Source organism: the organism of the source record quoted next, unplaced genomic scaffold (assembly GCF_019419815.1).
Source record: "Pyrus x bretschneideri cultivar Hongxiangsu unplaced genomic scaffold, Pyrus_bretschneideri_v1 Contig4, whole genome shotgun sequence".
NCBI lineage: Eukaryota > Viridiplantae > Streptophyta > Magnoliopsida > Rosales > Rosaceae > Pyrus > Pyrus x bretschneideri.
In genome coordinates, this window is record NW_025999723.1 from 6,684,308 (window position 1) to 6,796,863 (window position 112,556).

The following is a 112,556-nucleotide window of genomic DNA, read 5'->3' on the forward strand; positions in this document are numbered from 1 at the left end:
ATGGGTGGGTCGGTCGCCTTTGAGTTTCAAATTCGAGAGGAAAGACAGAAAGAGTGAGACTTTGGCGAAGGCAGAGATGGGAGAGACTTTGTCTAAAAAGTCTGAGACAATTGCACACTTTACTTATTTTAATATTATATAATAGGGCATTATAGATATGTTTGCTTGATAGAAATATAGACGCACACAACACATCATGTGTTTTTTCTGCATAATTTGCTTATTTTAATAATATATAATAGATATTAGAGTTTGGTTCGGGACATGGATTTTCTACACACATCATCTGCTCAAGTGCTTTTTCTGCACACTTTTCTACACCATTATAGATATTTATTAAAGTTCGGTTTGGGACATGGATACCGAATGGTGTTAAGACGTGAGACCGAATCCCATACCAAATAATTTGGGATCGGTTCGATTTTGGTACTAAAATTTTTGGGATTTTCGATTCGGACATTTTTCGGTTTGGTTTCGGATTTTCGGTAATTTTTTTTCCACCCCTAATTAAGTATCGACGGAATGCAAAAACTATAGCACATATGCAATCTTGCTTCGATGGATTCAGCTGGTAGAAAATAATCATGAACATAAAGATCTCAGCCCCATTCATACAAACGATGAGTAACAGGTAATACATAATCTGCAACAAATGGCGTAGGAGCCTTTAGCCGATTTATTCATTTCGGACCAAACTACATATAGCATGCAACCTTAAGCTACTCACTTCACTGCAGTTGATTGACCAGAAATATACTGTTTGAAGGCCGTAACAAATGAGATAGTAACTTTTTAACAAAATACCTGTGATTCTTGAAAGACATCGAAGATCACTGCGAGTTCAATGCAATCAACATGACGAGGGGTCATCTCGCATTGTCATCTCATACTAAGGACTAGTTTGGTATTGTTGTGCTTTGAAAAAAAACTGTTTCTGCTGTACTGTGAGAATAAGCAACTGTGAAATAAAACAATAGAGTGTTTGGTAAACTTTTTTGTAAAAGTGCTTTTGAAAAAAATAAATAAACAGTATTATAGCGTTTGATAAACTTTTATGTAAAACAGATGTGAAAAAAAGCTGGTTTTTCAAAGCTGGGTTTTGCAGCTTTGTGTTTTTGGCTTTTTTTCACCAAAAACTGTGAAAAAAAACTGAAGCTGAATGTTTACCAAACATAAAAAAGCTTCCAGTTTTTTTTTATAGCCATTTTTTTAAGAATCACCTCAGTACCAAATTAGAGCTAAACTTGATTTCTTGCTTTTGTTATCATGAAATCTATAGATCTATCTACGAGAACTCAGACAAATATTAACAACTACGAATTGATTGACCAACTAAAAGGGCAAATCAAATATAGAACTCAAGCACTACTGATTATCTAACTCTACCAAATTCACTAATCGCACGCTCACATAAGAAGAATACTGATCCAATATACTCTTTAAGTTTTGTTCAATTCATATGATAGCAGTCCTGACTGCATTTATCCACTGTACTAACGCGAACATGGATGACTCCTTGAAACAATTAAGAAACTTGGTTCAATTTCCATATATTGCCCAAGACCACGAAATATCAATGCTGACGAAACGTTGTCGTTCAGAAATTCAACCTCAATTACTAAGGCGTCGTTGGCCATTTAGTACTACGGTCTAGTGTGATTTCTCTTCACTTGTAAGTGGAAGGTCTTAGGTTCGAACCTCGCCAAAGGCGAATTTGAACCACATTATTGTTAGCCCATTGTGAGGCTTAAGTTCACCCCTCCCAATGTAGATAATATCATTTGTTCAAAAAAAATGCGTCGTTTAATAACCATTTCATTTTCAGTTTTTGTATTCGTTTTTTTGCAAACTAAAAACTGAAATATTGCCTTGTAACTACTTTCAGTTTTCAAAGAAATAAAAACGGAAAACACTCTATTGAGTTTCCAATAAAATTTGACAAATCATTATTTTTGGTTTTCAGTTTTCATCTGAAAAAGTTACTAAACAAGATTTCAGTTTTAAGTTTTTTTTTTTTTTTTTTTTTTTTTTTTTCAAAGTGAAAACTAAAAACCAAAACCACAAACTAAAAACTAAATGGTTATCAAACGGTCCCTAAATAATCACACTTCTTCTTTGTTAAATAAAAAAACCACATTTAAATTCTATAATCAGCCAATCAAAATCCACATTACAAGCAACTGAGAAAATCGGTGAAAAAGCAAATTACAAATTAACTAGCAGAGATTGTCAGATTTTGGATCAATCACTGGTTGAGACATTAATTATAATTAACTCAAATTAGGTTTGAAATTTTTCAAGAGAATGGGGATTTGAGATGCGTACTTCTTATGCCTCTGCACGAACGGAGAATTTTTTGCGTCCTCCTCTGCAAAATTTGTACACCCTCCAAATCAAGCCAAACAAAATCTACCTAACTGAGACGTATATTCATATGCAAATACATATGTGTGTGCATCTTTTGATGATCTCTAACCAAATAGCAGGGATTGGATTCTTGGTTATCCTCGCGGCTGTTTTGGTGCCAAGCGAGGGTAAGAGTGTTAGTCAAAAATTGACTTGTATATCCTCCTAGGCTTGGAATTTTTGGTTCTTTTTTTTTTTTTTTTTTTAATACAACGATATATTTTACACTAAAGATAGGAAGGAGTTTGGCTAAGCCACATAGTAGATAACTTAATTTGGTATCAAATTCACCATTTACGAGATTCAAACTAATATCTCTCACTTACAAGTGAAGAGAAATATCACCAAACTGTAATATAGAATGACGGAATTTTGGTTAATATTTCTAACTTCTCTCGAATTGTTTATTAATCCATAATTTAGTGAGAAATTATAGTTAACTATAAATTAATAATTTATTTATTAATTATGGAGAAATCTATACACATGGAGGCTTTAAAAACTAAAGAATTCAACTCCTGATTTTAAAGGAATTAGACTCTTTGTCCGGAGTAGTATTCTTATTAGACAATTTACTAGTCAAATTGGTTTTCATTTCAACGATGGAAAATTAGTAAATAGATTATTTAAGTTAGTATATCACATATTTCGATACCAAATTATTTGATGGACAACTTTAACGAATTTAGACCATAGTTTCACATCAACTCAATTATGATCACGACTCAGTAAACATGGTATAAGATTTTTTTTATACATTACTAGAAATCTGGATCCTCACCAGATCCTCTTTGTGAGGATTTCGAAGATTCATAAATCATATTCGTTCATCGTACATCGTGCGGTCAGAAATTATTTTAAATATTTTTATTTAAAATTATACGAACAATACTTGACAAAAACTGACCGCACAATGTACGATGAACATACATGATTTACGGATCCTTAGTATCTTCACCAAAAGGATCCGGAGAGGATTTTGTTGGACTATATAGGGAGTGTGTCATCGCAATGGGAAGCTGTTTGGTGTCACAAAGGTTGAGAGAGCAACTTGTTGAAGCAATGAGAAGGCTTGGTGGTGGTCTTAGGTCATCTCCAATCGATTCGGCCAAAGGGCTATAGGATTAAAAATAACTTGAAATGACATGAAAACCGTCTCCAACCGAACGCTAGGCCAAATGGCTCATGAGCCCCATCAGGCCAAAACCACCAAATCAGGCCAACCGACTGGCCCAAATGAGTTAGCCAGCCCCCGGCTGACCTAAATTTTGAGCTCCAATGGCTACCTAACGTCAAAGGCTATCTGGCATCATGTTGACGCCAGGTTACCGTTAGATTTAAAATTCCTTTTTTCTTTTTTTGGCGGACAAATTTTTTTTTGAAAATTAATAAAAAATTATAATTTTTTTTTCCTATAAATACCCAAGTCATTCCTACAGCATTTCTCACATAATTTTCACACTTTCAACTGTCTTACTTCATTTTATTTCAATTATTCACATTCTCTTCTCTTGCTTTTTCCAATAATTTTTCCTTCAATTTTTTCAATAATTTTCAAATGGATATGCAATGAAAGATAGGGCTTGGATCCGAAAAGAAGATGAAACTTTTTGCAAGGTTTATAGATGGGCCTTGGAAGATAGTGTGAGAGGGAGTTCTCAAACAAGTGAAGGTGTTTGGACTTATAAGTCCAAAAAGTACTATGAGTTCTACGAATAACATCAACCAGTGTGAACTATAAGAGTTGTTCTTCAAGATGGAAAAAACATCTTCAGCCAAGTTTGAACAAATAGCATCAACCAGTGTGAACTTTTAACTTTCCGAAGAAATTTCTGATGACTTTGAGCAACTGATTTGGACTCCAAAGTCTACTCCTGCAGTTAACTTTAACTTTCTATGTCTTTGCGTCAAGTTACAATGTTTTTCATCGACACCCACATTTGCTGCAAGTTTTAGTTTTGTTTCTGTTCATGCATATCACTTCTGCTTCAAAACTTGATCCTTGTTTTGCGGCCGCAATGGAGTTCCCAGGTATCCTCCTTACTACTTGGTTTATTTTCGTGCAACTCTTTCTTTTTACCTCTGCCTCTTCCTCGCTTCTAGTAGGAAATGAGTTGGATAGGCTGTCCTTGCTTGCCATTAAAGCTGAAATCACAAACGATACACTCGGAATCCTGAGCTCCTGGAATGCATCCCTGCATTTCTGTCAGTGGCCTGGTATTACCTGCGGCCGCAGACACAAGAGAGTCATGGTGCTTGACCTTCAATCAAGCCGGCTGGTAGGGTCGCTATCCCCCCACATTGGAAACTTGAGCTTTTTGAGAGAGTTAAACCTCCCAAACAATAGCTTCAGTGGCACCATCCCTCCAGAAATTCGTCGTTTGCTCCGGTTGCAACTACTACACCTTCAAAACAACTCCTTCAGTGGTCATATTCCATTCAACATATCACGTTGCTCTAACCTCCTTTACCTTGCCTTATCTGGCAACGCTCTTAGTGGCGAACTTTCAACCGAAATTGGCTCATTGGCGAAGCTTCAGGTACTTCGTTTAGATAGGAATAGATTTAGTGGGAAAATCCCATCTTCGTTTGGGAATCTTTCTTCTCTTCGGGTGCTATCTGCAGCACAAAATAATCTGCAGGGAGGTATTCCAAATAGCCTTGGCCAGTTGAAAAGTTTAACATCCATTTCATTGGGGCAAAATTATTTGACAGGTACCATCCCTCCATCCATATACAACCTCTCTTCTATTACAAACATTTCGGTGGTTCAAAACCAACTACATGGAACTCTTCCTCCTGGCTTGGGCCACGCTATATTTCCAAACCTAAATGCCTTTTTCTTCCATTTCAACCAATTCACTGGACCAATACCAACTACAATCTCCAATGCATCCAACCTTGCAATATTTGTAATCTTAGAAAATATGTTTACCGGAAGAATACCTAGCCTGGCAAGGATGTCCAATCTGTTCCGGTTAGAAATAGATGCTAACAATCTTGGAAATAATGAGATAGGTGACTTGGACTTTCTCTCTTCTCTGGTTAATTGCACCAATTTAGAGCATTTGGACATCAGTTCCAATCATTTTGGAGGAGTGCTACCTGAATCTGTCAGCAATCTCTCAATAAAGCTCGAGGCAATGGGAATGTGGAGGAATCAGATACGCGGAAGCATTCCTTCTGAGATTGGAAATTTTGTCAACTTGGGGAGGTTAGACTTTGGGGAAAACCTATTGAGGGGCTCTATACCAAGCTCAATTTCTAAACTAGATAAACTAGTTTATTTGTATTTGGATCACAATGAGCTGTCAGGTACTATCCCACCTTCAATAGGCAATCTATCTTCACTAGAAGTATTAGATCTCATGTCCAATTTCTTACAAGGACGCACACCGCAAGGTCTTGGTAATTGCTGGCGTTTGATATACTTGCATCTTTCTCAAAATAATCTTAGCGGTCCCATTCCACTACAAGTTTTGTCAGCCTTGACACATGTTGTGGATCTGGACCTATCCAGAAACCAACTTACCGGATCCATTCCCTTGGAAGTAGGCAACATGGATTCACTTGACATCTTGGATCTTTCCGCAAACATGTTATCTGGTGAAGTCCCAGGAATTTTAGGGAGATGCATGGGTTTGAGAAGTCTGTATCTTAGTGGAAACTTGTTTCAGGGAACAATTCCTCAATCCTTGAGTTCTCTAAGAGGGATTGAAAATTTGGACCTCTCTCGTAACAACTTGTCTGGCGGAATTCCCAACTATTTGGGGAGTTTCCGTTTCTTGCAGAACTTGAACCTATCACATAATGATCTTGAAGGTGCAGTACCAACGGAAGGAATTTTCACAAATAGAACTGCATTTTATATCAAGGGAAACATACGGCTTTGTGGAGGTATACCTGAGTTACAATTGCCCATATGCAACTCCAGCAACTCCAACAATAAGCAAGATATATTTCTATGGCAAAAAGTACTTATCTCAATTGCTTGTGGGATCGGTATTGGAGTTATCTTACTATTGTGCTTCATCCTTCTTTATCCAGCCAGAAAAGCATTGCGCTTTGTGCTTCTTTATCTATCAAGCAAAGCGAGATCGAAGTTAACTTTAGGATCATCATGGGAGGTTTCACTCTTGAAAGTTTCATATGGAGATCTCCTCAAAGCAACTAATGGGTTCTCTTCTCGGAATTTGATTGGTGCTGGTAGCTTTGGGTCTGTGTACAGGGGAATTCTCAATCAGGAAGAAAGAATTGTTGCAGTGAAAGTACTCAGTGCTCATCGTTCAAGAGAGAGTTTTATGGTTGAATGTGAAACCTTGAAATATATTAGGCACCGAAATCTTGTCAAACTACTGACCGTGTGCGTAAGTATCAATTTTCAAGGGAATGATTTCATAGCTTTGGTTTATGAATTCATGACGAATGGAAATCTAGAAGAGTGGCTACATTTTTCAGCTCATAGACTACCTGGGGCACCGATTGTGCAGGGGCGTTTGAACCTTACTCGGAGGGTAAACATTGCCATCGACATAGCTAATGCTCTGAATTATTTGCACAACCACTCTCACATGCCAATAGTTCATTGCGATTTGAAGCCCAGCAACGTTCTCTTGGAAGGCGACATGACTGCCCGTGTTGCTGATTTTGGTTTAGCAAGGTACCTCCCGGATGCTTCGTGTTCACTTCCTTCACAAAGAAGCACTGCCAATGTCATAAATGGCTCGATAGGCTATATCGCCCCAGGTAAGATGCATTGTTGCTTCAACCTCTTTCTGACATGTACAAGAACATTAATTTTTCATTTATTTCAGTTTTTAACAGTATGATCCATATGTTTCTGTGCGGAAAAAAAATCTATAGAGTATGGCATGGGAAACGAGGTTTCAACATATGGAGACGTGTATAGCTACGGAATCCTACTGTTAGAGATGCTTACTGGAAAAAGGCCTACAGATGAGATGTTCAAAGATGATCTGAACCTGCACAACTTTGTTCGGATAACTTTGCCTGAACTTGTAGAAGAAATATGTGATCCGGTACTTCTTCAAATAAAAGAAAGCAGCACTCATAGTATTGCATCCAACGGTAGGAATCAGGTTCAAGATGATCAAAGGCAAAGAGTTAGGAAGTGCTTGGTTATCATGGCCAGGATAGGAGTTGCTTGTTCTGCAGATTTGCCGAGAGAGAGGATGGATATTGGACATGTTGTAGAAGGATTATGCCTAGCAAGGGATGTACTAACTGGAACCTCGATTCGTAGAAATCATATGATCACGGCCTAAGCAGCACGTAAAACAACTGTGTTTGTTCAAGCACTGAGTTACATTCTCAGAATTCGCAGAAACGAAGACTGTTGTATTGTAAAATAAAACTAGAATAAAAGAGAATAATTTTCAGCTGAAATTGGACTTCTTACCTGCAGTATCTTTGTTCCCTTCAGATTCATTCTTTTAAACATGCATCAGCAGTTTGTCCTTTTCTTTTCTTACCACCAGTTGGAGAGTAGCTTTCAAATCCTAGTTAACAGCAACAGAACATGTCATCTATTTCCTCTCTGTGTCAACTGTCAACGGTAAGAACAGTTTCAAAGAAAGCAGCATTGAGATTTGAAGTTTGAATACAAATAAATAAATAAAAACATAATTTAGTTCTTATTCTTGGAAGTTTAATGCATCATTTATTTTTTCCCATTGGTCATGGTGTTGAAGGGTTAACTAGTTATCATGGTGTTAAGAAGTCCAGTAATCGTCCAGCGACCAGAGCGCCTTGGCCGTGATGGTTAAGAAAGTCTGCTCATCGTCCTACAACTCGTAGTCTGCATAATTTTATCGTCAGAATTCCCGCTTCTGCTTACTGAGTAATGGATCTTCATGGTCCGAGCTTATGTTCCGTTCGGCCTATATACCTTTTCGTGACGACCCTTCTCTTTGTTATGAAACTTTTTCAATATACCACTTCTGGAAATCCATTCAGAAACGACTGATCGATTGGCTTTACTCAAATTTAGAGGATCCATATCCGCTAATCGATACGGATTCTTGAACTCATGTAATGACTCCCTTCATTTCTGTAACTGGTATGGAGTTCTTGCGGGAGGCATCAAAGAGTAGGATCCTTGAACCTGCAAGGCCCTGTTTTGCAAGGAACCATACCACCTCACATTGGAAACCTCTCCTTTCTTAGGTTCATCAACCTTCGAAACAACAGCTTCTCGGGCAAGGTGCCACAGCAAATTGGTCATCTGTTCAGACTGCAGCACCGCAATCTCAGTGATAACATTTTGGAGGGGAAATTCCAGTCAACTTGACATACTGCTCTGCATTGAGCATCATAAGTTTGAGATCAAACCGTCTCATGGGCAATATACCATAGGAGCTTGGCTCGTTGGCGAAGCTTTTGACACTTAATATTGGCACAAACAATCTAACAGGAGGCATCCCTTCTTCCTTGGCGAATCTTTCATCAGTTACACAACTTTCCTTGGCATATAACATTATGGTGGGAAACGTTCCAGAGGAAATAGGCAATGCACTTGAGGGCATTATCCACCTGACATTGGCCTCAACATGCCTAATCTCCAACAAATTGGCATTGGTGGAAACAAATTCTCTAGGACAATCCCAGCTCGATTTTCGCATGCTTCTCAGCTTCAAATACGTTGGGTTAGCAAGACTCATTTCAGCCACCGCGGACTCCCCTCTAAATCAAAGTAGCACAGTTGGAATAACGGGAACCACCGGCTATGCTGCTCCAGGTCACACTTCACAATTTCTCAAATTTCTACCTAGACAGATAAGTTATTGAAGAGGTAGAAAAACAGGGTAAAAGAAAACTAAAAACTAAACACGAAATCGCTATTAGAAGGACCCTTAATTTACAAAAAGTAAAAGTTAGCGTATTACAGACGTAATGTTCCAATTTTGTAACTAGTCCACAGCGAACTTACAGACTTGATTGTTTCATGAGATACAGAGTACGTAATTGGTGATGAACCATCAAGACAAGGGGACATAAACAGCTTCAATCTCCAGAAGCAGATTGTGGATCCTGCTCTCCTCGCCGCTGTTGAAGAGAAAGTGCCTGCAGCAAAAGGAAAGGAAGCAAACCACATCAATGGAGAAACTGAGGCGGCAGAATCACCAAAGCAAACTACGTGAACACAAGTGAAATTAATCAATTTGTGAGGAAGTGCATACCTTTCGCTCCTGGGGATCGGTCTCGCATGCTCGGAAGAATCACCAAAGCATAGCTAGAAAATGCAGGATGTCACCAGGGATCTGCATTCATACACAAAATGCGTTTCCCGGTGTAGAAATTCGTTGTGCAAGACCGAAAATCAGAAGCTAAATGATAGTTGCTGCTATGTAGCTTTACTGTTGAGAAAATGTGATGTGTTAATCATAAGCTTAAGACAATTAAGCTGATGAACGTTGACAATCAGATAAATATCTGTGTTCAAGTTTGTGAAATGAAAGTTAGTTCATCATACAATAGTTTATTCTTACAATTGGTCTCTCTCTTTATCTAATTACGCACAAGAACTCGGTGATACATGATGACAACAATACTAATACAAGCATATATTTGTTACACACAAGAATCTCATCTACGAGTTCAATATAAAATGTCATAATATAATTAGTTGAAATAATTTTTTTTAAATTTTCAATCAATTGTATCATAATACTTAGTCAAGATCGTTGTTTTTAGGCATCACATCACATGCATGGGAACATAATCAGGATCATGACTGAGATTACAACTACCCTCTCATGTAAACTTAATTATCATTAATTAAATTCTAATCTTACACCTAATTACCTAACAGTCCAATACCGTCAAATGCCCCGAATTCCTTGATTTGGTGGATTAGGAGGAAGAGATCTAGAGAGGATCCCTTTCCCATTTTGAAATATGAAAATATTTATGTGGAACTTATCAATTAAATTAATGTCTATGGGGTTCATTTCAAAATATAAATTAGGTCATCTCCAACCGACCCGGACGAAGGATTATAGGACTAAAAATAGCTTAAAATGACACGAAAACCTTTTTAATATAGATAATATCGTTTGTTCAAAAAAAAAACGTCGTTTAATAATCATTTCATTTTAAGTTTTTGTTTTCACTTTTTTGCAAACTAAAAACTGAAATTGTGCTTGTAACTACTTTCAGTTTTCAAAGAAATAAAAACTGAAAACTACTCTATTGAGTTTTCAATAAATTTTGATAAGTCTTTATTTTTTGGTTTTCAATTTTCATCTGAAAAAGTTACCAAACAAGATTTCAGTTTTAAGTTTTTTTTTTTTTTTCTTTTAAAAAGTGAAAACTAAAAACCAAAAAGGAAATTTGGAAGTATAACCATTTTGAGAACCATCTAATGAAATATAGTCTATCTTTTCTAATTCTTATAAAATTAGCCAAAATTGAAGTTAAAAAGACTTAATTACCCATTTGTCGAAACTCTTTCTCCTTCTCCTACCTATGGAGCTCCAGTGTTTGTTTCTTTTAACTCTTCATCTCTATTCCAATTGTTGAAACACTACCACTACACTTCTCTATACTCAGAGGCAATTGAACCAAGTGATTACTACATCAAACGCATAATTGCTGGTTTTTGTGTTGATCTTAAATTTGTTGTTAGGTTTATTGGGTAGCAGTGGAACATTAGAGTACATCACTCTCAAACACCCACTCTTTGGAACCGACCTTCTATGTTGGGTTTCTCGAATGTCTCTCTTATTTTGTTTTTAATGTTTTTTTTTTTTGAAGTTTTAATAAAAAGCTCACAATACTGTTTACTTTAATGAAAAATCACATTTTTACACTAAAAAGTCAATCATGATATTATTCACTTTACCCTTTATTTTGTCTTTATCGTTAAAACTTAAAGTTTTCAAGCCCCTTTTATTAGTTTTTTTTTTTTTTTTTCAAAACAAATCTGATTACATCTAAAGCTTAATTGGTGTTTTTCTAAGAAAAAAAAAATAAACGGGTTATAATTCTATACAGGACCAAATTTCCCAAACTAAAAACTAAATGGTTATCAAATGGTTCCTAAATAAAAAACTAAATGGTTATCAAACAGTCCTAAATAATCACACTTCTTCTTTGTTAAATAAAAAAACCACATTTAAATTCTATAATCAGCCAATCAAAATCCACATTACAAGCAACTGAGAAAATCAGTGAAAAAGCAAATTACAAATTAACTAGCAGGGATTGTCAGATTTTGGATCAATGACTGGTTGAGACATTAATTATAATTAACTCAAATTAGGTTTGAAATTTTTCAAGAGAATGGGGATTTGAGATGCGTACTTCTTATGCCTCTGCACGAACGGAGAATCTTTTGCGTCCTCCTCTGCAAAATTTGTACAGCCTCCAAATCAACCCAAACAAAATCTACCTAACTGAAACGTATATTCATATGCAAATACATATGTGTGTGTGTGTGTATCTACAGATGCGTAAATATTCAGAGATATAGATAGAGAAAGGAAGGGATGGAGTACCGGTAAGATCGAGAGAGAACTTGGTGATGAGCGTGCCGGTGATGGCGAAACCGACCAGGAACGGCCAGTTCTGATTCCATTCACGCTTGAACAAGGGCGGAGCCATGATTTTTTTCTTGGATGGGCTAGCTGAAAATAATACTATAAAATTATATGTTTATTTTTTTGCTTATATAAAATTATCAATATAAAAAAACAACAATATAATATAAACTATTCTCAAAATCATAATCTTAACCGATAAATTCAAGGACTATATGAATAATTAACCTACTAATTAAATCAAGAATAAGTAAATAAAGAGATTAAGAATGTACCAAAGGTGACATTCATTGGAAAATTGCAATGGAAAGTTAAGAATTTTGGAGATAGGGATTTAATTGTGGATTTAAAGAACTTATGTTTCTTTTCTTGAGTAAGAAGCATAAAGGCTAAATTACATAGGGTAGATGATCTTTTTTCTTTAAAGAATAGGATAAAAGGGGATTGGATATAGAATTAATTTATAATTTTTAGCATAAAACGTATTATTTACTACTTCTCCTCTACTAAATATACATTAAAAAACAATCTATATTGAAATTGAGTAGGCTATAAGCATGACTTTACGAAAGAATAGATTTATTCACAAACTCATTTTTACTTCCAACATAGCCTTATTAATATTTTGTCAGTGATCATTTTCAATTCATTTGATCCGAATAACCGACAATCGAGAGAAATATGTAAGAAGTAAAAATGAATGCATGAATATCATTATCCTTACAGAAAATCTCTCTGGACTACAGACCACCTTAGCCTTGTGGATGGCTACGCCATTGCGCTTGAAGAACACCGGCCATGGATCGAACTTTCGCATCTTTTGGTTATCCAACCTCGCGGCTGTTTTGGTGCGAAGAGGGTAAGGGTGTTATTCATTAATATGACTTGTATATCCTCCTAGGCATGGGATTTTTTTTTTAATTTTAATACAATGATATGAATGAGTTCGGTTAAGCCACATAATAGATAATTTAATTAGAGTAATGCTAGGGAGCTAAATTTATAGACTAAATTTTGTAAACTAAATGATATGAAAGTTGATGATTTAATTATTACTTAAATGTTAATAAGCCTGCTTATTTTCTATTGGTGACACATCATTTAGTTTGTAAATTTAGTGGTTTGGTACTTAGGTGCTTTTATAAAAAGTGAGTATAAAAAAACTGAGCTCAAAAAAATGTTTGGTAAACACTTAAAAACAACTTATTTTCACAGTTTTGGGTGAAAAAAGCTGAAAACGTGAAACAGCAAAAATGAGCTTATTTTCACAGCACAACAAAAACAGTTTTTTTTTAAAGCACATAAATATCAAACCAGCCCTAAGAACAACAGTAACCAAACCAATCTCCCTAGCATTACACCACAAATTAATAGTATTGCAGTTATTACATTTCGTGTATTATAGAAGAGTACACTTAACTGTGGTTTTTCTCCTTCAAAGCATATGTAGACAGTATAAAACATCAATGTTTAGGACTACATTTAACCACGGTTTTCCTTATTCCAAAAATATTTTTTGCTATCTTTTTCAGAACGAGTCTGAGTCGAAGCATTTAATTCCGAAGCACTTCTTGTTATACTATTTCGAAACCCTTGATTAATTCCTAATAAATAAACATATAATTAGTAACTTACATAGTCACACTAGCATTGCATCTTAATCATTTCAAACGAATTTAGAAGGTTTCTATAATACACGAAATTTTTAGGCCCACCGCCACAATATTTGGCAAGCAATTTAAAGTAGCGGGAAAGTCCTTTTAAATTTTCCAAATACCACGATTCAAATCCCGCCACAAAACAAAACCACGATCCGCGTCACTCATAACCCAATCAACTCCCACCGTCGATCTTCAGTTCATCAACGTCTCAAAATCACCCAAACCCAAAGCCCCGGATCGACCTCCTCACCCGCCCCCCGCTATAAATACACTTTCCCCATTAATCGCAACCCACCACAATCTTTCCACTCTCACCAAAATCTATCTTCCGAAACGACACCTTAAGACACGACAATGACAGGCCGCGGAAAGGGAGGCAAGGGGCTGGGCAAGGGCGGAGCGAAACGGCACCGTAAGGTCCTCCGCGACAACATTCAGGGAATCACCAAGCCGGCAATTCGGAGACTGGCCAGAAGAGGCGGCGTGAAGAGAATCAGTGGCCTCATCTACGAGGAGACCAGAGGCGTTCTTAAGATCTTCTTGGAGAATGTGATCCGCGACGCCGTGACCTACACCGAGCACGCGCGGCGGAAGACGGTGACCGCAATGGACGTCGTCTACGCTCTCAAGAGGCAGGGTAGGACCCTGTACGGATTCGGGGGGTAATTTTGTAAATTGGGATATCGGGTTTCGAACGGGTCCGAATCTCAGATTCGGGTTGTAATTTGTCGCTAAAGTTTGGAAATTGAAAGTATCCTTTGTTTGTTTGGACTTTGCAAGTAGCACTCCGTGGTTGGTGGCTTGTAGTTTTCAATCGCGATCTGAATCATTTCTGTTTTTTAACATGTGCTTCTATGAGAAAGTGCTGTTTGTCGGTACAGATTAGACATGTGAACTTTTTATTTTCTTCTCTCAACTTTGTGCCCTCTAATCTTTTAAATTGTGTTAATTGCCTATTTTAAATTTTTTTTTTGGGTTAAATGATAGGTTTTATTAAATTAATCATTGATGAGATTTAAATTCATGTTATCACGTAAGGTTTAATATCTTTTTATTATTGTGATAAATGGTTGCTTGCAAATTGTTTTAATGGCTTATTATTACCAAAAAAGTCATCTTTTACATTGGTTATTTTCATTCATTGCTTATCTAGTCTACTTAAGAGGTAAGTACAAATAAAATTCAAGAAGCAAAAGAAATTCAAAGAAGATTAGGAATTTTGATTCTAGTAATTAAAATATATGGAGAGAAAATAGAAATAATTTTTAAGTTAAGGGTCATTGGGAAATTGTTCTTTATTCTTCTTGTTGATGAAAAATATTGCTAGTAGAATAAACACTAGGATATATAGTAGTTCACCTAAAAGGTAGGGTTACATTCATTGTAGTCTCTTGAATGCATTGAGTATAATTTTATAAGGTCATAAATAGTGCTTAGCGTAACAAAATATGTTCTCTCCTAATTCCTCCCACCCCTTGAAGGAACTCATCCTCCTTGTGTAGGCTCTTCTTTAAGCCTTTAGTCTTTGGACTCAAACCTATTATTTCATTTGCATTTGATGCACTGAATGCATAGATTTGACTTGCTATTCATTCTTCGCCTTTTGGCTAATCATGGCAATGAGGTGACATTCGTGCAAGTTTACTTGCATGCTTTCTTAGGACAATGCGGTCGAGCACCTTAATTGGCTCTAGGGTTGGTTCAAATTCGTACCCGGCTACCCTTTCTGTCAGCCTTTATGTTCTTTTGTAGGCTTTTGTTCACACAGCTAATCCCCACATGATGTGGAGTTGATGTATGAGTAGGTTTGCCTCTTTGTTCTTAGGACGTGTAATAAAATTATCAGTGCACCGACTTGCTCTTTAGCAGTCGGAAAGTACTTTACGGGGAAGTGCTCAGCCTTGTTGTTGATAACACATCTGGAGGCCATGTGCTCCCAAAACACTCATGAGCATTCTTCCAAATCCGTTATGCCGAGACCTTTTGGGCTGTGTTCCTTTGGTTGGTATTCCTTTGAATCGGTGTTCTTTTGAGTTCATATTTCTTAAATCAATGTTCCTTAAAAAGGACTATGCATTAATGCTTCATAGGCGTTGACATAGAAGCTCATGGGACTTTTTTAAGACTCGTCAAATATATAAATGGCCTTGAAAAGGTAATGCATTATCGTCGCATGCCACTACTTGATGGATGTGGATCCAAGCGGACTTAAATGCCAAATTGCAGTTTGAAGTTCACGTCCTTAGTTGCAATTTCCTTTTAATTTCGGAGCTAAGTGGACAAAATTGAAAAATCAGTTGCCATTTATGCAAATTTATCATCCCAAAAAGGGTAAAAACCATAAATGTTGTTACGTGGGCCCCGGCTGCTCTGTGACCGCTAAATACTTGTGACATGGCGCAATCATTAGGTAAGTCCAAACAACTAATCCGACAACAGCCGCCCCCATCTTTGTCGAGAGTTCAATGTTTAACCCCTGTGTAATCCCACCAAAGTCGGCCGGGCCGCCACAACCTCTCCTATGCCATCTCCCAAAGGCCAACCATTCCCAGGGGTAGATTCATAAAAACACGGAATCAGCCATGGGCATTCCCTGCGACGACGTCGTCGTGATCCAGCCGGGGAAGACTCCCGACGAGCCCTCCGTCCTCACCCTCAACTGCCCCGACAAGGCCGGCCTCGGCTGCGACCTCTGCAGAATCATCCTCCAGTTCGGCCTTTCCATTACGAAAGCAGGTGATTTCAAATCTCCAGTTTCAGATTCTGGCACCTGGGTTTTTGAGATTCTGAGAATTTTTGGGTGTTTTTTGTTGCAGATTTCTCGACGGATGGAAGGTGGTGCTATATAGTGTTGTGGGTCGTCCCCCACCACCAATCCCTGAGGGTCGATTGGGAGAGCTTGAAGGATCGGCTCTCCTCTGCGTGCCCGTCGTCGTGCTTCTTCTCGTTTTACGTCAATCAAATCTCCAACGTCCCCACGCCCTCTCCGGTCTATCTGTTGAAGTTTTGGTGCCACAACCAGAGAGGCTCACTCCACGGTTAAAATCTCAGCTTTTTCGTTAATTTTTATTGGGTTTTCGCTTTTATTTTCGGTTATTGTTTGTTTTGTTTGTGTGGTTGAATAATGAATAAGTTATTGTTGCTTTTTGTGTAAATGTAGATGTTACCAAAGTGCTATGTGAGCTTGAAATTTTGATTCAGAGAGTGAAAGTGATGCCGACCCCGGATGGCAGGGTTTTGGATCTCTTCTTCATCACAGATTGCTTGTGAGTTTTTCGCATGCCTTTTGAAAATTGCGTATCGGTGTTGTAGTTATTAATTTTAGATATAATAATTGTGAAATATCCACTTTTAGTGCTATCAAAGTATGCATGAGATTTAGGCGTCAGCGATCGCTGTTGAATGGTTGTCTGGATTGCTAATTATTCTCAGAGACATCGGAAAAAGCTGCCAATTTCTTCCTGTTGGTTTATGACCCTTTTGAGTTTTTCCCTTAGTGTAAAAGGGATCTAGATGAATTCGTTTGGCAATGTGTTGGACGAAGTGTCTGATCCTGTTGTATTGTTGATCAAATAACGTTAAGTTTGAATTTGATGGCTTATGTGGCAATTTGGATATTACATAACTCCATACTCCACCTGATTGTCAAAATTTATTATTGTATACCTTTTACTTTTGCTTTTTTATCTTCTTTATTACATAGTTTGATATTAAAGTAACCCACGCTAGCAAGGGAAAGTGCACTAATGCCCCAGTAAACAATCCAAAACAATGAAATGTTGTCCCTTTTCTTTTTGGCGTCAAATTTGCCGGCGCAATCTTCCTCTCTTAATCCACATCAGCTTTTGCTGATCGGTGGGAGTAGTTTTCTGCCAAAGGTTGCCGCTTTTCGTCCACTATGGCATCTGACGTCTCGGTTGGAGATGCTCTTAACTGGGAGAACTGCACGTGTATTTTGGGTTCGCTGTTGGCATTTCTTCCGTTTGTACTTTGGATTTTGGATATCATTCTTACCAAACTTGGGGAGATTCATTTGAGTTTAATATGTTCCCCGGCATTCACATCATAAGACCACTTTCAGAAAGTACTTAATGTGAAGTAGTAATTGCTCTTAAGTGTTGGTTATACAGTGTCAACCACCCTTATTTGGTACCATATACTTTTAGGGAGTTATTACACACAAAACAGAGGAGAGACGACATATGTGAGCATCTGATGGCTGCTTTAGGAGAGTATTGCATCACCTGTGAGCTTAAGTTGCCTGGGCCTGAGTATGAAAGCCTGCAGGGGAATTCTTCTCTTCCACCAGCCCTTGCTGACGAATTGTTTAGCTATCAGCTGAAGGAGGAGGAGGCTTATCCAAAAGCTCTCACCCGAAATATGAGAACGGTGAAAAAGACCAGTATTACAGTGGATAATTCATTGAGCCCTGTTCATACGGTGCTGCAAATACAGTGTGTTGACCGGAAGGGCCTCTTTTATGACATTATGAGGACTTCCAAGGACTGCAATATTCAGGTACTTTTTCAAGATGTCTTTAAATTCTGTTGTCTGAAAATTTGGGCTGCCTCAATATACCAGGACAGATTTCAGTCAGACAGGCACTTTCATATATATATTTCCGGAGTACCATGTTTGGTACCTGCACCTGTAGGTATTTAATAAAAAGAATCTTCGGTTTTCCTTTTTAGTGTTCATAACTCCCATTGGATATGACTTTTGTGTTTCACTACTTAGAATACTGATTTATATTGCAATTAGCAGTTTAATGATGCAAGTCTCTGTTGTTTCTCATTTAGATTGCCTATGGTAGATTCTCGTCACCTGTGAAAGGCTTCCGAAATTTGGACCTATTTATTCAGCAGACAAATGGAAAAAAGATTGTTGATCCTGAAGTTCAGGTTGCATTGTGTGCTCGTTTAAAGGAGGAGATGGTTCACCCACTGCGAGTGATCGTTGCCAACAGGGGCCCGGAAACTGAACTCTTAGTTGCTAATCCAGTTGAGTTATCTGGAAAGGGGAGGCCCCTTGTATTCTATGATGTTACTCTAGCACTGAAGCAATTGGGAGCATCTATTTTTGCGGTAAGAATTTGATGTGAGTTTCCTATCTTTTTGTGGCATGCCCCTTCGCTTTCTCTCATTATTTCATTGTTGGCATGCAGGCTGAAATTGTAAGGCATTCAACTTCAGTTTGCCAGTGGGAAATCTACCGATTTCTTTTGGATGATAGTCGTGAATTTCCATTGGCAAGCAAACAAAATAGAAGTAATATTGTAGAGAGAGTTAGAAGAACCCTCATGGGCTGGTGAGCTGTTACATTCACTCCCCTTTCGAGGATCGCACTCTTTCCATCTTGTAAGTGCGCTGTACAGCAGTTCCGTCCAAATAGTTATAGTTATCTGCACTCGAGGAGTGTAGAATCACTACTGACTATTTTAGGAGGAAGTTCGCGGTCATGTACTCAGGCGCACTACTGTGAGACTGCCGAACTATGTTTTAGCTTTTGCCACAAGGGTTGCCGTCCTTACTGAGTAACTTGTGTTTTCTTAAAATTTCGAACATGTATGTTCTCTGTACGTTGTATTTTCATCTTGAAGTGCTTATAATGTACTCTGCTTTTCGTAGTAACACAGTATGTGTTCATCTGAAATAATTATTGTCGTAACCTGGTGTATATATAATATAAATATGTTCATCTGAAAGTGTTATTTCGGCTGCATGGTGGTTACGTTCAGCAGCATATCTGCGAAGTTTTTAGATTTTGAGATTTGCGTCTCTTCATTCCACATATCTTGAAATTTAGATTCATTCAACGGTGATAAATAAGGTGGTAACGTTACCATCACTTGAATGTGGTGAGAAAGAAAAAAACTTCGAATGTGAAATGTCTGCCATGTTATCCTTTAACTCGTTGGCCATTGCTTATTAAAAAATCAGAAGAGATAAGCTTATTGGCTTTTTGGCGAAGTGGCAATTTGCAAACACAAAGCCAAACGCAGCCTTAGTTCGGCCAAATATACGCCTGGGCGGTAAACTGCGTCGTTGTACAAATTATGATCATCCTCGTCGTGAGATGAAGCAATAAATAAGCTCTGCTCTCTCTGCTTTCAAATCCCCAAATTCTACAATCTAGGGTTTCCTCTTCGTCTTCTTCTTCTTTTGCATCTCAACGTTTACCTCACACGAACTAGGTGATCACTCTTTCCCTTACGCATATAAACATCCATGTCTATTGTATATCTTTGCTGTTGAGTTTTGAGGAAATCGCTATGGCATTGAATTTTCAGGAATTAAGTCGATCGCTGGTTCTTCTGGCAGGCAGGTTGCAGCTCTCGGTTGCTGGTTCTTGTATCGGTTCTTTTCTCTCATAAAGATATTTCGTTGAAGGTTTTGCGTGGTGGTCTCCAACATGAGTCTTGAGTACAAGTCAAAGCCCAGAACGAGCCAAGAGATACCAGAGAGAGCGCATCTTACCGTGATGCTCCATATCCTAGGAAACGTCGCAGTTATAGGTACCTCATCGAACGTTCTAACCTTTGTTTCCAGCATGCTCAATTTGCTTTTGTCTTTTCTCGCTCTTATGGTACTCGTAAAGCAACTTGAGATGAATTTCTGCAGCCATCCCTTGTGTTGGTATGAGCTTGGGTAAAGTTTTTTTGTTTTTTCTATGATCTGTTATTTTTTTTTTTCTGGAAGTACACCGGATGTTCATGATTTTAGTATGTAGAGTGTTTGACGTGTTAAATTATAAAAGTATCCATACAGTTACTGAGGCAGATGACTTGCTAGACAAGAAATCGAAATGGAGATATAGGGCTGCCATCACAACATGTTAGAGTTAGCAAATTTACGAGGCAGGATGCGATTGAATTTGAAAAAATAAGTACTGAATATTACTAAGGTGTTAGGTACTTCCAAGCTTCGTCTCATTTTGCGCTTGGTGTTGTTTATAATGATGTGATAACCTACTACATAAATGATCGTTTTACCTGGATTTTCATCAACTCTCCTCAGGATCTATCCAGTGTTTACTGTGTGACATTTGAATACTCAAAGAAATTTTGTTTAAACTGTTCAAGTTGACTTTAATTTTCACTGGCTGAGTCGTCCTTTCTGATAATAATTCGATAGCTAATCATGTATATCGCTACCAAACTTCGTGGTATTTGGACTCCATATGTTTATCAAAGATTCAAAACTGATATAGTCTTTTGCTGCTTCACCTTCAATTTCATGTCAAAATGATTATTCAGTTATTTTTTGGGGCAAGATAATCTCTGCAATAAATGTAAACGGCCAGGGCATTTTGCAAGATATTGCCCGAATATGACTATCTGCAACAACTGCGGACTTTCCGTTTAAGGTTTAGAGCTATAGAAAACAGGTTGAATGGAGGACCGCAAATCCTGATTTTCTCCGGTGAAAGTGTTTTTAATATTCAAATGCTATATGTTTTATCAGCCACATTGCTGCTGAATACAACTCAACAACTACGTGTTGGAACTGCAAGGAGCCTGGACATCTTGCAAACCAATGTTCCAGTGGTCCAGTCTGCCATATGTGCGGTAATAAAGGTCATCCCGCGATGCAAGGCTCTGCAACGATTGCTACAGGCCGGGTCATATTGCAGTCGATTGCACAAATGAGAAAGCCTGCAACAACTGTCGGAAACCCAGTCACCTTGCTCGTGACTGCCCCAAAGAACCTGTTCGCCACACTAGCAACATATCAGGCCACGTAGCCTGCCATTGCGCTAAGTCAAGCCTAACACCGGACATCAGAGGCCCTTTCCGTGACATCATGTGCCGTACTTGTGGGATGCTAGGCCATATCTGCCGAGAGTGCGTATCGATTGTCATCTGCAACAATTGTGGTGGAACCGTGGAAGGGGTCCAAGCCTATGAGTGCCCTTAAGCCCTGATGATATACGGTCGCGGCCTACGTAGGTATTGAGTATTTGACCACCTAATGAGTAATGAGTAGGAAGTTTCACGTGTAGGATTTGCTTCTCAAGTTACACTGCAGTAATTATGGATTTACTTATCCTAACTTTCAGCCACGTGTCTCGTTTCTACTCTGATTTGGGTTGATTTAAGACTTGTATTAATTTACTCTGTTTTGTAGTTGATGCAGGAATCTCTTCCTTCAAAATCATGTATAAAATGCACGACCTTTAAATGGATTTGATGTCTTTCCTTTGGACTCTAAATTGGGTGTGAGTAGGGGATATACTGGGCTTTCAATGAGTCCTTCATCGTGGTGATATTTCAAACTGAATCACTCACTATTATATCTTTAGTTTTTATATGAAAATGCAAAGTTAGCTTGAGATACTGTCATAATGACACACCTGTCGTGCGAAAATGAAACTTTATAAGAACTTAAAAATCGTTGGTTGTGTGAAAACGTGTACATCCTTTGAAACGTTGCCGTAAAAAGCTTTTTATTGCCTGAAAGCACGTAAGCTGTCCAAATAATACCATGGTTGTCTGAAAACGTGCATAACCTTCCAAATGATTTACTTAAGAGTTTTCGATAGTGAAAAAACGTAGATAGCCTTCTAAACGTGGCCACAACAAGCGTTTGATTGTCATAGTCGTTCCAGAAAAATGCCGGCTTCAATCGACCATTCTAAGCTCAAGCCCGCAGCTTTATATTTCTTCGACCTTGGCCAAATCCGAAACTTCAAACCCTACGAGAGAGTGAGAGGAGATTTTCTAGAGAAAGAGAGATGTGCACGTTAGAGAGGAAAGGCAACATCTTCATCCTAACGCTAACAGGCCCGGGCGAGCACAGGCTCAACCCCACTCTCATCGACTCAATCCGATCCGCTCTCAACCAAATCCGAGCCGCCGTCACCACCACCGCCACGTCATCATCGCCCTCGGCCCTAATCACCACCGCACATGGCAAATTCTTCTCCAACGGCTACGATCTCTCCTGGGCCCAGTCCTCTCAATCCCGCTTGGAGCTCATGGACTCCAAGCTCCAGTCCCTCGTTGCCGACCTCATCTCCCTCCCGATGCCCACGATCGCCGCCGTCTCCGGCCACGCCTCCGCCGCCGGCTTCACCCTCGCTCTCAGCCACGACTACCTCCTCATGAGGCGGGACCGCGGCTTCATCTGCATGAGCGAGCTCGACATCGAGCTCCTTCTGCCGCGTTGGTTCTTGGCACTTATCGAGAGCAAGGTCGGCTCGCCGGCGGCTCGGCGCGACTTGTTGCTCAGAGCCGATAGGGTGAAAGCCGACGTGGCTGTGGCGAAGGGGATTATCGACTCGGCGCACGATAGCGCCGAGGAAACCGTTGAGGCCGCGGTTATACTTGGGGAGGAGTTGGTCGCGCGGAAATGGAACGGACACGTGTACGCTCAGATTCGCAAGGACTTGTTGTCTGATGTTGTCGATGAGATCCGCGCGAATAATGCTGGCAGTAGATCCCGGCTGTAGGTTTATGGGTCGGACAGGCATGTGGGCTTTTTGGCCCAATGGTTATTTTAGGTTGGATTCAATAAATCTTGGCCCAACGTGCTGTTGCTACTTCTTCTCGTCATACTATGGGCTGGTTTGGTATTGCTGTGCTTTGAAAAAAATCTGATTCTGCTGTGTTATGAGAATAAGAAGATGTGAAATAAAGCAGTAGAGTGTTTAGTAAACTTTTTTGTAAAAGTACTTTTGGGAAAGAAAAAAAAAGCAGTATTATAGTATTTGGTAAACTTTTATCCAAAACAGTTGTGACTGTGTGAAATGACCAAAAAATGTATAATACTAGATGTGTCATTAATTTAATTTTCTTAACAAATAAAGGTGAATTACTAAATATACTTTATTTTTAAAAGAAAAATATTTACAAATTTTATCTTAAACATATAATCCAACATTTAACAATAAATCATAGTCCAACGTTTATGCTACTTCACATTTTCAGCTTTTTTTCCAAGCTCATTTTTGCTGCTTCACATTTTCAGTTTTTTTTTTTTCACCCAAAACTGTGAAAATAAGCTGTTTTTAAATTTTTACCAAATACCTTTTTGAGCTTAACTTTTTTTTTATACTCACTTTTTATAAAAACACATCAGTATCAAACCAGTGCATATATGTTGACCACCTCCCAAAAAAGAATTTTATTCTTGTATTTGTAGGGGATCTAATTTCTTTTAGGTCAAAACATATTTTCAATGTTATAAGTAAAAAATTATTTCTAAAAAAGGTTATAATTCAAAATATTTCCTTCCATTTAGTTAACCCAAAGGTGAAAAATCAAACCATAAATTAACTAGTTAACTAGTAGGCTTTTCTAAAAAGTCTGAAATTTGTTCGTGATCAAGTTTTGTAGGAATTACTTGTACTCATAAGTAGAATGGTACATGGGATGGTTAGGGTCATTTATTCCATATCGTCATCCACCCCCTTGAGTAAGCGGAATCCCCATTTGATACTTCATAGCCTTGTAACTCTTTTTAATCATTTTCCCTAGACAAAATAACTTAATGCTATAAGGTACTGCTAAACAATTTTTTAGTTATTTTAGCATTGATTGATGTGGATAATCGCACTAAATATTGCTAGAAAGGCTCTTGGGTGTGTAAAAACGTGTCTAACCTTGTAAAGATTTCTACAAAGGCTCTTGGTTGTGTGAAAACATGTATGTCTTTTTAAACGTTGCCTAAAAAAGCTTTATGTTGTCAGAAAGCGCATTAGATGTGCAAAGAATGCCATGGTTGTGTGAAAACGTGCATAACCTTCCAAAGAATTCCAGAAGAGTTTTTGATTGTGAAAAAAACGTATATAGCCTTTTAAACGTGGCCACAACATGCTTTTGGTTGTCTGAAAACGCGTTTAGTCTTTCCAAAGATGTGCCAGACCAACGCTAGTGTCACAATTTATTTCCTTCAACGGATGCATTTACTGCATTTTCCACACTACCATTTGCTTACATACTCAATACTTTGTCCAAAAGAATTCATGATGAGAGCGGGAAATCAAATTTAACAGAAAAACCAAAACAAAAACTTGAAAATAAAATAAAACACAAATCCTGAAGAAAAAAAATTCTCACCCCCTCTCTCCTCTCTCTCTCTCCACCCATACCCCTTTTTATTCCCAAATATCTTTTTTTTTTTTTTTTTTTTTTTTCTGGAAGAAAAAGGGACAAATTCTAGCGCATGCCAGCTAATCACGCCTCATAAAACTACGCCTTTCCTCCAGCTAATCACCGCATTACACCGATATTTAAGAATCTACCAAAAAAATAATATTTAATTAGTTAATCCGTAATTCAAAAATAAATAAATAAATAAATACATAACAATTTTCCCAATCTCTCTCTCTCTCTCTGGCAGACTTGGTTTACATTTGGAGCACAACACAAACGAAAAAGAAAACGAACAGTTTTATTGTTTTTATTATTTTTTTTAGATTTTGCTCAAATGTAAGAGTGGAGCTCTCCACAGAGCAAGAGGACCAAGTTTTTCTTCCGCCGTGCGAAGTGAAATTCTGAGAGATTCGGGTGGCGACCCGACCCGAGCACCCGATGTCTTCCGGCTACAACAGTCCGGTTCGGAGCCCCGGGACTTCGAGGCTTCAGTTGGGCGGAGGTGCAGGTGGAGGAGGAGGAGGAGGAGGAATCTCCAGGTTGAGATCTTCGTCGCTCAAGAAGCCGCCGGAGCCGCTGCGGCGAGCTGTGGCCGACTGCCTGTCCTCCTCCGCCACGGCTACCTCCCACCATGGAACCACTTCCTCCACTGTGCTCCTCTCCGAAGCTTCTCGAATTCTTCGGGTGAGTGGAAATTCTCTTGCTTTTTTTCTGTTTGGTTTGTGATTTTGCTAGGAGATATTTGGATCTTTGAAATGCCGGTTTATGCTCTGGAATCTAGGTCTTCCTGGTTGTGTGTGTGATTTTTGTTTTAATTGGTGGATTTTGCATGAATTCGAGATTTGAACTCTGTTTGATTGCTGAGAAAATCACTAGGAAAGAAAAGAAGAGGAAAAAAAAACTGTTCTTTGTGAGTAAAAGGCAACTTATTAGTGAGTTTTATGGCTTAAAAGATAGATAATTAAGCTGAATTCTCGTTTAGTGGGTATAAGGTTTTGGCTTTAGCTAGTTCAAAATCATACACATTGTAGATTTTGCTTGGGGTGTTTTTAGCTTTGCTACATTCTCTTAGCAGTTAGCAACGAACAGAGCACGAGTGCTGAAAATGGTTATTCGTAGTGTGTGTGTGTGTTTACGTTTTGAGTTTGCATTGGAGCCTGGAGGGAGTATTTAATGTGGTTTCCCTGCTCTGTGATTGGTCTTAAATAAAAAATGTCCTTGCTTGGATCACTTCATATTTAAATTCAAAAGAAAAGGCTTCTTTAATTATAGTCGTCCTCAGGCGAGCAACTGTTTTTAAGCTCCAAGTGTCCACCTAAAAATCTAATGGTTTAAAACAATTGCATGCAAGGTGATATAAGCTCTTTGTACAAGGTTACAAGTGGCTGAATTAATTTGGCGTTTATTATAAATTTGTTGTTCAGTTGGCACTCAAAAGAGTCTTTCTTCTGAGTGGTTCTCTCTTTAACTATACATATTGGGGGCAAGTTGAAATGGAATTTTATTGCCGATTTTCGAATTTACTGGTTAGGGAGCATATTTAGATTTCACTGGCGGTCTTGGCTTGAAGTAGAATAACATGTCAAGATTTTATTGCTCTTCTGGTTGGTTGCAATTATTCAATTATCCACACATGAGTGTATCTGACATATGATTGAGAAGTTTTTAACAGTGCTCTGTATCCTGTTATTTGATTGACTTGAATGAGATTCAGTTTCATATTTCACAAGTTCAACTTATTATGATTGGCAGGACTATCTGGCAGCCCCTTCGACGATGGACTTGTCTTACAATGTGATTTTAGAACATACCATTGCCGAGAGGGAGCGAAGGTAAATCTTGTATATGCTCTTGTAGGTTTTCTATTTCTTACTTTAACTTAAATACTTGTCCATTATCCTTAGCTCTAGTGACATGGGATGGCTGAGAAGAGGGTAGAGATCCTAGGTTCAAGTTTCTATCTAACCAAAACAAAAGAAGAAACTTGTGCTTCACACATTTCAGTAACAATAACAAGCGTGGTATAATTGGTGTAAAAAACCAGCTTTGGCGATTAATTTCAAAATATAGAACCCAGCTTTGGTGATTGTTTAGAAGAAATCTAGTTTTGGCTGTGTGCTTCCCAGATTTGCATCACAAGATTGAATGGGCCATAAAATATAGTTCAACCTATTAATCAAAAGTAATGAAAGGGGGTAAATTTGGGAACACTTGTAACAGCAAACCATTATAACTGCCAGTAAGTTGTGTATAGAAATATATTTGATACTCATAAGAGCTCTGTAGAAGGTGAGGAGTAAACATTTATTGCTTCTAGTTAATGGTAAATAAGTATGCATATGGAATACAAAAAAGAAATGAGCATTTTAAATCAAACAAATAAAAAAAGGTGATAGCAGATATGTATAGCATAGAATTATAATAACTATTTGATTAACATACACAAGGAATATTTTGGGAGATTAGAAGCAGAGTGGTACACTGGAGTACTGGACCTTTTAGACATTTTCAGAAATATGTCTCTGTCTGTATGTGTATGTACATTTAGCGTTTTAGAAGTGCATGTAAATTATCTCCATTATCATTTTCATTTAACATGATTTAAGGGACAATATGTGTTATCCTTTTACCTGATGTTACTTTTATTTATGCCAGCCCAGCAGTTGTTGCAAGGTGTGTGGCACTTTTGAAACGCTACCTTCTAAGGTATGTTCTTTGTATCATGAGATCTTTAATTATTCTAATAACTTGATGTATGAGTTGTTTATGTCACAGCTGTACAGCCTGTACTCATTTCTTCTAGTTGCCTGCAACGCTTATTATTCTATCGTTGAATTATTATTTTTTTGTTTGAAATGGGCTTCGTTGTTTTCTATTTGTTCATAATCCTTCCAGTGGTCATTGTTGTAATTTCCTTCATTTAGAAGGTGTCATTGGTGACTAAACGTGTAGTGTAGGGACTGATATGCCTGATTTTCTTCAACCTCCTATCAAAGCCTAAGCATTGGGAAAGAAGATAATGTAGGATACTAATCTATGAGGAGAAACCTGCACTGGTTTCATTGAAATTAAAATAAATAAGTTGCCGTTTAGAGAAATGATTTATATCACACTCTGGGCACAAGTTATCCTCATTTGTGTATATTTAATTTCTTGCCTTCCATTTACTGCGTTACAATTTATTTTAACAGTGGCTTGAGACTTGCCATACTGACACTGATTTGAATATATTTTATGTTGTCGTTAAAGTTACCTAGTAGGCCCTTACACTGGATGCACATTCTATGGTCTGAAATGAGGGAGAAACATCTTTCCTACCCGGATAGTTTCTTGCAATTTTGATCAATAGGGCTATACATTTTTTTACTCTCTGTAGGTACAAACCTAGTGAAGAGACATTACTGCAGATAGATCGCTTTTGTGTAAACACCATTGTTGAATGCGACATTGGTCCAAACCGGAGATTGTCTCCACGGTCGCAATCGTTTGGATCAATAACATCAACAATATCAACGGCATCTACAAATGTAGTTCCTTTATCTGTACCTAGTTTTGCGTCTGGGGCACTTGTGAAGTCATTGAACTATGTGAGGTCTCTTGTGTCTCAACATCTTCCAAAGCGGTCATTCCATCCTGCTGCTTCCTCTGGAGCTCTTTCTGCAACAAGACAGTCTCTTCCGAGTTTGTCTTCTTTGTTGAGTAGGTCCTTTAATTCACAACTAAGCCCTGCACATAGTGGAGAACCTTTGGAGAGTAAAGATGCCACAACCATGTCTGTTTTGAACTTATCAAACATTGGAAAGGTTGATGGAATGGGAGATGTTGAATACTTTGCGCTTGACGTTTTCAAGTGGCGCTGGCTTGGGGAACAGCAGTCATCATCCTTAGGGACTGAAAGGTAATTACATATACTTGTGTTTACCTTCTTATCTCTGGTGGTTGATTTCTTTGTAGTTTACAATTTTATTTGGTCAATATCTCATATTTTTCCTCTTGCTTAATATACTAACTTGACTGCTTGACATGTTCCACTATCAAGTGATCGTGTTGTAAATCCCCAAGATACGAGAATGCATAGTCTTCTAGAAGTAGGTGCCGCAGCTCTACTTGTAGGAGATAAGGAATCTAAAATGAAAGGTCAACCTTGGAAGTATTTTGGAACTGCTGATATGCCTTATCTTGATCAACTGTTGCAACCTTCCCCAGTAACGGCGATTACTGATTCTGCTGCTGCCCGTTCCCATTTGAGAGCAATCACAGCTTCTAAGCGTACTAAATCCGGCCCTCATCAAATATGGTACGCTCTTACCTCTTGTTCAACTGTTGTTACATCTTGGTCAACTATGTTACAGCATTTTATAAAATGTAGTGTAGGAATTTGGTTCTTCAATTTTTGTGGCACATAGTTCTGAATATTACGACAGAACAGAATCATGTTTCTATGACTGAAAAAAAAAACTTCGAAGATATTTCGTTTAAATTCACTGCCTTTTGCAGATATTTCTATTACCACCAGGGATTTACATTTTAAAATAATCCCTTCCTATTCCCTGTTTTCTGAGGCATATTTGTTAAACCTGTACTCATTAGTCCTATGTCATCGGATACTAAAACTTTGGTACAATATTGACACAACTGCTATTTTGACATTGTACATCCAAATTTCAGGGATGATTCTCCGGTGAGCACATTTCGTCCTCGGGCTAAACCGCTATTCCAGTATCGTCACTACAGGTAACAAATAATCAATTATGTTGTTCGTTATCTTACTCTCTCTCTCTCTCTCTCACCATATTTTGGTTGTTTATCAGTGAACAACAACCCTTGCGGTTGAATCCTGCTGAGGTTTGTGAGGTCATTGCTGCAGTTTGCTCTGAGGCATCTTTGCAGAATGCTAATGTGAGGACAGTATCATCTAGATTAACTAATAACTATGGAAAGCCATCTATGGATGCGGCAGTGAGCGTCCTTATCAAACTTGTTATTGACATGTATGTTGTCATGCATTTGGCCAGTATTTATTACAGTTCACATTCCCTGTCTTTTGCTGCCTCATTGTATGTTGAAAACCTCATTTTGTAGGTATGTCTTGGATTCCGGGACTGCTGCCCCTCTCACTCTGTCTATGCTTAAGGTGATAGTCAACTACACGCTAATATTTCATTATTAGATTATCCATTTTTCTTCCCCCCGCGCCCCTCCTCCTTCTCCTCTTTCTTTCATTAGGTTACAATTTTTTTTATATTTTCTTTCAGGAAATGCTTAATTCTCCAAGAGCAACATGTAGGAATCGTGCTTTTGACTTGATTTTGAACCTTGGAGTTCATGCTCATTTATTAGAGCCAATGGTAACCGATAACGATTCCACGATTGAAGAAGAGTATTCTCAAGAATCATATTTTGACAGTGAATCTATGCTTGCAACACAAGGAGTGAGAAGATCAGATTCTGTTATGATGGGCACTTCCTCAGCAATTGATAATTTTGAAACTTGGATTTTGAATATTTTGTATGAGATATTGCTGTTTCTTGTTCAGGTATATTTTCTGTCATATTCATTATATAACTTTCATGTTGGATGCATGTTATTTTTCTGACAAGCTGTCCATTAATGTTCAACTAAAAAGTTACAGTTAAAGCATTAGAAAATATATTTCAAAACCGGTTAAAATAATTAATCTAAATTGAATGTTTCCCGATATGTTTAGACAAATAAACCTCAAAGAGTGCAAACTTCTACTTTTCCAATTAAAATCCACCACCTTCTTATCTTAAAAAAATCTGTAGTTTCTTTCCACCCAAACAAGCATGTTAGGACACTTTTTAAGTTTTTAACTATACTATTTTTCTGTTAAATGTTTTAGTTTCGATATCGTGGAAATTTTTCCATCATTCTTTACCAACTAGTCTCTTATCTTTTGTTCAGATAGAAGAGGAGGAAGAATCTGTCTGGGCTTCTGCTCTTAGCTGTTTGCTATATTTTGTCTGTGATAGAGGCAAAATCTTGAGAAACCGGATAAATGGACTTGACATAAGGGTGAGATATTTTGAAGTTTTGTATATCAATGCTGTAATCATTGGAAATGTTTGACAAGTTTTTATCAGAAACCTTTCCTATAATTTTTGTTTAATTTTTATATTACCATCTTTTTCATAAGATACAAGGCTAATGTGTGAATAAACCTTATGTATCCAGTTTGTACCAAATAATGCTATAATCTAAAAATTCACTTAATATTCCTTTTCTATCATATCAGTGAGTTTAATGTTGGTTTTAATTCTACTTCCTACTGTCAGGTTATAAAGGCACTTCTAGAAATTAGCAGGAAAAATTCTTGGGCAGAAGTAGTTCATTGCAAGCTTATTAGCATGTTAGCAAACATGTTTTATCAAGTACCTGAAGGAACCAACAATGCTGTTTCAAGTACCCAATTGTTTCTGGTGGAGCAAGTTGATCTGATTGGTGGAATAGAGTTTATTTTTGTTGAGGTATGCTAATAATTTACTATGAAACTGGAATAAATAGTAAGGTTTGTTGATTTTTTTTTTGCGTTTCTTTTTTATCTGAACTCTGAAGATTAGCTTTATTAGAAATTTGGGTTGTTAGTTGATTCCTAGCATTTAGCTAAGACCTCTGGTAATCACAATCCTGTTATCGTCTGTGACTTGTAAAGTGTTTGTCTAATATTGTAACACTTGGTATGTGCTTATTGTTAATATTTGGGGACGGGAAAGCAAGTTTGATGATCTTAAACATCACTTTAGTAGGCAAAGAACTAGCAGACACTCAAATCCGTATACTTACTAGAAGATGGAGACAGACCTGTTATTAGAGATAAGCTTTACTTAAATGTTTATTTATTATTAATGCAACTAATCTATTAGTGCTTTTGCATTGAAGGTTTCTTTTTATGAAAAAAAAGTTTCCTGATTCCAAACTATAACTATTTTGCAATACAGTATTCACTTGCAAAATCAAGGGAGGAAAGGAGAAATCTGTTTTTGGTTCTTTTGGACCATGCTTTGCATCAAATAAATGAAATATTCATAGCTACTGGAGTCACTGAGTATAGCGATGACGAGATTCAGCCTCTTGTTGCCCTTCTCAATCGAGCTGATGCGCCTGAAGCTTTCTATATATCTGTTAAGCTTGGGTTGGTAGGCATTGGGGAAATTTTGAAGAGTTCTATTTCAGATGCATTATCTAGATATCCGAACAGTGAACGGCTCAATATGGTAATGTCTCAAAAGTTTGTGTGCGTGATTGGTGTGAGTCCATGTGCATGTTTTGTTTGTTCGTTCCCAAAAAATGTATTTGTGCATGCGCTGTGGGTAGGCCATGTTCTTTCAATTTTTTCACATTTTTGTTTAATGGAGTTTTTTGCCAGTTTCAGAAATTATTGGAAAGTTTTTTTCGGTTCCATATTTTCTTTTGATTTGGATAAGTCAGTTAATTGCAACAATTTAATGAATTTATCAAAGTTGCTGCTATCTGAATTTTGTTTTAACTTTACAGCTGTTGGACAGTGTAATGGAGAAACTTGGTGCAACAGTAAGCTCATTTACTCATTTGGACACAGAGTTCTCACACATGATGCAGATAACCAAATCTTACAAGTCTCTGGATAGCATTGAAGGTGCCGTTCTGAGAAATGGAGTTGGCATGAAAGCAAAACTCTCATGGGCTCTTTTACATTCCCTTCTTCATTCAGAAAGAATTGCTTACCATCGGAATGCGTATGTCTGGTTAAGTGACCTGCTTATTGCAGAAATTAGTGAGGAAGGGAATTCAAGTATTTTGTCAAATATAAAAAACATGCAGCAGAAAATTGCCCGTGCCGGTGTTCATGATTCTTCAGTTGCTTCAGATGTTCCTTTGCCCATTTGGCTTATGTGTGGGCTTTTGAAGTCAAAGCACAACTCAATCAGATGGGGCTTTTTGTATGTTCTTGAAAGGCTTCTTATGAGGTGTAAGATTTTGTTAAATGAAAATAAAGTCCAGAAACATGGCAGTGATATTGGCAATGTACGGAGAGATAACCGTCTCGAGAAAGCTAGTGCAGTGATAGACATCATGAGTAGTGCCTTGTCCTTGGTTTTTCAGATCAATGAAACAGATCGCATTAATATTTTGAAGGTAATTTTCTTAAGAACCAGAAAATCTCTTTACTAAATTTAGGAAACTATTACCCACATATGCTTTAATTATATGGCTTTTAACCGACGGACTCTGAATGTTACCTTTGATTTTGATTGTTTGAAAAAAAACATAAGGTGTACCACTTCTGAATGGTGTAGGGACTGGAGTATTTCTCCACTTAGTCTTGCTGCAGGGTCAATGTAACATGTTTTGTCTGCACAAAATCATATTTGGTATGTATTGAATGTTTCTTGACCTTATCGATAAATATTATTAGTGTAATATTGATAAGGCTGAGTGTCGTGACGTGATACATTCTTATATAAGGGATTTACTGGCTGGGAATTTTGACCGGTAGAATTTTATGTAAGAACAAATAAATGAAAAATCAAATTGAGTACATCTAGTGCAAATCTGTTTTTCTAAATAGTATTGGAGAATTTGCTTTGAGTTGCTGCAAAGTGCATTCTCATTTTCCCCCAAGGATTCATGTATGTTTCATGATTTTATGGAATTCACTTGTGCGATTTTTTTTTTTAGTAGAGGGTATATTTTCCTTATCCCCTATTTTTCCTTGGTTTCTGTAAACAGATGTGTGACATTCTATTCTCTCAATTATGCTTGAGAGCTCCATCTGCAAATACAACAAACTTTGGAGATGATGCACAGCTTGGTAGGGTTCTTAGACGGATGGACGGAAATAAAATAGTTGACGAGAAAGAGAGTTCTCACCAGGATGTTTGTATGGAAGAATCCAGTGGCAGATCTGGCCTCGGAAATAACAATCCTCTAGATCATGAGACAGAATCAATGGCAGCACTTCTTCTCCGAGGACAGGCCATAGTTCCCATGCAGTTGGTCACACGAGTTCCAGCTGCATTGTTTTATTGGCCATTGATTCAACTTGCTGGTGCAGCAACAGACAACATTGCGTTGGGTATAGCTGTTGGAAGCAAAGGAAGAGGGAACCTTCCTGGTGCAACATCTGATATACGGGCTACGCTTTTGTTACTTCTAATTGGTAAATGTACTGCAGATCCTGCTACTTTCCAGGAAGTTGGCGGGGAAGAATTTTTTAGGTGATTCTTCAATTCATGCTACCATTGGATGAGCTTCCCTTTTTTTTCTTTTTTTCTTTTATATATATTTCTGCTTTTTATTTTGTTGTGTGTGCATATATATGATATATGATTCATTTTTAAGTTATAAATTCAGGGAACTCTTGGATGATACAGACTCGAGGGTGGCATATTACTCATCAGCTTTTCTTCTGAAGGCAAGAATGCTTTTTCTCCTCTTCCCACAAACAAATTACACTGTACTGAATATGTGGTGAAGTTTGTCCTGCTAACAATTTTAATTTGTGTTTTATAGCGAATGATGTCAGAAAAACCTGAAAAGTACCAGCACATGCTTCAGAATCTTGTTGTTAGAGCTCAGCAGGTGGGCCTTGTTTTAGTATTGTACATGCCGTCACACATTCTCAATATGATTCCTGAAAAAGATAATAGGTCATATTTTGCATAGATATTATCATATTGTCGTGACTTGGATATGGTGATTGAAATATAGAAACTTTTATAGAAACGTTAGAGTATAGGACTATAGGTTATTGAGGATTGTTTTCTTTGTAGGAGCAATATCTCATTGTAAAGTTATGTTTTAGATAACATAGGTCGAAAGTATGATAGCTTTAGGCAGCCTGATAAGAAACTATGTAGCATTCAACTACTGGATTTATATTCCTTGTCAGAAGAGTCACGGGCGTGTAATATTTCGTACAGACTAAGCCTTATTCTGAAACCAACTTTGCCCTATACTTATTATAAAGAGATTATCTCTAGCGACTGCTCATCCTTGTATTTGTGTTTGTATTGCTGATTAACATGCTTGGGAGCTGGTTTTGGAATCTCCAATTGTCCCATTTAGTTCTCTTCGTAAAGGTCATGATATACGGTTGACAAATTTTAACTGCTAAGGTTTTAAAGGAGATGGCTATAAGGAAACTTATCACCTAAGCATGTCACAGACGTATGGATAAAAAAGATAGTTTACAATTCCCTGTTGGAACTTGGAAGAGCTTATAATATAGCAGCTAGCTTCTCACTGCCATGTTTCCTCTGTGCAGAGCAACAATGAAAAGCTCTTGGAAAATCCATATCTTCAGATACGTGGCATACTTCAGCTGGCAAACGATCTTGGAACCGGGTTGTAATCTGGTGATGCAGAATTGTAGATGTTTCCCTATACTTGTAGAACAATGCTTCCAAGCACAGGCTCATGCCATCACAATGACACATATGCTAATCCTTGAACAGCACTATTTGGCAAGTTTGAAAAACCTATGTCTGGGATTATGCTTAATTTTCAAAGCATCCATGAAATTCTTGGGAAAAATAGTAAAACAGAGGGTAGGAGATGCATTACATGTTGGATAAGGCTGAAAAGTCTTTCCTACCGAACACAGTGGGGACGTCAGCAATCAGTTCCTTGTGGTTGTCCTTCTCAAATGATTAGAAAATGGTGAGCCAGATCGAGATCTACTTCCCATATCTTCCTATCCATACTGTACATTATGTATTGAACTGTTGGGGGACGCCTTTGTTTTGTAAAATGCATGAAGTTCATGTTCAGCTGAAGGATTATGGCGGGGGCTCGTCAGAAAAGAAGATACTTAGAGCACAAGTAGCTCTCAGAAAGTTTGGAAATGTTTAATTCTTCTTCTGCCTTTCGTTCTGCAACTGGAAGTTGCAAGGCACGGGCGTAGCATGTAGACATATCTCGAGGTACTGCCACCTATCCTCAATGAATTTTGTGCATTATTGTACTTTATGCTAAGATTTGTCTGTTTAATAATATATACTTTTTCTGTCGTGTGCATGCAGTTATTGTGCATTACAATGCCAAGAGACCTTGTGGGAAACTTTCGGAGAATATATTCTGTAGACTCCAGATTTCCATTTTCGTCCAAGCCTTCGTTATATTTAGTAATTCCTGAAGGCGATATTGACATACATGGGCAGTGAAAGTTTTTTACATTTGTTACTCATAGAGCTTCGTCTTCCTGACAGCAACGCGAAGAGAATTGATCTTTGTATGTTTAGTGGACAGAGTATACCGAGGTATTAGAGGGTATTACCCGACTTTATGCTTCTCTAATTCCGTTAATAGGGGCAACACAGGGGTGTCTGTTTTTTCAGGGCACCCCAAAGTGTGCCTGCGCTGATTTTTGAGTCTCCAGGGTTTATTTTCGACATTGTAAATATGTGAATTATTTTCAATTATTTTCGTTTTGATTCCATCTTTTTTTCCCGTTTCCTTCAGCTAATTGTTGATTGTTGTAAAATGGCTATAGAGAAATTGAATCTTTTTTGCATGTCTCTTGAGAAATTTTGTTTTTCATGTTCGATCGATCGATTTTGAGAGGAAGTATTGGTTTTATTTCTTTGTTTGCTGATGGGTTCTAAATTCGACCGTGACAATGTGTATTTAGATTTTTGTTTGTAGAAAAAAGATTCAATTGAAAAAAGTTATAGCCTATACTAAAAAGTCTATTGACAAAACAAAGATGTTACAGAACATGTCGAAAATATGAAACCCAAGAGGCATAATGCGAGGAGTCGGAAGGTGCAGGGCTTGGACTTGCGGACGCCGCAGCCGGTGTAGCCGTATAGGTAAGGTAACTTTGATGTCGACCTCTAGACGTCCACCCGTCAAACTCGCCAACTCCATAAACATCGCCGTAACAAGAACCAAAGAAACCAGTCATCACCAAAAGAATCAGTGCACAATTTTCTCAAAGCCATGTAAAGGAGAGATCGAGGGAACAAAGTTTGTGTGAAAGAAGAAAGAGTTTAGGGTTAATCGTGTACAGGTCGAGTTCAGAGACTTCGTAGCAACTGTGAGCAAAATAATATCATCTTTTGGGAGCATCCAATCTGCTGCCATCATATGCCTACCATTGAAGTGAACTTGACAAGCATTTGGTGCTTCTTACTTGAAATAACAAAGAAGTAAGCAGATAAAAATGAGCAACCAAATCAGAGATACTATCCAGAAGATTGCGGCCGAAGCCAGGAAGAAAGATGTCTGCCGGCCTAGAAATTTAGCGCTCATATATAAAACCAAAAGGGGTGGCATTGTACACATTTTTCTTTATGCAGCTGCAACTCTCTTAGCATGGAGCACAAAATGGAACTTACCACTTCCAGTGTAAAATTAAAGTACTGAGGAGCTAGTAATACTAATAGGTAATGCTCCATATACGTATATTATACCAGTTGGTGACTCAAACTCCCTAGACTACCAGTGTGTACATTTCAAATATGACTTCAATTCACCAGCAAGCGTTTTTGGCGGTAGTTCTCCAAGTCAGCATCCAGATCTTCAAAAGTCACTTTCTCACGAGGCGGCTTCACCTGCTCACGAGGATGCTTCACCTGTCCATGGCCCCTTCCAAGTCCAAAGCCACCAGTACCAAGACCACGAAAGAATTCCCTACCACCAGCTTGACCTTTTCCACTGCCCAAGCACGTGACGAAAAATAAGTTGATGAATGATGGAAACCCCTAAGCTAAGCCCCTAAAATATATAACTAGGACAATTGAGATGGCATCAACAGGAAACTATTTCACATGCCTTTTCTTTCCTAATTTTCCAACAATTAACTGCAGACAATAGATTGTATATTACTTATACTCCACCAATCAAATTGTTCTGAATGTGTCTCAGTGTTTGCACGGTCTTGCACACATATAACCAACAGCCCAGTACACATACATTACTTATCGAATTATTTTATCTCTGTGAATAATGACAAATTAATATTCTGCTGATAAATTTAGGTTGGGCTTAACTGGCAGTCCTTTCTTTTTTTCCGGTTTATCCAGTTATAATTGACAGTCCTGACTTTAATATACAGCACAGATGCATTATATGGATATGGATGACCCCAAAAGAAAGAGAGAACCTATATACCTTTGGAAGACAACGTTTCGTTTTCCCATCAATCTACTTGTAATTGGAGGCACAGGAACCGAAGCAACAGGACTCACTCCCACAAGCTCAATTTTCATTGGCTTTCCATCAAGCTGAACATCGTTATATTTCTTGATTGCTGTTAGAGCATCTGAATGGTGTAGATATCTAACTTCCGCCGTTCCCTAAATATAAGCAAAACTTATAAACCATCAAAAAGAAAAATATAATTGAGAACAATCTATTGATGTAAAAATTGAAAGATACCTTTGATCTTCCACTCCTATCATAATGGATTGAATGGTTTATCACATGACCAATATCAGAGAAGAGCAACTGCAGGGTAGCATTGTGGTTATCAACTCTTTCACTTAATTGCAAACGAGTGGGGGATACATAGAGTTCAACCAAGTTTAAGTTTGACACATGCGGTTCTAATGCATGAATTGTCATGCTGAAGGCCGAGCTAAACAACATCAAGAAGAACTGAGAAACATCCAACCGTATGATTGAGCAGCACCCTATGCATTATTAGCAACTGCTAAGTTTCTGACTTTACCCACACACCACTCACATTCAGTTGCACATACAGAAGCAAAAACCAAAGAAACAAAATAAATAGATACGGCGACAAACGTACTTTGTTTTTTATTCAAATACTGCCATAAAACACATGTTGAACTATTTGTCAGCAGAACCATCCCAGTAACACTAGATTGGAAGATCGCAGTCCATATCCAAAAAAAAAAAACCCTTTACATACAGGAGGCATGAAACGACACATTCTCAATCTTGGTTCCAGCCTTCCAGGTAAACTTTTTTTTGCTCATCCAACCCTCTAACTCCAATCCTACAGATTACAAAGACCATATGAAAAGATAGAACCCATTTCAAACAAAACCCGTACGGAGATTCTCTGGGCCTGCAAACCAACCACATAACCATATAATATTTTTCTACTTTTTTTGTGATAACTAAAGGTTGTCACCTACATTCCTCCCATAGAAATTTACCAAACCCCAAAACATTAAATTGTTCTGCACACAAACAATAACATAAACAAGTTAATAAAACTGGAAGGGGAACAGCGAGCTACCTCAATATCGCTACTCGAGACCTCATAATCCAAGTTAGATATGTATAACTTGGTTCCCTTCGGTGAGTCTGTCCCCATGGTCACATCCATTTCGTGCTCAAATCTTGATCTTGGAACTTGCACTTTCTGCATCACGTTTGTTAATTATATAATAAAGTAAACAACAAAAACCCATATGCATAACAGAGCTATATATACAGAGAGCCAAATTCTTGCTTGGTTCCCGAGAAAATGTAGCTCAGAAAACTTACTTCCGCCTACAAAATTTGAACACGCGGATTAAGGGTAACATTTTTCTTTGAAAAATACTACTAATAATATTATGTTAATTTATTTGTATTTTTCCCGCATTTTCTCAGCAACCAAGCAATGCATTAAACTCGTCAAACCGGAAAATGTAGGAAAGGAGAAACCCTAGCGCACCGGTTTAGGAAAGTAGCGCGCCGTTCTAACGGGGTTGCGTTTCACGAGCTGACGAGTGGGTCCCGGCGCGTAGCCTCGGCCGCCTGAGGGGACTCTGAAATCACGGCGATGCCCTCCGGCTTCAGACTTCTCCGCCTTGCGCCTCCACATGAGATCGTCGAGCGACATGTCAAGCGGCGGGGGCATTTCGGGAAATGGCCGAGAGCTGAGGGTTTTGCAAGACAATGAGTGAGTGAGTGAAAGGGTTTTTGGTTTTGCAGGGCTCAGCAGTACCGTGTACCTGAGGTTACGCAATTATATTTGCCAGAAGGCCGTTAACAATCGTTCACCTCCGGAGCACGCACTTTCCGTGAAACGTAGCCAGAAATGTGACACGTGGTGATCAACTATAATTTTAACAAAGCTTTCTTTAGCGAAAAGATTATTTAATATTCTATCACAATAAAAAAATTTAAGAGCAGTAATATAATTCCATCCCCATATTCTCTTACTGTCTTCTTCTCTCCTTCAATTTAAAAAAAAAAAAAAAAAAAATTTACACACTTTGTGTGTAGGAATATACTAGTAGAAAAGATATAATCAGTCAATCATAAAGGGTGCATTTTTGCTCACCACCATAAACTATTGTGTATGTTCACCGTACACTTACTCATTCGACACAGGTCCTCTACTTAACTTTGATTAATTTTTTCACAATTGAAAAAGTAACATTTAATGTGAAAGTTAATTAAAGTTATATGAAATGACACGTGGAAGATGATTCAGTGTACACTAAGTATACATCATAGTTATGGTGGTGACAAAATATGCTTCAATCATAGAGCTTGTTAGTTTCTCGTTGGAAAAAATGTGACACGTGTGTATATATATTATTTTTTTTGGTACTATCTATTAAAAAAATATTACAATAAACCACTTAAACTTTTTATAGATATTTTTGGTATTTTACGTACCTCTACCGTCGTGCTATGTGAGGACTGAGGACTTATATCCAACGAATTTGTCATTATTTTGGTGTCTCAATCAGATTATGCAATGAGAAGTATAAAAAAATTTCCGCATGATTTGGATTATTAAATTAAGATATCAGGTGACGGTAAATTAGTTCTAACAAGTTGCACTCCCTCACTTGAGGCACGCACGTTCCATGAAACGTAGCCAGATATGAGACAGGTGTCAATCATATTACTGCCACTTATTAATTCACTAGACTGAATCAGGGTTTTAGAAAGGGCTTTTCCTGAAATTCTCCGGTTCAGATTCTGGGCGGGTGTGGATCCAGAATGCAGAGGACCATCCCGCTTTTGCGTGGGACTCTGGCGAGAGGCCGCGGATTTTCCACCATCCCATCGTCTTCTTCCGAGAAAATCGTCGCGTCTGTACTCTTCGAGAGGCTGCCTGTCGTCATCCCCAAAATCGACCCCGTCGTTTATGCGTATCAGGAGTTCGCGTACGTTTGCTTCTTATTCTCTCTCGAAATGTTTTTCTTTCTTGTTTATTTTCTGTTTGGTTGCTCAGAAAATCTAGATTAGAGGGTAGGGATTAGTTGCCGAGATAGTTGTGGAAAAGAAGTGAAAATGTGAATCACTTTGCTGTAGAAGTCCATAATTTTCGTTCTCAATTCCTTGTTGGAGTGCTTTTACTTATCTTATTCGCAAATGGTGGGTTCTGGGCAAGTGAATGAAGGATGGCTTGAATTTTGGTATTTTTTTTGGTGTGATGCATGTGCTATGGTGATAGATATTGACCAGAATACCTACATTTTTGTAAATTTGGTTTAAGTTCTGTTGATTATGTGAATTAATGTTATGAGTGGCTCATATTGGTGTCTTCCTCCATGTGGTTTAGGTTCCGGTGGCGGCAGCAATATCGGCGCATATATCCAGATGAGCTTTTAGACAAGTCCAATGCTAGGTAAGGTTTGTGTTGAAGGTTTACTATTTCAACAGGGAATATGTTCTTATAAAAGAAACAACTATCTTTCATACAAATGTTTGCTTTCTTTTTACCTCTATTGTAGCAATCACATCACGGTTGTTCACTTATGTTCTAATAACTAGTTTCTAAACCGTAGACCTTAAAAATGCATTCACCCCTAAAATCTGTCCTCGAGCTTATTCCCCAATTGCACTAAATAATTTTGCTCTGTTTGTTGATTGGAACGTCTTTAGATTTCCAACGTTTATTTAAAAATCATGCGTCTAGTGTAAGGTCAAACCGTTCATCAGTTTAAATGGCTCCAACTCAGTAAGTGAGTTTTTAATAGTTGACAGTCTCATGAAATGTTGATATGCGTTCTTTTAAGCGTAGTGGACTGTGTTATATTTCTTTTAACAAGGAAAGGCATGCAAGCATCCTTATGGACTTTGTTTTATGCGTCTCTGAGTTTTGAAAAGGGATGATGTTGATATTAGTACGAGGAACGATGAGGTTTAGTATATATTCTGGGAGGTCTATCCCTATACCTCATTCATTCTGTTCTTATTTTATGGGAAGCACTGAAAGTGTACATCTGCCAAGCAATCATATCAAAGTTTATAAGCGATTTTTTTGGTTTATTGTGTAAGCCTTACTCACACTTGATGCCCACAAGACAATTGCAAATAGAAGTCATCCTCTAGCTTGACACTTACTTTTGGTGAACAGGGGAAAAGGTGACTACCAAATTGATTATGTACCTGCTCCACGGATCACCGAAGCTGACAAAACGAATGATAAAAAGTATGGAGTATAATTTTTATGATGCTATATAAAAGTCCCGTACTACTGTTATTCTTATTACATTTTTTTTTTTTTTTTTTTTTTTTTTTTTTTTGCAATTTTAATTTTACGGTTTTGTTTGAAGTTCTTATTGCTTATGATATTGTGAGATCATCATATTCTTTGTAAAACCTTTTCTACAACCTTCTTGGATGTTAGATGACAGATAAATTGTTTTCTGCTAGCTGTTGGACATTTGAGTGATTTTTATTGATAGTTCGGGGTAATTACTTTTTCTATATGTGAAAAACATAATGTTAAAGGTTGGTTCTTGTTCTTTAGGTCATTGCAGAGAGCACTTGACAGAAGACTATATCTTCTGCTCTACGGAAAAACTGATGGATCTGCTGGGAAGTCAGTCTGGCAATTTCCCGAAAAAGTTTACCAGTCTGAAGAGACACTGCGGAAGGTGATGGTTGCTATACGATGCCATATACTTCTCTTCTTCTTTATCCTCCTAAAATTCCATGTAGTTCTTCGTTTTTTTCCTCAATTGAATAAATCCGTTCTATTTTCAGTGTGCCGAATCTGCTTTAAAATCTGTCTTGGGAAACCTCTCACACACGTACTTTGTTGGAAATGCGCCCATGGGCCATATGGAACAGCCAGAAGAGAATATTAAGGTATACTTTCGTAAATTATGTTTTCTTTCTTACACCAGATTGGCTTCACGCGATAAATGTTAAAATGCAAATTGGTGTTGCCTGTCGATCCTGTATATGTAATCACAATTTCATTTTCCTTCATTTTTCAGCAATTCTTTTTCAAATCTCAAGTGATTGCAGCCAACAAGTTTGACATTGGGAAGTGTGAGGACTTTGTATGGGTGACCAAGGATGAACTGATAGAGTACTTTCCTGAGAAAGCTGACTTCCTTAACAAAATGATCATCAGCTGAATCCCCACCCGTTTTTTGTTCCCAGAAAGTTTTTGCATATCAGTGAAAGAATTAGTATTGACTCTTTATGGTAGATTAAAGCTGGCACAGAGAATCGTAGGTAATAGAAAGCTGAAAATTTTGTGTTCATGCTTTTGGTGGCTGACACTTGACATATCGGATTGTTTGTCACTTAGATCAGTGCTGTTTCTCAATGTAAGTTGCCAGCTTTTTTCGTCTGCAATAATATGTTCCTTTCTGCAATTGGTGCTATTGATTGATAAGTATACATTTTCTTAGCAAAGCTTCGCATATGCGATATTCCACCATAGTTTCATCGCCCGATTGCGCATATTCAGATATATGCCAGTATTGTACCTTGAGGCCTTCGGATGTTCTTGTCGTGTAAGGCTGGAAATCCATCCAGGTGACCGATCGTGTGAAGTGAACTACGAAAGGATTGGGTTCGATCGGATTGGATGGGATGGGATGGGATGGGATGAAGGGATAGGATTAGTGTCCTTGGTATGGGTCTTGCCCCTGGGTATAGGTCACGAAAAGTAAATTAAATTAAGGCACCTCTTCCAGGTTAAAATTACAGATTGACCAACCCTTATTAAGTTACCTATCTAATTCTCTCTCTTTTGATAAAAAAAAAAAAAAGGGTTAATTCTCTCTCTTTCTCTATATGTGTTTTTCAGGGTAAAATTTAGTAACTGTGGCTCAGCTCAACCTCTTCTCACCTTCCACCACCTTCAAGTGCCTCTTGCACACGAGTACGCGTGTAGCAATTGGCTCTTTTGATTTTATTTTTTTGAAAAAATAAAAAACAGAAAAACAAAATAATAATATATTTAAAAATAATAATAAAGTTAGTTATGGGAGTGAGTTTTTTTTTGTGATTTTCTTATTTTATTTGAAAATTTAATAGGAGAGGGTAATTTTCGGATTATCAATGTTTCACCATTTTTGCCTTCTCCTTATATATAGATATAGGACTAGGATTTGGGGACAAAAGCTTTTGTGAGGCTCACTCTATAAGGTATTTGAAAGATCCAACCATTTATCTTTTTTGACTTACTTCAAAGTTCAAACATCAGTCTATAAAAAATCATCCAAATCCGAAACTATACGAACATTAAATTAATTTTAGTGTTTTTTTTTTTTTTTTTTTTTTTTTTTGTATAATCGTATCCGTTCATTTTAACATTTGTAAAAAGAGAAATGGAATGAAAGATGTACCAAATCATCAATGCTAATGAAAGATGATCCTTAGTTTTGTTCTTGTATTACATGGGATATATCTATATATATGAATCATATGATCAATAATCTGTGTGATTTTTATTTAATTATTGATAAATATAGACATCTCAAGGAATCCAATTGGGAAGAGAATTATCATTTAGATCAAGAGCTAATTCATGTCGAGAAAAGAGGATTCGGGGCAATTCCCTAAAGCCCTCATATTAAACATAACTTACAAGTCACACTAAAAATAAATTTGGAAAAACAAAGTAGATGTTGTAAATGTGGATGACATTATTTGGTTTAAATAGACCTTTATGTGTGGGACAAAGTTAAAGAAAATGGCTCAGTGGAGAGGCACACAATTTTTAGGGTGTGTTTGTTTGGGTTCACTAACCTTCACTGGATTGGACTACATTAAAAATTAGTGTAGTCCCGTGTTTGGCAATCCCAGGGACTAGTTTTAGTAGGATTAAACGGGATTCGCCTCGACTAGAGACCTCGTTAGAGGTTCTTAGCGAAACCCCCCAAAATGCAGCGGACTGCTAAGCCTTTCCTTCGTCTGCTTCGTCTGTTCACTGCTCATCGTAATCAACGACCTCGACGTCAAATCCTCCACTCCTTCCCTGCATGGATCTTCTTTTCTCTCCCTGCTCTATCTCATTACCACCCACCCCTAAATCCCAAAATCGAATTAGCACCCACCGATGGGTCGATTCGATCTGAGGCCCAGATCGATGCCGGCGCCACCCCACTCCATTTCCCAAGGTCATCTCCCGCTCTCTCTATCTAAGTCTCGACGATGGCCACCACCGCCGTAGCACCGCGTCAGCTCGCTCAGAAGGAGGTTGAATTCAGATGATGTTGGCCGCGAAGTCCATCTGGGCACGAAGAACTGATATTTTCAGATGGAAAGATGTAATGACATATATCCTCAATCTTCCTCATATTTGCTTATTTTTTTGGTAATATAATATGAATTTCAGCTTTTTGAATATGTTCCGTTTGGTTTAATGGTGTTTGCAATGGTGGTTCTTTCTAATTTAAGCTGAGATTATAGAAAGCCCCATTTTCTGGGTTTGTATATATATGTATATATACACACATATACATGCACACTTATATGTATGTATATGTTTTTGCTAGATCTGATGTATGGCTTTTGTATTATTTGTTCTTGTTGGTATATTTCCTTATTCGCAAAACCCACATTGATTCTTTTGTGTAAATTTGATATTTTTGGGGAAAAATTGTGATGGGTTGCTTTGTTGTGGATGGGTTTTTGTTTAAATGTGAAACAAATTATCAATTGTTGGTTTTGAAATCTCAAGAATTTGCAATATCTAGTATGGTAGATGGCACTGGTGGCAATTGCTAGAAGAAGAAAGGAGGTTGGATTAAATACGGTATTTGAGTGACACCAACATACTTTGAACATGGAGAAGATGAAATGTTTAACAAGAATAACGTTAATATTTGGTTGAAATTGAAGTTGAAGGAAATAAAATATTTTGTAATATATCATGGGTTTTTTTTTCATTTTTCTTTTTATCCTGCTTCTTAGTCCGACACTACACCAAACGCTTCACTAAACTAGTCCAGCTTAGTCTAGTCTAAGCCAGTCCAACTTAGTCCCTGAAGCTAGTCCAGTCCGAGACAGTCCGGTGCAACAAACGCACCCTTAAGGATTTCTAACCAGTATTCCTAATCAGCACATCTCACAATTCCTATATAATTGTCAAATATTAGCTCAAAAATAAAACACAAGCAGTAGAAGAAGAAGGTACACAATCTATTGTTTCCATTGCCTTTGTAATTTCAGTTTGATAACGAGAAATACTACTGCTATTGTCAAGAGGACGTAGACACACTTGCTGAACCTGCTGACTAAAAAGATAACAAGAATATCAAGTTACACACCACATATATAAACTCAAAGGTGACACAAGAATGAAGAAAGAACACTACACTTTATATAAATGAATGGAGAGTTCAATTTACGATATATTTTTTATAATACATTATCTACTTTGATAGAAAATCAGGTTAAACATCACAATAAACTAACCATAATAACTAGCTAGTCTCAAAATAGATGACGTATAATCACACATATCCCAATTATCGAGTCAAATGTCAATCCCTGATGAGTAAAAAGCCATGACAACCATTGTAAGACCCTGAGAAGCAAGCTTGAGTAAAACGTCAATGACTTATAATTCAGTTGGTTAAAAAAATTTATTTTGCATCCGAAACCCTTTGTTTAAATCCTCTTTCCGCAATTTAATAAAAAGGCAGTCGTTGCCGATCTTGGATATAATTTTTTTATTTTACATGAGCAAAAAGGTTGAAAATAATAAGAAAACAAAAAGAAAGTCAAACAAAGGTTGCAATACTATTTAGTGCGCGCTGGACCTTATTGCCGTTTGTCCATCCTCTCATCACAAAACAACCACCTCCCCACCTCATATCGTGAATTTCACGTCGTCCATCGAGACGCGTTTTCCTTCTCCCACACAGAGAGAGAGAGAGAGAGAGAGAGTCAGCAAAACTTGACCCTCCCCTTTCCATTTATTGACTCCCTCCAGATGCTCCACGAAATTACTCTCTGAAAAGTCTCTCTCTTTGCCCGCGAGATGGACTCAACAATGGAGGACGCAACGGCCGCCACGCCAACGGTGTCGTCAGAGCTGCCGCCGCCGCCTCCTCCCAACGCGAACCCTAACTCGGAGCTCCCTTCTTCCGATCCTCCCAAAACCAGAGAAGAGGGCGAGCTGTCTTCCGACGACGACGACGACGACGTATGTTCATCTCCCCAAACCCTAGTTTTTGAAAACTTGATTTTGGTTCCGATTCCGTTTGTTTCTAAGCGTTCGTAAATGTTATCTGTATGATTGGTATTTGTTTGGTTTCTGAGAGAAGAGGTGGGAATTCCCTTTTCCTGAATCAATTTCTCGTGCAGTCATGCTATGTTAACCTACTGTATTAGATTGAGTAAGAGTGTTGGATTTGGATTTATTTAATCTTTATATGAGTTCATTACTTTTTGGAGTGAAAAATGAGTGAAATTTGAAATTGGGATTTCAATTTAGGTGTTTTTCGTGTGAAGTGATTTGTATTTAGCCAAATATGTGATGTTTTGAATCTGATTTTGTTTGTATCATTTAGGGCATGCCTTATATATCATGTGCTTTGTTTTGCAGCAAAATGTTTGATGTTATATGCGATTTTTTGAGGTTATTATTATTTTCTGCACTGCTGCAAAATAAATGCAAAAATAATGATGGTGTTAAATGGCTATTTCTATCTCACATCACAGGACAATACTATTTGCTCTGCTCCACATTCCACGGGTATCAGCGTGCCTCCTTCAGGGGCTGTGCCTGTTCAACCATTGAACAAACTGACTCAAGGCATTCAAGTTGGTAAGTCTTGCTTGCCGTGACAATGAAAGATGATGAGTCCTTTCTTTTCTTTTAAATATTGTTTAAGGTGGAAAATTTATATAGAGCACCAACGTCAACTCCCATGTCGTGCCAAACTGGCATTGGCTAATCTTTTTTCATACAGTGCCTTGACCAATTTGAAATTATTTGTAGTCATGTGGTTAAAACATAATGCACATCTGTTAAGGAGACATGGATGCGATAAACTAATGTACTTAATGAACACGCCCACACAGAGTTGGTGGCTTGTGTGTTTTGTACTAGAGCTGGACACTGACTTTTTGTGCATCTTTTCCCATTAAATGATGTGGTAAAAAGCCAGACCACCATATTGCACCTGTTATTTACGTGTCCATTTGCATCTTTCTTGTTGGGCCAATAGATTTGCATACTTATCGTTAGTTTTATTTTCATGATGTATGGTGAAGTGAGTAATGCATATAAGCTAATGATAAATATTCCTTTCCTGTACTACAAGTTCATTAGATGTATTTATCTTAATCTAACAGGGAAGGTTGTATGTGGAAATGATCCCGCAAGCCCTGCTGATATTCAAACCCAAATATCCGTACAGTCTACATCCCAGAAGAGCAATGATACAAACCGAATACCATTAAAATCTGCCACACCTGGATGGGGTGCCCCTATGGGGTCCAACGATAATCTTGTTATAAACTTCTCAGACGATGATAGTCGCAGTGATTCTGAAGAAACAGAGCACAGGAAAGAAAAAGCTAGAGAAACTAAAAGTCATGTGACTGGAGTGGTTTTTAATGGAAAACCACCTACTTCATCACTTGCAAGATCAAACAAGTTACAACAGACAGCCAGGAATGCGGACAAAGTAATGCCTAAAAAATTGGGTATGAATCGCACTTTTATCTCATCAATGTCCAAAATCCGTGGAGCAAATTTTCGGGATTCTGGTCCTTCATCAGTTAATCAAGGATCTCGAGTTAGAAATTATGATTCCATGAACAAAAATTTAGTGAGCCAAGAGCGTGGACGTGATCAAGGTGCGGGCTTGAACAATAGTAAACTTCAGGACTTGCGGCATCAGATACGTGATCAAGGTGTGGGCTTGAACACGAGTAAACTTCAGGACTTGCGGCATCAGATTGCACTCCGGGAAAGTGAACTAAAGCTCAAGTCTGCCCAGAGAACTAAAGAATCAATTACATGTAGGGACGATAATGCTGTGAGCCAACACAGAGATGGAGCTAGTAAATCCAGTGTGAGATATTCTGATGTTACACAGATAGAACCAAAAGAGCCAGATAAGAAACGCTTGAAAGTTGGTGGCCCTTTTTCCACCCAGTCAAGTGTTCAAGGCCCACAAGATGTACCTGTTGCAAAATCTATTTTATCATCAAAAGTCTCAGCAGCGGAGGACGATGGTCCAATGAACAGAGTTAAGGTTGATCATGGCCAGAAAGGAATTCCTGGTCCAACAGAGTTAAGCATCGTAGAATGGAAAAATCAAAATGATAAACATGTTGCTGCTACATCAGAAAATATATGTAGTGGAGTGAAAGATGGTGAATATCTTGCCTTCTCTCTCTGAAACTAACTGTTTAGAGATGCCTTATCAATCAAGATGATTTGTTTCTTTTTTCTTCCTGCAGGTGCTGGCATTAATACTAAAGTCATCCAGTCCGATAGGAAGAGCAAGCTGGTGGATCCTTATGCTACACTAAACAAGGTGACATCACCAGAAAGTATGACTTGCAATAATTTGCCGAAGAACTCAGTAAGTGAATATTTTAGTAACTGCAGTACTGCTGCTGATTAATTTAATTTTCCTATATTGTAGGTTTTATTATCCTATTTCCTCACCTCTGCCCTGATTTAACTTTCATAATTGAAATGTCCTTTCATTGGTGGTAAAACTTGTGCAGCATCTTTGCTGTTTGTGTTTGATGTGTCTCTCATGTTGCGCTTTGTGAAAATTTAATATAGTATGAAACTGGTGTCTAAGTTCCCATAATAGTGATTTCTGCCTTGCAGAAAACACTGAATTGTACACGGAGAAGAGTTAATATCTCCAGTATAGTTTATAACTTTTTATAGCTTAACCTTAATCCACCAAATTGTCCCGTCAACTCTTTTCTGTACTTATGAAGCAGTTTATATTGCTGAGCCTTGATCCATTGTGAATGAGTTTGTAAAACATCATTTTACTACAAGGTTTGATATGACAAGCCCGATTGCCTATGTATAATTTGTTTAGAATTTTTTTGGTGCATGTGTTTCATTTTCAAAAGGTTACCATGTATTTATTTATTAATATATTTTACTTTACAGGAGACTATGGAATTGAATCATACACATGGGGATGATCGCCGTCTAGAACCAGGTTCCTTCTTGAACAGATCAACCTCCGGAAAGAATATAATGAGAAGTTCTGACCATCAGGAAGTCACATCCAGTGACAAGAAGCTTGATCCCTCCTCCAAGATATGTCAGGTTTGTTTTCTGGTCTCTATGTCAGAAATTTGAGGCATCTGATCTGTCTGTGATGTAGAATGGGTAGAGCACTATAGAATGGGTAGAGCACTAACTGGAAAGAAAAAAACTAAGAGAAGAGTGAAATACAAAGCAATTTGAGGAAGTGATCAAAGTAAACCCCTAAAAGTCCCAAATAATCACCTAGAGGTAAGTAGGGAAGGAAAAAAAACAAAAAAATCATAAAGCTATTACAAAGTGGTAAGTCCTAAAAAGATAGACATGGATGAACCAGTAATCCGCTTCATCAGTCTGGTTGTATATTTTTTCTTGATTGTTATCTATTCTTTGTTAATTATATTAATATTCCTTCCTTCTAATTTCCTTTAGGCATTTCTAAACAATGCAAGCCTCTCGAACTGTTTTGGTAATGCAAAGGTTACAGGACGGGGAGACATAGATATGCATTCCTTGTTTGAAATTGAGGAAACATTGGACAAGGATCTGGAGGAAGCACAAGAACATAGGCGAACGTGTGAAATTGAAGAAAGAAATGCTCTGAAAGCTTATCGTAAAGCACAGAGGGATGTTCTTGAGGCCAATGCTAGGTGTTCTGATCTATACCGCAAAAGAGAAGTATATTCTGCCAACTTGAGGTCGTTTATTTTGGACAATTCCAGTTTGCTATGGTCGTTAAGGCAGAATGACCAAGCTGGAATTGGGTTGGATCATGCTAATAACATGACTGGAAATGTGAATCTAATACCTACATCAAGCCATCAGATGCATCCTGAGCATAGTGGTTTTAACCCAGCAGCGTGTGATTCAGACATCCAATGTGTTAACAGTGCTCACAACACCTCATACAAGCATTTGAGTGGACAAAACATGGGGTCAGAACCATGCAGCGAACCAGATGCTAGTACATCAGAGCCATTGCCTCTTCTAGGCAAAAACGGCGCAGATGGAGTGTCCTCTCCCTCCAATGAACTGAATAATTCAGCAGATAATGATGATGAGAGATATTCATTTGAAAATGAATCTGTTCAACCTAAAGACATGGACCTTGGAGACAAGCAAAAGGACTTAGATCAGGAATCAAATAGAAAAATGTCCATTGATAACTCCCAGGATCCTGTGCTTCTTGAAAGAATGTTGAGGTCTAAACTATTTGCAAAGCTAGGTACAAAAACATTGTCAAAGAATAGTAGTTCTTGTAATGGCACAGAACTTTCAGTGGAAGAAGGGGCTGAAAATGATTTCAGAACGGAAAAAACCAAAGAAATTAAAGGGACTTTTTCTTTCTCTGAAGTGGAAAAGAATCAACAATCTGATGATGAAGGTAACTTTCTTTTTGAGCTGATCTTTCTATATCTGGGGAAAAAAGAAGTCCACTTGTTGAACTTTTGATGTTATTTTCAGTGGAGCTGATTATTTATGACTCTTGAGTAGATTAATTTTAGTTTAATATTACATGGTCAATGTGTGTTTTTATCATCTTGAACTTGACTAAATCATCTCGTTTATCATCTTTTGGATGCATGCATAACCTGAGGGCTTGCATGATGCAGATGTGCATCTCTCAGTACACATTCTGTGACATCCCACATTTGAATCACATATATAGTCTTGCTCTTTTATCATGCAGTTTGATATAAATTTTGAATTCAGATAATATTAGCCATCCATCTTTTGGGTGTAAACTTTTCTTGCTTGATGCGCAGTGCGAGCCAAAGTTTAATCTATAATTAGATATTAAAAGTATTTTGCTTGAACATTTGAATTTGCTTTTTTTATTTTTTGAATAAAAAAACAATTTCTAAATGAGTCATGCTAGCTTGAGGCCAATTTTGTGCTTATGCTTCTGCTTGGTCTGTGCTCGGTCTGAGTGGCATCCTAGCTTGCCTGCCTAATGGGCCCAAAACTTTGGCTCACACGGTACTTGGGTTGTGCTCGTGCCAACTGACACAGTTTGTACCTGTGTCGTGTCTGTAACAAGGCTGTGCTGGCACCTTTCAGTGCTTGTGCCCGTCCAGCCTATTTTACACAACTACTTTGATAGTGTGAGTTTTGAATTACTTACTCATTGCTACTTAATACTATGGCTTCCAAAACTATCAGTTTGTGTTACCTCAAGTCAGAACTTATGCATGATTGTCATGAAGTCAAACAGTGGGAATCCATTTGGCACAGAGTAGGCATTGAGCATAAGAAGCTTATACTTGATCTCTATTGCTCTGCGTCTCTTTTTTCTTTGATTTTCTGATTTTACTTACAGGTATGGATGGGCTCGAAAAAAATTCCTCTGAGCCTCCTCTTGAGATTCAAAGAGAGCACTCCGTCGAAAATCTTTCTGCGAACTCTCACTCCAATTTATATTCTGAGGACAGGTTTTACTTCAGAGGTAACATCTTAAGGACTGCTTTTGGGTATATGAAAGTCATATGCTCAAAAAGTTATATAGAACCTCAAGCTAGAAGTCAACAGCGTCCCACTTGTATCAACCCCGAGAATATCCGGTCCAGCAGTGCCATGGTAGAACCACCGGAAGAGACTCTGGTAGAATTATCTGGAAGAGAAGTTGGATCTTATAGCACTGGTCCCGCTGTTGATCCCTTTTGGCCACTCTGCTTGTATGAGCTTCGAGGAAAATGCAACAATGATGACTGTCCATGGCAACATGTTAGGGACTATAACACAACTTTGTATCAAGATCAGCATGGTAACTCTGATAGTACTGGTATGAGCAATTCCATCATAAAGTTTGAATTTTTATTTTCTTTCTCGTATTCATGTTATAATGTGTTCACAGATTGTCAGGTTGGATCAACATTGCGTCGAAGAAAGTGTGATGGTTCAACAAAAGCTCCCTTGTATCGCAATGTAATATCTTCACCAACTTATCTTGTTGGCTTAGGTATTCTGAAAACTGATCTGCATTCATATGAATCTGTTCTAGCATGGCGAAATGGACAATTCTGGAAAAAGTGTTTCAGCCATTTCTTGGTGTTGTCAAATTTGTTTCGGAAAGATGTTTCTGCAGATGTACCATTCTTACATGGAAATGACGGTCACATAGAGGCCCCCGTGAGTTTGAACAGACAGTCATCGTTTTTCCAGAATAGCAACGGAGGAGTGGTTTGTTAATTGATTCTGCTTAAAATTTTTTTTCTGTCATTCATGTGCCTAATATTGCACGCTAATACTGTTTATATACTTGGTGTTTAGGTGCTGTAAATTATTTGAGTTTCTTTAGCTGGGTTTCATTAGTCATAAGTTTCTAACAATCTCAATTCTTCTATTCACTATATAAGCTTGGACTGTTATACTGTTTAGCGTTTACGTTGTTTTAGATCGCTGTTTAGTGTTTTTCGCTGTTTTAGATTGAGTTCTCTATCTTCCCATTTGAACTTTTTCTCTAAAATTATTTAAATATTTGAGGCAGGGGTTTAGTAATTTTATGAAAAATTATTGGCAGCTGGGTAAGCTCTATTTATTTTTAAAAGATGAGACTTCGTAGAATTTCCTTGGAGTGTCTCATATCAAGACGTCCCCTGCCCCCTCTTCTTAGTTTTTATTTTTGCTGTGACATGCTGATGTCTAAGAATCTTATTATGTGATTGTTCTGTTACGCTTGTTACGCTAACTTTCTTGTTAAATTTGGTGTAGGATAAACTCACACAAGCTTTGGGTGACAATGATCAATACCTGGAGATTGCCCTGTTAATTTTCAGCCAGGAGGCTAACGAACTTGAGGGCATGAGAAAGGTAACTCCTGTGGTGTATGACCTAAATATAACCGTGTTCAGCGGCTTCAGTTACTGTCATCTTATGTATTTGAGTTTTGCAGGCTCTCCATGTGCTGTCACGAGCTCTTGAGGCAGAACCAACATCCATTATTCTCTGGATTTTTTATCTGCTTATTTACTATAGCAATATGAAGTCAGTAGGGGAAGATGACATGTTCTCCTGTGCGGTACGCTGTTGCATAATTCCTACTCTTATGACTTATCTTTTATGGAGCATGAATACTGGGGGCAGTCTCCGCATGTTTTCGCGGATACACCCTTATAGGTATTACAGCCATACCGGCAACCCTACATGTTCTCAGTTAGCCTGTAAGGTATGAGAACTACTTGCATGAATTAGGGATGCCAAGGTGGCAATGACCCAAACCTATCACGCATCCCACGTGGCATGGTAGGATTGGTTTGGGACAACACCTTTCTCTGAGCAATTTTTCCTTGGAACTGTTTTTATACATTTATATGCTTAACAATAACTCATTTGATGCCTTCATATGCTTCATTTTCTAGTGTTCGACTACTTCCATTTTCATTTTTATTGCACTCATTTCCTTTCTTTTGTGTTAGTATCTAGGGGCATATTCTTTTCTTTCTAAGCATGTTCTTTCTGTCTTTCATTAGAGATAAGAAATTGAAACTTTTGCCTGGAAACACTTTGCCTCTTGTTCTTCAGGTAAAATACAATGATCGATCTTATGAACTTTGGCTCATGTGCATCAACAGTCGGGTGCAGCTTGACGACCGGTTGATAACATATGATGTCGCCCTCTCAACACTGTGCCGCAATGCTCCTGATTCTGGCATAGATGGAATGCATGCTAGTGCATGCATCTTAGACCTAGTTTTGCAAATGATGGATTGTTTATGCATGTCTGGTAAAATTGAGAAGGCCATTCAGAAAGTCTTTGGACTCTTCCCCATTGCTGAAAATTTTGATGACCCTAATTCCCTCTCGCTCTCTAATATACTCACATGCCTAAGTATTTATGACAAATGTATATTAGGGGTTTGTTGTGTTTACTTGGTTATTTACAGGAAACTTCCTGATGCTGTATTGCGGCAGTTTGAATGTCAGAAAGAACTCTCTGAATTTGAATGGCCTTCCATGGAATTAGTAGGTGATGAGAAGCAGAGGGCTTTCATGCTGATGGATACAGTAGTAGGTTCTGTAGACTCATACATGAAAATTGAATCACTTGAGAAAAGTGAATCTAGTCTCAAATTGGCACATTTCATTGCTCTCAACCACTTAAAGTGCATGGCAGCTCTTGACAGCTTAGAAAGATGTAGGAACCTCTTGGATAAATATCTCACTTTGTACCCATCCTGCTTAGAACTTGTTTTAATATCAGCTCGGGCACATAAACATGAGACGGGGGATTCGCTTTTTGAGAGATTTGAAGAAGCCCTTGCTGAGTGGCCAAAAGAAGTCCCTGGAATCCACTGTGTTTGGAATCAATACGTTGAGTGTGCCCTTCAGGATGGAAGATTTGATTTGGCTAAAGAAGTTATGGACCGCTGGTTTCGTTCTGATTGGAAAGTTCACTATCTTCAAAATGGTACATTGGATGGAATGAAACATGTTAACTCAAATAACTCTCTAGGAGATTCAGTTCGGCAGGCACTCGGTTCCGATCCTAATCGGATGGACGTAATGTTTGGACATCTGAATCTAGCTCTGCACAATCTCTTGCAGAATGACCACATTGAAGCTCGCTCAGCCCTTGATAGGGCACTGAATGCTGCTGTTCCACAATACTTGAAGCATTGTGTTAGAGAACATGCATCGTTTATGCTTACTGATGAATCTTTGTTAAAGGAGAATGGTTACATAAGTGGCATACAGAAGAATTTGGAGCACTATTTAGGTGTTTCTCAGGCTTTCCCTACCTCTGAGCCATTATCAAGAAATTTCATTAACAACGTCAAGAAGCCAAGAGTCCGGCAGCTAGTCAGTAATATCTTCAGTCCACTTTCATCTGATTTTTCTCTGGTGAATTTGGTTCTTGAAGTATGGTATGGACCATCTCTTTTACCGGAAAAGTTCGGTGAGCAAAAAGATCTGGTGGATTTTGTTGAAGCCATCTTGGACAAAACTCCATCCAACTATCAGTTAGCTGTTTCCGTATGTAAGCTGTTAAGCAGCTGCAGCAACGCCGGCGATGTTACTTCTCTCAGTGCTTTGTTTTGGGCTAGCTCGAACTTGGTCAGTGCAATTTTACATGCTGTCCCAATTCCACCTGAGTATGTATGGGTTGAAGCTGCGGAAACTTTGGGCAATATTGCAGGCGTGGAGGTTATTTCTGAGAGGTTTTATGAGAGAGCTTTATCTGTATATCCGTTCTCTGTTAAGTTGTGGAATTCCTACCAAAAACTTTCTATGATGACTACAGGAAATGCGAATGCTGTCGTGGAAGCAGCAAAAGAAAAAGGTATACAACTCAGTTAGGGTTCTTCCTTACTTGTGTTTTGGCTGTCCATTTGGATCGGCATTTGGTAAAAAGCTTTGGGGGTGCCAGTTTTTGATAGCATGGAGCAGGTGGATGTAGATGAGACGGTGCTAGATTTGACATCTTTGGCAAGTTGATTTTCTGTTGCCGTTTTTGCTAACAGAAGGTTATGAGATGTTAAATGTGAAATTTAGGAACCACAGAAGCTTTGTACAGGATAGGAGTACAGAATCAAAGAGGTTATAACTATATAGCTCTCACCGACTTCACTTGGCGGACATTTCGTTGAAAACGATATAGGCAGAGGAATCGCTGCAATCGGAGATTGAGCGACTCTTTTGGATTAATAGTTTACTTACATATGTAGGTATATAGTTGTTGATGATGTTGTTGTTATCTTTCCGTATCGTTTGTGTTGTTATAATTGAAGGTAGCTGACCAGAATATTGTACTTGAAGCGGAAAGTGAAATGCATATGGCTTGAATTCCTTTTGTTTAATCAATTCTATTAATCCTTGTTTTACTACTAGTTAGATGAATGAGTTGAGATGGTTGATGTGTTTATAGCAGTGCCACTAATCTTTTATAATTGGTTTGAAGCAAATTGGTGCCTTCTAAAAAGATTAGAGAGGGAAGGAAATTCAAAGTCTAGGTGGGTCATAAGTTTGAGGGCATTTGCTAAGTTTCCGGGATTTGTTTTAATGGTCCGTATCATTCAATGGTAGTGAAAATAAACGATTCTGATTAAAAATAAAAGATGATAATTTTTTAGCCACTTTATATTACGGTCTAGGAATATTTTTTTTTCATTGTTAAGTAAGAAATTTTAGGTTTTATTGTTGCTAAAGACAAATTTGAACTACATTATTGCTAGCGCATTGTGAGGTTAATCCCACTCCCCTCCCCTATCGTTGGTAAAAAAAAAAAAAGGCCATAGCAATGTGCTTGCACCATTGTACAACTTGTACTCAAGTTTGAATGTTCTTAATTGTAAATTGAAATTATTTACGGGTAATGTCAGGTAAACTAATTTTTTAAATCAAATGAAAAAAATGTACTTATTTTTTGTTAATGACACATCATAATTAACACCTAATAATTCAATTAACAATCATGTCATATAATTTAAAAATTTGGTCATGAAAACCAAAAAAAGGCTAAAACTAAACAGAGAAGAGTCGCAGAGGAGCAAATTCGCTTCTCTCCAGAACCACGACATGTCGTTTGATTCCTTATATTCCTTATAATCGTCCTCGTCTTCTCTTCGAGGGATGTTTACTTCTTAAACCCTGAAAACCCTCGCTGCAACCATAGCTGGTAACTAGCTAGGGCACAACTCCCTCTCTCTCTCTCTCTCTCTCTCTGAGGAGTTCCATAGATTCCGGAAAAAATGAATAATCTGAAGCTCTACTCGGAGGTCTCTCTGAATCTCCACTTACAATCCGAAGAGGAGCTCATACTCTTCTCTGCATTTGACATTGAGCAGAATCGCTTGTTCTTCGCTTCCTCTGCCAATAACATCTACGCCACTCACCTCTCCTCCATCCAGGTATATATATACCTTTATATATGTTTGTATACATGCTTGTTGGATTTCCCCGTTCGAATTGGAACCTAATTTGATGATTCATGTGGTGTAGAATGAAAGGGCGTGGAGCAAAACCTCAAAATCGGCGCAAGTTAATCAAATCGAATTGGATCCCGAGGACTTCATCACTTCATTTAGTTACCTCATGGAGAAAGAGGCGCTCTTGGTGGGAACTGGCAATGGGCTTCTGCTGCTGCATTCTGTGGATGATAATGCCTCTCAAGTTGTTGGCGGAGTGGATGGTGGTGTTAAGTGCATCGCGCCTAGTCCGGATGGTGACCTTCTTGCCATAACCACTGGGTCTGGGCAGGTGCTGGTTATGACTCAGGATTGGGATTTATTGTACGAGACTGCGCTGGAGGATCTACCGGAAGATGGCAACCACATATGTAAGGACCTCTCTCCATTATTTGTTGATTTTCAGAATTGCAGTTTTTCTTTAGTGCCTAGGGTTTGCTAGTTGTTTGAGAAATAGCATTGTCTGGTAAAAGATAATCATATGAATCAGAGTTAGCACTAACTTGTAATTTATTGGTCATTTTATATTTAGCCTCATGACCTCCTTACTTGGAGGAATTCTGCGGTTTCTGTTGGTGTCCTCTTATCATTTGTGTATGACATGGGTTTTGTTAATTTGGAAAATTAAGCGACTTCGGTAAAAACTATGGTTTCAGGTGAACAGCAATTATCTTCTAAGTTCACATTTGAAAGCCCTATTTCCTGGCGAGGTGATGGGAAGTACTTTGTCACACTAGGTGAGGTGCAGGATTCGACATCCTTGCTTAAGAGGCTTAAAATTTGGGAGCGACATTCGGGAGCAGTACATGCTGTTTCTGAATCAAAGTCGTTCATGGGATCAGTTGTGGACTGGATGCCCAGTGGAGCAAAAATTGCAGCTGTTTATGATAGGAAATCAGAAAATGAGTGCCCCTCAATAGTTTTCTTTGAGAGAAATGGGTTAGAAAGAAACTTGTTTAGCATCAATGAGCAAACAAAAGCAACCATAGAATTTCTCAAATGGAATTGCAGTTCAGATCTTCTTGCTGCTGTTGTCAGATGTGAAAACTATAACTCTGTCAAGGTTTGGTATTTCAGTAACAACCACTGGTACTTAAAATCTGAAGTTAGATACCCAAGACAGGATGGTGTGAGGTTTGTCTGGAATCCAACAAAGTCACTGCAGTTATTATGTTGGACTCTTGGTGGCCAGGTTACATCGTATGACTTCATGTGGAATTCAGCTGTGATGGATGTCTCAACTGCGCTAGTAATTGATGACTCCAAGATACTTGTAACCCCTTTTTCTTTATATCTAATGCCACCTCCCATGTACTTATTCAGCCTTAAATTCCCCAGTGCTGTCCGAGACTTCGCTTTCTATTCCAAGAATTCTAAGAACTGTGTGGCTGCTTTTCTATCAGATGGTTCTTTATGTGTCGTTGAGCTTCCTGCCACTGATACTTGGGAAGAATTAGAAGGCAAAGAGTTTTCTGTTGAAGCATCCATTTCTGAATCACCATTTGGTTCTTTTTTGCATATGACATGGTTGGACCCACATAAAATTCTTGCTGTTTCTCACTATGGGTTCAGTCATAGTAATTATTTATCTCGAACTACATCAAGTGCGGATGGTGCCGGTTTTTATTTGCAGGAAATTGAGCTTGTATGTTCTGAGAATCATGCCCCTGGTACAGTGACATGCTCAGGCTGGCATGCAAAAGTTTCCAGCCAAAGCTCTCTGGAAGAGATGATTATATCAATTGCTCCTAATCCTGCTAGAAAAGGTTCAGCATTTATCCAATTTGATGGTGGAAAGGTTTGCGAGTATGTCCCAAAGTTCGGCATTCCTAGAGGAGTTCCAAAACAGGATTGGAGTTTCTCATCAACTTGCCCTTCTATGAGTGTGGTTCTAGTTGGAAACAGTGGGCCATTGGAACCTTTAATTTTTGGCCTTGATGAGAGCTGTAGGCTGCACGTCAATGGGAAGATAATATGCAACAACTGCAACAGTTTCTCTTTGTACTCAAATTTGGATGACCAAGTGATCACGCATTTAGTTTTGGCAACTAAGCAGGATTGTCTTTTTATTGCTGACATCACAGATATATTGCATAGAGAGGTGGAAATAAAATTCGAGAAACCCATCCAAGCTGGTAACAAGAAACGAGAAGATCATGGAGACTTCATAAACATATGGGAAAGAGGTGCAAAAGTTGTTGGAGTTCTGCATGGAGATGAAGCTGCTGTTATTTTGCAAACAACTCGGGGGAACCTAGAATCCATTTATCCAAGAAAATTGGTCCTGGCCTCTATTTGCAATGCATTGGTACAGAGGCGTTTCAGAGATGCACTTCTCATGGTGAGGCGGCATAGGATAGATTTCAATATCATCGTTGACTATTGCAGTTGGCAAGTGTTTCTCCAATCAGCTTCAGAATTTGTCAAGCAGGTTAATAATTTGAACTACATAACTGAGTTTGTTTGTGCCATAAACAACGAAAACACTACAGAGACACTGTATAAAAAATTTATTTCTCTACCCTTCCCGAAAGAAGCTAAAGATGACTCCAAGGGTTTTGATTCTAATAACAAGATATCTTCTGTGCTTCTGGCCATAAGGAGAGCTCTTGAGGAACATTCGCAGGAAGTTCCTGCAAGGGAACTTTGCATTTTAACCACTCTAGCTCGTAGTGACCCCCCTGCACTTGATGAGGCTTTGGAGAGAATAAAAATTATCCGTGAAATGGAATTGTCAGGTTCCAACGACCAAAGGAGAATGTCGTATCCCTCTGCTGAAGAGGCTTTGAAGCATCTCCTGTGGTTATCTGATTCTGAGTCTGTTTATGAAGCTGCTTTAGGCCTTTACGATTTGAACCTTGCAGCTATGGTGGCATTGAACTCTCAGCGGGACCCTAAAGAATTCCTTCCTTTTCTTCAAGAATTGGAATCTATGCCAGTTACTTTGATGCGTTATAACATTGACCTTAGGCTGCACAGGTTTGAGAAAGCTCTCAAGCACATTGTTTCTGCAGGAGACACTTGTTATGCAGATTCTCTGATCCTGATGAAGAAAAATCCTCATCTTTTCCCCTTGGGACTTCAATTGATTGCTGATCCTGCCAAGAAGAAGCAAGTCCTTGAGGCCTGGGGAGACTATCTTAGTGGTGAAAAATGCTTCGACGATGCTGCTGCCACTTATTTGTGCTGTTCCAGTTTGGAAAAGGCTTTGAAGTCATACCGTGCTTGTGGTAATTGGAGTAAGGTGCTTACAGTTGCTGGGCTTCTAAAACTGGGTAAAGATGAGATTATGCAAATGGCGCATGAGCTTTGTGAAGAACTTCAAGCACTTGGTAAACCAAGGGAAGCAGCCAAAATTGCTCTGGAGTATTGTGGTGATGTTAACAATGGGACGAATTTGTTGATTAGTGCAAGGGACTGGGAGGAAGCCTTGAGAGTCGCTTTTATGCACAATAGACAGGATTTGGTCTCTGATGTGAAGAATGCATCCTTGGAATGTGCAAGCTTGCTTGTTGGTGAATACGAGGAAGGTTTGGAGAAAGTAGGGAAGTACTTGGCTCGCTACTTGGCTTTAAGACAAAGAAGGTTACTTCTGGCGGCAAAAATTCAGTCAGAGGAACGGTCAATGAACGATCTTGATGATGATACTGCTTCAGAAGCTAGCAGTAATTTCAGTGGAATGAGTGCTTACACCACAGGGTGTGTATTTTACATCTTATTGTCATATAGCTCTGCCTTTTTGGCTTGTTTTGCATCTTGTTTTTTTATTTTATTATTATTATTATTATTTTTTGTATAGTTGTGTAGCTAATGTTCTCCATCAGAGGGTCATAATATGTTGATTATCACTTCTGTGCCCGGACCCAGATGGCGGGGCACCCTTTCCCTGTACTTTTTATTAACTTATACCTCAGTCGATAGCTTAGTTTCGTTCTCGCACATATGCAATATATTGTTTTAGCCAATATCGTCTTGTTGAGGATGGTTACAGCTGCTGTTTCCCCTCACTTTTCACCTTCCATTTACTTCTTTGGAATGTTGCATTTCAGTTTATATTTGAGCCATATCTTCAAAGATCGTATTGTGGAGGATGGTTCTCACATTGAGTTCAATGCCTGTAGTTTGTACTATCAGACTTTAATTGGTTTCCTAATCTCATGTACAGGACCAGGGACAGCTCTGGTACATCTGCCCGATCAAGTGCAGCTAGCAAGGCAAGAGACGCCAGGCGCCAGAGAAAAAGAGGGAAAATCCGTCCCGGAAGGTATGTTTGTTATTATAAAGATTAAGAGATCATTTTCCAATCTTGTTACTCTTCCTGGTCACTAACAATTGCTAATAAATTAACTACTTGACATTTTAGTCCTGGCGAGGAACTGGCTCTGGCTGACCACTTGAAGGGAATGTCTCTAACAACTGGAGCTTTGCAAGAGCTAAAATCTTTGTTACTTTCGCTTGTGATGCTTGGCGAGGTTGAAACCGCAAGGAAGCTGCAGAGGGCTGCGGAAAACCTTCAACTGTCTCATATGGCAGCAGTCAAACTAACTGAAGATACAATATCCAGTGATAGCATAGATGAGCGCACACAGACTTTGGATCATTACACACAAACTATCAGAAGTGAAGTGCAGAACTCCGAGGCTTTCTTCTGGCGGTGTAAAGTATTTCATTCCCCGTAAAAAGGGAGTTTGGTCACTTTATACCTACAAAATCTTTTAAAACGCAGCTTGTTGGACATGCTTGTTATGCGGATGAAATGTGCATGTGATGCCTGCCGATGGGCGCCTATTTGAAGCTTAGGCAAATCTGACATCTCTTTAGATGGTAGCTTGCAAATTCCCTTGCAATGGAATGCTCCAGATTTCGGATCTCCTGTCCAGTCCCAAATTGTCATGAACGTCGATACACATAAACTGTTATCTGCAGCTGTGTGGAGTTGCGCACGTGGTGTCATCTCGTCTGGACGGCGGTTGAAGAAGGGTATAGGAATGGGGTCAGGAAAGGCAATTCCATCTGAGTGGCAAACTGATTCTCCATTTTGTTTTTCATTTATTGGATCTTGTATCAGGTACTTGATTATGTTTTACTTACTGTAATAAACTAAAAAGTTTGATTTTTGGTTTTCTTTATGACTAACCAGTGAAATTATGTCTTCTGAGGAATTCAAGAATGTCCTGGTTTTTGCAGTACCGGATTTCTGATTGGAATAACAATATCGTTGCTAAACTTAACAATCGCTTGGACTCGTGACATTTTAATGAAATTTTAGTTTTCTTTTGAAATTTATGCTTGATAATTTTAAAAATCGGAAAAACGTGTTAAAAGAAAGAGGGGGAAAACTCAAAGTGAAAATGGAATGTTGATTTAGTGGGAATCAGGATTACAGGAAGTACAAAAAACGTTGTTATGGTAAATTTATTAGGAAAAAGCTTAAAAAATAAAATTAAAATAAATCATAAAAATAAGGGCCCAACCGGGTTCGAACCGGTGACCTCTTGATCTGCAGTCAAATGCTCTACCACTGAGCTATGGACCCTTGGATGGAAATACATCTGCAAAGTTTAATTATATATTCATAGGTAAAAGTTATATTTTTCACAGGAGCGCACATCCCGGCCACCTGAGAAAACCAAAGATGATATTTTTCTTACAGTGTAACACAATCGTCCGGTGTAGCTCACTACATTCTCATGGTTTAGAGTTTCCAGGTTCGACTCCTGGCACCGGAATTACTGTTCTTTTTATTGTAACGAAAAGTCCACGGTACTGTTAACTTTAACAAAAAAACTACATTTTTACATTAAAAAGTTAATCCTGGTATTATTCACTTTACCCTTTATTTTGTTCTTATCGTTAAAACTCAAAGTTTTCAAACCCTTTTTATTAGTTTTCCTTAAAAATAATCCTCATCCAATACGTTGTTTTTTTATATTTCAAACTTAGTTTTAACAACATTCTCTTTTTTTCTTTAATTAATCCTCATCCAATATGCTGTATTTTTATATTTCAAACTTAGTTTCAACAACATTCTCTTTTTCCTTTAATTTAAATTAGCCTCTCCGCGCTCTCCTGCACATGCAAAAGGCCTCTTTATTATTACAAGCGCTACAGTCCCCTCAAACACCTCTATTTTATGTCAAAACCACATATTTCATTAAATATTGAGTACTTTTTCTTTTGGTTTTGAATACTCTTTTATTCCCTTCTTTCTTACACTCGTGTGTTTGTCAAAGGCGACTACTGGAGTTGATTAATCTGGTTGTTTCCATACAGTCTGAAGCATTCACTGCAGGGGACAGTGAGCCAACTTCACAGCTTCGATAACAAATTATCGTTCGTTGAAGATGTGATTGCTTACTTTTGTATGATGGGAGTTGTGCACCTCTCATCCAGTTCACCGGCGATCTTTGCACGAGCAGATACCAGCACAAAATTACGGAAACAAATAGCATCACTGACAGCTTTTATCCGGTTTCTCATCTTCGCAATCTGCAGCATGGCAATGCACATCAGCACAGAGAGTTCTTCCAATCAGTCTAAGTTCTCCATCTTTTGAAGTAAGTTATTTCACAGAGACTGCATGTTCTCAGCTCTCAAGTTGGGGCTGGTAGTTGTAGTCACTCACCAGAAAAGACTGGACCCTGTTTTCAACCTCTACCCAACTACATCCCGGTGTTCTCTTTAACCCCGAGTCACTCATCATTGATCTTGTCTTGCCAGAATCACCCCATCTAGCAGAATGAGCATGTATATCAGATAAAACTATGTAATTTGCTGCATTTCTAGGCTCAAGCTTAACAAGATGACTCAATGCAATTTCTCCTAACTCCACATTAGAATGCACCCTACACGCACCTAATAACGCTCCCCAGACTCCAGCATCCGGCTCCATTGGCATTTTATTAATTAAGTTTAAAGCTTCATCGAATAAACCAGCACGACCTAAAAGATCTACCATGCACGCATAATGTTCCAACTCTGGTTCAAGACGATGCTTTTCATGCATGACCTGGAAAATACTCCTTCCTTCTTGTACCAGACCGGCATGTCTGCAAGCGGACAGAACACTGATGAATGACACAGAATCAACTTGGACAGAACTCTCTTGCATCAGTGAGAAAAGTGCAACTGCATCAACTCCTTGCCCGTGCACTGCATATGCTGCAAGCATTGCATTCCATGAAACTTTGTCCTTGTGCTCCATCTCATTAAAGCATTTCTCTGAATAATTGAGCTGTCCGCATTTAGCATACATATCGATAAGACTATTTCCCACAAGTGTGTTGGACAGAAACCCCATTTGGATAATGCAAGAATGAAAAACCATTCCCTCTCTTGGGGCTGCCAGATATGCCACTGCAGGAAGGATACAAACAAATGTGACTAAATTAGGCCGAACGTTCTCCAATTTCATCTGGTGAAAAGCAGATATAGCTTCCCTGGCATATCCAGCCTGCACGTATCCGGACATCATTGCATTCCATGATACCACATCCTTCATAAATATGGTTCTGTTAAACAGAAGTTCAGCTGAGCATATGTTGCAATACATGCTAATAAGAGCATTTTTGACAGCAACATCATGCTCACACCCATTCTTTATAATTTGTCCATGAATACAGGTACCTTGATCTAGGTCACTCAGTATGCTACAAGCGGAGATAATGCCCACCAGGGTTCCTGCATCAGGCATTATTCCAGACAACCATAATTCACGAAACATATCTATAGCATGGCAGGCGTCACCAATTTGGGTGTATGCATTTATCAAAGCATTCCATGTCACAACATCTTTGCATGGCATTCTATTGAATAGAGTTAATGCAGACGTAAAATTTCCACATTTGGCATACATGGAGACTAGGGCTGTTCCAAAAGAAATATCGGAAGCAATGTTTGCCTTGAGAGCATAGCAATGTATGCTCATACCTAACTTCAGATACGATAATTCTGCACATGCCAAGAGGACGCTTATCAGCGTTATTCCACCTGGTTTCAAAATTTCATTCTGCTCATCTCGAAAGAGAGACAATGCTGCTTCAGGATAACCAGATTGGACACAAGCAGATAAAAGTGCAGCCCAAGAAACTAAATCTCTTTTCCCTAGTCCCTCAAAAATTTGTTTAGCCTTCTCTATCTCTCCGCATTTTGCATACATGGTCATTATAGAAGTAGCAACCAAAACATCAGCATTGAGTTCTTGTTGTGAGGCACAAAAATGGATCACCTTCCCTTTCTCTAAATCTCTCATCTCAGTAGCAGCCAAAAGAGCACTTATGATTGAAACCTTATTCATCGGAGTATTCTCTCCTTTAATCCAATCAAATAACTCCAAAACCTCAACAAAACATCCATTACTCGCATACCCTGCCATCATCGTTCCCCACGAAACATCATCCCGGTCCTGCATCATGTCAAAAACCCGGTGAGCAGCATCTACATCTCCACACTTGGAGTACATATCAATCAAACCATTAGAAACCACCGAACTAAAATCCCTCCTCAACAGATAACCATGAATACACCTACAAGTATCAATATCTGCCAACCGAGACACTGCTGGAACCAAATTGACCAAGCTCACCAAGTTCGGCCTCAGCCCCCATGTTTGCATCTTCCGGAAAAACCCCAATGCCTCACACGGATCCTCACTTTGCGATAAACCCGCAATCAAAGCATTACAAGCTACAACATCTCTCTTAGGCAATCTATTAAACACCTCTCGCGCATTCTCTAAGTCACCCATTTTACAGTACATGTCAATGAGACTGGTCCCTATAAACACATCAGAGTCCAGCCGCTTCCGAGCAACTTCACGGTGCACCAAGACACCATCTTCGAAATCCAAAGCAGAAGTACAAGCTTTCAAAACAAAGTTGAAGGTATACTTATCCGGCTCTACGCCTTGTTCCACCATCGAATTGTACATTTTTCGAGCTTCCCTGTACTGGTTTGCTCTCGTATAAGCTCGAATCATGGAGTTCCACAAAATCACACTTGGGTTTTGCGCAGAACAAAAAACTGAGAGCGCAGAACCGCATTTTTTGAACAAAGAGTAGGAATTTATGAGATGGGTCAGTGTCGAATGGTCTTGCTGGAAGCCTGAGACTATCAGTTGGGCGTGGATTTGCCGCAGAGACTTCAAGCTTTTGCATTGAGAAAGGAGGCTGTGGTGCTGCCGGGTCGATGGCAAGGAAGGAATTTCGGAAGCCGCTGGTGCGAGTGCATGGTATGGTCTGGTTCGAACTCCATGTTTCACGATCATGGTAAGAAAACTGGTAGAAGTTGGAGGAACAGCTTCAGCTTGCTCCTCAGGTGACTTGAAGTTTCAAGTGGAAGTCTTTTGGGCCTGGAGCCCACAGAATACTGAGAGACCCATATTTGATTCAGACCCAATAGGCTCAAATTTATCATCTCTCTCACCACCCTCCTCAAGGTTTTCACTTTCTGAATCAGACCCTAATTGGTATCTGCAATTGGGGGTTAGGGTTTTGGGAAATCGAAGCCACGAAGCTCCTCAACGACAAGAAATTCTGGGTCCCATCTTTCCTTATTGCTTGGGCGGCTCAGAACCGGCGCTGAGGGGACCGCATGGGCCCCCAAATCGGAAGGGCTCCCGATTTTTCAAATTTGTATGCATATATGTATATATATTAGTATGTGTAGAATATTGCAAACTTGAGCCTTAGCACAAGTGGTATTGTTGCTTCTTTACGTTGGCCTAGGGGATGGGTTTGAACCTCGTCTCCATCGTTTTTTTAGTTTATTTTTATTAAATGCATAAGCTTTCATAAAATAATATAAAAATTTCACACAATAACATGAAAATTCGAATCCTGACCTTCTAAATAGTTGAGGTAAAACAATACGTCACATTTCCACTTGTTGATTTGTTAAATTTGTTTGTGCTATTAGAATTTATAGAAGCTCAATTGAAAAATAAATTTATTTTTTTGGACAAAAAAATAAAAAAAATTAAATTAAATTCTTGGCACTTCTTAACCTCCAATTCACTTTTGCACAGGGTCCTGAAATCTCAGGACCGGCCCTGAGGCTGCTTCTCTCCAGGTATATTAATTTCTCCTTCTTCACCCGCACATACAGAGACTGTACATTTGGTGTTTTTATCTTTATATACATATTTATATATATTCTTAGTTATGCATTGGATGTGGTAATAAAGGTGGAAAACTTTTGTGAGTTTTCAGGGGCACATGATGTGGGTGCAGAGACAGGAATCCTTCAAGCAAAAGTTTGGCACTCTCAGCGAAACCGATACCGAAACCGAAATCGAAATCAAAACTGAAACCACTGATGCCGAAAAGAAAGGAAAACAGGACAGATTTGTTTGAAAGCACATCAAATTTCATTAAATTTTGTATTAATTTGTTTTAGTATATGAATTCAATTGTGTAGCTTGGGAACTTTCGCTTTAGTAATCTGACTGAAATGTGAATCTTTCTGTGGACGTATGCGTTGTAACTTTTCCTGCATTTTAACTGGAAGGTTATCTGCTGCTTGTTCAACCGTGAGGAATCAGGACATCCTTGACATAGCCATTTTCCTGTTTTTAAGTTTCCGAACGCTGATCATATATTCTAGAAATCCAATGGGTTCTGAGAGTTTTAGGACTCGTTTGGCAAGTTATTTTAAATGAATGAAAGCACTTTTAGGATTGATACTTTTAATAGAAAGCACGTCAAGTGCTTTTCCAAAATTAACTTGCATTCTCACTAAGATTTGATTCTAAAAACATTTTATCTAAAAATGCTTTCAGTCATTTAAAAACACTTGTCAAAGTTTTCTTGACCCTGGAGCCTTAGCAACTTCTCTTCCACGGGCCGGGTAAGGCGGCTGGATGGTGGAACCGTTGGTGTTGTGGGGTCAGGAGTAAGATAAGACCGGTCGTAAATCACTGCATGGAAGTTTGAACATACAAAATCTGTTATCTTAGCAGCAGATCATCGAGGATCCCACACTAGTTTCAAGTTTTTGTTGGTCATCGTTTTTAAGGTAATTTGACCCAAGCATATTATGATTGTGTTGGCCAACTCTTAACGTTAGCACTTGCTTGATGTGACAACATAAGTGCGTAATACATAACATTAATTTTCTTTTTTAGATCCAATTTCGGACAAAGAATGATTTCGCACTTCAATTTTCTTTGTATGTGTATTCTCATGATTTTTCTTTCATTTATTATTTAAGATTAAAAATAAACACATGCGTTCAGAGGAGAAAATAAATATACAGAAATCACCTTCATTTTCAGACAAGCAATTCAAATCCAACTAGATCAGTTCTAACAATGGGGATGGGCAAATGGGGGAAGTCAACTTAGAGAGCATGAGATTTTGACAATAAAGCTAAAATCCGTCCAAGAACGTGTAATATTATGGGTTCTTTTTCTTCTTATTTTTTTTTGGTAAACAATATGCGTTCTTCTTATTCATTGCATTCTTGTTATTCTAAGTCAGAGTCAAACCAAAACACAAGTATTAGAGTTGCACCAATTTCTCAGCTACCCAATAGCATTATTCACACTCAATGGAGTTTGAACTGGTTGCTTGTTCATTAATTCTTAAAGGAGAAAGAATCTGTTTTATCATCTGTTGTACACACACAAGAGTATTTCTCATCACGCAATTTATTCTCAAGTAATTTATTATCGGAATTTTCTACCGCAAATCTCATATCATGCTTGTTTTTTCTTCGAATCGACTACTAGTGTCGGTTAATCAAAATTCTCGCCATCAAGAGAGGGAGCCCTTAGTTTAGGCCAGCCATGTCATTCATGCAATTCCTCCGTCCAAGCTCTTATTAGGCCTATACAATCAGTAATATTTTTTTTTTTTTTTTTATCATTATTAAGAAGTGAGAGAGGGTTCGAAATTACTATAATAATTTAGGAGAGGGGAGTTTCGAATTCAGAACGCATTGATGGAAACCCGACATCTCATTTAATAGAATAATGAACCACATACATATATAATCAGTCACATTTAAAAATCTCTTTTAAATATAAGTTAAAGTCGGTAATAAATAAATGCTAAATTTATAGCCGGACCAGAGATGTATTTTTCTTAGCCTTTTTTTTTTTTGGAAACTTGTATTCTTAGCCTTTTGGCTAACAACTAGAGCATAGATTAGTATTATCCAAAACCTTGTACATGTTTACGGTAAAGTAGTGACTTTCTGATAATAAATATACAAAGTCGTGTGGAAAGCACACAGCAAATTATCTTTCTGCTTTCTATACCACATGTTGTCTATATTATATTAACTTAACCATTGGATTGGCCCCTAATTAGTGGATAATTTGACCTAATTAATGTTTATGTTTGTACAACAAGGTATATAATTAGGCAACCATGTAAACCTAACCGTTTATATAAACGTTGACATTTGGCAAAGACGATAGCAATGACATTAATATTACTGCATGCTGATTGGGACAGTGACGATAAAAACTTCATATTTTGATCAAGTTTTTAAATTTAGTTTTAATCATTTATGCTCAAGGATATAGCTATAGACGTGGGTTACGTTAATTGATAAAGTAGTATCGACCCTCTTACATTAAGAGATTCTGAATGAAGCCAGAAAGATCCGTATAGATCGGGGTATCCTTAAATAAAAGAGTCACAAATTAGAAGATAAATAATTTACTAAACAAAATACTTATCCATAAGATTTTTCATACAACATATTATACTATCCCTCTATGCGATTTCATGTTTTGAAAGCGTTGCATGACACTTCATTACCAATATCATCAAATACTTGTCTAGAAAAAAATCCATGTTATCATTTATTCATTGGTCTCCCATCCAATTTTTCAATAAATTCTTTAGAAATTTCATGACTGGAAATGCTCTTCCAAAGTTGGCATTAACAACTGGAAAAGTTAATACTAATATCACACGCATGTACATTTTTCTCCTGCCAAAAAAATTGAGTAAGGGCATCTGCCCCCTCTAGGCTCAAAGTGGCTCCGTCATTGCTTACATTCAAATTTGAATCTCCATTCTCGTGTATTATAACAATTTAAGACACGACATTAAGATCACTTTTCTCTCTTTCTTTTATGCCTTCTTTGCTAGTAAAGAAAATAAATTAAGAAAAATGTGATATCATCACCGAGAGCTGGAATTCTTAGAGCCAGGATAAATTATAAAATGCAAGTGAAATTTTGTCTTTATTGTTGCAACTTCCGGATGAAATAAAAGCCATGTTTCTCATGAGCTCACTCCCTATTAGTCCAACCTCTATAAATTATAATTCCAACTTTTGAGCATGACAAAGAGACATGCAATATATGTTACAATATTAGGCGCCAGTCAGTCTAGTATTTCGGTATCTTAAGTCAGTACTAACCCAGTTCAATTTCCACACTACTAAGAGCTACGACCTTGTCTCGTAAATATATGAATATGGCTTTTGAGATCTTTTTATACCTTAATTTATTAAGTAATTTGTTATATATCCCTCTCTTCCTCTCCATTATTCAAACTAGTTGCATACAAAATAATTAATGAACATGCAGACTTTGAAGTGCACTCCGTTCAAATTAAAATGGAAATTTGGTATGGAAAACGATGTAGAAACTAATAATGCAATGGAATTGAGGATTCACTATTAGGGGAGGTCACCATGGCGACTACAAGGCTATAAATTCAATTACCAATTACTTCTAGACTTGGCCTACCATGGGTTGAAGAACATGTGATATATGTTTTGAGGATTATACTGGAAAGAAACTGAATCAAAATTATATCATGTCATATATCCAACTAATTCCTAAAAAATATAAACTCGTATCAAATTAGAACTAGTAACAGAACTTGGAGCTTCATGCCTTGACTTGAATTGAGCTACTATTGACTTAGCTGCCTACCGACCTATTTTGGATGAAAAACCTAACGGAGTTAAGGGTATATGATAAATTAATGATTTTAGAAAGTTGATATGACAAATCGCTTAAACTTTTAGTGCATATGACAAATTGGTAAAAGTGTTTAAATTTATATGATATTTTAAAAACTTCCCCCAACTTTTATTGAAAAGTTTCACTTCTTATTGTATTGAGGTCTTTTTGATAAAATCTAAATTCTCGAACTGTACAGTTGATTAAGTTATGTCAGTATTGGTGTGCCTAGCTAGTAGTGAGTTGCTAACAAATCTTTTCACTACATTTTCCGCATGTCATCACTTACTCGATTAACATGTGCTTCGCATATTGTTTTTGGTCAGATTATTATTAGAATTCTTGTGTAAATAAAGTTATATATGGCCACATGTAGCGCGCGCACAGAGTATTTTTTTAGGGGTGTGTTATCCACACACCTCATTTTATTTCTCACACACCCCTTGATAATTTATGTCCATTGATCTTTTTCAATTCATCCGATCCGACGGTCAAAAATTAAAAAGGTGTGTGAGAAGTAAAATAAGATGTGTAGATATCACATCCCTTTTTTTATATGTTTGTAAATCTATACGGACAATTACTCTTGTTAGGTAATATTAAGATATTTAATTATTTATGTACTTAGCGAATCTAACACTCTATTAAGTTGATTACATTTGCTTGAACGTGTGATTCAAATGTTTGACACGGTTGGCAATTGCTGCCCAAATTAGATAAAGTTCAAGCCAACTAAGGAACTTCAGCCTGATCCAATCTTACTGTGCAGGTCTTAGTAATGTTTCAGTAGGAGTCTTGCAAAAACGTTTGACACGATTTCTTTTGTTTGGAAAAGTTGAACCAAAATTGTTTCCAATTGCACCAACTATTGAGCTACCAACGTCATCACCATCCTAGAAAATAATTTTTTACCTGAGTGGGAAACCTTGTTAAAACATAACACCAATATTGGGTAAATGTTAAGGGGTCATTCAATGACCATTTTATTTTTGTGTTTCGTTCTGATTTGAGTAGTACATGAGTTGGGTTTAGAACATCGGGAGATAGTTCTATTCCTATATTTACTCTTATTGAAGGGAGAACTATGAGGAGCCAACCCTAGTACGAGAGGATTGAGTTGGGCCAACCTATAGTGTAGATATAGGAGAAATACACGAGGGATATAGAAGAATAGAGGAAGGATGGTAGTAGAGATGTAGAAGTGTATAGAGAAACGCATACAAAATGAAAACCAAAAACAAAAGTCTATTGTAAATCGTTTTCACTTTCAAGATTTTGTTTTTATCCTTCACATTCTTTTTTCGTTCTTCCTATCACCCTTTTTTTTTTATCCCTTCACTCATATACTTTTTTCATATTTCAAACACAAAAAATGGACTTAAAATTAAAAAAAAATAATTATAAAATGAGTCCGAAAATTAATTGTCACATAATTGATTTCTAAGTATTCATATTTGTAAGACCCACAAAACAGGAATAACCAAAATCAACCTTCATCTACCCTTGGAGTCCATACTTTATGTGACCATAAATTGGGACTATATAATAAAAAAATGATGACAGTGATGGGAGATCGAAAATGAGGTTAGTGATGATGGACGAGACACACAATTTAATTTTTGGGCAAAGTCAAGGGCAATTAAGTATCGTTCATACTATCTTATTAGCCAAGTAAGTTCAGCTTAATTATCAAAGAATCTATAGACTATTGTGCCCATGGTATTTATTTACCAAGGGAAGGGGAGTCATCACATTAATAAGTGCTACTCGTTTTTCTTTTTTCTTTTTTGGTGGGGAGGGAGGGTGGTGGTGGGATTCATCAACTACTCGTTTTCCCCTTCTTGATTTTGGGAGGGTGGTGGTGGGATTCATCAACTACTCGTTTTAACCTTCTTGATTTTGTTACTGCTTCTTTATTTGGGAACTTTCATGCATCCATACATTGTAATAACACTATTTTATAGACAAATTCATGATGCATGCATTAGATTCCTATTCACTATTCACATTGGATTTGTAACTTAAATAATTAAGAGTATTTACTCATATATCTAAAATCCTATATACATGTTCAACAAAACGCACCTAATACAATTTCTAAATTCCAGAAGCTTTTTGGAAAGACTTGCACGAAAGCAACCCTATGATAAGATTTTCATTAATATACGTCTTGAAACGGCATCATGGTTTTGACTTTTTTGAAACTTAATCCTCCCACTTAAGAAGCGACTTCGGTTCAGAATTTATTTTCTTGTTGTTGAAGTGGTAAAGCTACTACTAGTTAAAATGGGGAGGTGGATTCAATGCAAATGTAAGAGTAAATGCTCTTAATCACTTAAATTATGAGTACTGATTATTTGAGATGTAGATAGAAAAAGTGGCTGCTGCTTTAGACATGAGAAAGTTTTTACAATAATCATATATGATTGTATTTTGCAACTATATATAGTGGATAATGTTAGGGAGATCAAATTTTTTAAACCAAATTGCAAACCAAATGATGTGTCACCAATAAGAAATATGCACATTAATCAACACTTAATTAATAATTCAATCATCTACAACCACATTATTTGATTTTAAAAAAATTTGATTTCCCTAACATTACATATATACATATAGAGTGATTATTTGAAGAAAGATTCTCAACCAATATTAAATACAAGATGTTGACTCGCTTTGAATCAGCAGCTTTTCAAATCAGTTGACATGTTTATGTACAATATTGAACTAATTAACAAATTTTATTTGATTAACTACGTTGATTAGTTTCATTGCCATCAGAAATTACTTATTGATCAATATGTTCAAGAGATCAGACCAAGTAATTCTGGTAATCGATCTAATTATGTGAGGAAATTAATTACATGCTTTGATCAACTGATCATGACCGTCCTACTCAATACTTTTCTTCTTTTGTCTTGTTTATCCACAAACTCATAAATTTCGTAAATAGGGAAAGGATCATGTACTAGTTGAATATCAGAGTGCGTGACGAACAAGCTTATAAAATAAGAAGAATACTATTAAATAAATAAGAATGCTGAACCGGCTACAAACCCCCAAGAGGCTACATCGTGACTCACTTATTTCTCAAACTAAATGACAATCAATATTTATAGAGAACTAAACCTAAGAAACCCTAAATCGGATGAGCTAGACCCAATTCCTAAACTAACAAGGAAAATGCAAATACTAAAATAAACATAAATACTAATATTTTCCAACAACACCCCCTCCCCCTGGGATCAAATTCATGGTGGTACACGACATGAGTTTGCCAACAGACGATGTGGATGCAAGCTTGTTATGCTAATTTCTTATGCCAATTTCAATAGGAAATTCCATCAGTGCAAGTGCAAGATTCCAATGTCAGTGCCAGTGTAAAATTTTCATGCCAATAGCAAGCTTTTGAACAAACCTGAACAAACAAGGAAAAAAATCCAAATTTCACAACGTCACTCGAGTAGTCACCAATCCAAACACTCAAGCAATCGTCACGGAGGACAACAACAGACTCCGAATCATTCAAATAAACCAACAGCCTCTGTGTGTGCCTCAGAGACTTCAAAAAAGCCAATCTTTTCTCCTTGCTCGTGTGGGCCTCAAAACCTAACCAATTTTTTTTTTTCAAAAACTTTTTCCTTTTCCTTTATTTTCCCTCTTTTTTCCTTTCTTTTTTTTTTTTTTCCTCTCTTCCTTCTTTACTCCTGCTTTCTTCAATTCATGCAGCAACCAAGTCAACCAAGTTGAGCAAAATAAAGGCATTGCAGCAGATGGTTCGTGCAGATGGTGGTGGTGGCGACAAGAACGGATTCGACTATGGATGCTTTGCACGACAAACAAGCAAACAGATTTTTACCACCATGAACAACGACAATTTTCTAGACGAATCTAAAACGGAAACACAAACAGCGGAAGATGACGGAAACAAAACTGATACAAACAAATTGACACCCATCAACTGATACCAAGTTGAATATCAAAGTGCAAGACGAACAAGCCTACAAAATAAGAAGAATACTATTAAATAAATAAGAATGCCGAAACGGCTACAAACCCTCAAGAGGCTACATCGTGACTCACTTATTTCTCAAACCAAATGACAAGCAATATTTATAGAGAACTAAACCTAAGAAACCCTAACTCGGATGGGCTAGACCCAATTCCTAAACTAACATGGAAAACCGGCCAAATACTAAAATAAACATAAATACTAATATTTTCCAACATGCAGTACTTAGTGTATTTTGATCCCTTGTTTCTCCGTTATTTTATTTTGTCAAACGATAGATTTTTTAGATTAGAAGTTAGATTAGCCACTAACGAGATTTGAACCCATGCCATCATGCAAGGATCTCCTTTATTTTATTGAATAAAAACCAAAATAAACAATGGTGCGCATGGAGAGAAAATAAAAGTGTTTGGAGATCATTTCCCAAATAATAAACAAAACCAATAACAAAACAAAGGCATCCATATTGTGTAAAATTCTACAATGAACAAACACTGATGGATCGACCTATCGGTGGAACCAAAAAGAGAAGAACCGCGGTAAACCTCATCAGCAAACCCTACGTGATTAATTACAATCATACAAATGAATTAAAGCACCGATCATCTCTCTATATATATAACTAGAAAAACCCAACAAGTGGAGCTGCTTTCCCTAGCTGAAGAATCTCCAAGTCATTCTCTAATGGCGTCAAGTTCAGATCCAAACACATAGCTCTCCTACCGCTATTCGTCTTCTTCAAAACTTGAAATACTTGCGCAGGCTGAGGATTCAGACTCATCGAACTCGAATATCGATCATGAATATTGCTAGTAGTATTACTACTGCTCAAGGCTACCCTGTGCCTCCTCATGTGACCACCCAACGCCTGCCCTATAGCAAACTCTAGGCCACATATGTTGCACTCGTGTGTCTTGGGCTTTGGTGATGACCCCTGTGACAGGCTCTGGTCAGAACTATTGCTGTTTCCATCTCCTGATGGTCCGGTTAACCTGGGCTTCTTGTGGCTGGCTCGATGACCTCCGAGCGCTTGGAACGAAGGGAACTGGCGGTTACAGGTCTTGCACTCGAAAACCCGGCTGGAGACGGAGAAGGAGTCATATTGATTATCGTTGTTGTTGATGCCACGGGACAGTAGCATCAAACAGTTGGCCACGGTTAGGCCGTGATCAAGTTCTCTCACATCTGCGATGCTTCTCTTCATGTTCATACACAAGAGATTGTATAAAATGAGGATGTTTGAACAAAAGGGTATGACTTTTTGGAACTTTGGTGATGATTGAACAGTTCAAAATGAACACATTAAAGGAATGGAACTTTTGGGGTTTAGGGGGTTTGGTATTTATAGGGAATATTGTTGGTTTGCTACTTTTTCTTTGTAAGGTGATCAGTGAGATGGATTTTGACTTTGATAGATGTGGTTGCACAATTCAGAATAATGACAATAAAGTCGTTGTTTCTTGCTGGATAAGAAATTCATTTTCTTAAACAGGAGAGTAGTGTAATGGGGAATATATAAATATATAGGAAATAAAAAATTAGGTTTTAAAATTTCTTGATTGGTTAGAGTGAATTGCAGGATATAAATTATAGGGAATAGAACCACGTAGTAATTGACTATGTAAGCATGACGTGACTACATATAGCAAGAAGTACTGCAGAACTAGTCTGCAGTGTGTCTTTCCTAGAATCTTCAACTTCAAGAAGATTTGCACATTTTTCTTGCTCTCTCTATGAAAGAGGAAGCATCCACGATGAGTCTGAGTCAGCACAGAAATCCAGAACAATGAAAAAGATAAGTACCGAGAAATTAATGCCAATTTTAGATTTAAAAAGACTAGAAGTTCAACCATAAAATACATAATTATAACTAATATCTGGGCTCTGCAATTAATTGGTAACTTTGCATTTTGATATATCTTTTCTAGTGGAAATGTTTCACACGTAGATGCATGATCATGTCTCGATGAATACCGAATAAAATATTGTCCATGTGAATCCAAATATGATGCCTAAATCGCAAGAGCCTTTCATGCTCCATATGCATGTATCTTGCTTATACTTTTCTAGAGTCTGGCATACTATAAATTAAGGACATGTATGATTAATTTTTTTTAATATCTTAAAACGCAAAGGGAAAAAAATCAGTTGGTAGAGAAGTTTCATCCTCGTACCGGAGATGTTGAGTTCAATTTCACCATCTCTTACTATCGCCTAATATTAAAAAAAAAAAAAAAGTAAATAAAAACTCTTAAAATGCCTCTGAAGTAAACTAGTAAAATTAATACAATTAAGGAATATTGTAAGATAAAATGACATATTTAACCCACCAATTAATACTATTAATTTTATTCTTTATAATCGAAATATGTGTGGTAAAAAGCTACTTTAGACCTGATTAGTTCTAATTAGGTCTAGTTTGATACAGAGGTGATTCTGAAAAAAGCTGGTATAAAAAAAAGATGGGAGCTGTTTTTGTGTTTGGTAAACATTCAGCTTCAGCTTTTTTTCACAGTTTTGGGTGGAAAAAAGCCAAAAACAAGAAGCTGCAAAACCCAGCTTTGAAAAACCGGTATTTTTTCACATCTGTTTTACATAAAAGTTTACCAAACACTATAATACTGCCTTTTTTTTTTTTTTTCAAAAGCACTTTTACAAAAAAACTTACCAAACACTCTGCTGCTTTATTTCACAGCTGCTTATTCTCATAGCACAGCAGAAACATTTTTTTTTCAAAGCACAATAATACCAAACCAGCCCTTAATATGCGTGAGGTGCACCACCAACTATTTAATTAGTTATTTTAGATAACATGTTTATTGTCACTTTAGAGCAGTTAATCTTATTCATTATAGTTAACTATGTGTGATAAGAAAGTCACTTTACATGCGGCTAGGATCTAATTAATATGCATAGTTTGCACTCAATTATGCATATTTGAAGCTTATCTCAAAACTCTCTACCAAATGTTGAGGTGTCGTATGAAATTCAATACTCTAGCCTAATTAGGTTGTTAACTAGTCATCATCCCTATACTTAGTGTTGAGGTTGGCGAATCGTGTAAAGTCTTCTCTTCTCTTTTTTACGTGTCCCGCAATCAGGGGAAAATACATGCAAACTGCCAATGTCATTTGCTTACGTGGGCTGCTTGCATACGCACAAATGGATAACGTCGCTTTATATACTGAATTACTGGTAAATTGTGTATGAACTGAAAGCCAAATCCAATAGTCTGACTGGCTGACTATATACATGCAGAGGTGTTAAAGTTGATCAATTATCTCTTAACAATATGAGAGTATGAAAAGTCTTCTCTGATGACCAAAACCCTAGCTACAATGGAGTAGTTGTGTTTGGGGGGTGGGGTGGGTTTGTTAGACTCTTTCTGTGAAACTTAAGAACGATGACCTTTCAAGCTTTCAACCAAATAAAGTCCAATAAATTGTGCTCAATTTGCAGACAATTTTCCTGTTAGGCAAATCCCGTGCTGCATGGCTTATACATTATGTGACTCTGCGTAAAAAGGTATTTTTAAAAAAAAAAAAAAAATTTCTAGTGGACTTTTTTTTATTGCGGTTTTAATTACCAAGAGACCACTAAACGGAAAATAAACGCCACCGGCGGCCAGTCAAATACGAAATATAATTTTTTTTTACTTTCTCAGACTTCCACCATATTACACTTGTTTCTTATTTCATTATTTCTTTTATTTTTAGATTAACGCGTTTTATAAGAATCTCTTTTCTTTTCATACCAAAGTCTATCCCAATCGATCTGGTGATAAATAGTCAATCAGACACAATGATTTTTCCGAAGTAATACTCTGGCAATGACTGATTTGGAATCTTTATATAATATCATGCATATGTATTAAGGTTTTTTCATTGACTGTGCATATATAATCATTTATATATAAGTTGAAGAGCCGTAGACTCCTTTATGTTAAGCCACATGCCTCGATTATTACTATGGGCACGTTTACTAATCCGTAATTAGATTGAAAAGAATTGAATTGAGGAGGAATTAGATTGAGGAGGGATTGAAATAAGGTGGAATTAGAATCAGATTCACATTGAAGTTGTTTACTAAAATTGTCTAGAATCGGATTGAGGATGATGTTGAGTCCATATAAGTTGTTTATTAATTCACTTCAATCGTAATTAATTGATTACTAAGTTGCCCTTACATAAATAAATTATTTTCATACTAATTAATTAAATTAAATTTCTTAATTAAATTTATAGAATAAAATTTATCTATATAAAAATATATAAATACGTTTTATTTATTAAAAGATGGTTATTTCCATCCATCCCTCACATCTCTATCTTTCCCACGCCTCCCTTTCATCCTGAAGGTCCAGTTGCATTACCCTCCACCCACTCTTGCCTTTCCTTGCCCTGTCTCTATCTTCCACCCCCTTATGCCTCCATAGCCACCGCCCCATAATTAGGCAATTCATGGTCCAACGCGGATCGGTCTCGTCCCCGTTTCGATCTTGGTCCACTACGTCGGTTAAGAGTGCAACGGTCGAATTCAGGTAAGAGTCCAGCGATTCGGTGAAATGTATGGAGACTAGGCTAGGTATGTGATGCGGCAGAGATGGAGAATGAGCATGGCTGGATGAGTGTCAAATGAAGGGCAATGTTGGGATAATTAGAAACAAGAGAGGGCATAATTGGTAGAAGAAATCCATTATGGATTCCTCAGGTGTCCAGGACTTGAAATACCTCCCTCATGTAGGGAGTCCAATTCCTCCAAAATAAGGAGTGAGATTCCCAAATTGGTGTGGACCCCACATACAATTTAATTTCCCAAAGTTAAGTAAACGAAGGAGTACTCCGTAGTCGGAATACAATTCCTTAAATTGATTCCGATTACGACACGTAAACACGCCCCTATATTCATTAGAGCAATTTCTTAACATATCTAGTTGATCAGTAGCCAAAGATACATATACACTAGAAAATGCTATTGTTATCACATTTTTCATAGGCTTGTTATGTTAACTCCCCACATATTGTTGAATACACTCCGGAAACTTAATACATCCCACATTTACTTTTTCATTTAAAATTTAGGAAAACTAACCAAAAATGTCCTAAAAAACTTTAGTTTTAATCAAAAGGACAAAATAATGTTTTAAGTGAATAGTACCACTTTTCATAATAAAAATGTCATTAATGTTAAAAGTGAATAGTACCAGGAGTGTTTCGTTAAGACTCCCAAATATAATACACCTCATGTGTTTTCCCATAATACCCTCACACCCCATTCTCAACATACACCTTACATTTTCTACATACACCTCACATTTTCTACATACATTTCCACACTCTTCACAATGGTTTCTTTCTTCATTTTTTGTTTGTGCTATGTCTCATTTGTTACAAAATCATTCATCTCATACAATGATCGATTTGCTCAACTTTTTCCCTTAAATTATTGTTTAGTAACAAGGATTTGCTCAATGTTTTTCTAACTAGTGAACATTGATCAGCAATGGGGTGTATCCTAAAAATGACAATTCATTTTAACCTTCATCCACCTATGATGGTACATTTTGAACGAGGCCTGGGCCACAAGTTTAGGCAGCCCCACGAAACTGGAATTAACTTCTTAATGTTTGAGGATACAAGGTTACTGAAAGTAGCGGACTTGGATATATATATATATATAAATAGCTGTGCCCTTCTGCCCATGATAGATCAGAGGGAAGCTTCGTGTTTATAACAACAAACTCCTAGATAACTCAGGTTATTTTAGAGGGAGAAAGGTGAATTCCAAGTTAGGGTTGTAAAGAAAATTCTTTGGGTGAATGGGATGAGGTATGAACTACATGAGATATCTGGCATTAGTAATTCAGTTGAAGGTGATTTGCACAAAGAATGTGTAATTTGCCTGTCTGAACCACGAGACACAACTAAAAGCGCATGTAAAGGTCAACAATGGCTCTGAAGAATGAGTGAATGTTTTTTGCCATTAGCATTTTGTAAGTTAATGGCATCCCACCCGCTCGGCCCTAAGGAATGAGTGGATCTGTTCTACAATGGAGGTTGCGATTGGTTTTGAGAGTTGAAATATTGACAAAAGATAAATAATTTTGAAATATGCACGTTAGGAGTTATTTGGGGGTGTAGTTAATTTCTATTTTATTTTTTTAAATCCTTATAAGGTCAAAATTGTCATTGGATATTAGATGTATAAATCATTTAATATAGTGTGGTGTATTCAACATTAAGTGGGAAGCCGTTTTCATATCATATTTATAGCATCTCTCTTAAAAAAAATGAGGAATCCCACCTCTACTATTGATATGGTACATATGAGGTATAAAAATGTAGTAAGTGTAACATTACTTTATATTATATCGATGGAAGAGAGGATGCAGACCTAAACCTTGGAGTTAGTCCAAGTCGTGTGACCGTGCATGAAAGAGGGTGGGGTGGTGGATTAGGATCAATATAGGTCTAATGTTCAAATCCCTCCAATATAACTGAAAACAATAATGCAATCCATTATCACCCTCTATCGTTTCAAAATCAAATTCAAGATCATAACTTTACTGGGATAAATTCACATGAAATGAAGTGGGTTAGGGTATTCCTCTTCAACCTACTATTTCAAGTTCAAACCCTTCCTCTTCCCTTTAGTGTAGATTAGTGTGGAATATTACTTGTATTTCCAAACAAACATGGGATGGAAGTAAAGGATTGTTCCTTGTTGACGTTTACAACATTTCCAAACAAGGCAGAATATATTTATTTCAGAAAATCATATTGTAAGTGCCTCACATACTTCCAAAAGCAGGGTTCTGTCTTTATAATAGTAGAGAAATTTTTTTAGTCGTAATTGTTTTCCCTAATCATATTTTTATCATTAGATGTAGATGTCTTATGGTTAGATTTCTTGATATTTTAATAAAACTGTAATATCTTTTGAATCATAACTTGTTTATGTTACTTCACATATGTGATCCAAAATGATGTTTTTACATTAGAAATGGAACACTCCGTTAATCCATGGGAGACATATTTTTTGACTAATAGGTTATCAAGAATACCCAATGAATACATATGATAAAGAAAATGATAAACACACCTATTTTCATTTTTGTTAAACAAAAGGGTCAAAAGCCGACAAAAGAGAAATTACAAAATACTATCACGAGGTCAAGACGCCCTAGAAATATCAGACAATAATAACTTCTTACAAGAAGATGAAGCTTGCTCAAGATAGATTGTACCCAAAGAATGAGAGAGACTCATGTTGGCAACTCATCAGCAACAAAATTCATCTCCCAATAAATACGTTGAATATTATATTTCCAGTCACGGTTGCACGGCAAACTTGAATTAGTTGAGAGAGGATCCTCGCCGAATCCGCTTTGTGAGGATCCCGGATATTCTTCAATCACATCCATTTATCGTACATCGTGTGGTCAATTTTCGTCAGGTATTGTTTATATTCAATTTTAAATAAAAAAATTTAAAATAATTTCTGATCACATAATGTACGATAAATGGATGTGATTTAAGAATCCCCGACATCTTTACAAAATGGATCCAGCGAGGATCCTCAGTGAAATCAGTTTACCAGTAGGATATGACACATCTGGCAACTATGTGTTCGTTATGCATCCGCATCGTTGACACTCTTATATGTTATATCCAACGCATCTAATAAGCATGACTGGCCACGTGTAGCCGGACCATAAACATAAACGGTAGAGTGCTCCGTAGTAGACATTGCCACAGTTAAAACCCAAGCTCGCCGTTATCTTACTCATACCCCAGTCCTTCTCTCACTTATTTCTCCAAAAAAAAAGAAAAAAAAAAAAAAAAAGAAGGAAATTCTGTGTTCCGGCGCGGGAAAATCTCACCGGCGGGCGTTCCGGCGACGGTACTCTTCCCGACCACTCTCATTCTTCTCAATTTCTAGGTTTTGCCCCCTCTGCTCTGTTTATCGTGCTTGCATACATATAAATTGCGTATGTATAGGTTGTTGAAAACGCAGTTTGATCTCTTTGAGTTCTGTGTATTCCTCTTTATCTGTATTGTCACTGCGCGCTCTCTTTGATCGAAGATCAAAATTTCAGGGTTTTTTTTTGCAGTGTACAGATTGATCGAGCAGAGGTTCCTGAGCTTGGAGTTGCATGGATTGCGATTGGTTTTTGTCAGTGACGTTTTGCAGGCGAAATGTCGTATAAGATGGTTTGGGTTTGACAGAGAGTGGAGGTTTGAGATTGGAGTGTGGGAGAAGCTGAGGTGGATAGTGTGGGAGCGTGTTCATTGAGTTGTGCTGTGGTGACTCAGTGAGCCTTTTTCAAACAAATGGTAGACTCTGAACTCTGATTGAAGCTTTCTAATGGCGGTGTCGTATAGAAATTTTATGGTTATCTTATTTGGGGTTTTTGATATCATTGCACCTGAGAGGTATCTTGCTTTTGATCAACAATGGTGCTGCTTGTTTTGCAGCTTCTTCTCTGTGTGATTGTTACTCTTTTCTATCTATTTTCGGTCTTTGTAAAATGGGTGTTTTCATGTGCGCTGGTCATTTTAGATTGACATAATCGTGTCTATTGTTGTTGATATTTTCAATCTGATCTTGAAACCCACTCTCGTTTTGATTGTTTGAAAATGTGAAACTTTTAAATGAAATATGACGATTGGCTTATATGCCAAATGGAAGGCCATGTGCTTTTTCTACAGAATTATGGTATTTGATATCTACATGCTTGACTTCTGGTGATGATACTGAAAATTATCTGTAATTTCCTTCTTGTTATATTATTTACTAATTTACATTCATAGAATTCAATTTAGACGATGGAGTCTGCTGCGAAGGTAAAGTGGGTATGTTAGTAGCTATATCCAGTGGTAAAGTGGGTATGTTAGTAGCTATATCCAGTGATTCTGGACCTCAATGTACGCATATGGGCAAGCAAAATGAACTGTATATGCATTTATCCCTGAGCATCTGTTTTCTTACTAGAATACGTCAATGGTTATTACTGACTGTGACTGTTAATTGCGTAATGCGTCTTAGTAATTAGCAACAATGTCAAATCTTTTTGAAAAACATTATTGAGAGATTTGTCATTTAAAAGTAAAGGAAAGCACTTAGTTAGCAGCTTTCAGGAGCCTTAAGTTTGATACCAGTTATGTTGAGTAATAGTAAGATCAGAATACCTGAATAAATTTGCAGTAGTGACCAGTTAAGCAGCATTACAACTTTGGATTATAGGATAACTTGTTTAACTTGGACTGCTAAGTGTGTGGGATCAACATCAAGCACTGAATGATTACCTCTTCTATAGTAAAAATTTGTAAAAAAAAATGTGCGCTAACATTGGATTATTAGATGTATATTAGATCGTTTCCTATCGATTTAAGATTCTAGTATCGTATATTTATTAGCTATATAAGAGTTAACCTAGGCTTTCTGCATTTACTGATGTTTCATTTCATTACCCTTTGAATAGGGACATTTCCTCTCATAGCTTGCTGAGCACAGCTGAAAAGAAATATAAATTACTGACAAAGTCCATAAAATTACTCACAAGGATCATATTTATTCTTTAATGGTCATGTACATTAGTTCTTACAAATAATTTACTTACCAAATTGCTGAAGAAATCTAGTCATGGTTAGATGTATCTGATCATACTAGCTCAGGAAGCTTTATCTAATGGGGACCGACGTGATGCAAAGGTAGTCTGTGGCAAATGAATGCCTAAGAATTTCCTTAAAAAAGTTTCTACGATTAGCCGCAACTTGCTGTTCTTTTTGCCAAATCCAGCCTTTTGTTGATAGTAATACCAAGTATGTTGGTCCTTCGTGTCAGTGCTTTTTGTTATTTGAATTTTTTTTGTGTACCAATTAGTTTCAGAAACCATGCATATTAGGAAGTTGTTCTTTAACGTTTGAATTGCCTACAGCTCCGTAAGGCAAAATTTTCTTTATCTTCCATCATAAAATGATTTCTCTCCAAGTCCCTTTACATTATGTAGGAAAATATTTAATGCTTCAGAGCATAACTGATTGGGACAGATTTCAAAAGAAATATGTTAATAGTTCCATCGTTACGGCCAAGACTTGGATTGTTAGCACTACTTGCTAATTTTCTTCTAAGTGGAATTAATTTTCATGGTACTCAATTTTGTAAATTTTATTGATACGTCAAATGATAAAATTGCATTTGGTTGTCTAGGAGAGCATATCTGGTGGGAGTTTAAAAATTTATAAAAAATAAGCTATTGGTGAATCATGTGTGTTTATCTTCTTGGAAGATATGAATCACTTATGATTTCATTTGATCACTCTTAAAGTGCAACATTAAGTGGTCCTGTAGAATCGATCTGTTTATCCTTCTGTCTTTATATGCATTTTTCCTCCATTTTCAGATGCAATTATTCTAATGAATATGTTTGTGTTTAGCATCTCATTGCCCTATTCTGTATCGGTAGTTTAGTCCTAGCTGGGGTTTACTTGCTTATATGTCCTCTATCTACTGTTCTTATTTTAACATTTTGTCATTCAATCTGAACAGTATTTTTCTTTGGCAGTCTTTCCAACCCAAAAGTTCTTGGACTCCGAGAGATTCTAGCTGTCTAACTGATGGAGAGATGGGTTATGACAATTCTTCCAGATTAGATTCAAAGCGTGGTCACCCGTGGTTTATGGATTCCAATGGGCCGGAGCTCTTCAACAACAAGAAGCAAACAATGGAGTCTGTTAATGGCAGGCCAGTTTCAGAGACGGGTTATGACAATTCTTCCAGATTAGATTCAAAGCGAGGTTACCCGTGGTTTGTGGATTCCAATGGGACGGAGCTTTTCAACAACAAGAAGCAAGCAATGGATGCTTTTAATGGCAGGCTAGTTTCAGGTGTTCCACATTTGGCTATTTTCCCGTGGGAAAACACTTCAGGGTTTCAATCAGTTCCAGGTCAATTCACTGATCGGCTTTTCGGAACTGAGCCAGTACGGACAATCGACCCAGGTGAGAGGAACATTCAATCCGTTGGAAATGGAAATATGAATTTGGGAAGAAAGGGTTTTGAGAATCAATATGGAAATGATTCGTCAATGGGTTTGTCAATGTCTCACTCTATCGAAGACCCCTCATCATGTCTCAGTTTTGGTGGAATCAGAAAAGTGAAGGTCAATGAAGTTAGGGACTCTGAGAATGTAGTGTCTACATCTATGGGGCACTCCTACATTAGAGGAGACAACACTACAATTTCAGTGGGTACTGCGTATAACAAGGGCAATGAAAACAACATATCTTTGGGTTCGACTTATAACAATGGTGAAGAGAATGCAATCTCAATAGGGCCTTCCTTTAATAAGGCAGATGAAAATTTCATTTTAATGGGTCACACCTACAGTAAGGAAAATGGGAATTTCACATTGATGGCTCATAATTATAACAAGGGCGACAATGGTGACTTATCAATTGGACGGCCCTTTGACAAGGAGGATGGAAGATTTATATCAATAGGCCAGTCATATGAAAAGGGAGATAGCAGTTTCATTTCGTTAGGTAGCTCTTACAACAAAGGTCATGAGAGTTTTGTTTCTAGTGGTGCAACATATAGTAAAGCAAACGAGAATTTCATCTCAATGCCTCCGACATATAACAAGGCAGATTCGAATGCTGTACCAACTGGTCCTCCCTATGATAAAGGAGATAGCAGTTCTGTGAGTCATAATTACAATAAGAGTGAGAGCACCACCATCGCTTTTGGAAGTTTTCATGATGAACTCGACACAAATCCTTCTGGCAGGATCATCAACAGCTATGATTTGCTGACGAGTAGCCAGAACACAGCTCAACAGTCAGAAGAACCTGGCCTGAAGGATCCAGTTCAGTCACATATGGATCCAAATGTAGGTGAAGCTCTGCAAGTTGATTCTAAAACTGATATGGTTCCAAAAATTAAAGAGCCAAGAACTGCTAGGAAAGCTCCTCCAAACAACTTCCCTTCAAATGTCAAAAGTTTGTTATCAACTGGTATGTTTGATGGTGTTCCGGTGAAGTATGTTTCCTGGTCACGGGAGGTAAGCTGATAACTATTGATCATTCTGATTCTTTTGACGGTGATTAATTTTCTGTATTAATTCCTTGATTTGACTTTATATGTTATCATCTGCAGAAAAACCTCAAAGCAACAATAAAAGGGGCTGGGTATCTTTGTTCCTGTGATCAATGCAATCACCCAAAGGTAAGAACTCTTGTTTGATTCAACTGCTTTGAAGATAACGAATTTTTGATCTGAGATTTATAAATTAGCTTGAACATTTATTGTATGATGCAGTCTCTTAATGCTTATGAGTTCGAGCGTCATGCTGGTGCCAAGACCAAACATCCCAATAATCACATCTACTTTGAGAATGGAAAGACCATTTATGCAGTAGTTCAAGAGCTGAAGAACACACCTCAGGACGTGCTGTTTGACGCCATTCAAACTGTAACAGGGTCTCCTATTAATCAGAAGAATTTCCGCATCTGGAAAGGTGATGAATAATTAGATAATTTTTGGAGTGACCTGTTTAACACAATTCCTCTCACACAATCTCTATTTTTGCCTGTTTCAGCATCATATCAAGCCGCAACCCGTGAACTTCAGCGTATCTATGGAAAAGATGAAGCCGCTGTACCTTCTTGACATCGGAATCTTCCTAGTTAACTTTCTTGGGGGTAAATTAAGGTGTGATCGTGCGTAGCAACATACAGCTTATAGTAAATTACTAAGTTATAGACCTAAATTTGGATACTGGATTTGGTGGATGGTTTACATGTATTTTGGCTATATGAAACCTTTCATATACAAATAGAATTTGGGATTTTGGATGGTTTATTATCTATCTAATACTTGATGATATTGTGAGTACTTATTTTGCTCCCTGAAAAATCTTTGAAGTAACCACACAGAGTTGACCGCTTTCAAATTGAGAAGCATTATCTTCAGGCTGATAGATGATGCAGTCTCTCTTTGGGGGGCAACTATTGTTTGGGCTGGTTATCTTGGTCCTGCCATTAATTAAATAAATTTGAGGTTTGTATAACAAGTTATAACACGAGTGGGTTGGATATTAATTGATATCTTCAAGTAAACTCGTTTTGTTTTACAGGATTATTTCGAAGTAGACTACTTTCAGGAACTAAGTTAGATTAAGCTAGACAAATTTAGTAAAGTGTTTAATGCAGTGTCAAATTAAGAAACAGAAAAATAACAAATTCTAATATTATATTATTCAGTTTTTTTTTATTTTTTTTTATTGTCAAATGATAGATTTGTTAGATTAGGGAGCCGATGAAGTTCGAATCCACACCATGGTGTAAAAACAACACTTCTCTTCACCATTGTGGTAGAGGGCCACTTGCACTTCTGTTTTTTTTTTTTTTTTTTTTTTCATTCTAGAAACATCTCCTTTCCTATTTTTCTCCGTTCTATCTCTTTTTATTACTAATTTTTCTACCCCTCCCTCTTTTTTCCCCTCACCCTCTTTTTCTTCCCAACTTTTCTCCGTCCCTCAGCCTCTTTCTTCCTAATTTTTCTTCGTCCCTCACCCTCTTCGTCCCTCTCCCTCTTCATCTCCCTCATTTTCTACGCTTACATGCATAAAATGGAGTTATATCTTAAATCGTTTTCGAATTCACTGCACCGATTGAGTACTTGAATTTGAAAGAAGTCTGAGGCTAGGAGTCTATATAATGAATCAATTGTATAGCCTCTAACCTTATTATATAGCTCATAATTTTTATTTCATGTTTGATTACAGAGATGAAACCAGATTAGAACAATGTTTAGTGAGTCTTTGATTAACCTAATCCGTCCAGCGAAGCTACTCATAGCTGTGATTCTCTTGCAGTGTGCCTATGCAGGTCAGAACCTGAGTCTGTGTTTTAGCTGAGCACATGTACCTTGGAAGGTTTATGCAGTAATATATATATATATATATTTTTTTTTACAGCTTCATTTGCCTAGTGAGAATTTGGAAATAATTTCTTACAGTTACCTTGCAGTATTCTTGGGGCCATAGTTATATTTGTTGGGTGTATCTAGTTCTATGGGGAAGAAGAAAGATAAACCTCCATCTCTTGGAGCATTCTCCAATAGGGTGTTTTTCAAGTTTTAAAGCATCTACGAGAACTTGAGAATCTCCTTCAACAACCTTTTCCCCACATTGTTCAAGCTTTCCAATCTATTAATTAAATACCGCAAAATAATGATCATGTTTTTGTTAACAACTAGGAAAATAAATTCTTTATGCAGAAGATCGAGAGTGATTTCCCCTAACGTGGACTTTTCAAATTCCCATTTGTTGCTGATTTGTAGTCATCTCTTCATCATCTGGTGCTTGATTCTGACTTTTTAATGAATGAGATGGAGGTTTATCTTTCTTCTTCCCCCATAGAACCAGATGTAGCCCAACAAATATAACTATGGCTCCAAGAATACTGCAACGGATAACAGTAAGAAATTATTTCCAAATTCTCACTAGGCAAACGAAGCTGTAAAAAAAAAAATTTACTGTATATACCTTCCAAGGTACATGTGCTCGGCTAAAACAAGGGATCCCATAATTGCAGTAGTTACTGTGCCTAAGGGGTTAAAAGAAGAATAGTAAACAGGTCCCTTTTCTTTGTTTACCACTCCCATGATATAATAATTAACCCCAGAGAGTATTGCCTGCGGCAAAACCACTTCTGTGAGTATAAATTATAATTTATTGGTCCAAGAATTTGAAAGAGAAAAAAATGTTGAACAAAAGATTTCTTACCCCATAAAATGATGCCAAAAGTTTGATGTCAAATTGTATAGATCAGACTGGATTAGGGATTCTCCGTTCCATGAAAAGGGCAAGTATTGCGGCTTCAACCAGACCCCAAAAGCATGTAAAAGCTGTGAGGGAGAACTCACAAGGGTATGATCTTAGTGTAAAAGCCTGTGTTTTTTATTAGAATTCACCATCATATACTTTTTACTTAGATGAGAAAAATATGGAGTTATTACTGATACTTAAAAAATATCATCTCCGCACTCTTATATGTCTACAAAAAAATATAAGGGGAGTTTTGGAGTACTATTAACAGTTTTCTGAAGGAAAAAAAGAAGATCTACGGTGTCGATTTGAGAGTTCTTACTTGCAAAATGATGAAACAAGACCAGAAGAAACAAGATGCAGCAGTCACGAGGGCACTCTTAATGAGGTCTTTAGGGTTTGAATCACTTTGCAACTGGTGATGATCATAATTTAGATCTTTGCCCTTTGTCCACGGAAAATTAAGTTCCGGTCCTTTGACCAGACTCAAAATAATAGCTCCCCCAACCGTGACTACGGTCCCCGCTACCTTTGCTTGGCTATGAAGTTCCCTAATGTTTACTTTCTCAAGCCTGCAAAACCATGATAAATTCATCTGCTTAAACTGTGCGTTTTATCTGTGTGTTACCAAGGCAAGGTGTTATAAATCATACCTAAAGATCATGGCCATGAAAAATGCAATTGCAGGAAGAATATTGAACATGGCAGATGTGAAAGTAGCTGTAGAATATGACATTGCCATGTAGAAGAGGTTCATGTCAAGCACCGGGCTGTAAAGTGAACAAAAAGCACTTCAACTAAGATCGTTTTGATTTGCTTAGCTAAACGTTAATGTTACCCTTAACGGTTAAGAATCTTACTCGAAAAGGCTAAGCAGCATAGTCTTAGCAAGGATGGAAAAGGTCATCTTCGGTAGCGATTTCGTGGTGATTAATCTTAATGATTAGTAATATTTTCTAAACATGTCAATTTTCGTGCATAGATATTGAGAGAGCAAACCTATCCAAAATGAGAGCGAAGGGAGAAATGAGAACAGCTGCAATAGCCATTCTGTAGACTAAGAATACATAATGGCTCATTCCCTGGTTTAGAGCAAGCCTAGCAATTACGTTCTGACCTGCATAGCCACACTGCAATAGAATCACAGCTATGAGTAGCTTCTATTAACAGAAATGAAGAAAAACACAGAAATGCAGAAAGAGCATGTATCGAAGAAGAAAAGAGAGAAGGGAATAAGAGAGAGAGAGAGAAGGTAATTGATTACGTTGATACTGAATGAATGTTTACAACTATGAGAATACAGTTTATATAGCCATCATGACTAGCTTGCAGCCTAAGCTATTTAACTAACTAATTCAATAACAACTCTAACAACCTTTCGGCACGTGGATATTGCCAACATCCCCCCTCTATCTCAATTGGGACTTCCCAGTTTGAGATTGAATGAATACTTTGAGAAATGCAGAACAATGAAATCCTTCTTGTCGAAGTACTCCTAGCCTTGCTCCCATCATCAATTAATCCTCTGTTCTTGGTGTTTAAAGGTGTCTTCATGCATCTGCATTATCAATTAATCCTCTGCTCCCATCAAAGAATTTCAGCCCCTCAAACTGATTTCTACACCGCTGTAGCCACTATTTTCTTTGCGATAAGGTTTCCAATATTTCACAATCAACATTCCTAGAAGACCTTCAATTTTCACAGATTCCACTGTATTTTCAGAAATCAAGAAACACAACCTTCTTTGGCAATTGGCCTTCAATGAAGAAAGGGAACAAGAACTGCACTCCGACAATCGGCCTTAATGGAGTTGCACACAATAACAACAAACAAAACTTTTCAAGAACATTACTCCAGCTATCGACCTTTAAGGAGTAACACACAATATCTGAGACAAAACTTTTCACTCTGGCTATCGGCCTTATGGAGGAAACAAATTGCATTCAACACACTCTTGGCAATCGGCCTTTTTCGAGTGCACAAATCTCAAACAACCAAGAACTAATCACGCAACATAAAGGAATGGCTATCGGCCTTAACAAATAAACTTGCATACAAGAAACCCTATTGAAGAAAACAAATTTTCACTGCGGCATGTAAGCAAACAAATAGAGTGCAGAATTTAATAGCAAAACCTAAGACTCGAGCTCGTGATCGGAAAACCCAATCAGAAAACCTCCACCAAACCACCAGCTACCAGAAAACCCCGACGAATAGAAAGAAGCCCTCAACGATCACAGAGGAAGAACATTCTCGAAGATCGAAACAATTATTCAAACCCAGAAAAGATTATCAAAAATGAGAAGATTTTGTGCCTTACTTTGGATGAAACTCGTTCCATTTCTACAAATCTTTTAGTTGTTCTGTCGTTGTCTTTGCAAGGGGAAAGAAATTTGGGGAATCTGGAGAATGGCAAAGTACCCCAGAGGGAAGAGAATCAAATTCCACATCAAGCTGCACAAATTTTGAACTATCCTCCACACCAGCTACCAACACAACAATTCGGAGTTCAACAAAGGGAGACAACGATCCGAATCACAGCAAGCAATCAGACTATTAAGGTTAGAACTTCAAGATGCCACAGGCTTGCGATCTCCATCGAGGTAGAGAAGAGGACCAGACATAAGATCAACCAAGAAGTTACAGTACCATCGCGGAAGCACCAAAGAAAATCTAATGAAAAACGATGAAAATGACGAAATCTAATGAAAAACGGAACCACCAGAATCCATGGCGTGAGCCTGGTGGCTCTGATACCATATTAATAGAAATGCAGAAAAACACAGAAATGCAGAAAGAGCATGTATCGAAGAAGAAAAGAGAGAAGGGAATAAGAGAGAGATAAAAAGTAATTGATTACATTGATACTGAATTAATGTTTACAACTATGAGAATACAATTTATATAGCCATCATGACTAGCTTGCAGCCTAAGCTATTTAACTAACTAATTCGATAACAACTCTAACAACCTTTCGGCACGTGGATATTGCCAACAGCTTCGCCGGACCGATTAGGTTAATCAAAGGCTCACTAAACATTGTTCTAATCTAGTTTTATCTCTGTAATTAAACATGAAACAAAAATTAAGAGCTGTATATATAATGTGTAGAGGCTATAGTCTTGATTCATTATATAGACTCCTAGCCTCAGAGTTTCTCAAATTCAAGTACTCAATCAATGCAGTGAATTCGAAAACGATTTCCTAAAAAGGATATAACTCCATTTCTGCATTACATCGAAATTGGAAAATATGGTAGGGTTTGGCACTTTGCCAAATTTTGATTAACCAAAAACATTGTTAGTGGGGAAGAAAAGTTAGTGCAGTGAACAAGTTATGGCAACCAAGTCAGGGATTAGTTGGGTTTTATTTTTTCCAACGTAATAATAGTACGCAAAGGATTTGTACAAGCATGTTGTAGTAGCGAGTAGTAGTGATCTACAAATAATTTTACCTAATTAAAACTAAATTATTTCATGATTATGCTAATTATAGGCAGGTAGGAAAATGAGTCCTATGATAACGACCCTTTAGCCCCCCCAACCCCCAAATGACAATGATTGATTTCAACCCTTTCAATTAATTAAGGCATGTTTAGTTAACAAATTGGGAGAATGAAGGTGTTTGTACCATACTTGATCGATCGCGAAACTACCAAGCACGGGTCAACTTCATACCTTCAAGGACCTACTGAGGGATTCATGCTGAAGCACCCCTGCCGAAGCACAAGAGTTTTTCTCCACCCAGGAGGCCAATCACATCACAACACGTGTCAACGTCAGAATAAAGCTCTTAGAGTCTCATATTGACCGCAGACGAAAGCCGGAGACTCTCCTCAACTATAAAAGAAGATCATTTTTCTACAATGAGGGAAAAATTTCATTATTGTACTTAAACTAGTCATTAGAACCTAATAATGATGATTATGCTTGAACCTATGTATTTGTGTAAACCTTTCACTATTAATGAGAACTCCTCTGCTCTGTGGACATAGCCAAACTTAGGGTGAACCACGTACATGTTCTGTTTTCTTCCCTATCCCTATCTCTTTGACATATTATCCTCACTAGGTAACCAGAGCAACCGGGCGAATCTTACAAACTTGACGCTTTATGTTGTTCCAAAGTCTCATCAATTTTGTGCATCAACAGAAGGAATCCGAGAAATTAGAAATAGAGGAAATAGGATCAAATAATACCCCAGCTAATCTGATCTGAAATTAGAAATAGAGGAAATAGGATCAAATAATACCCTATCTAATCTGATCTTGTCTTTTTGGTATTTGATTACGGATTATTAGGGAAACGTACACTTTTTCAATTCCTTATATGTTAGTTGACGTATGGAAAAGTTAAGAATAGAAATCATTGATATTCATACTCATATTTTATTAAGGGAATTGTTATTAACACTTCAAACTTTCTATAACTAGAAAGAAAAATACACTTGTAACGAATGTAGAATGAAATTTTTAGAGTGCTAATAACAATTTCCTTTACTAAACGGATGAAACTTAAGAATTAAAATAATTCCTATTTCTATTTTATGTAAATAAACATCCGCTAAGTTAATGTATTCCATAATCAATTAAACTACTCATTATCCACTATGATTCTGATTATCTCACACCAAACTACTCGACTTTAATAAACTTGTAAATATGTGAATTCAATCGAGTTTTCGAGGCAATACAACGTAGAATCCGTGGAACCCCTAGGGGCTTGGATTGGAGTAACCCCTCACAATTTTGGCAACTAAAATAGGTGCTTTGCTTGTTGAAGAGTGCAAGCAAACACCAATGCACTAGCTAGTCGTGTCAATCAACTATCATCATCAGTATTAATTAAGTTATGACACACTAGCGTTTATTGTTGTATTTTACTCTATTTGCAGCCTATTGAAGGAGTTGAGATTAATCTATATTTGGAGCCCTCTCATTCCAACATTGCTAACAATTTATTTCAGCATGACTTGATCTACTCATCTAAAAAACCTGTCATAATTATGCGTTTATCTTTCTTATCACGTAGAAATAGATATTTTTGTATTCTTTCAGTAATATTGGCATTAAATTGTCAGTTTACATGAAAGAATCATGGACTCAATCATGCACATGTTGGGTTTGATACACATAAATAAAAGATGTAGCTTTAAATTTGATGGCATTAAAAGTAATACCAAATAATTCTCAACCATGGGATGTTTGCCATTTATTCTTTTTCCACCTACAATTTCAGTGACTCCACTCTTCCGATATATTTCAGTGGTCGAAGAGTCTTTTTGGACTCGCTTATGAGCGAGTCTGGCTAGCAGCGCTCCTCTTGGCGAGAAGCAACAATAAATTTATGGTGAATTATATTTTACACCTTCAGGTTTGAAAGAAATTACAATTTTATATAACATTTTAAAAACATTTTAATCTCCTACATTATTTTTTATTTTATTTCAATGTCATGTAACCATTAATCAATCTGTTAACTTTTTCGTTAAGTGATAATGTGGTAAATATAAATCCACAATTTTTGCTGACATGGATGATAAATTTGCACCATGTGAATAAACTCAAACAAAAAAGAATTAATTAATAAACCCTCCCCCAGTTCCGCACACTGCCGTTATTCTTTCTCCCCATCCCACCATCGCCACCTTCGTTCCTGTCTTCAACTACGCCGACCCAAGCCTCCCCCGTCCCTTTCCTCAGGCAAGCTTTAAGCAACAAAGTAAAAAAAAAATTCATAAATGTCAGTTTTTATTAAAACTTTCAAATATAACACAAAGTCACATCAATTGATCAATGTACCCTTAAAGTTAAAAACAAAATATTTTTATGGAAGTTATAAACACCGGAAAGGAATCCTCTCCGGATCCTTTCCCCCTAATCCTCCTCATTAAACAATCCGGGCCTTTGAAATTTGATCCAACGGTTACAAATAAGGGTCCATTCTAAAAGTTATAATAACTTTAGCCATTAGATCAAATTTCAAAGGCCCGTATTGTTTGATGAGGAGAATTATGTGGAAGGGATCATTTTCCATTAACACCATATGCAAATGAAATTTTTTATGCTCATTCTTTCTTCCATGTTCTTTCATTTTTAGGGTTTTGATTATTCCCATATCCTAAGCCAATAAGTTTATTTATTTTTTATTTATTTATTTTCTTGAAATTCAAGTACGATATTCATTCATAACAGGAACAACGTACAATCAAAGATAAGAGTGCTACCAGTGGGCCTTAATAGAAACCATACCAGGAAGTGACCCGAATGAAGGGAAAAAGTATGTCCCACACCAACAAAATAACAATTAAGACTATCCTCCCAAATAATCAAAACATTAACAATGAAAACCATCCTCCAATAGAAGGTCAGTAATTAAGTCAGGGGGTTCCTCAAACCAAGGAAATTGGGTGCTCCGAGGTTAGACTGAATCTGACTAGCCGATAAGCCACTGTATTAGCATCTCTTCGCACAAAGCTTGCTTTTCACGTTTTGAATGACTGCAAGATCCTTCAGGTATCCTCTAATAAATGCTCAAATGGCCCGTGATTAACCACCGCATTATTTTGAATTGCGGTGATCACCAACAAAGCATCACCCTCAAATATGATCTACTCAGTCCTCCATTGATGCGCAAATACTGCTACTTCATGAGCAGCTGGGATCTCAGCTTGCATAGAAGACGTAATACCAGTCAACTTCATAGCCAAAGCTGCTATAAAATCCCCAACCGCGTTCCTAATGATGATGCCAACACCACCCACCGACTTCCTTCATAGCTGCGCATCAGTAGGTTTGACATGCTTTTGGACCACATTCCACTTTCTAAACTCCAATAGCCAAGCATGAGCTTGTAATTGGATTTCCTGTGGTGGTAAAACCGATCCCTGTTAAAGCATTGCATTACGAGTGTTCCATATCTTCCAAATCAACACCAGCGCCAAATCAAAGAGATTGAGCCAACCGAGTGAGCCATTTTGGAAACCCAACCTCTCTGTGCCGCAACGTTTGCAACCACAAAGGACTAGAGAACCATATTATTGCTGCATGAGAGCAATGCAATAAACCATGTTCTATTGTTTATGGTACGTTGGCACAAAAAGGACAACAATCATTTATAAGGACCCTCATTTTCTTCAAATTGACTCTGGTTGGCAGAGCGTTCAAACAACTCATCCAGATACATAGTTTAACTTTACCTGGTACCTTAGCTCGCCACAAAGCCTTCCAAAGAAACTGGATCTCCACCGTCATCATTGAACCAATCGGTATATCTCCACAAATTTCACTACACGATCGAGCGACAAAGTATGCACTTTTAATCGCAAAATTTCCTTGGGGTTCCTTAATCCAAATCAACTCATCAGGTGGACTAAACAAACTCAAAGGAATACTCATAATAAGGTTGGCCTCCTCTTCAAAGGAACATGTTAAAAATCAACTGCGTATTCCATTAAACACGATCCGAATCCACTAAGAGAGATCTCACGGTAAGGTTTGGATGAACTCCTACTGGTATAGGATTGAGTACTTTTGTATAATTGTCTCTCGAGAGCCAGCCATCACCCCATATTTTTATATTCAACCCATCACCCACTCGCCAATGTGCTCCACGTTGAATCAACACTCTAGCTGCCGCCACACTTTTCCAACAATAGGACGAATTTGTCTTCACCGTAGCTTGAAGAAAATCTGTATCAGGGAAATGACGAGCCTTAAAGATTTGAGCAACAAGAGAGCATGGATGGTGGATAATGCTGCTTTGCCAGCGAGGCTAGGTTAAGGACATACAAATCTTTAAAGCCCAATCCTCCTTCACTTTTAGGCTTACACATCTTCTACCAACTTACCCAATGTATACTCCTTTTACCCTCTTCTTTCCCCCACCAAAACCGAGCCACCATTTGATTTAACTCATCACAGAACATCTTCGAAAGCAAGAAAGTCTGCATGGTATATAGGGGAACTGCCTGGGCCACAGATTTAATGAGAATTTCTTTACCCGCACTACTTAGGAGACTTCCACGCCAACCATTAAGTTTTTTCCAAAGCCGATCTTTAATGTATGCAAACGTTGTCAGATTTACCTGTGAGAACCGACAATATAAGATAACGGTCATGGTATTCCACCTAGTTCATACCTAAGCAATCGGCAAGTAATTGAGCATCCATTTCATTCACATTCGCACTGAACACCACACAGCTTTTGGTAAGATTAACCGCTTGTCCCGAAGCTAACTCATAACATTTCAACAACTCTTTCAATTCACAACATTCCTGCAAAGAGCTTCTGGCAAAAATAAAGCTATTATCAGCAAAAAGGATATGATGAATACTTGGCGCACCATTGCAAACCTTGACTCTTTGTATCCATGCTTGAGCTTCCCATACATTCGATAAGGCTAAAAGACCTTCCGTACAAATCACAAATAAGAACAGTGACAACGGATCCCCTGGCCGAATACCTTTTTTAAGCTATACAAGACCCATTGGCTCCCCATTAAGCTTGAAAGAGTAAGAAACTAAAATGACACACATCATTATCCAATTAATCCATTGCTTAGCAAACCCCAATCGTCTCATTATTTGCTTGAGGAACAACCATTCGATGCGATCATATGATTTACTGATGTCTAATTTCAGCGCCATCACACCATTCCAGCCACTAATCTTTTTTTTTTATTTTCATAGCATGAGCAATTTCCGATGCCACTAAACAATTATCTAAGATTAGACGTCCAAAGATAAACACACGTTTGGACGGCGAAATAATGTTGGGTAAAATCAACTTCAACCTTTTCGTGAGAACTTTGGAACAGATTTTGTATATCACATTACACAAACTGATTGGCCCGAGTTGAGTCATGGAGATTGGGTCTGTTTTCTTAGGAATAAGAGTTACATGTGTAAAATTAATTTTGTGCATCATACTCCCTGAAGAGAGGAGAGAACTAACACCTTCACATATATCATGACCAACAATAGCCCAATGTTTCTGATAAAACTTGAGAGTCATACCATCAGGTCCAGGCGCCTTAGTAGGGTGTATTTGAAACAAAGCAGTCTTGATTTCGTCCTAAAAAAATGGTACCAAAAGACTCTGATTCATCTCGGCCTTGACTTTTGGTGAAACCGCACTAAGAACAACCGACGCATCTACTTCTCCCGTGGAATCAAACAATTTCTGGAAATAATCCACTATTACCAAAGCCATCCCATCCTTACTGATGAGTCCATATTATACTATATATTTACCCTAATTGGTTATTTTGGTAGAATTTTGATACTTTGGTATATATTTTCAATGTAGGACATTCGACTTTTTTTGGAGCAAAAGTGATCAAACGGATGAATTTTAGAGTGATTACAATTGGAAGATGTTCATGTGCCTTTCAAGATGATTGTGTCAAAATTCCAGATTTTTCTACCAAGCTGTTACCGTGACGATGAAATTAAGACCCAGCGCACAGCTTTCCCAGATTGATGTTTTTGGACATTTTGGTTATGTTGGAGGCCAAGATGACATATATTGAGGAAGATTCCTTTTGAGAATTTGTAGGGGACATCTTCATCTTTAAAACGAGACCTTTTGAGACCAAATCGGAGTTTATTTGGTCAGTCAAAAGACTAATTTTCTGAGAACTCCGAATTCTAGTTCAAATAGGAAGCCTTTTTTTTTTTGTTTTATCATTTAATTATGTTTCCTAGTTTTATTTAAGACCTTTTACTAGGAGGATTTTAATTAGAGCATTATAAATAAGGCTTTTTAGCCATTAGGGTTTTAGGGAGAGAAGGAGGAGAACGCAAACATTACTTTGGAGGATTCAAGTTTATTATCAAGGTGTTTTCTATCCATGTTGTTAATAATATTTTGTTTTATGATTGTTAGTAACTAGTTTTGTTTGCTAGGGTGAGGCCACGAGCCTTAGCAAGAATATGTAGCTTCTTTTCAATTTGCTTATGACATTATGCATGCAAGTTTTGAATTATTAATCACTGTGCTTTAAACTATCTACTTGTCTTGATGATTGGCCACCATTAGGATATTTAGAGAAGTAATTTGATGCAATTTTGGCTGAGGGTTGTCCTTGAAATTGGGGCTGGCTTCTTGTGGTTAATATGTGTAACTTCTTAGGATGGACAACACGTTTTAAGGGTTATATGGTTTTTCAGAAGGTTTTCACAAAACTTAATGAGTCTTGCATGTTCACATTCGATCTGGACTCCATGGACGGGTTGCATGTTAGATATACATTCTATGTTGGAGGTTCCAAGTAGGGCATACTTTATGAAAACTAACCTTCAAAATATGCATGTGCAATTCATAAGTAATTGAAAGAACTATATAGAATTGTTAGGGTGATGGTGGAAACCTAGTGCTTAAATTGATATTCAAAACTATTTTCATTTGTTTTCTTTACTTTCCCAATTTATTTAATTGTTTTTAATTAAATTCGTTTTTAATATTTTAGGTCATAACATCAACATCTTCCAAATTTTGTTTTCAAATAGTTCATTAGGATTTGGTTTTAACATAAATTATTCATTCAATCCCTGTGAAAAATGACCTTATTTAAGCTGCTATACTATGACAACCTTGTACTCTTGCAAGTATTTTTAAGTGTTTTTATCCCTACTTTTGCAAGTGGTAAAATCCCTATCACTTACTTTCATGCCACTGCCCTGTTTCATCGACCAACCCATATAGTCCATTCCATTGTTGTTGATGAGAGGCTTTTTGATAAAAATATCTGGTATTTTGATAACCAAGACGCAACCAATTCTCTTTGGATTGTTGACGCCAGAACGCCTCTTCTTGTGTCAATAGTGAATGTAACCGAGTATACAATTCGTGCCTTTGGGCAATAGTTGTTTTAGTGAAAGGCTTACCAAAGAGGGCTTGCAATTTATCTTTCATTGCGACAATTTCCCCAGGAATGGATCCTTCTATGCTCTTAACTCATTTTAGCAATTGCACCTGTGTCGCCTTAATCTTTTCCATAACTTGATACATAGGGGACCTTACATAGTTTGTAGACCATCATTCTTGTATTGCTGTCTCACAATCGTCCCTCACTGACCAACCATTTTCATACCGAAAACTCTTCTTAAATTTGGCTCATTTCCTTATCTCCCACTCTAACAAGATCGGGATGTGGTCGGAGGACGTAGGTTTCAAATGAACAACTCTGAACCCTGGGAGTAAGTCTAACCAATCCTGTGTAGCAAGCGCTTGATCTAATTGAACCATGATACCATCATCCTTCATTGTTACCTAAGTGAAGTTGTTGCCAACAAAGACCATATCTTTCAATTCACAATCCCTCAACGCATTATGAAATCCTTCCATTTGCCTTTCACTATGTATATCCCCACCCTCCTGTTCAAAGGCCTGGAGAACTTCATTAAAATTTCCTAAACAACACCATGGTAATGAAAAATTCTCCTTAAGCCGACGAAGCAACTCCTATGACTTGTAGCGATCAGCTTCAACTAGAAAGCCATAAAAGAACGTAAGCCTTCAGTGAAAGCCATCTCCCACTCCTCATACTTCAAGATCGATATGATTTGAAGAGTATGAGCGAAGTGAAGTCTGCGCTTCCTCCTTCCACATAACAAACAAATCACCAGACCGACTTGAACTCGGTACCGTAAACACACACTGAAATTGTAATTGTGGTAATAACTTATCCGTGTGTTCTCTGGAGCTTGTAGTTTCGCACAGAAAAATCACAGCGGGATCTTTAAAGAGAACCAGTCTTTTAAGTGCTCGAATGGCACGGAGGTTCCCAAGCCCCCGACAATTCTAACCGATAGAACTCATTGCACTCGGCGGGGCTGAACCTCGTCAGCCTTCACCCTTCATCAATCATTGAGTTCGAATAAGCACATTTCTTTATAGCCTGGGATCGTACAACATAGTCCTTTTCCTAAGTCACCCATTTCCCCAGTTCGGGGATAGCTATCTTACTACAATGCATCCTCTTTTTATTTTTTTTTATTTTTTATTTTTTTCTTTCTATAATACGACCTAATCGTTGTTGGATATCTCTCCCATCCTCATTCCCAGTTCCAAAAATGAATGGATTCAGGTTAAAAGGATCAGAGCCCAGCGACAGTGTAGTTTCACTCTGGTTATCATAGCTTGTCTTTCCAACATCTTTACCCTCCTTATTTCATGGCCATGCACTTGATGTCATTATCTCGGTACCAAACAACATCAAAGGTTGACTTGGGCTCAACAGTCTCACCAACTGGTGCCATGTATGGCAATATTGCCATACTATTCGTCTCCTCCATCAGGTCATCATTAAGATTAGGAATATCTTGATGCCATACTATTCGTCTCCTCCATCAGGTCAACATTAAGATTAGGAATATCTTGATAAATCTGCCTCCCTTCAACCATATCTTGCGAGCATAATTCCAAACCATATCACTCCGTAGTCCCATTCCACGAGACATGTATTCCATAGGCTGCACCAATCTGATTCCTCCCACCCATCATCGCTTCAGGTTCCTCATCTTCCTTCATAATCTCATCTATACTCTCCACAATTGGTACTAACATAGACCATCCACCATCAGGCCCCAAACCAAACCGTTTCCCCACAGGCTTCCTGTAATCCTTCCCTAAGACATCATCTTGAAACTACCTCCCATAAGGCTTAGCATAGTCATTATCCTGTGGTCCATGATATTTTTCACACTGATCCTCCACATGATCCATTATTCCACATAAAAAACAAGTAAATGGCAATTTTTCGTATCGAATGTCAACATTCAATGTTCGACCATCTAGCCGTAATGCCACGTACTGTCTCAAGGGTTTTTGAATATCCACCCGGACCCTAATTCTAAGAATGCTTCCAAACTGTTCTTTCATTTGACTCTGGTCAGTGAGTACATACTTCCCCAATTGGTTGCCCAAAAACTTCCCCATCTGGCGTGTCATATAACAGAATGGTAATCCCTTCACTTGAATCCAAAATTCCTGATGAACTAGCAGAACCCTCGATGGATAGGTCATATTATTTGCCTCTGCTAAGACCAACATAAATTGTTTATTAAACAACCAGGGACCCCCCCTCAGAATTGTATTTCTCTTAGAAAGAGAGTTAAAACCAAACGCGAAACGTTCGTCTTCGAGACAAAAAATCAGCACATGTGCCTTAGGGCGCCATAAATTCCGCATATGTCTCTTAAAGCTTTTCTTGTTAATTGATTTCGAGGCCAGCACCTTACCCACCAGAAACACCTTGGATGATTATAGCGATCCCACCTCATGTTTGTCAACCACAATTACTTCATGTTCCTCTTTGATAATAGCAAACTTCCTCGAGAACTTTGAAACAATTTCTTCCGTCGTCGTCAGTCCTGTTGTAAGCAGAGACCAACCCCACGTACACACTGTGAAACACCTTATAAAGATTTGTATGATGCCCAATCCATTAAGTTGACAGAACGAAAAGACATTCAGCCAATGAAATTGTCTAATTTATTTATTAATTAACGAACACCTACAACTGAAGTGCATATTCTTGCATAATAATTAATTAATATTCTAGAAATTTCATAACATACAACTTATGCATACTTTCAAAATGAATTCATTAGGTCTTCGTTTGGATGGAAATCTCTAGTACATGGTTTCATGGCATTTTGTGTACATATGTGTACATATATTTAAAATCTTAATTTGGGGCACACACTTTTGGCTTAGTCTAATGGTTGTTTCCATAGCTCCCTATTAGAGCAATTTCACCGTGGGCAATAACCCGATGGACTGGCTCTCAAATAGGGCCAGATAGCTCGAGCAATAAGGTCCAGCGTGTGCTGGCGATTGAGCCCTAGTGGGCCCGAGCCTAGAAACCGAGCCTAGAAAACGACCACCCCCTAGTCGGCAATTTCTGCAGTAACTCATCGTTTGTTTATTGCTCTCTCACCTTGCCGTTCGTGTGATTGGGTCGACTTGGTCTAGGTCGCAAGTTGCACTGCTGCAAGCACCGAATTCTGCCTGGAAGAAGACCGGAAAATTTATGTTCCGTTCAACCTCAAATCTCTACCAAAACACATGAATTTTTTTATCTCAAAATGAAGATCACAGAAGAAGGAATAGGAATATACCAATTTTAGGCAAAATTGTGGCTAGAAAATTATTTTGTATTATTTTATAAAAAAAAAATACTAACATTTTATTGCCAATTGCCAGGGCTATTTAGTGTAGGAGTGGAGATGCAAAAGGTAGTTACCATTCATTAAGGGCAATTACTGTTTATTGGGTGGATTAAATAGTGAATAGCCCTAGGGGGCCTTAACAACAGTGGAGTTGCTCTTAATTCTAAAAAGCCAACTTATACTTCAATTCTTATACTTAAAATGTGTTTCATTTTCACAATACTGCAGCCGACATTTGTAATTAGGTTGTAATTTTGAGGGCATAGAGTACATTTATATGAAATTTTGGTTACATTTGAAATTGTTATAAAAACTAATAGTTATGAATTCAAGACAAATTTTGATTATTAATGATATAAACTCGTACTTTCCCGTAACCTTGGAATTGCTGATACAGAAAAACTCCGTTGCCACTTTTTCTGCAAAACGAACCCAGTTCTGGATTTTTACTGAAATGGACATCTTAGTTGTGGAGCCAAAAATATTCACAAGGCGACACATGGATTTTTGGATGAAGAAGACAAAAATACCCTTGAGGCATATCATGATTCCTACGCGCAAGTAGCGAGCAATCATCCTCAACCAAGTCATAAATGCTCAAAAAAGGTAACAATTCAAAAATTCATCTCATCAAATCCTTCTACAAGGTAATCCCTAAAATTTATTTCTCCCTATATATCTTTTACCTAATTTCCCCTTTTTAGCTAAATCAATTTGCTAATTATTACATAACCTAATTATCTATTATTCTAAATATTCTATAACCACCAAAACATTCCCCTTATGCTTAATTAGCCAATTAATACCTATTAGAATTGGCTAATTAAACGCAAAAACCCACCTAATGGCCGGCCCACTCTTTCTCCAAAGAGGACCGGCCTATCCCTATAAATAGGCTCCCATTTTCACCAAAAAATCATTCCACACTCTTGCTAAAATTCTCCAAAACTCTCAAACACTTTTCTCTCTAAATTCTAACTTTGGCATCGGAGGTTCTTCGGCCAAAGTCCCCCCCCCCATTCATCGTGGGCGCGTGAGGCTCGTGGCCGGCCACTCCTGTGGCCCAACCTACTCTCGTTGAGTAGCCCATTCTCGCGGCTCAGCTTGCTCCCACCGAGTAGCCCACTCTCGTGATACAGCCTGCTCTCGTGGCACAGCCTGCTCCCGTCGAGCAACCTACTCCCGTGGCCCAGCCTTCTTCCGTGGCCTTCCTATCAACCCAAATCGGTCCAAGATTAGTTCAACCGTCCCTGCTCCAATTTTCAGAACCGATGATCGAACCGGGAGCATTTTCACCATATTTTTCTGCGGATTTGACATTTCCCAACTCAAATCTTGTGCCCGGAGTCTACCACACTTCCACTGCTCAAGAAGATACATTCCTTCCAAACTCTTCCAACCTAAATGGAAAGCAACACTTGTCTCGACAAGTCATAGAGTTGACGAGTGCCCTCGCACAACAGACAACCTTGGTGAACCAGCTCTTGTAGCGCACCGAGATACAACGTTCCCCAGACGAGGTGTCCCAAAGTAGGACAAGGGCAGACGAAGAACCTCTCCAGCAGCGTCCTGGCAAGCAGCCACTCGACCAGCCACGAATCGAGAGTTCGGGCAATGTACGCTCCCGATTGGGCCCTCGAGATAGCGTATACTCTCGTCTTAGCACGCGGAGGAGCGTGCACTCTCGATTAGGCCCACGAATGAGCATACATTCACGGTTAGGGTCACACTCTGATAGTCAACATATGCAGTCTTTCAGGCGAAGTGTTCATTCGTAACTAAACCCGCAATGAGCATCTTCCACCTCACATCGGAGTAAGCAGAACGACGGACGGAGAGAAGCAGTTACTCAATCTAGCTCAAGTTCAATCGGCAGCCTGCGAAGAACTCGCTCACCTGCTAGGAACGTACCACACTCACCGCATCCGCAGCATAAACGAGCCAAACACATGAGAGAACAACCTAGACTAGCAAGTCATAGCTAGGGGTAGTCGAGAGCTCCACTACCCTAACAAAGACAAATCCAGGAAGAAGTAGAGAGACTCTAGACTAAGTGATTGTGTGATTTTCAACGTAAAGAGGTCACTGACGAGGCACTAAGACGGAACATGACCAACATAAGCAGGTCACCCTTCACGGATAAGATCGAGCAGGCAGAGCCTCCACGCGAGTTCAGCATGGCATATTTCACATCTTTCAAAGGGGATGAAGACCCAAAGAGACATTTAAAGAACTACCAAAGCGCAATGATCCTCTATCGAAACAACGATGATCTCATGTGCAAGATATTCGCCACCACCGTATAAGGTGAGGCGCAAGATTGGTTCTACACCCTGCTGCCACAATCCATCCAAAGTTTTTACGAACTTTATTTGGTTTTCACCAAAGAATATTCATCATATCGCTCGATCAAAAAAAAGTCTGACCATTTGTTTAAAGTCAAGAAAAACCCACAAGAGTCGCTTCGTGATTATGTGAAGAGGTTCAAAGCAGAGAAGGCAAGGATAGTCGGATGCAACGACTTGATAGCTAGAGCAGCCTTCCAAAAAAGACTTCCGGCAGACCATCCGCTATTTGAAAAATTAATCATGAAAGAAGATCTAACTCTGGCAAACTCTTTCGCTATAGCAGAGAAGCATGCACTTTGGGACGAGGCTCGCCAATGCACATTCAAGGACTTGAAGAAGTACCCGACATCACCTCCTTACTATCCAAACCGGAAGCAGATGAGGATTGATTCACATGTTTGATGGTATCTGAAGCAGCAATAAGCTCTACCATCATACGAGAAGAGCTGGGGGCCCGACTACCTGTATTCCATAGTTCAAAAGCTTTCCTCGATGTTATCAGAAATTCAAAAGCTAACTTTGGCGATAGTTGTTGCAACCTGAAAGTTTAAGTTTTACCTTCAAATGCACGGAATCATCCTCATGACGCATTATTCCGCCCAATCCAAACGCGCGACGATAAAAGCGTAGACCCTGGTGGATGCAAAGTTTTCTGACGAAAGCAACAACTCGGCCCAAAAGACACGCCAAGGGCAGACGAACATTGGAAGGACACACTCGGAAGCAAGTTTTGTCATCGTCGCCCCAAAAGATTTTACATAGGAGTAACATGTACTGTTAGTTAAGCACTACCTCCTGCTGCGCGTCACACAGCTCTAGTTGACCCTTGCTCCATAATTTAGCTCTAGAATGGTCCAATACCGGCAGTTGAGCATCTCCTGCTACGTGTAACATGGCCTCAGCTCCACGACTCTTTATCATGCACCAAGATGCTAAGAAGTTAATACAAAAGTGCGACCGCTGCCAACGCTACAAGCCGATACCAGCACTGTCTGCCAGCGAGTTACACTTGCATACGAGTCTTTGGCATACAATGGGTAATCGACTTTGTAGGACTTATGCCGCCTGCTACTGGGGGCAGAGGCATGATGATCGTGGCAACCGACTACTTCACCAAATGAATAGAAGCAGAGGCCAAGACAACCACAACTTGAACGGACATAAAGCACTTCATATGGAGGAATATCATTTGCCGATTTGGCATCCCATAGTCCATCGTCACTGACAATGGCCCACAATTTGTGGGCAAAGGTAGGGAGAAGTTCTTCCAAAAGTATGGTATTAAGCAGCACATGTCCACACTGAGATATCCTCAAGGCAATAGGCGAGCCGAAGTATCCAACAAGATGATCCTCGACTGCCTCAAGAAATCCCTCACCAACAAGAAGGGAAGATGGCCAGATGAACTCCTTGGATGTCTACAGGCATAACGCACCACCAAAAGACGAGCAACCGGTGAGACTTCTTTTTTTGGCATTTGGCTCAGAAGCAATCATTCATCCCAATGTTATCAAGTCAAGTATCATCGCTCTATTACCAAGCATTGAACAAAACAATAAGGAGATGGCCACAAGCTTAGATCTGGCAGAGGAGAAGCGCGAGCAGACTATCACTCGCATCGCAGCCTACTAGCAGCAGCTCCTCTCCAGCTACAACAAAAGGGCCAAGATCCGGCAGTTCCAGCCTGAAGATCTAGTCCTAAGAAAAGCCTTCATCATTGCCTACAAAGAAGGCTCCAAAAAGATGGATTCCATCTGGGAAGGTTCGTACAAGATCAGCAGAGTAGGCGGCAAGAGTAATTACACCCTCGCCACCATGAAACGACAAAAAGATTGAAAAACAGTGAGACGCCTATAATCTGAGGAAGTACCATGTGTGACCTCCCACTACATCAAAGCCCGAAGACTCAAGCAGTTCAACGGAGACCACCTCACAAGCCGAGGACTATCCAATTGTTATGCAGTTCCTACCTTACGTTAAGTTCTCGTTCTTTTCGCTTGTTTTTCAATGAGGAATTCAGAAGCAATCACAACTTGGCTCTGCTGCATGCTTACAACAACTGATCACTCCTGCACTTCCAAATAAGACCGTACCTTTCTTAGGGACTCATTGCAGGAATTGCGCCCCCCCCCCCGAGGGACCAACCATGCTCTCTAGTGTGAGAGGGTAAACCAATTCCCTAACACCTGCAATGGTCAACTCTCCAAGACGGGAAGATAAACTCTACACTCCGAATATCTAGACGTGGATGAGCCTGGCTGCTTTAGTATAACTAGATGCACAATGGCTTGAGCCAAGATTCCTAGAAGTAGCCACAATGGTCTTTTTCAAGGCTTAGCTAATTGAAGGATTTTGGGTCTCTTGGCCTAAAAATTTGTAATCAATGATTTAAGACCTAAATTGAAAAAGAAAAAAAAAAGAAAATGATACGATCGGTACTTTGATAACTATTCTTCTTCATGATAATCGCTAAAACGATAGCGACTGATATCGCCAAAAGTCGCTATTGACATACCGATCCCTCCCTTTTAAATTTTTTTTAATTTTATTTTGTTAATGTTTTTTTTATTTCTCTTACCATAACAACAAACTATCATATTCGTGTTTTTCAAAATATATTTTTTTTGTGCAAAATATATTATAATTCATTTTTAAAAATTTGTAATCAATGATTTAAGACCTAAATTGGAAAAGAAAAAAAAAGAAAACGATACGATCGGTACTTTGATAACTATTCCCCTTAATTATAATCGCTAAAAAAATAGCGACTGATATCGCAACAGGTTGCTATCTTCGTACAGATCCATCCCTTTTCAATTTTTTATTTTATTTTATTTTGTTAATGTTTTTTTTATTTCTCTTACCATAACAACAAACTATCATATTCGTGTTTTTCAAAATATATTTTTTTTGTGCAAAATATATTATAATTCATTTTTAAAAATTTGTAATCAATGATTTAAGACCTAAATTGAAAAAGAAAAAAAAAGAAAAAAAAAAGAAAACGACACGATCGGTACTTTGATAACTATTTCACGCATGGATAATCGCTAAAAAGATAGCGACTGATTTGGCAAAAGGTCGCTATCTTCATACCGATCCTTCCCTTTTCAAATTTTTATTTCATTTTATTTTGTTAACGTTTCTTTTATTTCTCTTACCATAACAACAAACTATCATATTCGTGTTTTTCAAAATATATTTTTTTTGTGCAAAATATATTATAATTCATTTTTAAACATTTGTAATCAATGATTTAAGACCTAAATTGAAAAGGAAAAAAAAAGAAAAAAAAGAAAACGATACGATCGGTACTTTGATAACTATTCCCATTAAGGATAATCGCTAAAAAAATAGCGACTGATATCGCAAAATGGTCGCTATTTTCGTACAGATTCCTCCCTTTTCAATTTTTTATTTTATTTTATTTTGTTAATGTTTCTTTTATTTCTCTTACCATAACAACAAACTATCATATTCATGTTTTTCAAAATATTTTTTTTTTTGTGCAAAATATATTATAATTCATTTTTAAAAATTTGTAATCAATGATTTAAGACCTAAATTGGAAAAGGAAAAAAAAGAAAACGATATGATCGGTGCTTTGATAACTATTCCCCTTAATTATAATCGCTAAAAAAATAGCGACTGATATCGCAACAGGTCGCTATCTTCGTACAGATCCATCCCTTTTCAATTTTTTATTTTATTTTATTTTGTTAATGTTTCTTTTATTTCTCTTACCATAACAACAAACTATCATATTCGTGTTTTTCAAAATATATTTTTTTTGTGCAAAATATATTATAATTCATTTTTAAAAATTTGTAATGAATGATTTAAGACCTAAATTGAAAAAGAAAAAAAAGAGAAAACGATACGATCGGTACTTTGATAACTATTCCCCGTATGGATTATCGCTAAAAATATAGCGACTGATGTGGCAAAAGGTCGCTATCTTCGTACCGATCCCTCCCTTTTCAAATTTTTATTTTATTTTATTTTGTTAACGTTTCTTTTATTTCTCTTACTATAACAACAAACTATCATATTCGTGTTTTTCAAAATATATTTTTTTTGTGCAAAATATATTATAATTCATTTTTAAACATTTGTAATCAATGATTTAAGACCTAAATTGAAAAGGAAAAAAAAAAGAAAAAGAAAAGAAAACGATACGATCGGTACTTTGATAACTATTCCCGGTATGGATTATCGCTAAAACAATAGCGACTGATATGGCAAAAGGTCGCTATTTTCATACCGATCCCTCCCTTTTCAATTTTTTATTTTATTTTATTTTGTTAATGTTTCTTTTATTTCTCTTAACATAACAACAAACTTTCATATTCGTGTTTTTCAAAATATATTTTTTTTGTGCAAAATATATTATAATTCATTTTTAAACATTTGTAATCAATGATTTAAGACCTAAATTGAAAAAGAAAAAAAAGAAAAAAAAAAGAAAATGATACGATCGGTACTTTGATAACTATTCCGATTAAGGATAATCGCTAAAATTATAGCGACTTATTGCGCAAAATAGTCTCTATCTTCATACCGATCCCTCCCTTTTCAATTTTTTATTTTATTTTATTTTGTTAATGTTTCTTTTATTTCTCTTACCATAACAACAAACTTTCATATTCGTGTTTTTCAAAATTTTTTTTTTTTTTGTGCAAAATATATTATAATTCATTTTCAAAAATTTGTAATCAATGATTTAAGACCTAAATTGAAAAAGAAAAAAAAAGAAAAAAAAAAGAAAACGACACGATCGGTACTTTGATAACTATTTCACGCATGGATAATCGCTAAAAAGATAGCGACTGATTTGGCAAAAGGTCGCTATCTTCATACCGATCCTTCCCTTTTCAAATTTTTATTTCATTTTATTTTGTTAACGTTTCTTTTATTTCTCTTACCATAACAACAAACTATCATATTCGTGTTTTTCAAAATATATTTTTTTTGTGCAAAATATATTATAATTCATTTTTAAACATTTGTAATCAATGATTTAAGACCTAAATTGAAAAGGAAAAAAAAAGAAAAAAAAAGAAAACGATACGATCGGTACTTTGATAACTATTCCCATTAAGGATAATCGCTAAAAAAATAGCGACTGATATCGCAAAATGGTCGCTATTTTCGTACAGATTCCTCCCTTTTCAATTTTTTATTTTATTTTATTTTGTTAATGTTTCTTTTATTTCTCTTACCATAACAACAAACTATCATATTCATGTTTTTCAAAATAT

General features: G+C 37.6%; 13 protein-coding genes, 1 non-coding gene and 2 pseudogenes across 23 annotated transcripts; 10 read left to right on the plus strand and 6 right to left on the minus strand.

Annotated features, from left to right (window-relative positions):
• Positions 1-2,270: 2,270 nt before the first annotated feature.
• LOC125468769 (ATP synthase small subunit 6, mitochondrial-like) lies at positions 2,271-12,783 on the minus strand. The gene is made up of 3 exons (XM_048565225.1): positions 12,739-12,783; positions 11,925-12,009; positions 2,271-2,368 (listed from the first exon to the last, which is right to left on the minus strand). Exons 1-3 carry the CDS (start codon positions 12,781-12,783, stop codon positions 2,271-2,273), a joined length of 228 nt encoding a protein of 75 aa, XP_048421182.1.
• On the plus strand, positions 4,273-7,706 carry LOC103948400 (probable LRR receptor-like serine/threonine-protein kinase At3g47570). Its single transcript, XM_009359427.3, has 2 exons — positions 4,273-7,152; positions 7,270-7,706. Exons 1-2 carry the CDS (start codon positions 4,377-4,379, stop codon positions 7,689-7,691), a joined length of 3,198 nt encoding a protein of 1,065 aa, XP_009357702.3. The 5' UTR covers positions 4,273-4,376; the 3' UTR covers positions 7,692-7,706.
• A 1,126-nt stretch (positions 12,784-13,909) lies between the features above and the next one.
• On the plus strand, positions 13,910-14,468 carry LOC103948399 (histone H4). Its single transcript, XM_009359426.3, has one exon. It carries the CDS (start codon positions 13,982-13,984, stop codon positions 14,291-14,293), a length of 312 nt encoding a protein of 103 aa, XP_009357701.1. The 5' UTR covers positions 13,910-13,981; the 3' UTR covers positions 14,294-14,468.
• A 1,693-nt stretch (positions 14,469-16,161) lies between these two features.
• LOC103948398 (ACT domain-containing protein ACR9) lies at positions 16,162-19,253 on the plus strand. Its single transcript, XM_009359425.3, has 6 exons — positions 16,162-16,363; positions 16,444-16,665; positions 16,788-16,893; positions 17,794-18,145; positions 18,427-18,711; positions 18,792-19,253. The coding sequence occupies exons 1-6, from the start codon at positions 16,210-16,212 to the stop codon at positions 18,936-18,938; spliced, it is 1,266 nt and encodes a 421-aa protein (XP_009357700.2). The 5' UTR covers positions 16,162-16,209; the 3' UTR covers positions 18,939-19,253.
• Positions 19,254-21,067: 1,814 nt separating this feature from the next.
• On the plus strand, positions 21,068-21,818 carry LOC103948467 (annotated as a pseudogene).
• Positions 21,819-22,312: 494 nt separating this feature from the next.
• LOC103939123 (enoyl-CoA delta isomerase 1, peroxisomal-like) lies at positions 22,313-23,167 on the plus strand. The gene has a single exon (XM_009349182.3). The coding sequence runs from the start codon at positions 22,361-22,363 to the stop codon at positions 23,075-23,077; it is 717 nt and encodes a 238-aa protein (XP_009347457.2). The 5' UTR covers positions 22,313-22,360; the 3' UTR covers positions 23,078-23,167.
• A 1,776-nt stretch (positions 23,168-24,943) lies between these two features.
• Positions 24,944-36,161, plus strand: LOC103939111. Of its 2 annotated transcripts, none has more exons than XM_009349162.2 (18): positions 24,944-25,406; positions 26,475-26,554; positions 27,378-27,428; positions 28,099-28,620; positions 28,762-29,019; positions 29,391-29,456; positions 29,534-29,713; positions 29,805-29,856; positions 29,978-30,259; positions 30,649-30,759; positions 31,020-31,211; positions 31,683-31,958; positions 32,239-32,859; positions 33,454-33,941; positions 34,066-34,138; positions 34,237-34,305; positions 34,991-35,648; positions 35,748-36,161. In XM_009349162.2, exons 1-17 carry the CDS (start codon positions 25,161-25,163, stop codon positions 35,075-35,077), a joined length of 3,654 nt encoding a protein of 1,217 aa, XP_009347437.2. In that variant the 5' UTR covers positions 24,944-25,160; the 3' UTR covers positions 35,078-35,648; positions 35,748-36,161. The 2 variants fall into 2 exon arrangements, with proteins under 2 accessions (XP_009347437.2, XP_009347438.2); XM_009349163.2 differs by having other exon boundaries at positions 34,078-34,138.
• Positions 36,162-36,979: 818 nt separating this feature from the next.
• On the minus strand, positions 36,980-39,640 carry LOC103948395 (THO complex subunit 4A). Its single transcript, XM_009359421.2, has 5 exons — positions 39,359-39,640; positions 38,936-39,061; positions 38,107-38,175; positions 37,840-38,024; positions 36,980-37,383 (listed from the first exon to the last, which is right to left on the minus strand). Exons 1-5 carry the CDS (start codon positions 39,542-39,544, stop codon positions 37,194-37,196), a joined length of 756 nt encoding a protein of 251 aa, XP_009357696.2. The 5' UTR covers positions 39,545-39,640; the 3' UTR covers positions 36,980-37,193.
• Positions 39,641-40,565: 925 nt separating this feature from the next.
• LOC103948393 (54S ribosomal protein L17, mitochondrial) lies at positions 40,566-43,259 on the plus strand. Its single transcript, XM_009359420.3, has 6 exons — positions 40,566-40,808; positions 41,207-41,272; positions 42,005-42,079; positions 42,401-42,527; positions 42,637-42,741; positions 42,873-43,259. The coding sequence occupies exons 1-6, from the start codon at positions 40,642-40,644 to the stop codon at positions 43,014-43,016; spliced, it is 684 nt and encodes a 227-aa protein (XP_009357695.2). The 5' UTR covers positions 40,566-40,641; the 3' UTR covers positions 43,017-43,259.
• A 3,590-nt stretch (positions 43,260-46,849) lies between these two features.
• On the plus strand, positions 46,850-56,889 carry LOC103948392. Of its 4 annotated transcripts, none has more exons than XM_009359419.2 (11): positions 46,850-47,044; positions 47,563-47,668; positions 48,199-49,227; positions 49,315-49,439; positions 49,994-50,155; positions 50,525-51,476; positions 52,413-52,874; positions 52,947-53,272; positions 53,804-53,902; positions 53,985-54,110; positions 54,614-56,889. In XM_009359419.2, exons 1-11 carry the CDS (start codon positions 46,880-46,882, stop codon positions 56,387-56,389), a joined length of 5,328 nt encoding a protein of 1,775 aa, XP_009357694.2. In that variant the 5' UTR covers positions 46,850-46,879; the 3' UTR covers positions 56,390-56,889. The 4 variants fall into 4 exon arrangements, with proteins under 4 accessions (XP_009357694.2, XP_048421401.1, XP_048421399.1 ...); XM_048565444.1 differs by having other exon boundaries at positions 52,413-52,847; XM_048565442.1 differs by having other exon boundaries at positions 47,566-47,668.
• Positions 56,890-57,655: 766 nt separating this feature from the next.
• Positions 57,656-63,145, plus strand: LOC103939115 (elongator complex protein 1). The gene is made up of 5 exons (XM_048565162.1): positions 57,656-57,939; positions 58,031-58,367; positions 58,653-61,695; positions 62,162-62,260; positions 62,360-63,145. The coding sequence occupies exons 1-5, from the start codon at positions 57,781-57,783 to the stop codon at positions 62,673-62,675; spliced, it is 3,954 nt and encodes a 1,317-aa protein (XP_048421119.1). The 5' UTR covers positions 57,656-57,780; the 3' UTR covers positions 62,676-63,145.
• A 315-nt stretch (positions 63,146-63,460) lies between these two features.
• TRNAC-GCA lies at positions 63,461-63,532 on the minus strand. The gene has a single exon. It is a non-coding gene; the product is annotated as a tRNA-Cys (tRNA).
• Positions 63,533-63,963: 431 nt separating this feature from the next.
• On the minus strand, positions 63,964-67,485 carry LOC103948390 (pentatricopeptide repeat-containing protein At2g39620). Of its 2 annotated transcripts, XM_048565081.1 has the most exons (2): positions 64,852-67,485; positions 63,964-64,727 (listed from the first exon to the last, which is right to left on the minus strand). In XM_048565081.1, the coding sequence occupies exons 1-2, from the start codon at positions 67,259-67,261 to the stop codon at positions 64,696-64,698; spliced, it is 2,442 nt and encodes an 813-aa protein (XP_048421038.1). In that variant the 5' UTR covers positions 67,262-67,485; the 3' UTR covers positions 63,964-64,695. The 2 variants fall into 2 exon arrangements, with proteins under 2 accessions (XP_048421038.1, XP_009357692.2); XM_009359417.3 differs by having other exon boundaries at positions 63,967-67,483.
• An 8,786-nt stretch (positions 67,486-76,271) lies between these two features.
• Positions 76,272-77,265, minus strand: LOC103948389 (zinc finger protein ZAT12-like). The gene has a single exon (XM_009359416.3). It carries the CDS (start codon positions 77,146-77,148, stop codon positions 76,561-76,563), a length of 588 nt encoding a protein of 195 aa, XP_009357691.2. The 5' UTR covers positions 77,149-77,265; the 3' UTR covers positions 76,272-76,560.
• A 6,418-nt stretch (positions 77,266-83,683) lies between these two features.
• On the plus strand, positions 83,684-88,802 carry LOC103939117. 5 transcript variants are annotated; one of them, XM_048565476.1, is made up of 6 exons: positions 83,684-83,840; positions 84,052-84,274; positions 86,490-88,002; positions 88,098-88,166; positions 88,260-88,458; positions 88,540-88,802. In XM_048565476.1, exons 3-6 carry the CDS (start codon positions 86,566-86,568, stop codon positions 88,608-88,610), a joined length of 1,776 nt encoding a protein of 591 aa, XP_048421433.1. In that variant the 5' UTR covers positions 83,684-83,840; positions 84,052-84,274; positions 86,490-86,565; the 3' UTR covers positions 88,611-88,802. The 5 variants fall into 5 exon arrangements, with proteins under 5 accessions (XP_048421433.1, XP_009347447.2, XP_009347449.2 ...); XM_009349172.3 differs by having other exon boundaries at positions 86,506-88,002; XM_009349174.3 differs by having other exon boundaries at positions 83,690-83,840; positions 84,059-84,274; positions 86,506-88,002.
• A 1,453-nt stretch (positions 88,803-90,255) lies between these two features.
• LOC103939119 lies at positions 90,256-99,983 on the minus strand (annotated as a pseudogene).
• Positions 99,984-112,556: the final 12,573 nt, after the last annotated feature.

Coding starts and splice junctions, on each gene's coding strand:
- LOC103948400 (XM_009359427.3), top strand. CDS start 4,377: ATGCATATCACTTCTGCTTCAAAACTTGATCCTTGTTTTGCGGCCGCA. Junction 7,153..7,269: donor GATAGGCTATATCGCCCCAG/GTAAGATGCATT, acceptor AAAAATCTATAG/AGTATGGCATGGGAAACGAG.
- LOC125468769 (XM_048565225.1), bottom strand. CDS start 12,783: ATGCGAAAGTTCGATCCATGGCCGGTGTTCTTCAAGCGCAATGGC. Junction 12,010..12,738: donor TGTTCTTCAAGCGCAATGGC/GTAGCCATCCAC, acceptor CCCTTGTTCAAG/CGTGAATGGAATCAGAACTG. Junction 2,369..11,924: donor GTTCTCTCTCGATCTTACCG/GTACTCCATCCC, acceptor CAAATTTTGCAG/AGGAGGACGCAAAAAATTCT.
- LOC103948399 (XM_009359426.3), top strand. CDS start 13,982: ATGACAGGCCGCGGAAAGGGAGGCAAGGGGCTGGGCAAGGGCGGAGCG.
- LOC103948398 (XM_009359425.3), top strand. CDS start 16,210: ATGGGCATTCCCTGCGACGACGTCGTCGTGATCCAGCCGGGGAAGACT. Junction 18,146..18,426: donor CCAAGGACTGCAATATTCAG/GTACTTTTTCAA, acceptor TTTCTCATTTAG/ATTGCCTATGGTAGATTCTC. Junction 18,712..18,791: donor TGGGAGCATCTATTTTTGCG/GTAAGAATTTGA, acceptor GTTGGCATGCAG/GCTGAAATTGTAAGGCATTC.
- LOC103939123 (XM_009349182.3), top strand. CDS start 22,361: ATGTGCACGTTAGAGAGGAAAGGCAACATCTTCATCCTAACGCTAACA.
- LOC103939111 (XM_009349162.2), top strand. CDS start 25,161: ATGTCTTCCGGCTACAACAGTCCGGTTCGGAGCCCCGGGACTTCGAGG. Junction 30,260..30,648: donor TATTGCTGTTTCTTGTTCAG/GTATATTTTCTG, acceptor TCTTTTGTTCAG/ATAGAAGAGGAGGAAGAATC. Junction 34,306..34,990: donor TTGTTGTTAGAGCTCAGCAG/GTGGGCCTTGTT, acceptor TCCTCTGTGCAG/AGCAACAATGAAAAGCTCTT.
- LOC103948395 (XM_009359421.2), bottom strand. CDS start 39,544: ATGCCCCCGCCGCTTGACATGTCGCTCGACGATCTCATGTGGAGGCGC. Junction 38,025..38,106: donor ATAGGAGTGGAAGATCAAAG/GTATCTTTCAAT, acceptor GCTTATATTTAG/GGAACGGCGGAAGTTAGATA. Junction 37,384..37,839: donor CGAAACGTTGTCTTCCAAAG/GTATATAGGTTC, acceptor GTGCTTGGGCAG/TGGAAAAGGTCAAGCTGGTG.
- LOC103948393 (XM_009359420.3), top strand. CDS start 40,642: ATGCAGAGGACCATCCCGCTTTTGCGTGGGACTCTGGCGAGAGGCCGC. Junction 41,273..42,004: donor TTAGACAAGTCCAATGCTAG/GTAAGGTTTGTG, acceptor TTTGGTGAACAG/GGGAAAAGGTGACTACCAAA. Junction 42,742..42,872: donor AGCCAGAAGAGAATATTAAG/GTATACTTTCGT, acceptor TTCATTTTTCAG/CAATTCTTTTTCAAATCTCA.
- LOC103948392 (XM_009359419.2), top strand. CDS start 46,880: ATGGACTCAACAATGGAGGACGCAACGGCCGCCACGCCAACGGTGTCG. Junction 52,875..52,946: donor TGGTAACTCTGATAGTACTG/GTATGAGCAATT, acceptor ATGTGTTCACAG/ATTGTCAGGTTGGATCAACA. Junction 53,903..53,984: donor AACTTGAGGGCATGAGAAAG/GTAACTCCTGTG, acceptor TGAGTTTTGCAG/GCTCTCCATGTGCTGTCACG.
- LOC103939115 (XM_048565162.1), top strand. CDS start 57,781: ATGAATAATCTGAAGCTCTACTCGGAGGTCTCTCTGAATCTCCACTTA. Junction 58,368..58,652: donor GGAAGATGGCAACCACATAT/GTAAGGACCTCT, acceptor CTATGGTTTCAG/GTGAACAGCAATTATCTTCT. Junction 62,261..62,359: donor GGGAAAATCCGTCCCGGAAG/GTATGTTTGTTA, acceptor TTGACATTTTAG/TCCTGGCGAGGAACTGGCTC.
- LOC103948390 (XM_009359417.3), bottom strand. CDS start 67,261: ATGATCGTGAAACATGGAGTTCGAACCAGACCATACCATGCACTCGCA.
- LOC103948389 (XM_009359416.3), bottom strand. CDS start 77,148: ATGAACATGAAGAGAAGCATCGCAGATGTGAGAGAACTTGATCACGGC.
- LOC103939117 (XM_009349172.3), top strand. Junction 88,167..88,259: donor ATCAATGCAATCACCCAAAG/GTAAGAACTCTT, acceptor TGTATGATGCAG/TCTCTTAATGCTTATGAGTT. Junction 88,459..88,539: donor GAATTTCCGCATCTGGAAAG/GTGATGAATAAT, acceptor TGCCTGTTTCAG/CATCATATCAAGCCGCAACC.